We start from the raw sequence: 144,179 nt of genomic DNA, 5'->3' as shown, positions 1-144,179 counted from the left end.
CAGGTGTACTGATGCGCCTCCGGGGTGGAAGGCACTTTGCAGCCAGCCAGACTCTGGGCTACTTCGAAGCCGCTCTAGCCCAGGCGGTGTAGCGTCCCGCCGTGGCTGACCCTGTGCTGGTACCCGGTCCCCATCCTAGGGGGCCGCCCTCACCCAGCTTCCGGCGCGCACTCACCCAGGGCGCCCGCGCACAGCAGGGAGCAGATGACGAGCTTCATTCTCCTCGTTGGCGCGCGACACCGACCCGGCTCCCGGGGCCTCAACTAGCTTTACTTGCCCGCGAGGGGGCGGATTCGCCTCCTCGGAAGGGTTCGCTCTTCCGGCGGATCGCCCTCGCCACACCCCCATCCCTTGCGCGGGCATCTCGCCAGCCGGATCTCGGCTGCATCTCTGCCCAGCTCCCGGAGCTGCGAGGCTGGATCTCCGCTCGCCAGCTAGAGCCGCACCCAGGTGGGCCGCAGCAACGCTGGAGCCCGTTGGAGAGAGACACTGAGGCCCAAGGTGAGAGTGACCGCCTGGGCCCCAGATTAGTTACTAGAATGCAGGTTCCTTGACTTCTAGACCTAGACAGCAGCTCTTACGTGGCCCTCCCTTTCGGGACTGAGGGGCGGTAGACGGGGTGAAACCTGTGGATCCCTCCTCTAGGAAGGCATGTACCCACGTATATACAACATTTTGAACACGATTTTCAGCGATCCTCAGACTCTTCCTCCAAAGCGTTCCGGATGCCCACTCCGGGTCACTCCCAGAAGCTCTCCAACCCCCAACCCCCATAAAATGGTCTCCTGCAACCCTGTGCTGAAGGCTGAGATCTGGTGAAGCGCAGGTGCAGACTACGGACGACTTCCTCTGGAAGTCTATGAGCTCTGCCTGGGGCAAGGCTTCCGAATTTAGAGAGAATTTGAAAAACTTTTTCTTGAATGTAATAAACATACATGAAACTTCCCATGTCCCAAGTATAAAACGATGAATTATCACCAAGTGAGCACAAGCGCATAACACAAGAAAAGGAACGTTAATAGGGTGGGATACCCCTCCTCAGTTACTTCCCATCTTCCCACAAGCCAACACAGACTAATTCTGCTGATTGTTTAACTTTACAGACATAAATTAAAAGACGCTTACTCCTTGGAAGAAAAGTTATGACCAACCTAGATAGCATATTCAAAAGCAGAGACATTACTTTGCCGACTAAGGTCCGTCTAGTCAAGGATATGGTTTTTCCTGGTCATGTATGGATGTGAGAGCTGGACTGTGAAGAAGGCTGAGTGCCGAAGAATTGATGCTTTTGAACTGTTGTGTTGGAGAAGACTCTTGAGAGTCCCTTGGACTGCAAGGAGATCCAACCAGTCCTTTCTGAAGGAGATCAACCCTGGGATATCTTTGGAAGGAATGATGCTAAAGCTGAAATTCCAGTACTTTGACCACCTCATGCGAAGAGTTGACTCATTGGAAAAGACTCTGATGCTGGGAGGGATTTGGGGCAGGAGGAGAAGGGGATGACAGAGGATGAGATGGCTGGATAGCATCACTGACTCGATGGAAGTGAGTCTGAGTGAACTCCGGGAGATGGTGATGGACAGGGAGGCCTGGCGTGCTGTGATTCATGGGGTCGCAAAGAGTCGGACATGACAGAAGGACTGAACTGAACAGACATAGAATCATACCACATGTACAATGTTGCATCTGGCTTCTTTCACTCAAGGTTATATTTGTAAGATTCATCTACCTTGCTGTTTATGCACAATCCCAGGCTTGGTGTTGCTCAGTTCAGTTCAGCTCAGTTCAGTCGCTCAGTCCTGTCTGATTCTTTGGAACCTCAAGGACTGCAGCACACCAACTCCCAGAGCTTGGTCAGACTCATGTCCATTGAGTCCGTGATGCCATCCAATCATCTCATCCTCTGTCATTCCTTTCACCTGCCTTCAATCTTTCCAGGATCACGGTCTTTTCCAATAAGTCAGTTCTTCCCATCAGGTGACCAAAGTATTGGAGCTTCAGCTTCAGCATCAGTCCTTCTAATGAATATTCAGGACTGATTTCCTTTAGGATGGACTGGTTTGATCATCTTGCAGTCCAAAGGACTCTCAAGAGTCTTCTCCAACACCGTAGCTCAAAAGTATCAATTCTTCAGCACTCCGCTTTCTTTATGGTCCAACTCTCACATCCATACATGACTACTGGAAAAACCATAGCTTTGACTAGACGGATCTTTGTCGGCAAAATAATGTCTCTTCTTTTTAATATGCTGTCCAGGTTTGTCGTAAATTTTTTTCCAAGGAGCAAGCGTCTTTTAATTTCATGGCTGCAGTCACCATCTGCAGTGATTTTGGAGCCCAAGGAAATAAAGTCTCTCACTGTTTCCATTGTTTCCCCATATATTTGCCATGAAGTGATGGGACTGGATGCTATGACCCTAGTTTTTTGAATGTTGAGTTTTAAGCCAGCTTTTTCACTTTCCTCTTTCACTTTGATCAAGAGGCTCTTCAGTTCCTGTTTGCTTTCTACCATAAGGGTGGTGTTTTCTGTATATCTGAGGTTATTGATATTTCTCCTGGCTACCTTGATTCCAGCTTGTGCTTCATGCAGCCTGGCATTTCGCATGGTGTAATCTGCATATAAGTCAAATAAGCAGGGTGACAATATACAGCCTTGATGTACTCCCTTCGCAATTTAGAACCAGTCCATTGTTCCATGTCTGGTTCTAACTGTTGCTTATTGACTTGCATACAGATTTCTCAGGAGACAGATAAGGCAGTTTGGTATTCTCATCTCTTGAAGAATTTTCAACAGTTTGTTGTGATCCACACAGTCAAAGGCTTTGGCATAGTCAATGAAGCAGAAGTAGATGTTTTTTTATGGAATTCTCTTGCTTTTTGTATTATCCAATAGATGTTGGCAATTTGATATCTGGTTCCTCTGCCTTTTCTAATTCCAGCTTGAGCACCTGGAAGTTCTCAGTGCACATACTGTTGAAGCTTCGCTGGGAGAAGTTTGAGCATTACTTTGCAGGCATGTGAGATGAGTGCAATTGTGCAGTCATTTGAACATTCTTTGGCATTACCTTTCTTTGGGATTGGAATGAAAACTGACCTTTTCCAGTCCTATGGCCACTGCTGAGTTTTCCAAAATTTCTGGCATATTGAGTGAAGCACTTTCACAGCATCATCTTTTAGGATTTGAAATGCTCAACTGGAATTCCATCACCTCCACTAGCTTTGTTCATAGTGATGCTTCCTAAGGCCCACTTGACTTCATATTCCAGGATGTCTGGCTCTAGGTGAGTGTGAGTGATCACACCATTGTGATTATATGGATTGTGAAGAACTTTTTTGTACAATTCTCTGTGTATTCTTGCCACCTCTTCTTAATATCTTCTGCTTCTGTTAGGTCCATACGATTTCTGTCCTTTATTGAGCCCATCTTTGCATGAAATGTTCCCTTGGTATCTCTAATTTTCTTGAAGAGATTTCTAAGTCTTTCCCATTCTATTGTTTTCCTCTGTTTCTTTGCACTGATCACTGAGGAAGGCTTTCTTATCTCTCCTTGCTCTTCTTTGGAACTCTGCATTCAAATGGATATATCTCTGGGTTACCCCTTTCCTTTCCCGGAAACTTGGCACCTCTAATGTCTAATGCTCTTAAATAGATGTTTTCTGGGCCTTTATCCACATCTGGATGTGCTCAACAAGAGCACGGTTCTTATACAGGCTACTTCAACATGACAGAAGCACAAATGAGGACAACATTAGCTACCAATTTTTAATCTTTTTTTTTTAAAATATTCTAGCATATTGTTAACCAAATGAATGAATTTTACAGGTTATTGTGCTCATTTACAACTGTTCCAACTCCTCATTTATTCATACCTTTGAAAGGAAATAGGGTCTAACATTTTTCTTGTATGTCTCAAGGTGTAAGGCTCAAAAAATTGTCAAATAGGTGAATAAATGCACATAAAGGATTATCTCAAAAGTAGATTGAGCAATCTTCTCTGTAGGCCAGTGGACAAAAACTAAATAGGGTCAAGAGGTGAGCATTTCTCTTAAGGTTAATGATCTGCCTAAAGCTAACATAGCCTAAAACCAGTAGCCCAAGATGCCCAGTGACCTCTGAGTGGGGCAAACTCTGGAAAATTCCTTTTTATTGTAACCAAGTCATATTGCAAAGGAAGGACATCCATAATCCTAAAGCTATCAATGTTACTTTGACACAATCATAACAGCAGAGCAGGTTAGATTGTATCATAGGAAACAGTTTAAAGACTTCATGATGGCCTTTGGAAAATTAGGAATTTGTAAATTTATCATAACTGTGTGCCAGGCACTAAGCTAAGTGTTTTTCAAATATTAATTTGTAGTAACCTCATAAGTTACTATTATCATCTCCATTTCATACAGGAAGAAAGTGAAGCACCAAGAGGTTAAGTAACTTGCCTGAGGTCAGACAGACAGTACATGTCAGAGCCAATATTCAAGCTAGGCAGCCTGCTTCCAAGTCCATGCTCTTCCCCATGTGGCCTCTGGCATTCATCTCTGAACCTATTTCACTCTTTCCTCTTTCCAATGGCCTTTCTGATAATAAAAACAGGTTTTGAAATGGTAACACATTTGTTTAAACCCTGGCAACTTCAGAATTGATTAGGTTGGTACTAGTTGACATAACAGATGAAACTCCAAATCTCAATGGTTTAACATGACGGAAGTTGGCTTCCTGCTAGTATAAAGCCCAATTGGAATCAGAGGTCTTATTTTGTTGGAGAGTCAGGGGTGCGGGGTGGGGTGGCTCCACCTTCATGGCTCTGGTTAGTCAATCAGAGATACAGGCTAAGAGATGCTCTGCCGTTTTAAACATATGGTTTCCAAGACTGCCTTGTGTGTTGACACCTAGAATAAGGCAGTGTGGGAGGTACAAGAGGTTTCCATGAACCAGGGCTGAACGTGCTATACATCACTTCTATTTATATTCTATTAGCTATAACTCAGTCACATGACCCCACCGAGATGCAGACAGGATGGGAACTGGAATCCCTGGCTCAGCAACTTTGTCCCAGGCACAACATACACTATCAAAGAGGATCACATGTCTTCGGTCTTTTGTCTTAGTTTGTGTTTCCCCAGAAAACACACTTTTAGATAAGACTTTTCAAATGCTTTATTTGCTAAAATAAAGAATATTTGCTAAAATTAAGTTAGAGAAGGGGAAAGAGAGACAGGGATAAAAAGGCAACCAAAGGATGTACTGACAGGTCAGTTACCACCATGGAGACTGGAGCTTAAGTCCACTGGGGAAACTCTGGGAGCAAGGGTAAAATAGCCCATCCAAGAGGCTTGCAAACAAGAGTCTTTGTACACCAACTCCTGTCGGTAATTGTTTGAAGGTTTTTTTTTCCCATGGGTCATAAATCTCGTTGCTTCCTGGGCTACTGTGCAGATGGCAAAGCCGACTCCTGGTGTCACAGATTGCTTCCATGCGAAGAAACACAGGTGCTGGCAGTTGGAAGTTTCCCAATATGCCTGTGAGTGGTAAGGCTGAGGGAATATATATGGGATACTAAGGATCTGTTACACAGTCTCTGCTACACACTCACCGGATGGTGCAGTGACATATGGACTGGAAAGATCGATTGCTGCTCACCCCTCATCCCCACCAATCACATGGTGACATGTAATAGTGGAGCGAGGACAGAACAACTGCAGTAAAATTTCTTTTCAGAAAGTTCTGGAAAGAGGGGATTCCTAGCTGTTGCTGATCAGTATCAACTTTGAAGTCCTACTGGAGAGGCACTGGGTAGTTCCTCTTCCTGACTCGGGTTCTACTCTCTGAAAGTAGTTCCTTTGCTCAGTGTTCTCCAAAGACCCTCTTGGAGGGTCCTCCTTCTCTATGCTCCTCTCTAACCAGGTCTAGATAGGGTATTGAGAAACTAGTGCTCCCTGAAGGCTGTATGACTTTTCACCCACTTCCTATTATGCAAGCTTGAAAATTATATTAAAGTTTGAATACTCAGAATTTCTGGTTTTCTTCACAAAACAATGACCTCAAAACCTTAGTAACCTTCAGATCTACTTGCTCCCAGTTAGTTTCACACATACAAAACAAAGGCAAGGCCTGAGTGATGAAGCTGGTGAAGATACATGAGACATATTTGTTGATTCCATAGATAGCAAAAATAGAAGAAGCCAAAGGTGCTAGCTCCCTGCGTCCTGACCAACACACTGAAAAGGATGACACCAAAGGAAAAGGGCTGGTGACTGCAATTGAGATTTGCAGTCCAGTTCCTCATCACTGGGGAACCAAATCTAGATCATAGCTATGTGGTTTTATATTCTGCAGCTCTATTCTGAGGGGACTGTGCAGAGAGCACACTTCATCAGAATCTGGGAGGTGATGAGAAGCTATCTCATGACATTCTTCTGGGGCAGGTGGGAAGACTAGTGGGAGGTGGCCTCCATCCTCTCATGTTCCAGCCAGATCAGAGTGTTTGGCTTAGATGTGCTGCAGTTTCAACCTTCACCTGTATGGATACGTACAAGTTTGCCAGGAAGCCATGGCAGAGCTGTTCCCCTACAGTAGTTGCCACACTCACAGTTCTCTCCTGGACTAATTTTCAAGCCTTATTGCTATTCTTTGTCCCATACCTGTTTCTCTCTCAATTAATGGTACCTAACAATCACTTCATGGTACATAGATATGGGGAAAATGGAAACAGTGACAGATTTTATTTTCACGGGTTCCAAAATCACTGCAGATGGTGACTGCAGCCACGAAATTAAAAGACACTTGCTCCTTGGAAAAAAGTTATGACAAACATAGGCAGCTATTAAAAAACAGAGACATCATTTTGCCTACAATGGTCCATATAGTCAAGCTGTGGTTTTTCCGGTAGTTGTGTATGGATATGAGAGTTGGACCATAAAGAAAGCTGAGCACCAAAGAATTGATGCTTTTGAATTCTGGCACTGGAAAAGACTCCTGAGAGTCCCTTGGACTGCAAGGAGATCAAACCAATCAATCCTAAAGGAAATCAGTCCTGAATATTCATTGGAAGGACTGATGCTGAAGCTCCAATACTTTGGCCTCCTAATGCGAAGAGCTGATTCATTGGCAAAGAACCTGATGCTGGGAAAGATTGAGGGCAGGAGGTAAAGTAGGTGACAGAGGATGAAATGGTTGGATGGCATCATCAACTCGATGGACATGAGTTTGAGCAAACTCTAGGAGATAGTGAAGGACCGGGAAGCCTGGCCTGCTGCAGTACATGGGGTCTCAAAGAGTCAGACATGACTTAGAGACTGAACAACAACAAGCCAGGTTGAGTAGGAGGCCCATACTCTTACGTAGGTCTTTCTCACATGGATGGGTTATAATGTACGTTTGTTCTGGAAAACTTTTCTCAGGTTTCTTTTCATTTTTAGGTCCTTTTCATTTTTCAGCTTTTCCAACCTTGCAAAATCCAAGTTTTGGATTTTTAAATTCCTTTTACTTCTTGCATGTAAACAAGCTAATCCTTCCTTGAGTTTAGCACTATCTTATAATACCCAATTAAATGCAGCCAATAGCAACCAGTGCATGCTAATAACATCCTATTTTACCTCCTCCTCCTACACTTCAGTGGATTCAGTTGACCTATATGTTCTACACCTATATGTTCTACCTTCCAGGTATGAAGACAACAGTCTAAATAAATATTTTGCCACCACAGAGACTATTTCTATACAAGAAAGATCATTTACTAACCTCATTTTTAAATTATATATCCCCTTATTTGTACATAGTCTTTATGGTGGCAAAATATTTATTTAAACTGTGTCTGTCTTCATACCTGGAAGGTAGAACATAGGCCTACTAAGTGATGAAGTGTAGGAGGAGGAGGTAAAATTAACCTCATTTTTAAATTATATATCCCCTTATTTATACATGGGGCTTCCTTGGTAGCTTAGATGGTAAAGAATCTGCCTGCAGTGCAGGAGACCCAGGTTAGTTCCCTGGGTTGGGAAGATCCCCTGGAGAAGGAAATGGCAACCCACTCCAGTATTCTTGCCTGGAAAATCCCATGGACAGAGGAGCCTGGTGGGCTACAGTCCATGTGGTTGCAAAGAGTCAGACACGACTGAGCAACTAATGTCAGTGTTATTTGTATGTATTCATTCACATCACTAGAAACAAATATAAAACTCTATCACTGAAAAAGCCTGGTTTTAGTTTATGTTGTAGTTTTCAGAAATCTCGTCGATGTACCAAAATGTAACAGGAAATATTCATATTCATATTACACATATTTTAAAAATATCTTTTTATATTTGTTTCCTGCGTTTTTTCATTTTACAAAAGATAAATTTCCCTTTAGGCTTAACCCAAGCAAAGTCTAGAGTGTCTGGCTCTAGGTGGCAGAAGTGCTAAGGAAACAGGAAGGTGAGGGGAAAGTTAATGCCCAGATCCCATCTTCAGAGGCAGCTTCTTAAGAGCACATCACAACTGTTCTGTGCTTTCACTAACATCTTCATGGGTGAAAATCCATATAACTGTTTTCACCCTTTCCTAAAAGATAACTCTTCAAGCAAACTTTAACGTGAATCAGAATCATTCTGAAGGCTTGTTGAAACACAGAGCAGCAGCTGCATCCTGGACCTCAGCCGGCCTGTGGTTGGACTCATGAAGGTTCATTTCTAATAAGTTCTCAGGTGATGATGGTGCTACTGGTCCAGACACCACACAGCATACACAACCACTGCTCTAGCCAATGCCCTAGATTACCCAGGGCACCTCAGAAACAGATAAAGACCATTTCTGCCCATGAGATGACACAGATAGCAAAACTTGTCACCTGGCCTCCTATTCCAAAGAGGAGGTCAACTCCCCTTCTATTCAAAGTCAACCACTAAAAGCTAAAGAGTTAATTTCATTCTCAGATGGTAAAGAATCCACCTGCAATGCAGGAGACCTGGGTTCACTCCCTGGGTTGGGAAGGTACCCTGGAGAAGGGAAAGGCTACCTACTCTAGTATTCTTTCCTGGAAAATCCCCATAGACAGAGGAGCCTGGTTGGCTACAGCCTATGGGGTCACAAAGAGTCAGACACAACTGAATGATTAAACATAGCACATGACTCCCGTCTTCCTCCTCTGAGGCCTTCACTGGGTCCTAGAAATGTCAAGAATGGGCTCCTGTCCCTTGCAGAGATGTGTGGCAGCCTGTGACAAGGAGCACTGTGGTGAGTCAGGAAGGACAGGGGGGTTCCAGTCATGGTGCCTCTGAACAACCCCAAGTGTGACCACTTTCTGGCTGTGTGGCCCTGGGCCAGTCACAGTTCCTGAGCCTCACTTTCTCATCTACATGATTTGAGAGGTGGCTACCCTCTCACAGTTGAAAGACAGTGTGGGGAAGGGGTGGTTGGAAAATATCAGGTAAATATCCACTCAGTTGAAAGATATTGGAGGAGGCTTGGTTGAAAGATACCAGGGAATAATCACTCAAGAGAAAGATACTGGGGGTAGGGGAAGGTGCTGGTTGAATAATACCAGGCTTTGCTCAGTTGTGTGAGACTAAGTGGTCTGTAATGAGTAGTTGGATATAAGGCTGATCTGTTGCTTTCCCTCAGTTTGGCTGCCATCATAGCATTTGTTGGGATAAAAGTAAGGATATTACATGAAAGCTTTGCTCTGAAGGAAAGGGATAAGGCTTACTCCCAGCTGCTTACTATTTTCTTAGGCAACTGAGAAATTTACAGTAGTGGAGGAAGAATCCTCATACCATGCAGTGGTCCCATAGGGAAACCCCACTCATTCATTAAAACACTTTCTCATCCAGGGGTCACAAATAAGAATTGGCCATTCAGTGATTTGAGCACCCATGGTGGTCTTAGATCACAGAAGGGAGAAATTGAGACATGTGAGAGGGCTTAAATGCTCTAAGGTTAACCCTAGAGGGTTAAGTTCACAAGCAGTGCACTGGCTTACCACACAATTTCATTAGTGCATTTTAATCTCAAAAACTCAACTTTAAAATGGGAAATACAGCCTCTCCAACACAGAAACAAGGGATATCAGAAAGCCAGCCTCTAACTGACACCCAAGCTAGGGTTAAGGACATACAAACTTATACTTGCAAGTACCTACTCAATTGGGCAAATTATACTAAAGAAGAACTCAACCTAAAAAAGTCCAAATCAGGGTTCTTCTGATATTCAAAAATTGCTATTTTTGTGCACACAGAAAAAGCCAGCCACAAATCAAACAAACTGAGTGGAATGCTTACTTTGATTGGTATTTAGAAGCTACTAAACTAAAAAAGGCTGCTAGAACTCGGTCTCTTTTGCTCCTCCCACATATCTTTTTCTATCTGACTTGCCTGATTCAGATGCTGTATGTTTTTCTTTTCCAAGTCGTCTGCCTTCTGCTGCTTTTTCTTCCTCAATAAAAGAAGAAAAAAAATCAGAAGTGATTATAACTCCCTTTAAGGAGGAACCTATTACAGGGAGAGATGAACCATCCTTAGTGTTTATAACACACCCAGGACCTAAGCAGAACTTTAGAGCCTTAGCTAAGGAATTTCCAATCCAAGTTAGGATCCATTAGAATTTGCTAAGGAATTTGAGTTACACATCTGGACTTATAAGTCTGGGTTTTCAGACCTATATCAATTAATATTGCTGTTAGTTTCTGAAAGCAAAGCAAGGGAACGAATTTTAAAAAGCAGGATGTAAACATTCCTTAATGGATTTTGAACCACAGGCTCACACTGAATACAAGGAATTAGTTCAGAAATTGCTTGAACTTATCCCACAGGGTTTTCCAAAAAGAAAAAAAAAAAAAAAAAAACACAGAGATTCACCAGTGCAAGCAAAGATCAGATGGATCAATTCTAGATTATTATGAAAAGTTTGAAAAAAAACTTTTAAGCAATATTCTGGCTTGACACCTGAACCATTCTCTAAACACCAAAGCAGCCCCTTGCTTAACTCTGCTTTTTCAGAAGGCTTAAAGAAGCATTTGACTACTCTAGTCAAAGGATAACCTAGATTGGTCAGAGTTACAAACAAATGCCCTTGTTACATTGGCTGACCAATGTTTCACAATCATTAAAAAAAAAAAAACACACAGTAGGGGGTATCTACAAAAATGATCATCCTTCAATTGTGCCAATGCCTGTTGAAGTTTAACTGACTCCTGTTTAATTCCCAACTAGTAGAGAAAGCTAGCTTGAAAGAAAAAAAGGTATATATATGTATCTTCAGAATTCTGACCTGGAGAGAATAAGGCCTACTAGGAAAACCTGATTTTTTTCTTCCTATTCCTTGAGCCCAGAGTTCTAAGGATTATTTATTCTATCTTGACCATCTCTAATTCTTGAAACAGGGGGAGAAAGGGGATAGGAAAAATTATTTAACTTATTCCAATTATTATTTACAAGTAGTGAACTGTATATTATGATACATGTTTCATGACTAAGTTTAGAAAATGAAGCTATGAGATCCCTTGTTATATCTGTCTGGATATATGTGTGTCTCAATATGCGTGTTTGGATAATATTTCTGAGGTTGTCAATGAGCTCTACTTAATTGAATTAAAGAAAATCAAGTATTTATATAAATTCTGAGAGATATAGAAGATAACTGGCCAGAATTAATTTCAGATTTATATAAGCTGGGAAATATTCAATATTAAATTAATACCTGATATTAATGTTTAAGTTTTTTGACCTAATTAATATAGACATGTCTTTAGAGTCATCAACATTAAGTATAATACTTTTTGCATCTAGATTTAAATAAAATCTTGTTATAGCTATTACAACTTTGTCAGCAAGGAAGGTAACTTGATGTGAAGGAACTTTAAAGGAAAGAAAATACAAATAATGCAAGAGCTCTTAGAAAAAACTTTATTAAGAATAATTATTCTTAGAACTGTCTATCTAAAATAGTCTCTCCAGATTCTGGTAACTTGAAATTCTAGAGTTGTGCTGAATTATTAAGTGATGGAAGTTTATTGAATAGCTAGGTCACTCCCAAATAAAATAAGATATTGAAACATTAATTACTAAACACTGGCTTCCTCTTTCAGAAACACTAAAGATATTTTGGGGAGCGGTCCTAAGATGGCGGAGGAATAGAATGGGGAGACCACTTTCTCCCCCACAAATTCATCAAAAGAACATTTGAAAGCTGAGTAAATTTTGCAAAACAACTTCTGAATGCTGGCAGAGGACATCAGGCACCCAGAAAAGCAGCCCACTGTCTTCGAAAGGAAGTAGGAAAAAATATAAAAGATAAAAAGAGAGACAAAAGAGGTAGGGACAGAGATGCATCTCAAGAAGGGAGTCTTAAAAAAGAGAGATTTCCAAACACCAGGAAACACTCTCACTGGCTAGTCTGTGGCGAGCCTTGGAACCTCAGAGGGCAACATAACCAGGAGGAAAAATAAATAAATAATTAAAACCTACAGATTACGTGCCCAACAGTAACTCCCAGAGGAGAAGCAGCGCAGACGCCAGCATCTGCCACTAGTGAGTGGGGGCTGGGCAGGGAGGCACAGGCTGCAATGCTTAGAGTAAGGACTGGGCCTGAATGCCCCAAGGGCAATCTGAGGGAACTAACTTGAGATAGCAAACCAGACTGGGATAGCTATCCCATGAAAAGCCCTAACCTAAGACACTGCCAGGCCCACTCTCAGAACAAGGACTGAGCAGAGTTAGCTGGCTGTGGACCGGCCCATGCCCCGCTGGAGACAGGCAGGCAAGGGCTGCCAGAGCCAGAAGGGGGCAATCACGGCCCCAGAGAGGCATCATCTGCCAAACTGCAAGCAAGCTTCATTGCTAACCAAGACTTCTTGGGATTCTGGACTGTCGACATCCACTGGGAGGGTCGCAACCAGACATCAGCTCCCCAGAAGAGACACATGGCACACCTGAGAAGGTGTGCCGGTTGTACACCCAGAAAACCAAGCAGCAGGGACAGGGGAGGCGATAAGTCACAGCGACTGTGCTCGCCAAGCTCCTGGTCACCTGAGCTGCTCAGACCTGGGAAGGACACAAAACGCAGGCCCAACCGAGTCTGTGTCTTTGTGGAGTACCTGAGTTCCTGAACCTGAGCGGCTTAGACCTGGCAAGTGCGTACAGCCCGGGGCCAGCCTCAGACAGTTCCTGGCAGAGAAACCTAGAGCCTAAGCAGTGTAGACAGGGAAAGCACACAGGCTGTGAGCAGGGGCAAACCCAAAGTGGCTGAGACACTGCGAGCACACGCCAGTGTTGTTTGCAGTGTTGCCCACTCCCCACAGCATGACTGAACAAGTAGCCTAAAAAAGTGTCACCACTGCCCCCTTGTGTCAGGGCAGAAATTAGACACTGAAGAGACCAGCAAACAGAAGAAGCTAAAACAAACAGAGGGAACTGTCTTGGAAGTGACAGGTGCAATAGATTAAAACCCTGTAGTTAGCACTGACTACATAGGAAGGGGCCTATAGATCTTGAGAAGTATAAGGCAGATCAAGGAACTATCTGAAAATGAACTGACCCCACACTGTCCATAACACCAGAGAAAGTCCTAGATATATTTTTACTGTTATCATTTTTTAAATTTGTAAAAAAAAAATTTTAAATTTTAAGTCCTGTATTACTCCTTTAATTTTCATTTTTATAACCTCTATTACTTTTTAAAAAAAAGACCCTATTTTTAAAAGCAAACTTCATACATATACATTTTATAATTTTTGTGACTTTGTTTTTTTCTTTAATATTGTAGTTTTGAGAATCCAACCTCTACTCTAGATTTTTAATCTTTGCTTTTTGGTATTTGTTGTCAATTTTGTACCTTTAAGAACCCAATCTTCAGTACCCATTTTTACCTGGGAGCGAGATTACTGGCTTGACTGCTCTCTCCCCCTCTGGGCTCTCCTTTTTTCCCACTATGTCTCCTCTATCTCCTCCCTCCCCCTTCTCTTCTCTACCCAACTCTGTGAATCTCTTTGTGTGTTCCAGACAGTGGAGAACACTTAGGGAACTGATTACTGACTAGATCTGTCTCTCTCCTTTTGATTCCCCCCTTTATCCTCCTGGCCACCTCTGTCTCCTTCCTCCCTCTTCTCTGTATAACTCCGTCAATATCTCTGAGGGATGCAGACTGTGGAGAGCACATAAGGAAGTGATTACTGGCTAGCTTTCTCTAGCCTCTTTTGATTCCCCCTCTTCTCCTACTTGTCACCTCTATCTCCCTCATCCCTCTTCTCTTCTCTTCTCTGTGTAACTCTGTGAAACTCTCTGGGTGTCCCTCACTGTGGAGAAACTTTTCTTCTTTAACCTAGATGTTTTATCATCAGTGCTGAATAAATGGAGAAGTCTTGAGGCTACTGTAGAATAAGACTGAAAATCAGAGGCAGGAAGCTAAAGTGTGAATCCTGAGAACACCAGAGAACTCCTGACTCCAGGGAACATTAATTGATAGGAGCTCATCAAATGCCTCCATACCTACACTGAAACCAAGCACCACGCAAGGGCCAACAAGTTCCAGAGCAAGACATACCACACAAATTCTCCAGCAACACAGGAACATAGCCCAGAGCTTCAATATACAGGCTGCCCAAAGTCACACTAAACCCATTGACATCTCATAACTCATTACTGGACACTTCATTGAACTCCAGAGAGAGGAAATCCAGCTCCACCCACCAGAACACCAACACAAGCTTCCCTAACCAGGAAGCCTTGACAAACCACCCGTCCAACCCCACCCACAGTGAGGAAACTCCACAATAAAGAAAACTCCACAAACTGCCAGAATATGGAAAGGCCACCCAAAACACAGCAATATAAACAAGATGAAAAGGCAGAGAAATACCCAGCAGGTAAAGGAACAGGATAAATGCCCACCAAACCAAACAAAAGAGGAAGAGATAGGGAATCTACCTGATAAAGAATTCCAAATAATGATAGTGAAAATTATCCAAAATCTTGAAAACAAAATGGAGTTACATATAAATAGCCTGGAGACAAGGATTGAGAAGATGCAAGAAGGGTTTAACAAGGACCTGGAAGAAATAAAAAAGAGTCAATATATAATGAATAATGCAATAAATGAGATCAAAAACATTCTGAAGGGAAACAACAGTAGAATAACAGAGGCAGAAGATAGGATAAGTGAGGTAGAAGATAGAATGGTAGAAATAAATGAAACAGAGAGGAAAAAAGAAAAATGAATTAAAAGAAATGAGGACAATCTCAGTGATCTCTGGGACAATGTTAAATGCCCCAACATTTGAATCATAGGAGTCCCAGAAGAAGACAAAAAGAAAGACCATGAGAAAATACTTGAGGAGATAATAGTTGAAAACTTCCCTAAAATGGGGAAAGAAATAATCACCCAATCCAAGAAACCCAGAGAGTCCCAAATAGGATAAACCCAAGGTGAAACACCCGAAGACACATATTAATCAAATTAACAAAGATCAAACACAAAGAACAAATATTAAAAGCAGCAAGGGAAAAACAACAAATAACGCACAAGGGGATTCCCATAAGGATAACAGCTGATCTTTCAATAGAAACTCTTCAGGCCAGGAGGGAATGACAGGACATACTTAAAGTGATGAAAGAAAATAACCTACAACCCAGATTACTGTACCCAGCAAGGATCTCATTCAAATATGAAGGAGAAATCAAAAGCTTTACAGACAAGCAAAAGCTAAGAGAATTCAGCACCACCAAACCAGCTCTCCAACAAATGCTAAAGGATATTCTCTAGACAGGAAACATAGAAAGAGTGTATAAACTCAAACCCAAAACAATAAAATAAATGGTAATGGGATCATACTTATCAATAATTACCTTAAATGTAAATGGGTTGAATGCCCCAACCAAAAGACAAAGACTGGCTAAATGGATACAGAAACAAGACCCCTATATATGTTGTCTACAAGAGACCCACCTTGAAACAAGGAACACATACAGACTGAAAGTGAAGGGCTGGAAAAAGATATTCCACTCAGATAGAGACCAACAGAAAGCAGGAGCAGCAATACTTATATCAGATAAAATAGACTTTAAAACAAAGCTGTGAAAAGAGACAAAGAAGGCCACTACATAATGATCAAAGGATCAATCCAAGAAGAAGATATAACAATTATAAATATATATGCACCCAACATAGGAGCACCACAATATGTAAGACAAATGCTAACAGGTATGAAAGGGGAAGTTAACAATAACACAATAATAGTGGGAGACTTTAATACCCCACTCACACCTATGGATAGATCGACTAAACAGAAAATTAACAAGGAAACAAAACTTTAAATGATACAATAGACTAGTTAGACCTAATTGATATCTATAGGACATTTCACCCCAAAACAATGAATTTCACCTTTTTCTCAAGCACACACAGAACCTTCTCCAGGACAGATCACATCCTGGGCCATAAATCTAGCCTTGGTAAATTCAAAAAAATTGAAATCATTCCAAGCATCTTTTCTGACAACAATGCAGTAAGATTAGGTCTCAATTACAGAAAAAAACTATCAGAAATTCCAACATATGGAGGCTGAACAACATGCTGCTGAATAACCAACAAATCACAGAAGAAATCAAAAAGGAAATCAAAATATGCATAGAAATGAATGAAAATGAAAACACAACAACCCCAAACCTGTGGGACACTGTAAAAGCAGTGCTAAGGGGAAGGTTCATAGCAATACAGGCATACCTCAAGAAACAAGAAAAAAGTCAAATAAATACCTAACTCTACACCTAAAGCAACTAGAAAAGGAAGAAATGAAGAACCCCAGGGTTAGTAGAAGGAAAGAAATCTTAAAAATTATGACAGAAATAAATGCAAAAGAAAATAGACCATAACAAAAATCAACAAAGCCAAAAGCTGGTTCTTTGAGAAGATAAATAAAATTGGCAAACCATTAAGCAGACTCATCAAGAAACAAAGGGAGAAAAATCAATAAAATTAGAAATGAAAATGGAGAGGTCACAATAGACAACACAGAAATACAAAGGATCATAAGAGACTACTATCAGCAACTATATGCCAATAAAATGGACAACTTGGAAGAAATGGACAAGTTCTTAGAGAAGTACAACTTTCCAAACTGAACCAGGAAGAAATAGAAAATCTTAACAGACCCATCACAAGCACAGAAATTGAAACTGTAATCAAAAATCTTTCAGCAAACAAAAGCCCAGGACCAGACGGCTTCACAGCTGAATTCTACCAAAAATTCAGAGAAGAGCTAACACCTATCCTACTCAAACTCTTCCAGAAAATTGCAGAGGAAGGTAAGCTTCCAAACTCATTCTATGAGGCCACCATCACCCTAATACCAAAACCTGACAAAGATGCCACAAAAAAAGAAAACTACAGGTCAATATCACTGATGAACACAGATGCAAAAATCCTTAACAAAATTCTAGTAATCAGAATCCAACAACACATTAAAAAGATCATACACCATGACCAAGTGGGCTTTATCCCAGGGATGCAAGGAATCTTCAATATCCACGAATCAGTCAATATAATATACCACATTAACAAATTGAAAAATAAAAGCCATATGATTATCTCAATAGATGCAGAGAAAGCCTTTAACAAAATTCAATATCCATTTATGATTAAAAAAAAAAAACCTCCAGAAAGCAGAAATAAAAGGAACATATCTCAACATATTAAAAGCTATATATAACAAACCCACAGCAAACATTATCCTCAATGGTGAAAATTGACAGCATTTTCCCTAAAGTCAGGAACAAGACAAGGGTGCCCACTCTCACCACTACTATTCAACATAGTTTTGGAAGTTTTGGCCACAGCAATCAGAGCAGAAAAAGAAATAAAAGGAATCCAAATTGGAAAAGAAGACATAAAACTCTCACTGTTTGCAGATGACATGATCCTCTACATAGAAAATCCTAAAGACTCCACCAGAAAATTACTAGAGCTAATCAATGAATATGGTAAAGTTGCAGGATATAATATCAACACTAGTAATGAGAAAATAGAAAGAGAAATTAAGGAAACAATTCCATTCACCATTGCAATGAAAAGAATAAAATACTTAGGAATATATCTACCAAAAGAAACAAAAGACCTATATATGGAAAACTACAAAACATTGGTGAAAGAAATCAAAGAGGACACTAATAGATGGAGAAATATACCTCGTTCATGGATCGAAAGAATCAAAGCATACTACCCAAAGCAATCTATAGATCCAATGCAATCGCTATCAAGCTACCAACAGTATTTTTCAGAGAACTAGAACAAATAATTTCACAATTTGCATGGAAATACAAAAACCTTGAATACCCAAAGCAATCTTGAGAAAGAAGAATGGAACTGGAGGAATCAACCTGCCTGACTTCAGGCTCTACTACAAAGCCACAGTCATCAAGACAGTATGGTACTGGCACAAAGACAGAAATATAGATCAGTGGAACAAAATAGAAAGCCCAGAGATAAATCCAAGCACCTATGGACATCTTATCTTTGACAAAGGAGGCAAAAATATACAATAGAGAAAAGACAATCTCTTTAACAAGTGGTGCTGGAAAAACTGGTCAACCACTTGCAAAAGAATGAAACTAGAACACTTTCTAACACCATACACAAAAATAAACTCAAAATGGATTAAAGATCTAAATGTAAGACCAGAAACTATGCACTCTCCGACATAAGTCACAGCAGGATCCACTATGACCCACCTCCCAGAATATTGGAAATAAAAGCAAAAATAAACAAATGGGACCAATTAAAATTAAAAGCTTCTGCACAACAAAGGAAACTATCAGCAAGGTGAAAAGACAGCCTTCAGAATGGGAGAAAATAATAGCAAATGAAGCAATGGACAAAGAATTAATCTCAAAAATATACAAGCAGTTCATGCAGCTCAATTCTAGAAAAATAAACGACCCAATCAAAAAATGGGCCAAAGAACTAAACAGGCATTTCTCCAAAGAAAACATACAGATGGCTAACAAACACATGAAAAGATGCTCAACATCACTCATTATCAGAGAAATGCAAATCAAAACCACAATGAGGTACAATTTCATGCCAGTCAGAATGGCTGCTCTCCAGTATTCTACAAGCAATAAATGCTGGAGAGGGTATGGAGGAAAGGGAACCCTCTTACACTGTTGGTGGGAATGCAAACTAGTACAGCTACTATGGAGAACAGTGTGGAGATTCCTTTAAAAAATGGAAATAGAACTGCCATACAACCCAGCAATCCCACTGCTGGGCATACACACCGAGGAAACCAGAATTGAAAGAGACACGTGTACCCCAATGTTCATCGCAGCACTGTTTATAATAGCTAGGACATGGAACCAACCTAGATGTCCATCAACAGAAGAATGGATAAGAAAGCTGTGGTACATATACACAATGGAGTATTACTCAGCCATTAAAAAGAATGCATTTGAATCAGTTCTAATGAGGTGGATGAAACTGGAGCCTATTATACCGAGTGAAGTAAGCCAGAAGAAAAAACACCAATACAGTATAATAACACATATATATGGAATTTAGAAAGATGGTAATGATAACCCTGTATGTGAGACAACAAAAAAGACACAGATATATAGAACAGTTTTTGGACTCTGTGGGAGAGGGTGAGGGTGGGATGATTTGGGAGAATGGAGTTGAAACATGTATATTATCATATGTGAAACGAATCGCCAGTCCAGGTTCGATGCATGATACAGGATTCTCGGGGCTGGTGCACTGGGATGACCCAGAGGGATGGGATGGGGAGGGAGGTAGGAGGTGTGTTCAGGATTGGGAACACATATACACCCTTGGCAGATTCATGTCAATGTATGGCAAAACCAATACAATATTGTAAAGTAATTAACCTCCAATTAAAATAAATAAATTTATATAAAAAAACACTAAAGATATTTTGGACTATTGATAACAAATGTTTGGTGCTACACCAAGATATTTTCTACAAGAAGGCAAATGTTTTTAGAAATTATTACTAATATTTATGTTCACCAACCTACAGAATACTAATATAAAGGACAATTCATGGTGTTTTAGAAGAGTAAGGTATGTGTTTTCTGTAAAGAATTTCATTTTATTAAGGGAAAAGGAAATAGTATGACTTACAGCTGGCTGGTTCTGAATGGGAAAAAAAGTAAAGGATACAGAAAATGATTAAAAGGTACTGGAAAGTAGACCCTGACAGAATTTCATGCATGGTTAAGACTAAGGTTAAAATAAATTTGAGTAAATAAATACATTTAAAAGTAAGCTGGTGCAAAACTTGAATTTGGTGTTTCCCTCTGTTAAGAAGATAAGTTTTCTCAAGATGTTGAACTGCCTTTGATAATAGATTTTAAGTTCTTTACCTTTTAAGTGATCTATTCTCTATTTGCCTTTGAAATCTCTTATTGTTAATTTTTATTGTTTTATTGTTATTTGAAGTCAAGTGGGCCTTAGGAAGCATCACTATGAGCAAAGCTACTGGAGGTGATGGAATTCCAGTTGAGCTATTTCAAATCCTGAAAGATGATGCTGTGAAAGTGCTTCACCCAACATGCCAGAAATTTTGGAAAACTCAGCAGTGGCCAAAGGACTGGAAAAGATCAGTTTTCATTCCAATCCCAAAGAAAGGCAATGTCAAAGAATGTTCAAATGACTGCACAATTGCACTCATCTCACATGCTAGTAAAGTAATGCTCAAAATTCTCCAAGCCAGGTTTCAACATAACATGAACCATGAACTTCCAGATGTTCAAACTGGATTTAGAAAAGGCAGAGGAGCCAGAGATCAAATTGCCAACATCTGCTGGATCATTGAAAAAGTAAGAGAGTTCCAGAAAAACATGTACTTCTGGTTTATTGACTATGCCAAAGCCTTTGACTGTTTGGACACAACAAACTGTGGAAAATTTTTCAACAGATGGGAATACCAGACCACCTGACCTGTCTCCTGAGAAATCTGTATGGAGGAAAGAAGCAACAGTTAGAACTGGACATGGAACAACAGACTGGTTCTAAATTGTGAAAGGAGTACGTCAAGGCTGTATATTGTCACCCTGCTTATTTGACTTATATGGAGAGTACATCATGTGAAATGCTGGGCTGGATGAAGCACAAGCTGGAATTAAGATTGCTGGGAGAAATATCAATAACCTCAGATATGCAGATGACACCACCCTTATGGCAGAAAGAGAAGAGGAATTAAAGAGCCTCTTGATGAAAGTGAAAGAGGAGAGTGAAAAAGCTGGCTTAAAACTCGACATTCAGAAAACTAAGATCATGGCATCTGGTCCCATCTCTTCATGGCAAATAGATGGGAAAACAATGAAAATAACGAGAGACTATTTTCTTGGGCTCCAAAATCACTGCAGGTGGTGACTGCAGGCATGAAATTAAAAGGCACTTGCTCCTTGGAAGAAAAGCTATGACCAACCTAGACAGTATATTAAAGAGCAGAGATATTACTTTGCCAACTAAGGTCCATCTAGTCAAAGCTATGTTTTTTCCAGTAGTCATGTATGGATGTGAGATTTGAATATAAAGAAAGCTGAGCACTGAAGAACTGATACTTTTGAGCTGTGGTGTTGGAGAAGATTCTTGAGAGTCCCTTGGACTGAAAGGAAATCCAACCAGTCCATCCTAAAGGAAATCAGTCCTGAATATTCATTGGAAGAACTGATGTTGCAGCTGAAACTTCAATACTTTGGCCACCTGATGTGAAGTACTGACTCATCTGAAAAGACCCTGATGCTGGGAAAGATTGAAGGCAGGAGGAGAAGGGGATGACAGAGGACGAGATGGTTGGATGGCATGACTGACTCAATGGACATGAGTTTGAGCAAGCTCTGGGAGTTGGTGATAGACAGGGAAGCCTGGGTGCTGCAGTCCATGGGGTTGCAAAGAGTTGGACATGACTGAGTGACTGAACCGAACTGAACTGATTGTTATTTTGGCCAAGTAAATAACTATTGTTTCACAGAGACCTATGATCCTATTTGATTGATATTTATTGACAAAACTTCTTAAGTCAAAATTTAATTAAATCCTTTGACCTCTGGCTAACTTTGGGATGCTTCAAAGGCCCCCTGAGACACCCCAAATAGAGATATTAAACTAACAACATTCACTTGGTATGTTAAATTATTGGGTTGGCCAAAAGGTTCATTTGGTTGGCTCTAGTAACCAATTGTTGACTTTAACTTCACTCAAAACAATTTTATTGGGTTGTATTGTGACAGCTGTCATATTGGCATGCATTAAAAAAAAAGAAAATTTATCAAAATTGGTGAACTTTTTTGTAGGCATTTTAATGTTGGAGATGGAAGGGGGAAAGCAATATGTTTGGCATGTTATGCTTTATTATTTCAAAAAAGGTAAAAATGCAACTGGAAAAAAGTTTTGTGCAGTGTGTAGAGAAATTACTGTGACTGATCAAACATGTCAAGTGGTTTGTAACGTTTGGTGCTGAAGACTTCTTACTGGACAATGCTCCATGAGTAGGTAGACCAGTTGAAGGTGATAGTGATCAAATCGAGACATTGAGAGCAATCAATGTTTTATAATGTGGGAAATAGCTGACATACTCAAAATATCCGAATCAAGTGTTGAAAATCATTTGCACTGCTTGATTATGTTCATCCTTTTGACGATTGGGTTCTACATAAGTTGAGTGAAAAAAACCTTCTTGACTGTATTTCTGCATGTGATTCTTTACTGAAACGTAATGAAAATGTTTCATTTTTAAAACAAATTGTGACAGGCAATTAAAAATGGATACTGTACGATAGTGTGGAACAGAATAGCTCCTGGTGCAAGAGAAATGAACCACTAGCAACCACACCAAAGGCCGAATTTCATCCAAAGAAGGTGATGTTGTGTATATGGCAGGATTGGAAGGGAGTCCTCTATTATGAGCTCCTTCCAGAAAACAAAATGATTAATCTTGACAAGCACTGCTCCCAATTAGACAAACTGAAAGCAGCACTTGATGAAAAGAATCCAGAATTAGTCTACCAAAAATGCAGAATCTTCCATCAGGATAACACAAGACCATATGTTTCTTTGATGACCAGTTAAAAACTGTAACAGCTTGGCTGGGACGTTCTGATTCATCCAACATATTTACCATACATTACAACTTTGGAATTCCATTTATTTTGGTGTTTACAGAATTCTCTGAGTGGGGAAAATTTCAATTCCCTGGAAAACTGTAAAACATACTTGAAACAGTTCTTTGCTCAAAAAGATAAGTTTTCGGAAGATGAAATTATGAAGTTCCCTGAAGAAATGGCAGAAGGTAGTGGAATAAAATAGTGAATATGTTGCTCAATAGAGTTCTTGAAGAAAATGAAAAATGTGCCTTATTTTTATTAAAAAAACTGAAGGAGCACTTTGGCCAACCCAATACATGGTAAGTATTGTCAAATGAGTAATAACTCTTCTTAGGTTATATTGTATGGTAAATGTTACTAATATAGATAACCTGGAAATTGTGAATTCCTTTTTCCAGTGGTCATGTATGGATGTGAGAGTTGAACTGTGAAGAAAGCTGAGCGCTGAAGAATTCATGCTTTTGAACTGTGGTGTTGGAGAAGACTCTTGAGAGTCCCTTGGACTGCAAGGAGATCCAACCAGTCCATCCTAAAGGAGATCAGCCCTGTGTGTTCATTGGAAGGACTGATGCTGAAGCTGAAACTCCAATACTTTGGCCACCTTATGCGAAGAGTTGACTCATTGGAAAAGACCCTGATGCTGGGAGGGATTGGGGGCAGGAGGAGAAGGGGACGACAGAGGATAAGATGTCTGGATGGCATCACCGACTCGATAGCATGAGTTTGGGTAAACTCTGGGAGTTGGTGATGGACAAGGAGGCCCAGAGTGCTGTGATTCATGGGGTCGCAAAGAGTTGGACATGACTGAGCAATTGAACTGAACTGAACTGACTGAAAATTCTGACAGATCCTAGTAAAATTTATCAGTCATAATTCTAGTTATTATCTTAAAGTGTTCTGTCATAGCAGTAACCAAGTTTCTTTGTCAATTGCATTGTAATTAGATTTTAAATGTGCCTTAAGTCTTTTGTCATCATAGATGGTTATGATTTTATTTTGATGTTTTTGAAAAATACTTCCTCTTCAAGAAGATTAATAGAAAGGACTTCTGGATAAATACAAGTTTCTGACTTTCAGATCATAATGCTGAACTGAGTAAGAAATTAAACAGTCTTAATGAGAAACCCGATGACTTCATAAACTGCTTACAAAGAGAGTTAATTACATAAGACTGAGTGAACTGGTGAATATGGTTATAGTTTTTAGTTTCTGTCTGAAAACCTACTGGTTTGGATCTATGTTTTCCAGGTATAAGGAAACCTTTCCCTCCAACAAATTATGACTTTGATAAATTATACCTTTGTAAGCAGAATTGCTTACAAACAATTCTCAGCGGCGAGAAGCGGCTGTGCGGCACTGGAGCGGCGAGCGGCCGAGAGGAGATACCCTGTGTCCAAGGTCAGTAGCTGTGGCCATGAGGAGATACCACACGTCCAAGGAAAGGAGCAACAGCTGCAAGTTGCTGGAGCAGCCCCACGTCCAAGGTAAGAGAAATCCCAGTAAGATGGTAGGTGCTGAGAGAGGGCATCAGAAAGCAGACAGACTGAAACCACAATCACAAAAACTGACCAATCTAACCACGTGGACCACAGCCTTGTCTAACTCAGTGAAACTGAGCCATGCTGTGTAGGGCCACCCAAGACGGACAGGTCTTGGTGGAGAGTTCTGACAAAATGTGGTCACTGGAGAAGGGAATGGCAAACCACTTCAGTATTCATCCTTGAGAACCCCTTGAACAGTATGAAAGATAGGACACTCACAGATGAACTCCCCAGGTCAGTAGGTGCCCAATATGCTACTGGAGATCAGTGGAGAAATAACTCCAGAAAGGATGATGAGACGGAGCCAAAGCAAAAACAATACCCAGTCGTGGATGTGAGTGGTGATAGAAACGAGGTCCAATGCTATAAAAGAGCAATATTATATAGAAACCTGGAATGCTAGGTCCATGAATCAAGGCAAATTGGAAGTAGTCAAACAGGAGATGGCAAGAGTGAATGTCGACATTTTAGGAATCAGTGAACTAAAATGGACTGGAATGGGTGAATTTAATTCAGATGACCATTATATCTACTATGGTGGGCAAGAATCCCTTAGAAGAAATGGAGTAGGCATCATAATTAACAAAAGACTCTGAAATGCAGTACTTGGATGCAATCTCAAAAATGACACAGAATGATCTCTGTTCATTTCCAAGGCAAAGTATCTGATATCACAGTAATCCAAGTCTATGCCCTGACCAGTAATGCTGAAGAAGCTGAAGTTGAATGGTTCCATGAAGACCTATAAGACCTTTTAGAACTAACACCCCCAAAAGATGTCCTTTCCATTATCAGTTCAGTTCAGTTGTTCAGTCATGTCCCACTCTTTATGACCCCATGAATCACAGCACGCCAGGGCTCCCTGTCCATCACCATCTCCAGGAGTTCACTCAAACTCACTTCCATTGAGTTGGTGATGCCATCCAGCCATCTCATCCTCTGTTGTTCCCTTCTTCTCCTGCCCCCAATCCCTCCCAGTATCAGAGTATTTTCCAATGAGTCAGCTCTTCACATGAGGTGGCCAAAGTACTGGAGTTTCAGTTTTAGCATCATTCCTTCCAAAGAAATCCCAGGGCTGATCTCCTTTAGAATGGACTGGTTGGATCTCCTTGCAGTCCAAGGGACTCTCAAGAGTCTTCTTCAACACCACAGCTCAAAAGCATCAATTCTTCGGCGCTCAGCTTTCTTCACAGTTCAACTCTCACATCCATACATGACCAATGGAAAAACCATAGCCTTGACTAGACGGACCTTTGTTGGCAAAGTAATGTCTCTGCTTTTCAATATACTATCTAGGTTGGTCATAACTTTTCTTCCAAGGAGTAAGCATCTTTTAATTTCATGGCTGCAGTCACCATCTGCAGTGATTTTGGAACCCCCAAAAATAAAGTTTGACATGGTTTCCACTGTTTCCCCATCTATTTGCCATGAAGTGATGGGACAAGATGCCATGATCTTCGTTTTCTGAATGTTGAGTTTTAAGCCAACTATTTCACTCTCCTCTTTCAGTTTCATCAAGAGACTTTTTAGTTCCTCTTTACTTTCTGCCATAAGGGTGGTGTCATCTGCATAACTGAGGTTATTGATATTTCTCCCGGCAATCTTGATTCCAGCTTGTGCTTCTTCCAGCCCAGCATTTCTCATGATATACTCTGCATATAAGTTAAATAAGCAGGGTGACAATATACAGCCTTGACGTACTCCTTTTCCTAATTTGAACCAGTCTGTTGTTCCATGTCTAGTTCTAACTGTTGCTTCATGACCTGCATATAGGTTACTCAAGAGGCAGGTCAGGTGGTCTGGTATTCCCATATCTTTCAAAATTTTCCACAGTTTATTGTGATCCACAGAGTCAAAGGCTTTGGCATAGTTGATAAAGCAGAAATAGATGGTTTTTCTGAAACTCTTGCTTTTTCAATGATCCAGCGCATGTTGGCAGGTCATAGCAAACACCCTCTTCCAACAGCACAAGAGAAGACTCTACACATGGACATCACCAGATGGTCAACACTGAAATCAGATTGATTATATTCTTTGCAGCCAAAGATGGAGAAGCTCTATACAGTCAGCAAAAACAAGACCGGGAGCTGACTGTGGCTCAGATCATGAGCTCCTTATTGCCAAATTCATACTTAAATTGAAGAAAGTAGGGAAAACCACTAGGCCATTCAGGTATGACCTTAATCAAATCCCTTTGATTATACAGTGGAAGTGAGAAATAGATTTAAATGACTAGATCTGATAGAGTGCCTGATGAACTATGGTCTGAGGTTCATGACATTGTACAGGAGACAGGGATCAAGATCATCCCCATGGAAAAAAATGCAAAAAAAGCAAAATGGCTGTCTGGGGAGGCCTTACACATAGCTGTGAAAAGAAGAGAAGTGAAAAGCAAAGGAGAAAAGGAAAGATATAAGCATCTGAATGCAGAGTTCCAAAGAATAGCAAGAAGAGATAAGAAAGCTTTCCTCAGTGATCAGTGCAAAGAAATAGAGGAAAACAATAGAATGGGAAAGATTAGAGATCTCTTCAAGAAAATTAGAGATACCAAGGGAACATTTCATCAAACATGTGCTCAATAAAGGACAGAAATGGTAGGGACCTAACAGAAGCAGAAGATATTAAGAAGAGGTGGCAAGAATACACAGAAGAACTGCACAAAAAAGATCTTCATGACCCAGATAATCACGATGATGTGATCACTCACCTAGAGCCAGACATCCCAGAATGTGAAGTCAAGTGGGCCTTAGGAGACATCACTACGAACAAAGCTAGTGGTGGTGATGGAATTCCAGTAGAGCTATTTCAAATCCTGAAAGATGATGCTGTGAAAGTGCTGCACTCAATATGCCAGCAAATTTGGAAAATTCAGCAGTGGCCACAGGACTTGAAAATGTCAGTTTTCATTCCAATCCCAAAGAAAGACAATGCCAAAGAATGTTCAAACTACCACACAATTACACTCATTTCACACACTAGTAAAGTATGCTCAAAATTCTGCAAGCCAGGTTTCAGCAATACTTGAAGCATGAACTTCCAGATGTCCAAGCTGGTTTTAGAAAAGGCAGAGGAACCAGAGGTCAAATTGCCAACATCTGTTGGATCATCAAAAAAGTAAGAGTTCCAGAAAAACATCTATTTCTGCTTTATTGACTATGCCAAAGCCTTTGACTGTGTGGATCACAATAATCTGTGGAAAATTCTGAAAGAGATGGAAATACCAGACCACCTGACCTGCTTCTTGAGAAACCTGTATGCAGGTCAGGAAGCAATAGTTAGAACTGAACGTGGAACAACAAACTGGTTCCAAATAGGAAAAGGAGTATGTCAAGGCTGTATATTGTCACCCTGCTTATTTAACTTATATGCAAAGCATATCAGGAGAAATGCTGTGCTGGATAAACCAGAAGCTAGAATCAAGGTTGCTGGGAGAAATATCAATAACCTCAGATGTGCAGATGACACCACCCTTATGGCAGAAATTGAAGAAGAATTAAAGAGCCTCTCGATGAAAGTGAAAGAGGAGAGTGACAAAGTTGGCTTAAAGCTTAACATTCAAAAAACTAAGATCATGACATCCAGTCCCATCACTTCATGGGAAATAGATGGGGAAACAGTGGAAACAGTGGCTGACTTCATTTTGGGGGGCTCCAAAATCACTGCAGATGGTGACTGCAGCCATGAAATTAAAAGATGCTTACTCCTTGGAAGGAAAGATATGACCAACCTAGGCAGTATATTAAAAAGCAGAAACATTATTTTGCCAACAAATGTCTGTCTCATCAAGGGTATGTTTTTTCCAATAGTCTTGTATGGATGTGAGAGTTGGACTATAAAGAAAGCTGAGCACCGAAGAATTGATGCTTTTGAACTGTAGTGTTGGAGAAGACTCTTGAGAGTCCCTTGGATTGCAAGGAGATCCAACCCAGGTCATCCTAAAGGAGATCAGTCTTGAGTGCTCATTGGAAGGACTGATGTTGAAGCTGAAACTCCAATACTTTGGCCACCTGATGCAAAGAGCTGACCAATTTGAAAAGACCCTGATGCTGGGAAAGATTTAAGGCAGGAGGAGAAACGGATGACAGAGGATGAGATGGTTGGATGGCATCACTGACTCAATGCAAATGAGTTTAAGTAGACTCTGGGAGTTGGTGATGGACAGGGAGGCCTAGAATGCTGTGGTCCATGGGATCGTGAACAGTTTAGACATGACTGAGCAACTGAACTGAACTGAAGCAGAACTGAGGGTTTCCAGGTGGCATTAGTGTTAAATAAACTGCCTACAAATGCAGGAGTTACATGAGATGCAGGTTCGATTCCTGGGTTGGGAAGACCCCTTAGAGGAGGGTCTGGCAATCCACTCCATTATTCTTGCCTGGAGAATCCCATGGACAGAGGAGCCTGATGGGCTCCGGTCCATGGGGTCACAAAGAGTTGGACATCACTGAAGTCACTTAGCATGCACGAATGCAAGAAGAATTGAAACATTTATCTTTTTTTTTCTATCTGCTTCCTCCAGAGATTGTAAACTCTTAAGTTCCCAGCAACTTTACCAGAAAAATAAGGAAAGCCACTCACTAACAGCTACAGAAACCTCAACGTAATTGGGGGACCTTAAGAAAAGACAAATTAACCAATATATCTGTTAGGTGAAATCTGTGACAAGCCCTTTGTGTACCTTTTCTAGCCCTGAGAGGATCTTTAAAAGTTCACTCAGACTCCTTATAAAATTTCCTTATTTAAATTTTTATAAAACTTTAAAAAGTGTAAATTATCAATTATAGTTACATAAATTATCAGGCCAAATTTTTGAGATCAGACTTATTTTGCAAAAAAATAGTCAATTTAGTTATATTTGGTAGAAATGAGGGTAATTCTAGAGAGAAAAAGAAGTTTCAATGAATGTTAAACCCCAGTTTTGTTAACAGAGGTCTGTATTTACTAAGACTCACTTCCTGGGTAGTTCCTTGCTGTTATATTAAAGTAAAGTTTAAGTGAATTGTTAAAAGAACACTCTAAGTTTGTTTCTGAAGCTTTCTTTATGGTCCAACTCTCACATCTATACATGACTACTGGAAAAGCTATAGCTTTGACTGTATGGACCTTTATAGGCAAAGTGATATCTCTGCTTTTTAATATGCTGTCCAGATTTGTCACAGCTTTTCTTCCAAAGAGTAAATATCTTTAATTTCATGGCTGCAGTCACCATCTTCAGTGATTTTGGAGTCCAAGAAAATAAAATCTGTCACTGTTTCCACTTTTCCCCCTTCTATTTGCCATGAAGTGATGGGACCAGATGCCATGATCTTGGTTTTTTGAATGTTGAGTTTCAAGCCAGCTTTTTCTCCTTCCTCTTTCACCCTCATCAAGAGGCTCTTTAGTTCCTCTTCCTTTTCAGCCATTAAAGAGGTATTATCTGAATGTCTGAGGTTGCTGATATTTATCCTGGCAATCTTGATCCCAGCTTGTGATTCATTCAGCCTGACGTTTTGCATGATGTACTTTTCATTTAAGTTAAATAAGTAGTGTGACAATATACAGCATTGATATACTCCTTTCCCACTTTGAACGGTCCATTGTTTCATGAGCTGTATGAAAAGACAAAAAGATATGACACCAGGAGATGAGCCCCTCAGATCAGAAAGTGTCCAATGTGCTCTTGGGTAAGAGTAGAGGACAATTACAAATAGCTCCAGAAAGAATGAAGCAACTGGACCAAAGTGAAAACAGTGCTCATTTGTGGATGTGTCTGGTGATGAAAGTAAAGTCCGATGGTGTAAAGAACAATATTGCATAAGAGCACAGAATGTTAGATCCATGAATCAAGGTAAGGTGGATGTAGTCAAGCAGGAGGTGGCAAGAGTGAATATCAATATCTTTGGAATCAGTGAACTAAAATGGACAGGAAAGGGTGAACTTAATTCAGATAATCATTACATCTACTACTGTGGGCAAGAATCCCTTAGTAAAAAATGGAGTAGCCCTCATAGTCAAAAGAAGAGTCTGAAAGGCAGTACTTGGGTGCAATCTCAAAAATGACAGAATGATCTTGCTTCATTTTCACGGCAAATCATTCAACATCACAATAATCCAAGTCTATGTCCCAACCACTGATTCTGAAAAGCTGAAGTTGACCAGTTCTATGAAGACCTAATGCAAAAGTAGGAAGCCAAGAGATACTTGTAGTAAGTATCTCTTGTTTGGCTTTGGAGTACAAAATGAAGCAGGGAAAAGTCTAACAGAGTTTTATCAAGAGAATGCACTGGTCATAGCAAACTGGTCATCACAAAAGACATCTCTACACATGGACATCACCAAATGGTCAATACTGAAATCAGACGTATTCTTTGCAGCCAAAGATGGAGAAGCTCTATACAGTCAGCAAAAACAAAAGCTGGAGCTGACTGTGGCTCAGATAATGAACTTCTTGTTGCAAAATTCAGATTTGAATTGAAGAAAGTAGGGAAAACCACTAGGCCATTCAGGTATGACCTAAATCAAATCCCTTATTGTTATACACTGGAGGTGATGAATAGATTCAAGGGATTAGATCTGGTAGACTGAGTGCCTAGAGAACTATGGGCAGAGGTTCATAACATTGTACAAGAGGCAATGACCAAAACGATCCCAAAGAAAAACAAATGCAAGAAGGCAAAGTGGTTGTCTGAGGAGGCTTTACAAATAGCTGAGAAAAGAAGAGATGTGAAAGGCAAAACAGAAAGGGAAAGGTATACCCAACTGAATGCAGAGGTCCAGAGACTAGCAGGGAGAGATAAGAAGGCCTTCTTAAATGAACACTGCAAAGAAATAGAGGAAAACAATAGAGTGGGAACAACTAGAGATCTCTTCAAGAAAATTGGAGCTGTCAAGGGACTACTTCATGGAAGGATGAGCATGATAAAGGACAGAAACAGAAGAGATTAATAAGACGAGCCAAGAATACACAAAAGAACTATACAAAAAAAGAACTGAATGAACCAGATAACCATGATGGTGTGGTCACTTACCTAGAGCAGACATCCTGGAGTGTGAGGTCAAGTGGGCCTTAGGAAGCATTACTACAAACAAAGCTAGTGGAGGTGATGGAATTCCAGCTGAGCTATTTCAAATCCTAAAAGATGATGCTGTTAAAAGTGCTGTACTCAATATGTCAGCAGATTTGCAAAACTCAGCAGTGGCCACAGGACTGGAAAAGGTCAGTTTTCATTCCAATCCCAAAGAATGGAAATATAAAAGAATGTTCAAATTACTGTACAAGTGTGCTCTTTTCAAACGCTAGTAAGGTAATGCTCAAAATCCTTCAAGCTAGGCCTCAGCAATATGTGAACCAAGAACTTCCAGATGTACAAGATTGGTTTAGAAAAGGCAGAGGAACCAGAGATCAAATTGCCAACATTCATTTGATCATAGAGAGAGCAAGAGAATTCCAGAAGAACATCTACTTCTGTATCATTGACTATGTGAAAGCCTTTAACAGTGTGGATCTCCAACTGTGAAAAATTCTTAAACAGATGGGAATACCAGACTACTTTACCTGTCTCTTGAGAAGCCTGTATACCAGTCAAGAAGCAAAAGTCAGAACCAGACACAGAACAACTGAGTGGTTACAAATTGGGAAAGAAGTACGACAAACTGTATATTGTCACCCTGCTTATTTAACTTAAATGCAGAGTACATCTTGTGAGATGCCAGGCTGGATGAAGCACAAGCAGGAATCAAAATTGCCAGGAGAAGCATCAACAACCACAGATATGCAGATGATATCACTCTAATGGCAGAAAGTGAAGAGGAAGTAGAGAGCTTCTTGATGAGGGTGAAAGAGGACAGTGGAAAAGCAGGCTTGAAACTCAACATTCAAAAAACTAAGATCAAGGCATCCGATCCCATCACTTCATGGCAAATAGAAGGGGAAAAGTGAAAGCACTGGCAGATTTATTTTCTTGGGGCCCCAAATCACTGCAGACAGTGATTGTAGCCTTGAAATGTAAAGATGTTCACCCCTCAGAAGAAAAGCTGTGACAAATCTCGACAGCATATTAAAAAGCAGAGACCTCACTTTGCTGACAAGGGTCTGTATAGTCAAAGCTCTGGTTTTTCCAGTAGTCATGATGGATGTAAGAGTTGGACCATAACGAAGGCTGAACACTGAAGAATTGATGCTTTTGAACTGTGATGTTGGAGAAGACTCTTCAGAGTCCCTTAAACAGCAAGGGGTTCAAACCTGTCAATCCTAAAGGAAGTCAACCCTGAATATTCATTGGAAGGACTGTTGCTAAAGCTGAAGCTCCAATACTTTGGCCACTTGATGTGAAGAGTGGACTCATTGGCAAAGACTCTGATGCTGGGAAAGATTAAGGGCAGGAGGAATAGGGGGTGACAGAGCATGAGATGGTTGGATGACAGAGCATGAGATGGTTGGATGACATCACAGACTCAGTGGACATGAATTTTAGCAAATTCCAAGATAACTTGAAGGTCAGCAGAGTCTGATGTGCTGTAGTCCATGGGGTGGCAGAGTCAGACAGGACTTAGTGACTGAACAACAATATGTGGTTAACACCAGGCTGAGGTCATTTAAGTTTTAAGGCCCCCCCCCCTTAATCTTTTATTGTTTAGTCACTAAATCATCTCTGACTCTTGTGACAATAGACTGTAACCCACCAGACTCCTTTGTACGTGGGATTTCCCAGGCAAGAATACTGGAGTGGGTTGCGATTTCCTCTTCCCAGTGATCTTCCTGACCCAAGGATCAAATCCCATCTCCTGCATTGGAGGCAGATTCCTTTATCTTGGGAACAATTAAATTATATTAAGGATAAACAGCCTAGTAATACTAGGCTGATTGCCTTATGGACAGTGCCAATCCCAGGTGGTACAGGGGAAAGAACCCCCCCTGCCAATGCAGGAAATGCAAGAAATGCATGTATCTTTGGATTGGAAAGATCCCCTGGAGGAAGAAATGGCAACCCACTCCAGTATTCTTACCTGGAAAATTCCATGGACAGATGGGGCTGGCAGTCTACAGTCAATGGGGCCACAAATAATCAGACATGACTGAGCACACACAAAATTTATTATGTCCATGAAAAATTAAGATTGGTACAGAATAGATAAGTCAGACAATCTGAGGATATACTGGGATACACCTAATGGAAGTTCTTGGCTTCTTACTGATGACTTTAATAATACTGCTAGCTATGTTATTTGTACTTTATCTGTTTTACAAGATTGTTGTTTCTTGCATTACCAAATGTGTGACTGAGCCTCTGATGAAAATATTTTTATATGATATCAATGATTGTAATAGTATAACTTGAGATATGGGAAGATACAACAAGAGGGAATTTTTTCCTGGACATAAGAGGTTAGTAAGATAGGTGATCCAGAGTCCTGGTTACTGTTGATAAGACCTAGTCCAGTAACTGCACTGAGTGGTCTATCAGTAAAATCTTTGACAGATCTAAAAATGAACCTTCCTAGCATTGTGTGACAAAATGGTCATGAAATGCCTCCTGAAGCATGGTCGAATTTACCAGGAGGAAAATGAAGTCGCTCAGTCATGTCTGACTCTTTGCGACCCCATAGACTGTAGCCTACCACGCTCCTCTGTCCATGGGATTTTCCAGGCAATAGTACTGGACTGGATTGCCATTTCCTTCTCCAGGGGATCTTCCCAACCCAGGGCTCGAACCCTGGTATCCCACATTGTAGACAGACTCTTTACCATCTAAGCCACCAGGGAAGTCCAGGAGGGGGCCCTATCAATTACAAATTGGCACTTGCCATCTACCTCTCAGTTCAGTTCAGTTGCTCAGTTGTGTCTGACTCTTTGTGACCCTGTGGACTGCAGCAGGCCAGGCCTCCCTCCCTGTCCATCACCAACTCCTGGAGTTTACTCAAACTCATGTCCATTGAGTTGGTGATACCATCCAACCAGCTTATCCTCTGGTTCTTCTCCTCCTGCCTTCAATCTTTCCCAGCATCAGAGTCTTTTCAAAGGAGTCAGCTCTTCGCATCAGGTGGCCAAAGTACTGGAGTTTCAGCTTCAACATCAGTCCTTCCAATGAACACCCAGGACTGATCGCCTTTAAGATGGACTGGTTGGCTCTCCTTGCAGTCCAAGGAACTCTCAAGAGTCTTCTCCAACACCACAGTTTAAAAGCATCAGTTCTTTGGTGCTCAGCTTTTTTTATAGTCCAACTCTCACATCCATACAAGACTACTGGAAAAACCATAGCCTTGATGAGACGGACCTTTGTTGACAAAGTAATGTCTCTGCTTTTGAATATGCTGTCTAGGTTGGTCATAACTTTGCTTCCAAGGAGTAAGCATCTTTTAATTTCATGGCTGCAGTCACCATCTGCAGTGATTTTGGAGCCCCTCCTCCCCAAAATAAAGTCAGCCACTGTTTCCACTGTTTCCCCATCTATTTCCCATGAAGAGATGGGACTGGATGCCATGATCTTAGTTTTCTGAATGTTGAGCTTTAAGCCAACTTTTTCACTCTCCTCTTTCACTTTCATCAAGAGGCTCTTTAATTCTTCTTCTCTTTCTGGCATAAGAGTTGTGTCATTTGCATATCTGAGGTTATTGATATTTCTCCCAGCAATCTTGATTCCAGCTTGTGCTTCATCCAGCCCAGCATTTGCATGATGTACTCTGCATATAAGTTAAATAAACACGGTGACAATATACAGCCTTGAGATACTCCTTTTCCTATTTGAAACCAGTCTGTTTTTCCATGTCCAGATCTGTTGCTTCCTGACCTGCATACAGGTTTCTCAAGAGCCAGGTCAGGTAGTCTGGTATTCCTATGTCTTTCAGAACTTTCCACAGTTTGTGGTGATCCACAAAATTCAAAGGCTTTGGCGTAGTCATTAAAGCAGAAGTAGATGTTTTTCTGCCATCTACTTCTACAAGGATTAAATCATGTGCTGCTGCAGCTACTCATTTCAACACTCCCTGAAAGGAGTTTAAGGTGGAGAGCAGAAATGAGGCATTTGTGCTTTGGAAAAAGACCTGGCAGAAAAGGTCTTCAGATAGATATTTTCAAAGACCAAATTTTATGAGCCCAATTATTGTATCTCCTCATATCTAGAAAAGCACTTAAATTCTTCATGGTGATGTCCACTCCTTGTGACTAGCAGAAAGCTCTTGCAAAATATCTGTGCTTGAATGCATGTACTCTCCCTTTACCAAAGGCACATGTATACTGACCTTCCATTCTACCACTTTGGAGTAGTTTCTAGGAACTATCTGAGGTGCTGTCACCCAGGCTAGAGTCCTTGTTATTGTTGTTGCTGTTCAGTCACTCAGTCGTGTCTGACTCTTTGCAACCCCATGGAATGCAGCATGGAAGCCAGCTGCATGGAACCCCATGGAAGCCTGGCTTCCATGTCCTTCACTATCTTCTGGAGTTTGATCAAACTCATGTTCATTAGGTTGATGATGCATTTCAACCATCTCATCCTCTGTCACCCTCTTCTCCTCCTACCCTGAATCTTTCCCAGCATCAGTCTTTTCCAATGAGTTGGCTGTTTGCATTAGGTGGCCAATGTATTGGAGCTTCAGCATCAGTACTTTAATGAATATTCAGGGTTGATTTCCTTTAGGATTGACTGGTTTGAAGGAGCTTCCTTTGTAGATCAGTTGGTAAAGAATCTGCCTTCAATGCAGGAATCCACCTGCAATGTGGGAGTCCCAGGTTCAATTCCTGGGTCGAGAAGATCCCCTGGAGAAGGAAATGGCAACCAACTCTAGTATTCTTGCCTGGAAAATCCCATGGACAAAGGAACCTGGAGGGCTACAGTCCATGGGGTCACAAGAGTCAGACACAACTTAGGGACTAAACCACCACTGGTCTGAACTTCTTGCTGTCCAAGGGACTCTTGAGTCTTCTCCAGAACCACAGTTTGAAAGCATCAGTTCTTCAGGACTCAACCTTCTTTATGGTCCAACATGACTACATCTACATCATGACTACATGTACATCATCTCCATACATGACTACAGGAAAAACCATAGCTTTGACCATACGGAACTTGTTGGCAAAGTGATATCTATGTTTTTTAATATGTTGTTCAGGTTTGTCATAGCTTTTCTTCCAAGTGAAATGGAGCAGGACAGTGTGTCCCTGCCCACTCCTCCATCATGTTTGTCTGCCTTTTATGTGTGGAAAACTTTAGTCAAAGAATAAGCTTAATCAGAAGAGTGATAAATGTGGAAATAAAAAAAAACCAGAAGAGACTTAAGAATAATGTAGTCATTAAGCATCATCAAGGACCTTTATCAAGGGCTGTAGATAACATTCTGAGCCATATCCTATGAGCTGTTTTATAGATACTAAAACCCCAGGTGGAGAAGATAACTACATGATGACCAGACTGTATCCAGGACATGAACTGCCACAATTCCATGGACTGATCACAAAGAAATGTGAACAAATGGATCCTGGAACTGAAGATTAACATTGCCTAAAGCAGTCAAGATGATGCTCGTCAGATTATTGATGACCAATTTGAAGATGACTGTTAAAGGTGTGTTGTTTCTGCATGTAGTCTCTGCCCCACCCCCACTCTGTTTATAAAAGTTCTTACCCCACTGCTTGTGAGGAGAGTCAGCTTTTGGAGAGATGTCTGCCATCCTCCCCCCACCCCAGTTGCAAGTATCTGAAATAAAGCAAACTTTCATTTTTATCAACCTGGCCTATTTAAGCATCTTTAAATTTCATGGCTGCAGTCACTGGCCCCAGCAATTTTGGAGCCCAAGAAAACAAAGTCTGTCACTGGTTCCATTTTTCCCCATCTATTGGCCATGAAATGATGGGACCAGATGCCATGATCTTAGTTTTTTGAATGTTGAGTTTTAAGCCTTCTTTTCATGCTCCTTTTTTACCTTCATCTAGAGACTCTTTAGTTCCTCTTTGCTTTCTGCCATTAGGGTGGTGTCATCTGCATATCTCAGGTTATTGACATTTTTCCTGGCAATCTTGATTCCAGCTTGAGCTTCAGCAAGCCAGGCATTTCACATAATGTACTCTGTAAATAAGCGGGGTGACAATGTACAGCGTTGACATACTCCTTTTCCAGTTTGGAACTGGTCCATTGTTCTATGTCCAGTTCTGTTGCTTCTTGACTTGCATACATGTTACTTAGGAGGCAGGTAAGGTCAGTTTTCATTCCAATCCCAAAGAAAGGCAATGACAAAGAGTGCTCAAATTACCACACAATTGCACTCATCTCACACGCTAGTAAAGTAATGCTCAAAATTCTCCAAGCCTGGCTTCGGTAATACGTGAACCGTGAACTTCCAGATGTTCAAGCTGGTTTTAGACAAGGCAGAGGAACCAGAGATCAAATTTCCAACATCCATTGGATCATCAAAAAAGCAAGAGAGTTCCAGAAAAACATCTATTTCTGCTTTATTGACTATGCCAAAGCCTTTGACTGTGTGGATCACAATAAACTGTGGAAAATACTGAAAGAGATGGGTATACCAGACCAGCTGACCTGCCTCTTGAGAAACCTATATACAGGTCAGGAAGCAACAGTTAGAACTAGACATGGAACAACAGACTGGTTCCAAATAGGAAAAGGAGTACGTCAAGGCTGTATATTGTCACCCTGCTTATTTAACTTATATGCAGAGTACATCATGAGAAAAGCTAGGCTGGAAGAAGCACAAGCTGGAATCAAGATTGCCAGGAGAAATATCAATAACCTCAGATATGCAGATGACACCACCTTTATGGCAGAAAGAAAAGAAGAACTAAAGAGCCTCTTGATGAAAGTGAAAGAGGAGAGTCAAACAGTTGCCTTAAAGCTCAGCATTCAGAAAACTAAGATCATGGCATCCAGTCCCATCACTTCATGGGAAATAGATGGGGAAACAGTGGAAACAGTGGCTGACTTTATTTCGGGGGGTGGGGGTGGGGCTCCAAAATCACTGCAGATGGTGACTGCAGCCATGAAATTAAAAGACGCTTGCTCCTTGGAAGGAAAGTTATGACCAACCTAGACAGCATATTCAAAAGCAGAGACATTAGTTTGTGAACAAAGGTCCGTCTAGTCAAAGCTATGGTTTTTCCAGTAGTCATGTATGGATGTGAGAGTTGGACTATAACGAAAGCTGAGCACTGAAGAATTGTTGCTTTTGAACTGTGGTGTTGGAGAAGACTCTTAGAGTCCCTTGGACAGCAAGGAGATCCAACCAGTCCATCTTAAAGGAGATCAGTCCTGGGTGTTCATTGGAAGGACTGATGTTGAAGTTGAAGCTCCAATACTTTGGCCACCTGATGCGAAGAGCTGCCTCCTTTGAAAAGACCCTGATGCTGGAAAAGATTGAGGGCAGGAGAAGAGGATGGCAGAGGATGAGCTAGTTGGATGGTATCACCAACTCAATGGACATGAGTTTGGGTAAATGCTGGGAGTTGGTGATGGACATGGAGGCCTGGCATGCTGCAGTTCATAAGGTAGAAAAGAGTCGGACGCGACTGAGCAACTGAACTGAACTGAAGGTGCTCTGATATTCCCATCTTGTTAAGAATTTTCCACAGTTTGTTGTGATCCAACAGTCAAAGGCTTGAGTATAGTCAATGAAGCAGAAGTAGATGTTTTTCTGGAATTCTTTTGCTTCTCTATGACCCAACAGATGTTGACAATTGGATCTCTGGTTCCTCTGCCTTTTCTAAACCCAGCTTGAGCATCTGGAAGTTCTTGGTTCACATACTGCTGAAGCCTAGCCTGAAGGACTTTGAGAATTACCATGTTAGTTGAAATGACTGCAACTGTGCCATAGTTTGAGTATTCTTTGACATTGCCCTTTTTGGGAATGGAATGAAAACTGACCTTTTCCAGTCCTGTGGCCACTGCTGAGTTTTCCAAATTTGCTGACACATTGAGTACAGCTCTTTCACAGCATCATCTTTTAAGATTTTAAATAGCTTACCTGGGATACCATCACCTCCACTTTGTAGTAATGATTCCTAAGGCCTAATTGTCCTCACACTCCAGGATGTCTGGCTCTAGGTGAGTGACCACACCATAGTGCTTATCTGGGTCTTTCAGACCTCTTTTATATAGTTCTTCTGTGTATTCTTGCCTTCTCTGCTTCTGTTACAACCATACTGTTTCTGTCCTTCAGTTCAGTTCAGTCGCTCAGTCATGTCCAACTCTTTGTGACCCCATGAACCACAGGATGGCAGGGCTCCCTGTCCATCACCAACTCCCAGAGTTCACTCAAACTCACGTCCATCGAGTCGGTGATGCCATCCAGCCATCTCATCCTCTGTCGTCCCCTTTTCCTCCTGCCCCTAATCCCTCCCAGCATCAGGGTCTTTTCCAATGAGTCAACTCTTCTCATGAAGTGGCCAAAGTATTGGAGTTTCAGTTCAACATCAGTCCTTCCAATGAACACCCAGGACTGATCTCCTTTAAGATGGACTGGTTGGATCTCCTTGCCATCCAAGGGACTCTCAAGAGTCTTCTCCAACACCACAGTTCAAAAGCATCAATTCTTCAGCGCTCAGCTTTCTTCACAGTCCAACTCCTCACATCCATACATCACCACTGGAAAAACCATAGCCTTGACTAGACGGACCTTTGTTGGCAAAGTAATATCTGTCCTTATTTTGCGCCAAATAAAACTTAACTCGCCACTCTCAGGTTGTGTTTTTAAAGTGACAGTGGCCAACAATGCCCATTTTCTAGAGGACTGCCCAGCAGAGTGAGCAGGAACCCTCTGTCCACTGTCACTCACCCCACAAATAGTAATTATTATATCAGCTCAGATTTGCTCCTTTACGTGAATTGTGGCAGGGTTGTCTTTTTTTTTTTTAACAAGTCTAGTAACTTTGGTGTATCCGTAAGGCTTTCCTCACCTCCTCCCTGACAACAGGCCTTTCAGTCCCAGTGTTTCTGATTCTGACTCACCTTCCACCTAAGTATTCACACACTTTGACCCAAGATGCTATCTACCATCTTCAGACATTTTAAAAACCAGGGTATAGATCATTAAACTCTCAGGTTACTCAAATCATGATTTTCTCACTCTCAACAGTCAAGAATAATATGAGTAGAAACGCTGACCAAGCAGTTTGTCATTGGCCATCAACAAGCCAGAGATCCTACAATCCTATTTCACCTCCTCTCCCCATACCTTTGCCATTTGAACATGAAGTTCCATCCCACAATCTGCCCAACACTTGGGAAGCTACAGAGAAAAAAATGAGATGCTCACGGGTTGGGGGTAGCGAGGTGGGAGAATAGGGTGTTAGTCCCAGAGGGCACTACTGAAGTTGGCAAAGACCCCCTACGCACCAGGCGTGTAATTCACGTCATCCTGACGTCTTTCTTTTCTTTAGACCCTTGGCTGTTGTAGTTGGTGTGCACATTTGGGCTATACTGGAGGAGAATAATCCAGTCCACCAGTCCATGGAGTCAAAAAGACTTGGGTGCAATCTTAAACTTCTACCACTTACTGTGACCTCGAAATTTCCTTAAGCCTCAGTTTTTACATTTGTAAAATACAAATCAGTATTTGCCTCCCAGAGTTGTTTTAGATAACATATGGTGTCTCGCATAAAATATTAAAGAAACCCTCTTTTACCTGCCTTCATTTTTTTGATATGTTAGGGTCTGCTCTCAGGCATCAGTCCCCAACATTTTTTGTCACTAGGGACCGGTTTAGTAGAAGACAATTTTTCCCAGGGCAAGGGGAGCTCGGCCGTTCAGGCGGCAACGCGAGAAATGGGGAGCGGCTCTGCTTCCACCACTAACCTTCCCTGGCCCTGGAGTTGCGAACCCCTGCTCTAAGATACCTCTGACCCGCCGCCCCAAAGCCCTAGCCCTCAACGCTTCGCCAATTCTCAGCAAAGGCAAGACCCGCCCTTCCAGCTCCTGAGCCGAAGCTTCTGCCACAGCCTTCCTGGAACACCTTAGCCTCCAGGTGGGAACCAACCAGCACCGCCGCTGTCTTTCGTCTCCGCCCTCCCCGCTGCAGCTGTCGTAGCGTCACTTCCGCCGGAAGGGACGGGCACGACCGCGCGGTTGGCGCGAAAGTCGGTTCGCTGTTCGGCAACTTCCGGGTCTGCGTTTGCTTTGGTCGGGGGCGCCGCTGGGTGCGGCGGGTGTGCGCCGGGCTGGCGCCCGACCCCAGCCGCAGTCCCGCGTGCCGCGCGGCCCTCTACTCGCCGCCCGGAGATCCCCTGGCTCCACCGAGGTGAGTGAAGCTCAGAGTGAGCACCCAGCTCCCTCTTCACCTCGCGAGGGGGAGGGGTCCTCGACGCCGCCTCTGGCCTTAGGGGCCCTATTTTCCGGACCTTGTAACCGGCCCCCGGACCGGTGGATGGGACACCAGAGAGCACGTGACTGGGGCTGGACCGATAATCGGACTTTCCCCTGGCAGCTGGGGAGCGAGAGCATCTGGCCTTTTGGAGCCCTAACTTGCATGGCTGGCTTTCATGTTTATATGTAAAGTTCATTTACTGAGGGCTTAACCTATCTCGAGGGCCGCAGATGACCTCAGGGACCTAATCGTTCTGAGCATTCTCAAGCTAAATGAAATTGAATGACCATCGGCTTAGGAGACTTAGAGCTCCAGAGCAAAGGTCCTCGATTAATTCAGTTTAGCAACATTAATTTCGTATTTTGATTTACGAAGATTGGTTGTTGTCATCTTTTCCCTTGATTTTGTCCACATTCCACTGTTTCTTACAAACCATAATGGACGAATTCATGGGCAAGACCAGAATGTTTGTCCTTCGACATTCTTATTTGCGCAGAAAAGTAGGTGCTTTAAACATTTAACTTTGTATGTAATGTGTTTTTGCTCTTGTTAATGGTTCCTTTATTTTGACAGTTCAGAAATGTCCAAAAATGACAAAGAACCGTTTTTTGTGAAGTTTTTAAAGTCTTCAGACAATTCTGAATGTTTTTTCAAAGCTCTTGAGGTAAGACTACTTGACAGTGTCTTGCTGTGAATTCATTTTCTTGTTTCTAGTGTTTTTGACTTAGGCCTTTTATGTCTTAGTCATGGTTATTTTATTTTCATAATAGTTTTACTCTAGTCTACATTCATAGATATCTCATTGTTAACACACTTTTGAATTGATATTAGTATATCATGTATTTTGGGGGGCTTGAAATCTTTACTGACATTTATATTGAAAGTGATGGGCCTGCTAGTCTTAGAAATTAACTAGTTTTCTTTTGTCTACTAACCATAGACCTTTGTGTGTTGAAAAAACTTGAGGCAATCCTATATTGGTTGCATTTCATTTTTTGTTTTTGTTGTTGTTAATTGTTAAAAGTATGTTTCATTATATAGTTTCATGTAGGAGGATGTAGGGGTAGCATCACCGTGGCCTGAGAAATTGGACCCCAACTCAGACTCACTGATTGGAATCTACTTTTTAACAAGATCTTATGTATGTTTAAGAAACACTTATAGCAAGTTTTTCTTTAAAGTTCATTCAGCAAATAATTGTTGTGTTCATCATCTGATAAGCACTGTTCAGATACTTGGGAACTTGGGATACAGAGTGATTTAGATAATGAGAGCAGGCAAAGATCCATACTTTCTCAGAGTTTACATTCTGTTGTAGCTAGAGGAAATAAACTAATCAGATACATCAATGTGTAATATATAGTATGTTAAAGCTGCGAAGTGCTGTGGGAGGAGAAATGCAAAACAAGTTAAAACATTCCAGAAGATGTTTGTTAAGGAAGAAGGGACGTTTACAATTTATTTTAAATATAGTGTGATATTCTCTGTGGAGAAGTTGATATTTGTAAATACTTGAAGGAGGTGAGATAATGAGGCATGTGAATATGTGGGGAAGGTTTCAGTTTCAGGCAGAGGAAATAATCATACACAGGCCCTGGGAAGGTGCTTGCAGTGTCTGTCCTGCTTTATTGTGGCTGTAGTGTAGTGTGAACAGGAGATGTGGGATGAATGCTAAGGTTTGGTTCAGAGAATAAGAATAAAGAGGTCATGAGGGCCTTGTGGTCTCTTTTAAGGACTTTGGCTTTTTCTTACAGTGAGATGGAGAGCCACTAGGGGAGTTTAAACGGAAGAGTATTATGATCTGACTTACTCGTTTTAAAAGGATCACCCTAAGTATTTAATGAAAGGACTTCAAAATTTGTTAAGAAAATATTTGAGTGCTTATTGGGAGCCAGGATATGTTGCCAAACAAGATAGATCATGAAACATTCTTCTTACAAGGGAGAGAGACAAAAACTGTGTGTGTGTGTGTATACATAATATTATATATGTTATATATGCTAGTATACATAATACTACATCTATGTTATTTTCTTCATAAAATAGGGAAAGAGTATTTTAGAAAAGTGTGATCAGGAAAAGCATCTCTGAGGAAGTGACATGTGAGCAGATGTGGTTGAAGTGAAAGAAGTCAGGTGAAGTCCTGGGGGAAGAGTATTCCAGGTAGTGGGGGTAAAAGCAAAACCTCTAAATGAGGTCATACTTAGCTTGTTCCAGGTCTGGAAAGAAAGCAGGAGTGGCTAGAGAAGAGTGAGCAAAAGGGATTAGAGGAAGAAGTAAGCATGGGAAGAAAGAGAGAGGCAATGGCCAGACTCTGTGGTCTTATAGGTGATTGTAAGAAATGAGGATTTTATTTTGAGTGTGGTGGGAAGCTGCTGGAGGTTTTGAGCAGAGTGATATGACCTGATTTGTATTGTTGAAAAGATTAGTAGCTGCTGTGTGGAGAATAGATTTAGGGCAAAGGATGAGAAGGAACCCCTTTGGAGACTCCTGCTCAGGCCACGTGAGAGATGATGGTTCCTTTTGATAGGAAGAAGGCTGGATTTGAGATGGATTTTGAAGATAGAGTTCATAGGACATAAATACAGGTGAATAATTTCATATGCATTCTTGTTTTTTCTTTCAGTCAATAAAGGAATTCCAATCAGAAGAATATCTTCAGATTATTACAGAAGAAGAGGCATTGAAAATAAAGGAAAATGATAGATCACTGTATATCTGTGACCCCTTTAGTGGTGATGCCTTTGATCATCTCCAAAAGGTTTGCTAACTTTTAGTGTGTTCTTTCAGGTAGTGTTTTTGGTTTGTTTTTGTGGCAGTGGACATAAGTTCTTTACTGGTCATGATGTATTTTGTAAATTATGAATTGAGAGGAATCTTTTGGTTTTGAAAGACCAGAATAGTAATTTTAAAGTGTAATTATGTTCCAGTAGGCTTTGGTTGGGCTTCCCTGTGGCTCAGACAGTAAAGAATCCACATGCAGTGCAGGAAATCTGGGTTTGATCCCTAGGTTGGGAAGATCCCCTGGAGGAGGTCATGGCAACCCACTCCAGTATTCTTGCCTGGAGAATCACCATGGACAGAGGAGCCTGGCAGGCTACAGTCCATGGGGTCGCAAAGAGTCAGACATGACTGAACAACTAAGTGCAGCACAGAACAGACTTTGCTTGATATGTGATTTTTATATTTTAGGGAATTTAACCTCACTTAGTATAATTTAACCCTATAGTAATGAAGTATTTTATTGATGAAGTTCTAATGTACTTAAACTCAGTTTGATTTTAGAGTAAGAAACGATTTGTTTACTTACTGTCTTTATTGTGTGTTCTTGAATTTTAATACCTGTGCTTTGTATAGGGTTTGAAAAGTTACATGCTAAAAGGAAGCATTTTGGGCATGAGCATTGCTAATATATCATTGAGCCATCTTATTTCTTTTTGTTGATTCTAGAGTCTACTGACTCATTACTTTTTTGGTGTCTGGACAAGAGAGAAGCATTGAAATAAAAGTAAACTGGCTATAATTTCATCCAAATTAGAAAGAAGTGACTCTTGTTTGAAGGAGAAGAAAACATAGAAGAGTAGCTAGATGCAGTACTATACAGATAATGGAAGGTCTGTGCCCATGTTTTCCAAAAGCATTATTGGTCTTACCCTCCTTTTGGAAATAACACTGCTTGTCAGATAGAATCAATAGCATTGAATTCTCAGTTTTCTTATGATTGACCAAAAAGATAGAAATAAACATTTACCCTGTAGACGTTTACATCAGTTATGTTTTGGTAACTTTGGTAACTGTAGGCTTTTAGTCTGGCCTGGATGTGCTGATGTTGAGCAAGATTGTTCAGTTATCAATGAAAATGATAACCTTAGGAGAAGTTTTTGTGGGCCTTTCCTGGAAAAACATTGAGTTGTGAACAGTGTTTAAAAATGAATGTAGAAACTACCTAGGATTATGCTTTTTTGTAGCATAAGAGGTATTTTAGAGGGGAATTATTTGGGTTCTTACACTTAACTGCCTCATTGGCTGGGTGCTTCATTTGAAAAGTAATTATTATGGCATAAGGCTATTACTCATATCCCCTATTGCTAAGATTGTGTTTGTTTCAGAGATTAAAATTTTAATGGCAATTTTGAGTGAGTATAACTTTTGGAGCTTATTTCTTTTGATAGCCTGCATTGTTTGATTTGCTTGTGTGTTAATGTGTTGTATGTCTGAGAAATTATATAATGTGTGTTTGTTTTTTTAACAATTTGGTGGGTTTTCTGCAGTGATCAACTTCTCTAAAGAATTGGTAAATACAGTGTTAAACAAAATATAATTTTCTAAAACTGTAAGTCTTTTCCTACTTAATAAACTTGCCTTGTTTTTGTAGCTTGGTTGCAGAATTGTTGGTCCTCAAGTAGTCATATTTTGTATGCATCACCAGCGATGTGTGCCAAGAGCTGAACATCCAGTTTATAACATGGTTATGTCTGATGTAACCGTGTCTTGTACAAGCCTGGAAAAAGACAGAAGGGTAGGTGTTGTTGTGTTAAGTGGAATATTGTGGTCAATATATATTTGCACACTTAAGTTTTCACTATGTAGGGGATGTTTTGAAAGACCTTGCATTTGGTGTTTATGACATCTAACAGAGTCTAGAAGATATTCTGTATCTTTTTTAAGTTTATTTATTTTAATTAGAGGCTCATTACTTTACAGTATTATAGGGGTTTTTGCCATACATTGACATGAGTCAGTCATGGGTGTACATGTGTTTCCCATACTGAACCCCGCTCCCACCTCCTTCCCCATCCCATCCTTCAGGGTCATCCCAGTGCTCTGGCCTTGAGCACCCTGTCTCATGCATCAAAACTGGACTGGCAGTCTATTTCATATATGGTAATATACTGTTTCAATGCTGTTCTCTCAAATCATCCCACCCTCTCCTTCTCCCACAGAGTCCAGAGTCTGTTCTTTACATCTGTGGTCTCTTTTGCTCTCTTGCATATAGGGTCATCGTTACCATCTTTCTAAATACTGTATATGTGTGTTAATATACTGTATTGGTGTTTTTCTTTCTGACTTACTTCACTCTGTATAATAGGCTCCAGTTTCATCCACCTCATTAGAACTGATTTGAATGCATTCTTTTTAATAGCTGAGTAATATTCCATTGACACAATGTGGTCCACTGGAGAAGGGAATGGGAAACCACTTCAGTATTCTTGCCTTGAGAACCCCAAACAGTATGAAAAGGCAAAATGATAGGATACTGAAAGGGGAACTCCCCAGGTCAGTAGGTGCCCGATATGCTACTGGAGATCAGTGGAGAAATAACTCCAGAAAGAATGAAGGGATGGAGCCAAAGCAAAAACAATACCCAGTTGTGGATGTGACAGGTGATGGAAGCAAGGTCCAATGCTGTAAAGAGTGATATTGCATAGGAACCTGGGATGTCAAGTCCATGAATCAAGGCAAATTGGAAGTGGTCAAACGAGATGGCAAGAGTGAACGTCGACATTCTAGGAATCAGCGAACTAAAATGGACTGGAATGGGTGAATTTAACTCAGATGACCATTATATCTACTACTGCGGGCAGGAATCCCTTAGAAGAAATAGAGTAGCCATCATGGTCAACAGAAGAGTCCGAAATGCAGTACTTGGATGCACTCTCAAAAACGACAGAATGATCTCTGTTCGTTTCCAAGGCAAACCATTCAATATCACAGTAATCCAAGTCTATGCCCCACCCAGTAATGCTGAAGAAGCTGAAGTTGAATGGTTCTATGAAGACCTACAAGACCTTTTAGAACTAACACCCAAAAAAGGTATCCTTTTCATTATAGGGGACTGGAATGCAAAAGTAGGAAGTCAAGAAACACCTGGAGTAACAGGCAAATTTGGCTTTGGAATATGGAATGAAACAGGGCAAAGACTAATAGAGTTTTGCCAAGAAAATGCACTGGTCATAGCAAACACCCTCTTCCAATAACACAAGAGAGGACTCTACACTAGGACGTCACCAGATGGTAAACACCGAAATCAGATTGATTATATTCTTTGCAGCCAAAGATGGAGAAGCTCTATACAGTCAACAAAAACAAGACCAGGAGCAGACTGTGGCTCAGATCATGAGCTCGTTATTGCCAAATTCAGGCTTAAATTGAAGAAAGTAGGGAAAACCACTAGGCCATTCAGGTATGACCTAAATCAAATCCCTTTGATTATACAGGAAGTGAGAAATAGATTTAAGGGCCTAGATCTGATAGATAGAGTGCCTGATGAACTATGGACGGAGGTTTGAGACATTGTACAGGAGACAGGGATCAAGACCATCCCCATGGGAAAGAAATGCAAAAAAGCAAACTGGCTGTCTGAGGAGGCCTTACAAATAGCTGTGACAAGAAGAGAAGTGAAAAGCAAAGGAGAAAAGGAAAGATATAAGCATCTGAATGCAGAGTTCCAAAGAATAGCAAGAAGAGATAAGAAAGCCTTCCTCAGCAAACAATGCAAAGAAATGGAGGAAAGCAACAGAATGGGAAAGACTAGAGATCTCTTCAAGAAAATTAGAGATACCAAGGGAACATTTCATGCAAAGATGGGTTTGATAAAGGACAGAAATGGTGTGGACCTAACAGAAGCAGAAGATATTAAAAGTGGCAAGAATACACAGAAGAACTGTACAAAAAAGATCTTCACGACCAAGATAATCACGATGGTGTGATCACTCACCTAGAGCCAGACATCCTGGAATGTGAAGTCAAGTGGGCCTTAGAAAGCATCACTATGAACAAAGCTAGTGGAGGTGATGGAATTCCAGTAGAGCTATTTCAAATCCTGAAAGATGATGCTGTGAAAGTGCTGGCACTCAATTTGCCAACAAATTTGGAAAACTCAGCAGTGGGCCACAGGACTGGAAAAGGTCAGTTTTCATTCCAATTCCAAAGAAAGGCAATGCCAAAGAATGTTCAAACTACCACACAATTGCACTCATCTCACATGCTAGTAAAGTAATGCTCAAAAGTCTCCAAGCCAGGCTTCACGAATACGGGGACTGTGAACTTGCAAATATTCAAGCTGGTTTTAGAAAAGGCAGAGGAACCAGAGGTCAAATTGCCAACATCCGCTGGATCATTTAAAAAGCAAGAGAGTTCCAGGAAAACATCTATTTCTCCTTTATTGACTATGCCAAAGCCTTTGACTGTGTGGATCACAATAATCTGTTGAAAATTCTGAAAGAGATGGGTATGCCAGACCAGCTGACTTGCCTCTTGAGAAACCTATATACAGGTCAGGAAGCAAGAGTTAGAACTGGACATGAAACAACAGACTGGTTCCAAATAGGAAAAGGAGTACGTCTAGGCTGTATATTGTCACCCTGCTTGTGTAACTTCTATGCAGAGTACATCATGAGAAACGCTGGGCTGGAAGAAGCACAAGCTGGAATCAAGATTGCTGGGAGAAATATCAATAGCCTCAGATATACAGATGACACCACCCTTATGGCAGAAAGTGAAGAGGAACTGATAAGCCTCTTGATGAAAGTGAAAGTGGAGAGTGAAAAAGTTGGCTTAAAGCTCAACATTCAGAAACCGAAGATCATGGCATCTGGTCTCATCACTTCATGGGAAATAGATGAGGAAACAGTGTCAGACTTTATTTTGGGGGGCTCCAAAATCACTGCAGATGGTGATTGCAGCCATGAAATTAAAAGACGCTTACTTCTTGGAAGAAAAGTTATGACCAACCTAGATAGCATATTGAAAAGCAGAGACATTACTTTGCCAGCAAAGGTCCGTCTAGTCAAGGCTATGGCTTTTCCAGTGGTCATGTATGGATGTGAGAGTTGGATTGTGAAGAAAGCTGAGCACTGAACAATTGATGCTTTTGAATTGTGGTGGAGAAGACTCTTGAGAGTCCCTTGGACTGCAAGGAGATCCAACCAGTCCATTCTGAAGGAGATCAGCCCTGGGATTTCTTTGGAAGGTATGATGCTAAAGCTGAAACTCCAGTACTTTGGCCACCTCATCCAAAGGGTTGACTCATTGGAAAAGACTCTGATGCTGGGAGGGATTGGGGACAGAGTAGAAGGGGACGACAGAGGATGAGATAGCTGGATGGCATCACTGACTCGATGGACGCGAGTCTGAATGAACTCCAGGAGTTGGTGATGGACAGGGAGGCCTGGCATGCTGTGATTCATGGGGTTGCAAAGAGTCGAACACGACTGAGCGACTGTACTGAACTGAACTGAATATTCTATTGTGTATATGTACCACAACTTTCTTATCCTTTCATCTGCCGATGGACATCTAGGTTGCTTCCATGTCCTGGATAATGTAAACAGTGCTGCGATGAACATTGGGGTACACGTGTCTCTTTCAGTTCTGGTTTCCTTGGTGTGTATGCCCAGCAGTGTGATTACTGGGTTGTATGGCAGTTGTATTTCCAGTTTTTTAAGGAATCTCCACACTGTTCACCATAGTGGCTGTACTAGTTTGCATTCCCGCTATCAGTGTAAGAGGTTCCCTTTTCTATACACCTTCTCCAGCATTTATTGTTTGTATAATAAACTTTTTGATAGCAGCTATTCTGAGCAGCATGAGATGGTACCTCATTGTGGTTTTGATTTGCATTTCTCTGATAATGAGTGATGTTGAGCATCTTTTCATGTGTTTGAAAATGTCTGTTTAGTTCTTTGGCCCATTTTTTGATTGGGTCATTTATTTTTCTGGAATTGAGCTGCATGAACTACTTGTATATTTTTGAGATTAATTCTTTGTCAGTTGCTTTGTTTGCTATTCTCCCTTTCTGAAGGCTGTCTTTTCACCTTGCTTGTAGTTTACTTCGTTGTGCAAAAGCTTTTAATTTTAATTAGGTCCCATTTGTTTATTTTTGCTTTTATTTCCATTACTCTGGGAGGTGGGTCATAGAGGATCCTGCTGTGATTTATGTTGGAGAGTGTTCTGCCTATGTTCTCTAGGAGTTTTATAGTTTCTGGTCTTACATTTAGATCTTTAATCCATTTTGAGTTTATTTTTGTGTATGGTGTTAGAAAGTTCTAGTTTCATTCTTTTACAAGTGATTGATCAGTTTTCCCAGTCCCACTTGTTAAAGAGATTGTCTTTTCTCCATTGTATATTCTTGCCTCTTTTGTCAAAAATAAGGTGTCCAAGGTGTGTGGGTTTATCTCTGGGCTTTCTATTTTGTTCTTTCTATCTTGATCTATATTTCTGTCTTTGTGCCAGTACCATACTGTCTTGATGACTGTGGCTTTGTAGTAGAGCTTGAAGTCAGGCGGGTTGATTCTTCCAGTTCTATTCTTCTTTCTCAAGATTGCTTTTGCTATTTGAGTTTTTTTTGTATTTCCATACATTTGTGAAATTATTTGTTCTAGTTCTCTGAAAAATACTGTTGGTAGCTTGATAGCGATTGCATTGGATCTATAGATTGCTTTGGGTAATACACTTATTTTCACTATATTGATTCTTCTGATCCATGAACATGGTATATTTCTCCATCTATTTGTGTCATCTTTGATTTCTTTCATCAGTGTTTTATAGTTTTCTATATATAGGTCTTTTGTTTCTTTAGGTAGATTTATTCCTAAGTATTTTATTCTTTGCGTTGCAATGGTGAATGGAATTGTTTCCTTAATTTCTCTTTCTGTTTCTCATTGTTAGTGAATAGGAATGCAAGGGATTTCATTGTGTTAATTTTATATCCTTTAACTCTACTGTATTCATTGATTAGCTCTAGTAATTTTCTGGTGGTGTCTTTAGGCTTTTCTATGTATAGGGTCATGTCATATGCAAACAGTGAGTTTTACTTCTCCTTTTTCCAATCTGGATTCCTTTTATTCCTTTTTCTTCTCTGTTTGCTGTGGCTAAAACTTCCAAAACTATGTTGAATAGTAGTGGAGAGAGTGGACACCCTTGTCTTGTTCATGACTTTAGGGGAGATGCTGTCAATATTTCACCATTGAGGATAATGTTTTCTGTGGGTTTATCATATATGGCTTTTATTATGTTGAGGAATGTTCCTTTGGCCACCTGATGTGAAGAGCTGACTCACTGGAAAAGACCCTGATGCTGGGAAAGATTGAAGGCAGGAGGAGAAGGGGACGACAGAGGATGAGATGGTCGGATGGCATAACCGACTCAATGGACATGGGTTTGGGTGGACTCCAGGAGTTGGAGATGGACAGGGAGGCCTGGTGTGCTGCGGTTCATGGGGTTGCAAAGAGTTGGATACGACTGAACGAACTGATGTTCCTTCTATGCTTGCTTTCTGGAGGGTTTTTATCATAAATGGATGTTGAATTTTGTCAAAGGCTTTCTCTTCAAAATTGAATGCAGTGGACTCTTTTATTGCAAACTGGCTACTAAAAGTTTTTTGTTGATTTTAAAAGGAAGCTCACTTTTTTCTCTGTATAATCAATGAATTTGTCTTTCAGTCACCTTTTTTCACCATAGTTAATCTTTTAAAAAGGATTCTGAGATTTACACATATTTTTTCTCTATTCTGTATATAATTTGTATATTTTTAAGTATGTGCATCAGTTCAGTTCATTTGCTCAGTTGTGTCTGACTTTGTGACGTCACGGACTGCAGCACGCCCAGCCTCCCTGTCCATCACCAACTCCCAGTGTTTACCCAAAACTCATGTCCACTGAGTCGGTGGTGCCACCCAACCATCTCATCCTCCATCATCCCCTTCTCCTGCCTTCAGTCTTTCCCAGCATCAGGGTCTTTTCAAATGAGTCAGCTCTTCACATTGGGTTGCTAAAGTATTGGAGTTTCAGCTTCAACATCAGTCTTTCATAGTATATTAAAATATATAATGTTCACTGTAGAAGAAAAATAGTTAAATTCATGGAGTTGCGAAAGATAAACGTAGGAAAATAATGTGCATAAAGGTAATTCTAAAATTTATACTTTATATTTATCTTCTAAAAAGTAACTTCATGAATTATTTAACTTGCAGTGATGGGAAACATTTGTGTGTTCAAGCTAAGAACAACAAACAGCGTTTATTGGACATTTTATTTAAAAATGGAAGAAATATTGTTTGATTCTGTATTAATAATTTTCTTTTGGGACTACAGGAAGAAGTTCATAAATACGTACAAATGATGGGTGGACGCGTATACAGAGACCTTAACATATCAGTAACTCACCTTATTGCAGGAGAAGTTGGTAGCAAAAAATACTTAGTTGCTGCAAACCTAAAGAAACCTATTTTGCTTCCTTCTTGGATAAAAACACTTTGGGAGAAGTCACAGGAGAAGTAAGAGATATTTTAGATATTTTCTAGATTTGAATAAGTGTTATCATTTTGGCATATTATGGTTTTTCATAGGGGAGGTTTTATGGTATCCCCTATGGATTTGTTATTTTGGGACAAAAATTGGATCATTACTCTTTTCTCCAATGAAAACAAAAGATAATCTACATGTTCTTATTATCAAGGTATAAGTTGTTAGGTAGTCTGGGTTATGGACTTAGCATTAGCTACAAGATAATAAATTTTTTGATAATAGAATTGTTTTCAGTAGTGAACAGTGATAAAATAGTTGAGAGAATCTGTGTGGCAACTGTAGCTTTTATGTTGCATTAGCTTTCAATACCATGCCCTCATGTTAGGATGGAGAATAAATTTTAGCCACTTTGGTATTTGTATTTCTTCCCAAAAGGGACTTATTTAAAGTTGAATATAAACATATATAACCCATTAAGTGAGATGTAATTATTCAGTAAACGTTAATTGAGCCCATTTTATGTACCTGTCCTGAGCTAGGCATTAGGTAACTGGAGAGCAAAACAAGACAGCATCCCTGGCCTCATAGAGCTTAGAGCCTATTTCAAAAGATAGAATTGAGTTTCCCTTAGAATTAGATTAACAACCAATAAGTATGTAGTTACCACTGTTTAGATTAAGTAGACATTTTCCAGTCTTCCCTTCAGCACCATCCAGCATATTCTAAACATGTCTCTATGTTGGCATCCTCATCATTCCTAGCCTGTTGAATTAGCACATCTGCCTACCAGGGCAGCAGAATGATGATATTTTTGTTGGCATTCTGCCGAAAATCTTTGCTTACTATTTGTATAGTATAATGGAAGAATTAAAAGTCTGTTTTTTTTTTAGTAGGCAGCAAAGAACCTTTGAGGTTTTAGTTAGAAATTTAGATTTATAAGTTTCGGAAGAAAAAAAAGTTTGGAAAATGCACTGCTTTGACCAGCATGGATTTATAGTTACTGAACTATATGTATTTTTTCACTTAAAACAGTTTTATTTGAGGCTCTGAAACATTAATTGTTTTAGAGACATGGTTTGAGCTAGATGAGCAGTTAGTATAATTCTAAGTGTGCTTGTCAGTTTCCCTTAATATTGATCAAATTCCTAAAAAATGAGGAAAACATTAGTGTTATTTCTGTTGTTTGTCATTCTGATAAAGTTTAAACTACCTGGTATTTTGATATCTTAATTTATGGGGTTTTTTGGTTTTATTTATTTATTTATTTATTTTGGTTCATTTTCCCCAGGAAAATAGCTAGATATACCGATATAAACATGGAAGACTTCAAGTGTCCTATTTTTCTTGGTTGCATAATCTGTGTGACTGGCTTATGTACCTTAGACAGGAAGTCAGTTCAGCAGCTCACAGTAAAGCATGGAGGACAGTACATGGGACAATTGAAAATGAATGAGTGTACACACCTCATTGTGCAAGAACCAAAAGGTAAAACTGTTTCCCAAATAGATGAATGCAGTATTTTCTACTATTTAACATTTTGAGATCATTCTAGAATATTTTTTACTTCTGATATTTCATAAACATGCACATTTCTTTTTTCTTGCAAAGATAGTTTTGTTTATAATCTGTAGAAAAATTACATGACTGATCCAGGTCATTGAATAAATATTTAAAAAATAAGAATTTCCAGTGGTGTTTTATCTAAATTTATTATCTTGTCTTTTTTTTTTTTTTAAAGTCCCTACACAGCCACCCAATACTTAAAAGATGAGAGATTTGGATGAATTTAACAGGAAAGCTGATTTTTTTTTTATCTGTTAATTTTTTAAAAATAATTTTATTTATTTGTTTATTTTTGGCTCTACTGGGTCTTTGTTGATGCACAGGCTTTTCTCTAGTTGCAGCAAGTTAGGGCTGTTCTTTAGTTGGAGTGGCTTCTCTAGTTAACTGGCACGGGCTCTAGGGCATGTGGGCTTTAGTAGTTGCAGTTCCCAGGCTCTAGAGCACAGACTCAATAGTTGTGGTTCACGGGTTTAGTTGCTTCACAGCATGTGGGATCTTCCTGGACTAGGGATTGAACCTGTGTCTCCTGCATTGGCAGGTAGATTCTTTACCATGAGCCATCTGGGAAGCCCTCTAATAATAAATTTTAAAGGCTTGGCTTCATTTTTAGTTGAATGAATTATCCTTACTGAGTAAACTGCAAGTTTTAACTTAAAGATGCACTTGAAGAACATGAAACTACTAAAAGAAAAATATATTACCAGGAAAAAGAGTTCCTTAAAATTGCAATTAATTGTGGCATTCTATACCATTATAACTATTCTGGAGAATATTTTTACCAGTTCTCTGAAAATATATAAAAATTGATGAGAACAGAGTTTTATTAACATTTTTATTGTCTCTCTTTACCTACACATAGAGTTTTTACATAGACATCAGTTTTTTTCTTTCTAGGTGTGATTGTGAACAACTGTAATTGCAAAAAAATTTGTTTTTACATTTTATATTAGAAATATGTATTTTGAAACTACTTTCCAAAATGTTTTATTGTATCATGTCACCTTTGTTTCCATCTAAGCTTATTCATCCTCATATAAAAATTATAAATATACTGTTATCCCTTAACCCTATTCCTTACAGTATGAAACTGAGGGTCAGAGTCTCTTGAGCAGTAAATGCTGTAGATAGAATGGCTTCTTTAGAGTGTCAGAGCAATTTAAATACTTGCGTTAAGTAGGAATTAAAGTATATATACACACATATATATATGTATATATATACACACAGTAATTAGTTTAAAAGTGAAAAGTGTAAAACCTCTAAATTCTGTGAGTTATCCACATGTTACAGATTAAGAAACTGGTTTAAAGAACTTAAGTGATGGAAGCTATATTCAGAAGTTTTATTTCAGTTACCCCACTAATGGCTTCTGTCTCTGCAATTTTGTAAAAGATAAACCCCCTCACATAGCATGTGTATTTAACACAACACACAGAAAATATAATTGCATAATAACCTAATATATTGCCTTTTAATACACTGTATAGCATACTGTTTAAGAGTAATTGCTGGTAATTTTAATTTTGTTTCAGGTGAATTTTTTCATAAGCTTTCATATAAATATTTCTTCAAAGATGGATTTTAATGGCTTGCATTTCTCTCTTTTTTTAATTGACATAATAGGTCAAAAATATGAATGTGCCAAGAGATGGAATGTACACTGTGTGACCACGCAATGGTTTTTTGACAGTGTTGAGAAAGGTTTTTGTCAGGATGAATCCATATACAAGACAGAGCCTAGATCGGAAGCAAAGAGTATGCCTGATACTTCAACTCCTACTGGCCAGATCAACACAATTGATAGTAAGTTTCTTTGGGATTAAGTGGTCATTTTTAAGACAGTTTTCTGTGTAACGATTGATTTGTTAATAGGATCAATGAGATACAGTAGGGAATTCTGTTTTTTCTTGCCTTGTTTTCAGGTATAATTATATAATAAAATAACCAAATTATATTAGAAAAAAATTAATCCAGAACTTCTGCTATTTCTTTTTCTAATGAATACCTGCTTTCTTTCATATCCTTATATTATGCACAAGATGGTTAAAGAAATTAATATAAATAAAGTTTTTAAAACTTGACTGGCATGTGGATATTAGTCCTATTTCTTTATTAGTTTGCATTTAAGAAAGCCTTCCTCAGTGATCAGTGCAAAGAAATAGAGGAAAACAACAGAATGGGAAAGACTAGAGATCTCTTCAAGAAAATTAGAGATACCAAAGGAACATTTTATGCAAAGATGGGCTCAATAAAGGATAGAATGGTATGGACCTAACAGAAGCAGAAGATATTAAGAAGAGGTGGCAAGAATACACAGAAGAACTGTACAAAATAGATCTTCACAACCAAGATAATCACAGTGGTGTGATCACACACCTAGAGCCAGACATCCGGGAATGTGAAGTCAAATGGGCCTTAGAAGGCATCACTACGAACAAAGCTAGTGGAGGTGATGGAATTCCAGTAGAGCTATTTCAAATCCTGAAAGATGATGCTGTGAAAGTGCTGCACTCAATATGCCAGCAAATTTGGAAAACTCAGCAGTGGGCCACAGGACTGGAAAAGGTCAGTTTTCATTCCAATCCCAAAGAAAGGCAATGCCAAAGAATGCTCAAACTACCACACAATTGCACTCATCTCACATGCTAGTAAAGTAATGCTCAAAATTCTCCAAGCCAGGCTTCAGCAGTACGTGGACTGTGAACTTGCAGATGTTCAAGCTGGTTTTAGAAAAGGCAGAGGTACCAGAGATCAAATTGCCAATATCCGCTGGATCATGGAAAAAGCAAGAGTTCCAGAAACACATCTATTTCTGCTTTATTGACTATGCCAAAGCCTTTGACTATGTGGATCACAATAAACTGTGGAAAGTTCTGAATGAGATGGATATACCAGACCAGCTGACCTGCCTCTTGAGAAACTTATATGCAGGTCAGGAAGCAACTGGACATGGAACAACAGACTGGTTCCAAATAGGAAAAGGAGTACGTCAAGGCTGTATATTGTCACCCTGCTTATTTAACTTATATGCAGAGTACATCATGAGAAAAGCTAGGCTGGAAGAAGCACAAGCTGGAATCAAGATTGCCGGGAGAAATAGCAATAACCTCAGATATGCAGATGACACCACCTTTATGGCAGAAAGTGAAGAGGAACTAAAAAGCCTCTTGATGAAAGTGAATGTGAAGAGTGAAAAAGTTGGCTTAACTCTCAACATTCAGAAAACTAAGATCATGGCATCTGGTCCCATCACTTCATGGGAAATAGATGGGGAAACAGTGGAAACAGTGTCAGACTTTATTTTGGGGGGGCTCCAAAATCACTGCAGATGGTGATTGCAGCCATGAAATTAAAAGACGCTTACTCCTTGGAAGAAAAGTTATGACCAACCTAGATAGCATATTGAAAAGCAGAGACATTACTTTGCCAACAAAGGTCCGTCTAGGCAAGGCTATGGTTTTTCCATTGGTCATGTATGGATGTGAGAGTTGGACTGTGAAGAAAGCTGAGCACCGAAGAATTGATGCGTTTGAACTGTGGTGTTGGAGAAGACTCTTGAGAGTCCCTTGGATTGCAAGGAGATCTAACCAGTCCATTCTGAAGGAGTTCAGCCCTGGGATTTCTTTAGAAGGAATGATGCTAAAGCTGAAACTCCAGTACTTTGGCCAACTCATGCGAAGGGTTGACTCATTGGAAAAGACTCTGATGCTGGGAGGGATTGGGGACAGGAGGAGAAGGGGACGACCGAGGATGAGATGGCTGGATGGCATCACTGACTCGATGGATGTGAGTCTGAGTGAATGCCAGGAGTTGGTGATGGACAGGGAGGCCTGGCGTGCTGCGATTCATGGGGTCTCAAAGAGTTGGACACGACTAAGTGACTGAACTGAACTGACAGTTGTTATCGATCCTTTGTATTCATATAAAATTTAAAAACCATTTGTCTTTTGGAAGTACCATGTATACTTGTGGTTGGCAATATATGTTACCAATTTTTTTTCAAATATAACCTTCCTGGACCTTGAAGTCAGCAACTTCAGATTTTCATTGGAAGCCAGTCACTATTAAGAGAATATATTAAGTATATTTTCATTAAAATGAACCTTAATTAGATTCATTTTTCTTTTCATACTTGGCCCCCAAGATTTCAGTAAAACCATTTAAATTTTAGAAATTGTTCATGACTCTTCTGCTATAAGAAAAGTTCACCTTTAGGAAAATATGTAATTAGTTATTTTATTTCCTTAAGTTTATGCATCTTTGTTTTTAATATGTAGGTCGTACTCTTTCAGATGTCAGCCATATTTCCAACATCAATGCAAGCTGCATAAATGAATCAATATGTAATTCAGTTAATAGCAAACTGGAACCTACAGTTGAAAATCTGGAGAATTTGGATGTCAGTGCATTTCAGGCACCTGAAGATTTATTAGATGGTTGTCGGGTATGTCTTTATTATGTAATGCACTAAATGATAATACACGTTGGTACTTGTAGCTTCACTCTGAAGATCCTGCAGAGTTGGGCTTGCTCCTTACCTACAGAAGTCCACCATTCAAGCTAAGCAGATGCACTCATTAGGCGATGTTTGTCTTTTAGCTATTAGGGTCTCTGCCTGGGATGTACCTTTATATGTCATCCATTAAACTTCATATCATTTTTCAAATCTTTGAACCCTCCTAACTACCTTACTCTTCCCATTTGCTGTGGGGTTTTTTTTCGGCTGCACTGGATCCTCATTGCTGTGCTCAGGCGTTCTCTAATTGCTTCAAGCAGGGGCTGTGCTTCATTGTAGTGCCTTCTCATTGCAGAGCCTGAGCTCTAGGAGCACAGGCTTCAGTAGTCGTAGCACGTGGGCTCCATGTTTGGGGTAAATAGTTACTCTGTGGCATGTGGATCTTTTAGACCAGGGATCAAATCCCTGTTCCCTGCCTTAGCAATATGGATTCTTAACCACTGGACCATGAGGGAAATCCCATCTACTGTATTTTGAGAGCATTTAGTTTCTGAACCACTTAATGGGTTTTTATTTATAACTGTCATTTATTGTTTATAGTAAGTGAGACACTGTGATAATTATTTCATATACATGTTAGTATGTCATATATAATCCCATTTAAATCCCACAAATAACTCTAAAGTGTATATTACTGAGGCTGAAACTCAGAGGATTAAAGTTCTTGTCCAGAATCTCACAGACAGTAAGTAACTAGCCATCTACTTCAAAGCCTGTATTTCTAAAGATTAGGTACACCACTTTGTTTAATATCTCTTGGGCTATTTAATTTTTTAGTGTCTGAGTAACTGTCTAATAAGTGCCTTGATGGGAACATCATATGTATCTTTTAGAACTAAATACTTAGTATATTTCTTGCTTGTAGAATGAATAGGCTATGCACTAATTCTCAAAGAGTAGCAAAGACTTAACTTTCTTCTTTTATTCAGGAAATTGGGCAAATTACCTTCCTTTCTATACTTTTAAAACTTAACAGTTTATTAACAGAATATGAGGTGTTATGTAATTTTTTAATCTAAACTCTACTAATTCTGGATGTGACTTAATTATTATAGGAAATGTATGATTACTCATTTTTGTTAAAATGTAATCTAGTGATAGAGGTTATTTAGTTTGGGATATAAATGCAGTTTGGAATAGATTAAGACTCTTTTAAAAGTTCCATTTGGTAAAATAGAGATCAAGATACAATATAGTAATATTGATTAAATTGGTTTCAGTTCAGTTCAGTTACTCAGTCATGTCTGACTCTTTGCATCCCCATGGACTGGAGCACACCAGGCCTCCCTGTCCATTACAAACTCCTGGAGTTTACCCAAACTCATGTCCATTGAGTCGGTGATGCCATCCAACCATCTCATCCTCTGTCATCCCCTTCTCCTGCTTTCAGTCTTTCCCAGTATCATAGTCTTTTCCAATGAGTTCTTTGCATTAGGTGGCCAAAGTATTGGAGTTTCAGCTTCAACATCAGTCCTTCCAATGAATATTCAGGACTGATTTCCTTTAGGATGGACTGGTTGGATCTCCTTGCAGTCCAGAGGACTCAAGATTCTTCTCCAACACCACAGTTCAAAAGCAACAATTCTTTGGTGCTCAGCTTTCTTTATAGTCCAACTCTCACATCTCACATGTGCACATATTGATAGTTAAAAATAAGTTACTGAATATGTTTCATCCTCAAAGCATTATGCTTAGCTCTTTGACCTAATTTTTTTTTGTTTAATCAACTATGAAAACAGTATTTCAGTATATAAGGAAGAAAATTGGTTTAAATAGTCTAAGTTGGACTTGCTTGGTAGTCCAGTCATTAAGAATCCACCTCCCAATGAAGAGGACACAGGTTTCATCCCTGGTCTGGAAAGATTCTTCAGTGGCTCAGCAGTGAAAAATTCACCTGCAATGCAGGAGACTAGGGTTTGATCCCTGGGTTGGGAAGATTGCCTGGAGTAGGAAATGGCAACCCACTCCAGTATTCTTGCCAGTAAAATCCCATAGACAGAGGAGCGAGCCTGGCAGACTACATACAGTCCATAGAGTCGAACAGATTTGGACACAAGCTGAGCATGCTTGCACCCTGAGGATTCCCATGCCGTCAGGCAGCTAAGCATATGTGTCACAGCTGCTGAGCCTGCACACCCTAGAGCCTATTCCCTACAAAAAGAGAAGCCACTGTGTTGAGAAACCTGCACATCCTCACTAGAGAGTAGCATCCACCTGCCACAACTAAAGAAAGCCCTCGTGCAGCAGTGGAGCCCCACAGCAGCAAAGAAAAAGCCTAGTATGTTGAAGTGGTCGTGTGGTTAACCATTGGCAGCTGACCCAAAATTTTAAACTTAGATTTTCTGAATTCACATATTTAACTCCAGTTTATTTCTGTAATTACTTTGAAATTTACAAGTAGTAAGACTAGTTTAAGAAGCTACCTACTTTTTAGAAATTGCTGTGCACTAATATTCAGAAGATATTTGAATTATTCTGGTTTCTATTTTATTTAAAGCCTCAGTACTTATCAGTAATGGGTAATAATGTTATGGGATTGTGAAGAAGTGATACAATTTAAGAATTCTTTAGAAATCAAAGTTTCAGAATATATTTTTTAATGTATTTAAAATGTAAATATAAAGGTTGCCTTATTTACACATAATGGGTTTAGATACACACTTTCAATAAATAGATTTCTATTGAGAGAAATAGGCCATTGTAAATGTGTTAATCGAAAGCGAATTTTTTTTTCATTGCAGATCTATCTTTGTGGTTTTAATGGCAGAAAGCTAGATAAACTGAGAAGACTTATTAACAGTGGAGGTGGAGTTCGTTTTAATCAGCTCAATGAAGATGTAACTCATGTTATTGTGGGAGATGGTGATGATGAATTGAAGCAGTTTTGGGAGAAATCAGCCCACAGGTTTTGTCAGTTTTTAATTCAAAGCATTTTCTACTCTGTAATGATTTTTCTTAAAATTGCATATCCTGACAGTTATGGGAACTGCATGGCACATGGGATAATGGTATTTATAGTTTAAACTAATATATAACTGTACTGTTTTCGTAGGCCTCTTGTAGTGGGAGCGAAATGGTTGCTAGAGTGTTTTAGTAAAGGTTACATGCTTCCTGAAGAGCCATACATCCGTGTTAACTACCAGCCAATGGAAATTCCAGTTTCAGATCAACCTGAAAGTAAAACAGCCCTTTTAAAAAGGAAGAACAGCAGCTTCTCTAAGAATGACTTTGCTCCTGAGGAAAAGCATGAGCAAGCTGATGAAGATCTACTCTCTCAATATCAGACTAATAATCCAACCGTAGGTAAGAAAGAGTGACCAGTGTTAACAGTCATTAAATATTTTGGTAGCAGAATACATACTTATGTGATTTCTGCCAGGTTCTTTAGAATTTAGGTTATACTAACCTCTTTCTTCTCTTGAAGTTTTATTTGTGTTACTATTTTTTTTTTTTTTTTAAACAGGCAAGGCTAAGAGATTCTAGACTTTCTGAGTCCCTTTTTTCTCTTCAATTCACCTGTACCTCTTAGGTCTGGTTTTTAAATACAGACTGTCACTTGGTTTGTGTGTTTGTAACATCGTGAGTTTGTTACAGGGTCAGTTCAGTTCAGATGCTCAGTTGTGTTTGACTCTTTGCAACTGCATGGACTGCAGCACACCAGGCTTCCCTGTCCATCACCAACTCCTGGATCTTGCTCAGACTCATGTCCATCGAGTTGGTGATACCATCCAACCATCTCATCCTCTTTCGTCCCCTTCTCCTCCCGCCTTCAATCTTTCCCAGCATCAGGGTCTTTTCCAATGAGTCAGTTCTTTGCATCAGGTAGCCAAAGGATTGGAGTTTCAGCATCAGTCCTTCCAATGAATATTCAGGACTGATTTCCTTTAGGATTGACTGGTTTGATCTCCTTTCAGTCCAAGGGACTCTCAAGAGTCTTCTCCAACGCCACAGTTCAAAAGCATCAGTTCTACAGTTCAAAACCATCAATTCTTTTTATGGTCCAACTCTCACATCCATACATGACTACTGGAAAAACCATAGCTTTGACTATATGGACCTTTGGTAATGTCTCTGCTTTTTTATATGCTGTCTAGGTTGGTCAGAGCTTTTCTTCCAAGGAGCAAATGTCTTTTAATTTCATGGCTGCAGTCACCATCTGCAGAGATTTTGGAGCCAAGAAAATAAAGTCTCTCACTGTTTCCATTGTTTCCCCATCTATTGGCCATGAAGTGATGGGACCAGATGCCATGATCTTCGTTTTTTGAATGTTGAGTTTCAAGCCAGCTTTTTCACTTTCCTGTTTCACTTTAAGCAAGAGGCTCTTTAGTTCTTCTTTGCTTTCTGCCATAAGGGTGGTGTCATCTGCATATCTGAGGTTATTGGTAATTCTCCCGGCAATCTTGTTTCCAGCTTGTGCTTCATCCGGTCTGGCAAGGTATTTGTTACAAGGTATTTTAACCTTATAACAAATGCCTCTTAGTTTGTAATTGTAGTTTTAATGAGTATAATGCTGCACTGTAGACTACTTTCTCAGGTTGTCTTCTCAGTGTGCTAAACACAATTGCCAGTGATAAGTTGTGAACAGCATTTCTACTTTTTAAATACTTTTTATTATAAAGTATTTAATACATCCAAAAAGATATAAAGAATAATTTAACAAATAACCATATACTACTGATCTGTTTAAAAACTATAGGATATTCTGCTTGGTCAAAATTCTCCTGTGAGTCCCTCCTCATTTTCGTAGTAGTTTATAACATATATATATATATGTAAGTAATATACATACTGTTTTGTTTTGTGTGTATTTGAACTTATATAAATCATACATGATATGTACTCTTTTGCTACCCTACCCTAAACATGTAAGATACTCATCTCATCCTAGTAACTGGTTATGAATATATCACACTGGTATATGAACATGCCATAGTTTATCTATTGCCCTTCCTGAGGAGATTTTTATTGTGGTTTTTTGTTTTGTTTTCTAATAACAAACAGTACTGCTGAAATTGTTCTTGTGTGTGTCTCTGTACACGTGAGCAAGAATTTCTCTAGGGTGGGATGACTGATTCCTGGGATAAGTATGTCTTCCACTTTCTTACATGAAGCATATTGCTTTCTGGAGTGTTTTAGTTTACCACTTGATATTAGAACAATAGTAAGGGTTCCTGTTGTTGCACATCCTTTCAACATTTAGTGTTTCTCAAAAGGCTTGAAATTCTTATTTATTTGATGGGTATAGAGAGGGATCTCATTGTGGTTTTAATTTTATAACATTGCTGATAAGGTAGAGCATCGTTTTGAGTGTTATTTGGCTATAATTTTGTTTTATTTATTTTTTTATTGAAGAATAATCACTTTACACAGTTTTGCTGTTTTCTGTCAAATCATCGACATGAATCAGCCATAGGTATACATATATCCCCTCCCTTTTGAAACTCCCTCCCATCTCCTTCCCCATCCCACCCCTCTAGGTTGATACAGAGCCCCTGTTTGAGTTTCCTCTAAAGTAGGGTTTTTAATCCATTATTTCGTGGTTTGTGCTTTTCTGTTGTATGTAAGTTTTCCTATCTGAAAGTCATAAAGTTGTATTTTAAAAGTCTTAAAGTTTTGCTTTTTCACATTTCGTCTTCAGTCCACATGGAGTTGATTTTTGCACTTGATAAGAAGCATTCAAATTGTCAGTGTAAATAATCACTTATTCTCAAACTTTTTTTGAATAGGCCATCCTTTCTCAAGTAATTTGCCCTGTTGCCCCTGTCATTTATTAAGGGTCTGTTAAGTGGGGATCTATGTTTAGGCTTTTTATTCTGTTCCACTGAGATGCTTCACTGATAAACCATCTTATTTTAATAGCCTGGCCCTCCAGTTTTCTTTACAAAAGTTTCTTACATATTCTTGGACTTTTGCTTCTATATAAATTTTTAAAGTTAATTTGTCAGTTTGAATAAATCTGTATGGGAATTTGGTTGAGATTGTATTGAATTTATAATTTGGAGCAGGATTGACATCTTTACAATGAAAAGATCTTCCTATCCATGAATGTAGAATATCAGCATACAGTTTATGTTTTTCAATAAAGTGTAACTGGAGTCATAAGATACTAGACATGCCATGTTACAACTATCTCTATTTTTTTGTGTTTTGTGTCTGTTCATTTGATATTTTAATTCTTAAAATTATATTTTACTGGTATATAAGAATAAAACATTTTGAATAAGAACATTTTGGGTATTGAGTTTTTAAAAAATTGTGGTAAAATATGTCTGACATAAAATTTACCATTTTAACCATCCTTAGATATACAGTTTATTGGTATTAATTATATTCACATAGTTTTGCCACCATCCTTACCATCCATGCCAGAACTTTATCTTCCCAAACTGAAACTTTATAGGCCTTAAATAGTAACTCTGTATTCCTCCTTCAACCTGTCTCCTGGCAACCACCGTTAAATTTCTGTCTCTATGAATTTGACTATTCTAGGTAGCTCATATACATGGTCTCAAGACAATACCTTTTGTGTCTGGCTTATTTCATTTAGCATTATGTCCTCAAGGCCATGTTTTAACATGTGTCAGAGTATCATTCCTTATTAAAGTTGGATAATACTCCATTGTATGTTGGAATTGTCTGTTCCATTTTCTGTTGATGGACACTTGAGTTGTCTCTACCTTTGGCTGTTGTAAATTATGGTGCTGTGAACATTGGTGTACATATATCTGTTCAAGTCCCTGCTTTCAGTTCTTTAGATATAGTCTCAGAGCTGGAATTGATAAGTCATGGTAATTCTATGTTCAACTTTTTGGGAAACCATCTTGCTGTTTTCCACAGTGCTGAACTACTTTACATCTTCACCAGCTGTGCACAGAGGTTCCAGTTTCTCTACATCCTTAGAACATACTGTATTTTTTTTTTTTCATAATGAAAGTCATCCTAATGGATTTGAAGTGATATCTCACTGATGGTTTTGATTTTCATTTCCGTGATTAGTGATGTTGTGCATCATTGCCTGCTTTTATTGGCCATCTATATATCTTCTTTGGAGAAATGTTTATTCAGTTGGGTTGCCTTTTGTTTGTTCTTGAGTAGTAGGCGTTCTTTATATATTCTGAATATTGATCTCTTATCAGTTATTATTTGATTTGTATATATTTTCCCCCTTCTTTGGGTAGCATTTTCACATTGTGTTCTTTGGTAGATGAAAGTTTTAATTGTGATGAAGTCCAGTTTATCTGTTTTTTTCTCATTGCTTGTGTTTTTGGTGTCATAATTAAGAAATCATTGCCAAAGGTAGTCATGAAACTTTCTCATACGTTTTCTCATAAAAGTTTTGTTTTTATTCTTTAGAGCTTTGATCTGGGTATTACGTACTTTTCCTCTGCTCATTGGAATTATCATATGGTTTTTCCTTCTTGGTGTGATAAATTGTATTAGTAGATTTTATATTGTCAAATCAAGTTTAAATTCTTCTGGAAGTGATATATTCATCTTTTTTACACATTACTATATTTAGTTTGCTAATATTTGATTTAGGCTTTTATCTACTCAGTGTGATACTGACCTATACTTTTCCTTTTTCCGTTATCTTTGTTGGATTTTGTTATTAATTGATAAAATGGATTAGGGGATTATTCTTTCTTTTTTAAAAAATCTCAGAGTTTGTGGTAAATTGTGGGGTTATTTTTTTCCTTTTTTTTTTAAGTCTCAGAGTTTGTGTAACATTGGGGTTCCCTATCCTTGAATGTGTGATGAAACGAATCTGTCTATTTGGGCCGAGTGTTTCTTTGTAGGAAAACTTACAGTACTAATTCACTTAATGGATATAAGACTGTTCAGTTCTGTTTTTTTCTGAATCAATTTTTGTAAGCTGTGTTTTCTAGGAAGCTTAATGGCTAATTTTATTAGTCTTTTTAGCAAACTAACTTGATTCATAAATTTATTCTTTTTTCCTCTGATTTCTTGAGTTGCACGATTTGCTTTCTTTTTTTTTTTTTTTTTTGGTAGTCTTTTAATCTAAGTATGTCAATAGATTTCTCTGAAAGTACTCACTCAACTAGTTGTATTTCAAAAGTTTTTTAAAAAATTATTTTATATTTTGATCACACTGGGTCTTCATTGCTGCGCACAGGCTTTCTCTAGTTTTGGAGAGGAAAGGCTGCTCTAGTTGCGGTGCACAGGCTTCTCATTGCAGTGCGTGGGCTCCTCCTTCCAGTGCCTTCTCCTATGGAGCACAGGTTCTCGAGCACTTGGGTTCTAGCAGTTGTGGCATGGGCTCAGTAGCTGTGGCACATGGACTTCAGTTGCCCATAGCATGTGGACTCTTCCCGGACCAGGAATCAGACCCGTGTCCCCTGCTTTGGCAGGCGGATTCTTACCTACTTTACCACCAGGGAGGTCCCAAAAGATCTTTTATGTAGAATTTTTGTAATTTGTTATTGTTGTTACTCACTCGCAGAGTCGTCTCTGACTCTGCCAGCCCATGGACTGCAGCACTCCAGGCTTTCCTGTCATTCACTATCTCCTGGAGTTTGCGCAAACTCGTGTATCCATTAAGTCAGTGATGCTGTCTGGCCATCTCATCCTCTGCTGCACCTTTCTCTTTTTACCTCCAATTTTTCCCAGCTTTAGGGTCTTTTCTAATGAGTTTATTCTTTGCATCAGGTCGCCAAAGTAGTTCTGTTCTTAATATTTTCTAATTTTATCATATCTTTGGTCTGTGAGGTGTTTAGGAACTTCTCTGTTGTAATGGTGACTGTCACTTTTTCCATGCAGTTCTGTCACATTCAGTTCTTTTGTGTGTATTTTGAAGTTTTATTACATGGTGATCCTCATTTTCCTAATTTTTATTTTACTTAAGATCTATTTTATCTGATATTAGAACACCTATACCTGTTCACATAGGTATTTTTTTAGTATGACTTTCTTTTAATTGAAAATTGGTTGATTTACATTTATTGTCATTTGTGATATATTTTGATTATTTTCTACCCTCTTGTTCTGTGCTATTTGTCCGATTTTTCCATGCTTCCTTGTTTTTCGTTTGTTTTAACATTTTTGTCTTTTGGATGGGTTGAGCTTGCCTTTTCCTTCCCCAAATCACACTCCCAATTCTGCATCTTTCCCTCTACTGATTTCGAAGCTTATATATACTATTTTATGTTTTCAGTGTTTACCCTTGAAAATCTAATGTACCTCATAGCTTAAAATTTTAAATTAATTAGAATTTTTGTCTTTCTTATGAATAATATAAGGACCTTATAACATTTATCTTCAGCATCACTACCAACCATACCTTCTACACATGCACTCATTAATATATTCAGCTTATGTGATTTTGTCTTGTATTTTCATTGTCCTTTAATCCCACAATTAGGCATTGTTGTTTTCTATATTCAGGAATTGTTTTTTATATTTAGCTACTACTTTGCTCCTTATTCCTTATTGCATCTGATCTCTCTCCTTTGGAATAATTTTCTTTTTTCTTAAGATATATCCTTTGGAAATTTCTTCAGTTTCTGTTAATGTCTTTATTTTCCCTTGTCCTTAAAAGACAGTTCTAGACAGTTAATTTGTCAGAGCTCTTGGGAGATATTTTTTCTTTGTCATCTGTTTCCATGACTGCTGATTAAGAAGTCAGATGTCAGCTTACTTGTCATTCTTTTGTAGGAAATCTTTTTTTCTCTGTTTGGTGGTGCTAATGGTTAAGAATCCTGCCAGTGCAAGAGACAGAAAAGATGAGGGTTTGATCCCTGAGTTGGAAAGTTCCCCTGAAGTAGCAAATGGCAACCTGCTCCAGTGTTTATGCCTGCAAAAATCCATGGGTAGAGGAACTTGGCAGGCTGCAGTCCATGGAGTCGCAAAAGAGTCTGACACAGCTTAGCGGCTAAACAGCAGCAGCATCTATTTTTCTCTATTTTTAATACCTTTTATTTTTTGTGTCCTGGAGTTTTACCATTTATTTGTCTTATTTGCAAGTCATTGTGCTTTTTGAATCAGAGAATTAGTGAGGTTTTTTTTCCCTTTATTAGTTTTTAAAATTTTTCATCTATTATGTCTTTGAATACTGCTTTCCTTCATTCTCTATATTCTGTAACTCCCCTTTAGCTCTGTGTCCTTAATCTGACCTTCTAATTTCATGTTTTTGTTTATTATTTATTATATGTAATTTCTTCAGATTTTCCTTCTAAAACACTATTTTTCTGTTTAGCTATTGCTTAACATGTTTAACCCATCCATTAAACTTTCAATTTCAGTATTTTTTCAGTTCGTAGAAGTCCTAGTTCTTTCAGTAGTGTGGTGTTCTGTGTTTGTGGGGGTTTTTTGCTTTATTTCTTGAGACATTTTAAACCTGTTGCAACATATGAATGAAGAACAGGGGTAGTTCTCCTGATTGTTGTTCATGATGCTTGGCTTCCTCATGTGTTTTGTGATATTTATTATATAAACTCTTTCTCGTTAGGACTTGAGGTTCTAAGAAGCCTGGGAAGAGAGTTTGGTCCTCCAGATAAAGTTTATGTTTAAACCTGCCAGGAGCCTAGGAATTTCCCAACATCAGGCCCTAACCTACTCTGAGGACCAGCCTATGATGACAGATTCCCAATAGAGATGTGTTGACAAACCCCTCCCCACCCACTAAAAGCCAAAATCGTGTACTTCTCATCTCTTTGCAGGGTGAACGTAGTGGTGGTTGATTGGTTTTTGATGGACATTTTTACTGAAGGCATCTTCCTTTAGGGTTTCTGAGTGGAAGGGTATACTCTGCCCCACCTCTAATTAGTGTGGGATAAAAGGCTTGACTCCTGTCCCTCCACATGACATCCTTAAATCCTAAGGGTGTTGGTCACTGCCAAAATAGATGGTAATTATTACCTTTAGTGATTACTTAATGCTCTGGATTCATGTTACCACTTCATTTTTAACCTTTGAGAATTTACGTTGCTTTTTTGCAAACTCAGCTTTGCATTTATAATGATACCTTTAATATTTCATTCTCTATTTTTAGGTGTTTTATGGTGAGAGGGTTCTGCATGTCTAGCTGGCCATATTTTTATTTATTTCTGAAATAGTTTAGGGAATTTCAATTTTCCTTTTTTTTAAAGCTTAAAACAACATTTAATAATCCACACTGTTCGTGTTGTTCTGCAAAATGATTTTTGTCAGATCATTTGCTCATGCTTTAGTAGTGTATCATATCAGATCATCCTCATTTTTTAGGATGTTTTAGTACAAAAAGACCACCTATTGACTGGAAGCAGTTTTATGTGCTATCCTTCAACAAGAGTGCTTGTTGGAGTCAGGCAATTAGTTTCTCAGATCTTCTTTTCTGAAGCAGCTAGTAGTGTACTGACTTTGAAAGGATTTGGTGATATTAAATCTCAGTGAATCCCTGAGTACCTTTGAAAGAATGTAATTAAGTGTTTATTTCATATTGAAAAAGCTATCAAAAAGTGTCTGTTAGGCTTCTGAATGACATCTGTTTGAAAAGAGGGTTCTATTGGTAAATGAACTGCTATAAAATGTGTTATTTTATTCTGAACCTTTAATAACTTCAGGGTTTTACTTATAATTTATAAGAACATAGTATTTCTAGTTTGTTTTTATAGTATGTACTGATGTGTTCAGTCATGGCCAGCTCTGTGACCCCACGGATTATAGCCCACTGGGCTCCTCTGTCTGTGGAATTTTCCAAGCAAGAATACTGAAGTGGGTTGCCATTTCCTTCTCCAGTTTTTACTGTAGTAGTCTAAAATTTCCCTGGGCTTCTTTCTTCTTGCCACCTCACCGATTACACAGAAACATCAAACAAAGTTGTTTTTTTCCTCCTAGATGTGATTGTGAGCAATTTTAATGCAAAAAAAAATGTGTTTTTACATTTTATATTATACATTTTACAACTACTCTCTAAATGCTTTATGGTATCATGTAACCTTTATTTCCACCCAGGCTTACTCATCCTCATGTGTGCTCAGTCATGTCTGACTCTTTGTGACCCTTTAGACTTGTGGCCTTCCAGGCTCCTCTTTCCTGGCATTTTTCAGGCAAGAATACTGGAGTGAGTAGCCATTTCCTCTTTCAGGGGAACTCCTGACCCAGGATTAAACCCTAGTCTCCTGAATCTCTTGCATTGCAGGCAGATTGTTTACCTGCTGAGCCATTGGGAATGCATCGCTCTAAATTATAGATACACTGTTATCCTTTATTCTTTACAGTATGAAACTGAAGGTCAGAGAGTCTCCTGACATACTGATCAGTAAATGCTCTAGACAGAACAGCTTCTTCAGAGTCTCAGAGCAATTTAAATACTTACATTAAGTAGAAATTAAAGTGTGTATATACATACTTTATATATATATATATATATACACACACATATATATACACACACACTATATACTTTTCTCCAATAAGCATGACTTTTCACTTTTCAACTAATGACTGTATGCATGTGTATATACAGTCATTAGTTTAAAAGTGTAAAGAATCATTTATATATGTATATATGTACATATACGCACACAGCCATATACAGTAATTAAAGTGAAGAGAGTCCTGCCTATTGGAGATGAGGATAGAAATAAGAAGATGGCTTCCCTGGTGGCTCAGCAGTAAAGAATCCACCTGCTGTGCAGGAGATGTGGGTTCAATCCCTAGGTCAGGAAGATTCCCCTGGAGAAGGAAATGGCAACCCACTTCAGTGTTTTTGCCTGGGAAATCCCATGAACAGAGGATCCTGGCTGGCTATAGTCCATGGAGTTGGAAAAGAGTGGGCCACGACTTAGCAACTAGAACAACTATAACATAATGTTATGGACCCTGGAGTCAGACAGACTTTGGTTTATGTCTCATTTCTGCCAGCTAATAACTGTGTGACCTTAGAGAAATTACATAACCTCCTTAGACCTGACATTCTTCTTGAAGGATGGGTGTAGACACAGCAATAGAACTAGCCTTATATTATCCTAAGCATTAATTACATGCACGAAAAGCACTTAAGTACAGTGCCTATGTCCCTGGTGGCTCTGATGGTAAAGAATCTGCCTGGAATGTGGGAGACCCAGGTTCAATTTCCTGGGTCGGGAAAATCCCCAGAAGGAAATGGCAACTCACTCCAGTGTTCTTGTCTGGAGAATCCCATGGACAGAGAAGCCTGGTAGACTGTAGTGCATGGGGTCACAAAAAGTCAGACACAGCTGAGCAACTAACTCTATGTAAATAGAAAAGAATCTTTGAATAGCTTTCAGGCTTGTTGGAATCCCATGAAGCAGGGCTTGGAAAATTCTGAAAGTTGCTCAGTTATGTTTGACTCTTTGCGACCCCACGGACTGTCCGTGGAATTCTCCAGGCCAGAATACTGGAATGGGTGGCCTTTCCCTCCTCCAGATCTTCCCACCCAGGAACTGAATTCAGGTCTCCTGCATTGCAGGTAGAGTCTTTACCAGTGGAGCCACAAGGGAAACCCCTTGTGGAGTTATTGGAGCTTCATGATTTTCGAGTTACTGGAGCCTCATAATTTTCTAGTACACTAGGAATACCTAATATACTAACATGATTGCTCTTATCCCAGGATGGTAATACTCATTGCTGTCTTGGGAACCCAGAGTATGGGGTAGGTCCTATTCTTTCTTCATTGTATACTTATAAAGCCTTAGTTTTGTAATTGTGGTCACTGTTCTCAGGTTCCCTGTTACCTTTATATCCTTACTAGGAGATAAACTTTATAAAGTAAATTACCTGTTAGAAAACATTTCTTTTTCTTTTCCAGTTGAAGTTGCCAAGTCCGAAGTTGGGCTCTGCAGTGACTATACTCATGTGGAGCCCCTTAATGATTCTACTCATATTTCTCTGCAAGAACACCAGTCTTCCATCAGTCATTGCCTCCCTGATGTTTCTACAATTACCGAAGAAGGTTTATTTAGCCAAAAGAGTTTCCTAGTTTTGGGTTTTGGTAATGAAAATGAATCTAATATTGCAGCCATCATAAGAGAAAATGCTGGAAAAATTGTGTCCCTTCAGAGCAGAGTTGTTGCTGATTATGCTGTGGTTCCTCTCCTGGGGTGTGAAGTGCAGGCGACTGTGGGAGAAGTTGTAACAAACACATGGCTGGTAAGGAAACACCGCATCAGTTCAAATGTTGTATTGAAGGATGTCTGGAGCTAAGAGAGAATGTTTATATCTTTGGCACTTTAGTTTTGGTAGACTGGTATTTGGGTTTGGGCACTGTCTGGATTTTGCTTTTAGCAAAGGAAATTATAAACAATAAAATATGCAAGCTTCTTGGTCCTAATTCTGATAGAATAGAGGGGCTACATCAGCAGCATTCTTTCCTAGGAAAGTGACTCCAGGTCTTCTCATATTTAGGTTTTCCCTGTTTTCTTACTACCAACGCGTGACATGCACTTTTGTATTATTGCATCTTGTTGGCTTATCAATGATAATTTCAACCATTGACTTTTTCAACTTTCCAAGACTTGAGGAAAAAATGATAACTACATTGGAAGAAATTAAATCTAAAGCAATATTTAGGAAATTCAATGATAAATCTGACTGATTTTAATATCCTATATAATGACTGATACATTTTAATGTTATAATTTTAAATGTATTGTGAATGAGCATATACACATTTATATTAAAGCAATATTGCCTTTCACTGTAACTGAACCAGTGTTAACCACTAATTGCTTATTTCAGGTTGATGATGTTTTTCTTGTTTTTAAAAGGTAACTTGTATAGACTACCAGACTTTAATTGATCCAAAGTCAAATCCTCTCTTCACACCAATTCCAGTTATGGCAGGAATGACTCCTTTAGAGGATTGTGTTCTTTCATTCAGCCAATGTGTAGGAGCTGAAAAAGACTCATTGACATTCTTAGCAAATCACCTTGGAGCCAGGTATGTAGTATTTTTAGTACCTGCCATCTTGGTATATGTATTATTTGTTTTTACTTACTGAAAAGCATACAAATTAACATTTTGCTGGATGTCTTAACAATATTTATAAGGAGTGTGTTGTGTATCTGATGTGGTGGCTTAAAGTGGAAGGGAGAGAATGCTGTTAGACAGGTACTTAGCAAGTATTAAGACTACAGGTATTAATGCTTACCTACCAGGAAAAGGACTATTTAAAGATACTGCTTGTCTCAGTGTTATTTCCTTCTGTGTGCCGTATTTTCAGTATACATTAATTGTTTCTCTGCAGTACAGTGCTAAGCAGAAATAATGAATACTTTGGGAGAAAGAAAATGATTTTAAAAGTTCTAGAATCCAAATTAGCCCAACCCCTAAGTGAACTATAATGGTGGCTGTTTAAAAAAAAAGTAGAAGATTTCTGATTACAGTTTCAATTTCCTTGCTTGTGATGGGTCTGTTAAGATTTTCTATTTCTTCCTGGTTCAGTTTTGGAAAGTTGTACTTTTCTAAGAATTTGTCCATTTCTTCCACATTGTCCATTTTATTGGCATATAATTGCTGATAGTAGTCTCATGATAGTTTGTATTTCTGTGTTGTCTGTTGTGATCTCTCTATTTTCATTTCTAATTTTATTGATTTGATTTTTCTCTCTTTGTTTCTTGATGAGTCTGGCTAATGGTTTGTCAATTTTATTTATCCTTTCAAAGAACCAGCTTTTTGCTTTGTTGATTTTTGCTATGGTCTCTTTTGTTTCTTTTGCATTTATTTCTGCCCTAATTTTTAAGATTTCTTTCCTTCTACTAACTCTGGGGTTCTCCATTTCTTCCTTTTCTAGTTGTTTGAGTTAGGTTATTTATTTGACTTTTTTCTTGTTTCTTGAGGTATGCTTGTACTGCTATGAACTTTCCTTTAAGCACTGCTTTTCTTATGGGAAGGGAGGTGGGAGGGGGGTTCATATTTGGGAACGCATGTACACCCGTGGTGGATTCATGTCAAGGTATGGCAAATCCAATACAGTATTGCAAAGTAAAATAAAGTAAAAAAAAAAAAAAAAAGATAGGAAAAAAAAAAAGTAGAAAACTGTTACCTAAATAATTATAAATGAACTAACTTTCACATTAAAGGAAAAGTTCTTTTAGATTATATCATGAAATATTATAAATTTATAATATTATAAATACTTTAAATACTTTTAAACAAGAGCCACACCTAAACCAAAGTGATTCAGAACATTTGGGGAAAAAAGTAAAGATGGGCAAAGATACATGAAAAGAAAGGAGAGGGGTACAATTTTATTATCAGACAAATTTGAATTCAAATTGAAAGGCATGAAACAGGGGAAAGCATGTTGTAAATAAAGAATGCTATTTACACTGAAGGTTTCTAATTTCTAAAAAAATTAGAAATGAATAGTAGAAATGCAAAATGAAGACTGTATCAACTGGACATTTTAGAACTTTTTAATAACTCTTGGTTCAAAGAGGAATTCAAAACCATTTATAAGCCTGGATATCATTGTCAACCCAATAGTAACAAGCAACACCAGTACCCACATTGTGACCTTAAAATACCATTTCCCACTAAAAGAAACTAAAGCTCAAAGAAATGATCAGTTCTACGTCTGGGGCAGAAAAGATACCAGTGAGTCTGGAACCTTTTGTCAGAATGGAGAACAAATATATTATTGCACTACAAAGGGTTGTGTCAAAAGGACCGCCACTGGCCAAAGACAGGAAAAATGTCAATAGCAGCAGTGGCTCCAGACATCATCAAATAATATTTCAATCATGACTTCATAGTGGCACCAAAAAACTAAGCTAATTGGCCATGTTTGAAGGATGCTAGGAAACAACTCATTATTTTTGAAAGCTGGTAAATGAGGAGAAAGGATCTGGTATTTATTCTGCCTTCCTGTACAGTCTGTATCAGACTGTATCCATAATAATAGATAAGACAAAGTTTCCCTTTATAGAGGTATTCCAACAAATAAGTGAAGAAGAAATGGTAAAATTTTGACTCCTAATAAATGGAAGAATCTAGATATTGAAAACCAACATTCACATAATAAAGAGAAAACTAGACATATGCCTCCTTATGAATAATATACAACCATCTTGAAACAGTCTTATCAAAATAATGAAACCTCATGATCCAGTATCTTCAACAAATATAAAGGGGGGCATGGAAAGAAGAGGGAACCTGGAAGCCAAAAGACATAAAAAATGAAATGTAGTGTTTAAGGGTGGGAAGTGATAAAAATAAAGCAAAGTAAGGAAGTCCAGTTCAGTCGCTCAGTCGTGTCCGACTCTTTGCAACCCCATGAACCACAGCATGCCAGGCCTCCCTGTCCGTCACCAACTCCCAGAGTCCACCCAAACCCATGTCCATTGAGTCGGTGATGCCATCCAACCATTTCATCCTGTCGTCCCCTTCTCCTCCTGCCCGCAGTCTTTCCCAGCATCAGGGTCTTTTCAGATGAGTCAGCTCTTCCCATCAGGTGGCCAAAGTATTGGAGTTTCAGCTCCAAGATCAGTCCTTCCAATGAACACCCAGGACTGATCTCCTTTAGGATGGACTGGTTGGATTTCCTTGCAGTCCAAGGGACTCTCAAGAGTCTTCTCCAGCACCACAGTTCAAAAGCATCAGTTCTTCGGTGCTCAGCTTTCTTTATAGTCCAACTCTCACATCCATACATGACCACTGGAAAAACCATAGCCTTGACTAGATGGGCCTTTATATCTACTACTGTGGGCAGGAGTTCCTTAGAAAAAATGGCGTAGCCATCAGTCAACAAAAGAGTCCGAAATGCAGTACTTGGATGCAATCTCAAAAATGACAGAATGATCTCTGTTCGTTTCCAAGGCAAACCATTCAATATCACGGTAATCCAAGTCTATGCCCCAACCAGTAACGCTGAAGAAGCTGAAGTTGAACAGTTCTATGAAGACTTACAAGACCTTCTAGTACTAACACCCAAAAAAGATCTCCTTTTCATTATAGGGGACTGGAATGCAAAAGTAGGAAGTCAAGAAACACCTGGAGTAACAGGCAAATTTGGCCTTGGAGTACAGAATGAAGCAGGGCAAAGGCTAATAGAGTTCTGCCAAGAGAATGCACTGGTCATAGCAAACACCGTCTTCCAGCAACACAAGAGAAGACTCTACACATGGACATCACCAGATGGTCGACACCGAAATGAGATTGATTATATTCTTTGCAGCCAAAGATGGAGAAGCTCTATACAGTCAGCAAAAACAAGACCAGGAGCTGACTGGCTCAGATCATGAATTCCTTATTGCCAAATTCAGGCTGAAATTGAAGAAAGTAGAAAAAAATCACTAGACCATTCATGTATGACCTAAATCAAATCCCTTATGACTATACAGTGGAAGTGAGAAATAGATTTAAGGGACTAGATCTGATGAGTACCTGATGAACTATGGACGGAGGTTCATGACATTGTAAAGTAAGGAAGTGATAACTATAAATATCCAAACAGTGGCTGCTATTAACATGGAAGGGGAGAGGTGGTAGTAACTGAGAAGAGACATATTGGAGAGGTTCTGAAGTGACTGGTAGGAGTCTGTCTTCTGTTGTGGGTGGGGAAAATAAGGGTTTTCACCTTCTGATAGTTCACTGAATCTTATGTTTCCTTTTTTGCTGTGTTCTGTACTTTGCTTATACTAAACAATTAGCTTTTGGAAAAAACAAATTGTAGAAAAGAACAGTAAGAAAATATGGCAGTAGACTAAAGCAGTGCTCATAGAAAAATTCAGCAAACTGATTACGTAAAATACTAATTTACAGAAGTCACTGACCTTCATATGTGCAGCTAGTTAGAAGAGCTAATGAAAACAGAGATCTCTAACTGAATCTGTAGTAAAAGATAAAATAGGTAGCAACATGATATGTAATCTTCAAAAGAAAGAAAATGAATGAACAAAATAAAACCAAAATAGACTCATAGATACAGAGAATAAATTAGTGGTCACCAGAAGGGAGGAAATGGCAACCCACTCCAGTGTTCTTGCCTGGAGAATCCCAAGGACGGGGGAGCCTGGTGGGCTGTTGTCTATGGGGTCACACAGAGTTGGACACGACTGAAGCAATTGAGCAGCAGGAGCAGAAGGGAAGGGAATAAGAGGCTGGGCAAAATTAGTGAAGGGGACTAAGAGGTACAAAATTCCACTTATAAAATTTAAAAGTCACGGGGATGTAATTAGATTTGGTATTGATCTTTTGTAATCTATTTAAATGTTGAGTCACTATATCGTACACCTTAAACTAATATTGTGTGTCAGCTATACTTTGATTTAAGAAAAAAGTTGAAAGTGAAACTTGGAAGAGCTACAGAAACTTGTAAAATGCTATTGAGGGAAACAGGACTTGAAGAGTATAAAAGATGTACCTGTTCTTGGACAGGAAGACTAAACATTATAAAGGAATTTTTTAGAGAGGTCAATAAGCAAACTAATTCTTAAATTCATAAGAAAGTATTAGCAAGCAGGAAAGTCATAAAAATTCTGAAATAAAATTGTTATTTAAATATATTTTCTAAACCCCACTAGATAATAATATGTCTGTAAGTAGCAGAAAGTTAAGTGAACAGACAGAAAGCATAGAAATAGACCTAAATACAAACAGGAATTTAGTATATGATAAAGGTGATGTTTCGGCTTATTGAGGAAGAGATAAATCAATAAAATTGGAGCAACGTCTCATACCAAAATAAGTACCAACTTAATTGGTCAGTGGGTTAAATGTGAAAAATGAATCCTTGAAAGTACTAGGGAAAATGTGGGATAGTTAACAAAGACATTTCTGTTTGTAGCTCAAATGGTGGTGTTCTCTGTAATACTCGGTGATCTTGAGGAAGATACTTAATTTCCCTGCATCTTTTCCCAGGTTGTAGCTTTATGATAACTTGTAAAATATCGGTATTTCACAAATACTGAGAGGATCCAGTGATATACATGAAAATGCTTAGAGAAGTTGTGGTGTAGGGCTAGAAGTTGTGTTATCATACTCATCCTTTGCTCCCCTAGTTGTTCCATGTCTTTTACTGGGAGGAAAGACAAGGTGGCTAGGTGGGTAATGACCAATTAAATAGATGATCTTTCTGGTTATTTCTCGTAAGTCTGGTTTAATTTGCTTATTTTTAAATAATTAATTTTAAAAAGTTTAATTTTAACAATACATTTTTATCCTAGAGTAAGTATTATAAGAGGATTAGCTTAATTTAAGAAATATAACCAACTTCAAATGTGAGTATTTTCTTATATTTAGAACTCTGACAACACCATTGTATTAGAAATGTTATTCTTTGCCATGACCATTTGCTTTTTTTTAAACGTAACTTTCAGTGTTCAGGAATACTTCGTTCGCAAGTCCAATGCGAAGAAAGGCATGTTTGCCAGTACACATCTTGTTTTGAAAGAGCCAGGTGGTTCTAAATATGAAGCTGCCAAGAAGTGGAATTTACCAGCAGTCACTATAGCTTGGCTGTTGGAGTCTGCTAAATTGGGAAAGAGAGCAAATGAAAACCATTTCCTGATTGAAAATTCATCTAAAGAAGGTTAATATTTTTGTTTGTCATTTTATATATATTTTTATAGTTTGGTTTCTTGGATTGTTGTTCAGTTGCTAAGTCTTGTCTGACTGTTTGTGACACCATGGTTTCTGGTATATGAACGTGCTAAACTTGTTTTAAAGACCGGTCATTAAGATTTCTCCCTTTAACATGAGCCACTGTTGGTGACCCATTATTGGGGAGACGGGTGGGCAATATAAGTATGTTCATAGCAGAAATGTTCAATTTATAATTGTACTATCAAGTGTAGGCACAATCTGAAAGCTAAAAAGTACAAAACAGTATGGGAGTGGTCTAGGATCTCAGTGTTTGAAGTCTAAAGATGTGACCTTGGATCCCACTTACGGTTCCTTCTGTGAGTAAAGTGCTGTCTATTCCTATTTGATTTTTCCCTATCTATGTATTTTATTCTATTCCAGTCTGTTCCTAGACTTCTGCATGTTATCTCTTGCCCACCTTGTGCTTGCTTGTTCCTCCTTATCTTTTAGCTCCCAGCTTGGATAGCACTTTCCCTGGAAAAACCTTCCTTGATTCATAAGTCTGGCCTTGTCTTGCCATAACACCATGTCTCTTTGTAGCTTTTATCCCAGAGTTACCATTCTAGTTTACTTTCCTGTTTCCCTGCTCAGCCATAAGCTCTGAAAAGGCAAGGAGTACATGCATCTTGTAAATTATATATTTTCATTGTCTAGATTGGACCTGGCATGGAGTAGCCATCTAGTAAGTGTTTTTGATAAATGTTGAAAAATGGTAGGCGGCAGAATGGGAGGACCCAGTAGCCTCTCTTATATAACATGATGGCATCCCGGGTCACACTTTAAGGAACCTTGGGAACAGCTCTCAAAGCTATTACTTATTACTTTTCTCTAGACAACCTGGGAGTTTTACAACTGAGGCGAAGTAATGTTTAGGTCATGTTAAAATCTCATTAAGAACTTTTTAAAAACTTGACTGTAGTTGTTAACTCTGAGTACATGTAATTGGGATTTTCTTTTTACTCTGCCATTGACCAAGATGACATTAACTTCTTCTTGTTCCATCACTAAGTCATGTCTGACTCTTTGTGACCTCATGGACTCAGCACACCAGGCCTTCCTGACCTTCACTGTCTCCCAGATTTTGCTTAAGCTCATGTCCATTGAGTCAGTGATGCTATCTAACCATCTCATCCTCTGCCACCCTCTTCTCCTTTTGCCTTCTGTCTTTCCAGTGAGTCAGCTCTTCACATCAGGTGGCCAAAGTATTGGAGCTTCAGCTTCAGCATTAGTCCTTCCAATGGATATTTAGGGTTGATTTCCTTTAGGATTGACTGGTTTGATCTCCTTGAAGTCCAAGGGACTCTCAAATGTCTTCTCCAGCATCACAATTTGAAAGCATCAATTCTTCGGCACTCAGCATTTTCTTATATAATTTTGGGCAAATTATGAGGTTTATTGAGAATGTTTTAAGTTATAACAAGATGAAACAGGAAATCTAATTTCATTCATTATTTCAGTTGATTTGCTTGTCTAACTCAACATATATTTTAATATATTGTCTGGTTTGTTTCTTTGAAAGTAAGTATATAGCTTTGTGGTGTGAAATATCCTTAAGAATTCACATGAAAACTAATAGGAAGATAAAAACATCACTTCTTGTATGTCTCTTTAGAGACAAGAAAATATCATCAGTGGCTCACATTTGTTTCTTTTCATTTTAAATCTCTAGAACAAAGTTTGGAAACTGAAACAACAAATGCGGTGAATCTAAATCCAGATACTCCAGAGCATCCTGTAACACATCGGGAAACTCAGAGGAAAACAGCCGTTACACCTTTAGATATGAACTGCTTCCAGAGTAGAGCTTTCCGCATGGTGATGTCACAGCACTCCGGACAGGCTTCAGTCTCCCCGGCCCCAGGACAGTCACTTCAGAAGGAGCCCTCATTACACCTGGATACGCCGTCAAAGTTTCTGTCCAAGGACAAACTCTTCAAGCCTTCCTTTGATGTGAAGGTGAGGCTTAATAGAAAGAGTCAGTGGAGATAACAGTTCTGGAGATAACAGTTTTATAGTTTATAAAGTTAAAGCACCAAGTTCTCCATCACTTAGTTTGTAGTAGTAACTTCAGAAATGTTGGCAAATAGATTCATGGTAATGAGTCCCTATGTATACCCAGCGTTGAGGTAACAGCTAGAGATATATATGGTGTAAAATCAAGACATCTGGGTTCAAGTCCTGTATCTGTCGTGAACGGTATGATTCACAGATGATTTAACATATTTGAGCATCAGTTCCATCTTTTGTGCAAAGAGGATAACATCACTGAAAACTTACAGATTTACTGTAAGGATCAAGTGAAATTGTATGATGAATAGTTTTCATAAACTGTAAAATTACATCAACACATTGGACTTAGGTTTTGATTCTAGGAGTACATCCGTTGCACCTTCTGAAAATGTTATCTCTTTACCTTTCAATCCTTTGTCCTAAAAAGATAAGTGTGCATCTTTCTTTGATCTTCTGAGCATTGGAATATGGCTCCCTGTCTAAAAAATGCATTCACAAATGAAGGTTTAATTCAGCCTTCTCAGATGGCTTTCTTTCATTCCCCAAAGATAATTTTCTTCACTATTCCTTTAGTAGTTCTTGGCCTTTCAAATAGTTGTTCAAACTGTGATTTTTTTTTTTAATCCATGCACCTTTGCAAAATTATTGTGTGGTTTTACTCATAGTATGTTTTGGAGCAGACTTAAAGTTTGTAAGTTTTTGATCTTCAGAAAATAAACATAAATTGACCTGGGACAGTTTTCTCCAAGCTAAATCTTTGATCAGATTTCTTCTGAAGTAACATTTTGTACTTTAACACTACTTATGCTTTAAAAAGTAGAGGGAAAGCACTGGTTTGGAAACTGTGAGATCTAGAATCAGGCCTCTGCTTTGCCTCTTACTGTCCTTCTAAGGCAAGTCAACTTCTTTGTGTTTCATTATCCCTGTCTGTAAAATTATGGAGCATATCTAGATGATTTCTAAGGTCTCAAAGCTAGTAATATTCTTTGAATAGTAATTGGAATAATAATAGGCAAGATAGTAGAAATATTTCTGTTTGTTGAGATGATTCCTCTACCTTACAGTGAAAAACTGATGGTTTTGAAACAGTTTCATTGAAGGTGTAAAACACATTTAAAGGTTTTATTGTTTAGTCATAATGTGTTTCTCTTTAGTCATAGTGTCTCTCTCTTGTGATATATAAAATAGTACTTCACCTTGTACTCAGTGGTCTTTAAATTGATATAACAGATGGGCAAAAAAGAAAAATCTGATTATCTCCTGTGCTCTCTAGTATGTGGTGAAACACTGATGCTTTGCTCATGAGAATATATCAGTGTTGGTGCATGCATTTTGCTTACATGGCTTCCTTTACCTGTGTACATTGTGTGTGTTCAAGGTTAATATTCATCAGTTGAGCACTGGCTAAATACTTTCTGCTGTATATATGGAATACTATTCAGATGGGAAAGAGAATGAGCGCAGGTCCTGAACAGCAGTGACTAGTGCTTACATGGGAATTGGGGTTGCTTGGGAATAGGCATATATTTTGTACCTTTGAAGATTTTTCATAATCCTCAGCTCAATATGACTTTTTAATCCTCCTTATTGTTCATGTCTAGTTTATATCCATCCTTGCTTACTTGTTTCCTTCTGTGTTTTTTGCTTGTTTACTTATTTGTTTTGTTTTTTGGTATCATTTTAACCAATTTCAACTGTGAAGTTGCTCAGTCGTATCCGACTCTCTGCGACCCCATGGACTGGTAGCCTACCAGGTTCCTCTGTCCATGGGATTTTCCAAGCAAGAATACTAGAGTGAGTTGCCATTTCCTTCTCCAGGAGATCTTCCTGACCCAGGGATCAAACCCAGGTCTCCCACATTGTAGGCAGATGCTTTACCATCTAAGCCATTTCAACTGTAAGATCAGACAAATGTGGTAAAAAACTACTGAAAATGTACTAAGCTGCTTAGTCTCTTTGAACCAGTTTGTTGGACAGTATGGAATTGTTTTCTTCATTGTCTATATAGATACAGATGATACTTCATTCTTTTTATTGTTGTTTGGAGGAAAGCTAGAGGAGGTTAAAGCTATAATCCAATTAATACTGAGGATTATTCCCCTTCTCTCTTTACCTCTTTTTTCCCCTTTCCTTTTTCTGTTTACCTCTCTCTCTTCCCTCTCTCCCCTCTTCTTTCTCTTTCCTTTTCTCCTCCTTTTCCTCACTTCCTCTCTCTCCTCCTCCATATACACAGGATGCACTTGCAGCCTTGGAAACTCCAGGAGGTCCCAGCCAGCAGAAAAGGAAACTGAGTACACCACTCTCAGAAGTCATCGTCAAAAACCTGAAACTTGCTTTGGCAAATAGCTCTCGAAATGCTGTTGCTCTTTCTGCCAGCCCTCAACTGAAGGATGCCCAGTCAGAAAAGGTGGAACTATATCTCTTATTAATATTAAAAGAAAGTTTTAGATTTTTTAAAAAACATTTAAAATAATAATGATTGATCTGTTTCTTTTATTTTCCATGGGCAGGAAGACACTCCGAAGCCACTTCAGAAGGTAGTGGTGTGTGTTAGTAAGAAACTCAGTAAGAAGCAGAGTGAACTAAATGGGATTGCAGCCTCTCTAGGTGCAGACTACAGGTAGTTGGCACATCTTTTTTTTGTTGGTGATATGAACTCAATTTATAGGGAAACCTAGAGCTGTTGTGAGCATCTGTTTTTTTAAAAAACCATTATTTTGCCTTTTATTAATAGTTTATCATAGTATCTACAAAATCCAGTTTTTGTTTAATTTACCTTCTCCTTTTAAAATACCCTGTCCCATATCAATTCACTCTTACATGTGTGTTTTAGGGCATATTTAACAAATATATGAGAACATACTTTGTGACACTGTTCTAAAAATTTGGGATCCATGAATGAGTACAGTCTAGAAAAAAAAATCCTTGTCTTCAAGGAGTTTATTAATACATTTAGGTCAGAGATTTTAAGCATGTTTCTTAGTGGTTTTCAAATTAGAGCCCTTCTGTGAGTTCTACTAAGTGCTGCAGTACTCCTGAATTAAAATGGTCTTTTGGAGGATGTTTAATGCCTATTGTTTTTACTTTGGAGGCATAGATAACCACTCTCAACCTGACAGCCCAGCTAGAGACAGGTCCCTGGCACAAATGGCATCAGTATCAGGGATTGAGAAGATCCTTGCCTCTTCCAGCCAGTGCTGAGTTGATGGTATTCCTTCATTGTATGTGATACTCGCTTTCTTGACCACTTGTTTTCAGCACTTCATAGTTAGCATAAAGATTGGTTTACAGTTAACAAACAGTTTGAGGGATATGATTAGCTTTATCTTTCCCTTTTGGTAAGTCATTTCAGTTATCTTTCTTTTTGATAGAGAAATTAAATCAGGAGAATGGAAAAATAAAATATATTTGTGTAATTATAGGCACCTTAGTGTTTCTTTCATCTATTGTAGAAGAGTAAAGCTTTCTTACTTATAACTATTATTTGTATTGTCTATATATTGTTCTTACCTGGTTGCTGAGTGCTCAATATGAGGCAAGTATTATCTCATACCATTCTCACAGTAGCCCTAAGAGCCCTAAAAATAGAATGCGTCCGTGGGTATTCAGTTTAAATGTGGACTTATGTAAGATTTAAAAGACACATATAGGACTTGTGTTTTTATAAGATTTAAAATGCCAGTCCTGGGAATTCCTGGTGGGTCCAGAGGTTAGGATTCTGCACTTCCACTGCTGGGGGCCCAGGTTCTGTCCCCAGTCAGGGAACTAAGATCCCACAAGCCACACCAGACAACCAAAATAAATAAATGCCCCAGTCTTCTCAATATTAAAAAAAAAAATACATTGCTGAAATCCCTAAACAGAATTTAATAGTCAGTGGCATTAATTTGGAATTTGCATTAGGTGTATTCCTGAAGTGAATTTCTGAGACTTGATAATTAATGAGAGGAAAGAACTCTTATTATGCAGAGGTTACAGTATGTATGAGTTCATAGGGCAATCGGCTCTCAAGTGCTGATGTTCCAGATGTTCCCTTCCATACGCACCAAAGAGATCAATGATACTGTCTCCCACCTGCCAAAAGTTAAAATCTAGACCAGATCTTCCTGACACATCAGATAGAGCACTCCCTTTTTATTAGATATTTATACAACATTCCTTCTACTAAAATGGATTTCATAAATCTAACTTTTACAATTTAAAGGCAGTGGAAGGTACTTAGTAATAGCATATACATTAAATATGTAAATGCATTTGTCTGATAACACAGAGGGGAATGGAGTATTTATATTTTTGCATACATACATTTTTGCATAGGCTGAAATAGATATGGAGACTCAGATACCATAAACAGCATTTCTGTTGGTAATATGACTACCATGAGTTATTCACATTTAGCAAACTAGGTTAAGGAAATACTAAATGGGAAGAAATCGGGAACACGGCGTAATAGCTAAGAGTGTGCATTTTGAAGTCAAAATTGGCTTTACCTCTTATTCACTGAGTATGTTACTTTAGTCACATCCTTCAGTTTTCTTAACTGTTAAATGGATAAAATAATACAGTGTGTTAGAATTGTTGTGAGGAATGGATGAATAATGCTTTGTAGAGTACACAGTATTATGGGGCACAGAGCAAATGTACAGTGACTAGTGGCTGCCAGCAGCTGGAAGATAGGTTGGATACTTAACTTAAAAATATCTTTATCGTTATATCACCTGTATGAAGTGATATTATAGAAGATATTTTAAAGAATATCTTTCTGCATCTCTCTGCATTTATATATTGAGAGATATGTGTATAAAATGTAACAGTGAAAGTGGAGTCTGTCATTTAGTGTTTTTGCTTACTCTGGTTCCTGAAAAGTTTTGCATATTCAGTTTATAGAGAGTAATGATAAACTAATGTAGTTATCTCTCTCAGGTATTCAGGCTTTTGTGGGTTTAATTGTTTTAGGTGGAGTTTTGATGAGACAGTAACTCATTTCATCTATCAAGGACGACCAAATGACACTAATCGGGAGTATAAATCTGTAAAAGAAAGAGGAGTACACATTGTTTCAGAGCACTGGCTTTTAGAAGTAAGCATACTTTTTTCCCCTCCCCTTTCTGTTAAATGAAAACATAAACAGTACTTCAAGGCACAAATCCATTTCTCTGTACATAAACAAGTTTGCTAACCTTATTTAACTGCACATTTCCTTTCTTTGGCATCAGAAACTTAAGGTCTTTAATCCTTAAATGCTCAGTAAATCTTTAATGGGTATTCTTTCAGATTGTCTGATTCTTTTTGCTAGTTAAAAATGATATGAAAGAAAACTTCGTAATGCTTTGAGGAGAATTAATTTAGCATGCCAATAGTTTCTTTTCTTTCTTCTTCCATTTTCCTTCTGGGTATTCCCTGAAACGTGATTGATACTTTGGCAAAAGCATAGAAATAGAATTAGATTTCATACTTTCGTGGGCAGGACATTTAAAAGTGAGGACAAATTGTTACTTGTATGATGGAATTTTAAAGTCAACTACTTTTCAAAACCTTAATTTTGTGAACTTTTGCCATCTTAGAACATAATGTTTTGGCTGTCTTTTTCCTACTTAACATCTTTTAGTCACTAAAATATTTTTTAGTCCTGTTTTAAAGCACACCATTGTATTACAGTGTGCCCAGGAGTATAAACATCTTCCTGAATCTCTTTATCCACATACTTATAATCCCAAAATGAGCTTGGACATCAGTGCAGTGCAAGATGGCCGACTCTGTAATAACCGACTACTCTCAGCTGGCTCTGCAATGAGGGATGATGAGGTAAATGATATGGATGATAATTTACCCCCTCTTTAAGCTGAAAGTACAGTCGTGTATTGCTGTGAAGCCTTATACAGGGCTTGATTTGAGGAACTGTAATTTTTCTCCTTCAATAGCCAGATCATATGCCTGTAGAAGAAAATGATACAGACAATGTGACCAACAGTAATAAAGAACTAACAACAGCAAATGGAAATGGAAGGAGTGACTCTAAAGGAGGTAAAATATTTTAAATTGCAAACAAAATTTATAAATGTGTATCTTTCATACTGAATGCTTCCTTTGCATCAGATGAACAAATAAAGTTGTCTTCTATGTTACGAAATAGAAGTAAAGCATATATTAATATTTGAGGATAGAATTGAGGTTCCATGCCAGTCATTAATTAATAGTTAGCAAAGCTTTGAGTGATATAAGTGTGAAACCTGTAAAATGTATGAAACTAGGTATTCTACAGAGTTGGTGTGACACAGCCGTATTCTCTTAAACATAGGTAGAGATGGTAATTTTTCAAAAATTGGTCCTTTGATTCAAAAAGTTTCATTATATGCACAATATATTTTAACATAAATTCACATGGTTTTAAAGGTACAGAAGGGGGTGTAAAGAGTTTCTCTTTATCTTTCTGATGTTATTTTATTTATTTATTTTTGGTTGTGCTGGGTCTTCGTTGCCATGGGCAGGCTTTCTCTAGTTGTGGTACACAGGCTTTATTGTGGTGGCTTATCTTGTCGTGGAGCACAGATTCTAGGCACACAAGCTCAGTAGCTGTGGAGTAGCTACTTAGTAGCTTGCAGGCTCTAGAGTGCTCAGGCTCCAGTAGTTGAGGCAGTACTAGTTCAGTAGTTACAGCACATGTGCTTGCTCTGCAGCACATGGGATCTTCCCAGACCGGGCATCCCACCCATGTTCCCTGCATTGGCAGGGGAACTCCTATCCACTGTACCACCAGGAAGTCCTCCGATGTTATTTTCTTACAATTTCTTCCAGAGCTGTTTTATGAGTATACAATTATAAACATGTTTTCTCCTTCCCTCATTTAAAAAAATATATAAATGTTAAACTACTATATATATTGTTTTATACTTTGATATTGATATTGTTATTTAACATTTCAATTTGTGGAGTGTCGTATTAGGACATAAGGAGCTTCTTCAATTTTTTTCCCTTTTTTGGCAACTGTAGAGTATTCATAGTATGAATGGCCCACTTTGTTTAGCCAGTTCCTTGTTGATGGGCATGTTGGTTATTTCTAATTTCTTGCTATTATAAAGAGTGCAGTAATGAGTAACATTAAAGCTCTAGGTGTCCTCTCTTTAATGGATTTAATGGGTCAGTATTTTCTATTTTCTTTACCCTACCAGAGCATTCCCTATGATTTACCTATTTAGTTAGTTCCACTCTGTTCATTCCAAAAATGTTTATTTAGTACCTACTTCAATATTTAGTCTATAAAGAAACCAAAGGTAAACATGTTGTGGTCTGTGTTTTCAAGGACCATGAGGGAAAATCATAAATGACTGTAATGTATGTCAGGGTGTGGTACAGAGTGTGAGAGGATCAGAAACTGGCAGGGTATCTGCAGAAGGATGATGACCACGTGTCTCAGCACAGTGTCTGCAGAGGGCTTCCTGATTATTTCCTATTCCGTCTCCATAGTAAGGGCTGCCTTTATGTCTGGGTTCTGCAGTATTCATAGTCTTAGTACAGTACTGTAGGCTATAGTAAATATTCAGTAGATGTCAAGTCAATAAATCTGTGTTCAACTAAATCTAGACAAAATAGTTAATATGAATAAGATGTGGTAAAGAGAAACTTATCTTGATTGGTATATTTTTGTTTGTTTCAAGTTCTGACACAGACTTTGGAGATGAGAGAGAACTTTCAAAAGCAGCTTCAGGAGATAATGTCTGCAACTTCAATAGTGAAACCCCAAGGGCAGAGGACTTCCCTCTCAAGAAGTGGTTGTAACAGTACCTCTTCAACCCCTGACAGCACCCGCTCTGCCCGCACTGGACGAAGTAGAGTCCTAGAGGCACTGAGGTCTGTCCCTGTCACTGATGGCAGAATAGCTTTTCCTTCCTTCCTTGCTAATTTATCCTTCTTTCATTTCCTGCAACTCCAGAATTCTTATTTGGGAATAGGAAGCAGAGGTATGTTCCATATCAAGGAACTGCTTTCACTGAGGTGTGATTAATACATTTTATTACCTTCGCTGAGAAAGACATGATTTAAGATCCAATTTGCCTTGTTTGAAATGGATTGAATGCTAGTCCTCTCTGTTCTTTGTATTAGACTTAAAATAATATTGGTATTAGACAGTAAGTACATGAGTATGTGTATGTACATATATAAATTTAGGCAGTTTTCTTATTGGATTACATGTATTTTGTTCTCTTTAGAACCCTTATCTTCTAGGGAAGGTGATTACAGATCTTAGTGTGATGTGATTTAAGTTCAGTAGAAATAACTTCATCTTTTCCTTAATAGAAAAATCTCTGTATGATGAATGTTAATGGACTTATATCTTGAATTGATTAATTGAAATATGCATTTATCTATATTAACTGTATGTTTCATGAGGCTGTTTCTTTAGCTGAGTAATGAGCAAAAGTGATTTTCTGTTTAATACACCTCAGGTCATATCTTACATTTTAGAGAGCCTAAATCTTGTGCCAAAGTCGGTAAGTAAATATATTCTGAGAGTAAAAGGCCATCTTCCTTGTATTTGAGGCAAATGAACACTTTGGGAGTGCCATCAGCTTTGGCAAATTATTTTTATTAATAATTCTTTATTTATATACATTGAAATATTCAGTATACACATTGAAGGCAGGTATTGGAATTCTTTTTACTTTTCAGTGAAATTGATACACCGTAAAGAGGAACTAAAAAGCCTCTTGATGAAAGTGAAAGAGGAGAGTGAAAAAGTTGGCTTAGAGCTCAGCATTCAGAAAACTAAGATCATGGCATCTGGTTCCATCACTTCATGAAAAGAGATGGGGAAACAGTGGAAACAGTGTCAGACTTTATTTTGGGGGGCTCCAAAATCACTGCAGATGGTGATTGCAGCCATAAAATTAAAAGATGCTTACTCCTTGGAAGGAAGGTTATGACCAACCTAGATAGCATATTGAAAAGCAGAGACATTACTTTGCCAACAAAGGTCCGTCTAGTCAAAGCTATGGTTTCTCCAGTGGTCATGTATGGATGTGAGAGTTGGACTGTGAAGAAAGCTGAGCGCCGAAGAATTGATGCTTTTGAACTGTGGTGTTGGAGAAGACTCTTGAGAGTCCCTTGGATTGCAAGGAGATCCAACCAGTCCATCCTAAAGGAGACCAGTTCTGGGTGTTCATTGGAAGAACTGATGTTGAAGCTGAAACTCCAGTACTTTAGCCACCTCATGTGAAAAGTTGACTTATTGGAAGACTCTGATGTTGGGAGGGACTGAGGGCAGGAGGAGAAAAGGAAGACAGAGGAAGAGATGGCTGGATGGCATCACCAACTCGATGGACATGAGTTTTGAGTGAACTCCTGGAGTTGGTGATGGACAGGGGGGCCTGGTGTGCTGCGATTCATGGGGTCACAAAGAGTCGGACACGGCTGCGGGACTGAACTGAACTGAACTGAACTGAACTGAAAACATGTTTCACTTTAGTTCACTATAAAGCTGGCTTACCTTAGACTCTGAGAGGTTTGGTTGTCAGTGATCAAAAAAACCTTCCTTAAAAGCAGCCTGTAGATACTAAGTACACTTCCTATGTAATTATAGTTATTGTTTAATTACAGTTATTGTTGCCAGTGATTAAAAATACAACCTGTGAATGGTCAGCAAAGTAACCAGTTTCTAAACATTATGTTTCCCTAATCCTATATAATTGAGAACAGTCCCTTTTCTAAATGCTGTAAGCATTTTAGAATTTTAAATTTCCTATAGTAAACTTACCTCTGAAGTTTTAAATATAGAGATTCAGTGTGCTTTATTTTCTAGGTAAAACAGATAAGTTTCTGGGAAAAAAATTTTTTTTAATAAAAATTTCCCAAAGTTCAATTATTGAATAAGTATTTTCAAGTGCTTACTGGGTGCTAGATGATGGACATTTAAAGGTGAACCACCAATTTGCAGTCTAACTTAACAGAAGTTATGAGGACGGATTTTGTTACGGTTATTTGTTATTAAAATTGTGACTTCTATTCCTTAGGCAGTCTCGTCAAACAGTACCTGATATCAACACAGAGCCCTCCCAAAATGAACAGATCATTTGGGATGACCCTACAGCCAGGGAGGAGAGAGCAAGACTTGCCAGCAATCTGCAGTGGCCTAGTTGTCCCACACAGTACTCTGAGCTTCAGGTTGATGTTAAAAAATTGGAGGATTCTCCTTTCCAGGAGCGTTTACATGATTCAGAAATTGCTGAACAGGGTAATGAGAAAGAAATCTATTTAATTGTTTGTATTAAGTACATGTTGACTTCTTGAAAATAAATAGATAAGCACTTTGTGTTTCTCTGAATTGTACATGCCAACAAAAACTTAATAGATATATTTGGGCTTAAACTTGGAAAAGTCAGAAAAATAATTATAAATTGATGTAATTTATCATACTCTGGCTGGGAGAATTCCATGGACAGAGGAGCCTGGCAGGCTATAGTCCATGGGGTTGCAGACAGTCAGACACGACTGAAGCGGTTTAGCCACATAGGCATCATACATTGAAATATGTATTTTGATTAAATTTGGAAGTTAAGGATTAGGCATTTTTTCCCCGGGACATTTTTCCGGTTCTTTTTGCATTTGTGTAGTTAATGCTTGATTTTTCTCTCAATCATCTTGTTCATTTAAGTCTTAACTCCACCTAACACATACCTACATTTCTTTAGAGCTGTATGCGTTTCTTTCTGATTTCCCTATATTTTTCTTCCTTGGACTTTACCTTGAAAACAAAATGCTTCTGTTTCTCATCATTGGTCATCTTTCCCCCTCTTTCTCTTTCAGATCACATGAGTATTTCTCTATACTGGATGTATAGATTTATCTCTGCTTCTGATTTTCTCATAGAATTGCTCTCATTTTTAAAATCTGATTTACATTTTACTGATGAAGGTGTGGTATTTAAAGAGAGAAGCACACAGATAACACCATTTGCCATTTTAATTGCATTCATTTATAAGCTCTAGAAATAGGCTACTTCCTTTGCATGTACATTGTACATTCTAGAATTTCTGTTTAATTTCATCTTGGTTAAGACAGATGAGAATATTTCCCAGACTTTGTTCTTAGTTGTATTTGGATAACATCACACTGTAGTGTTTTATTCCCCTCAGCTGTCTGTGATCCCGGGAACGTATGTGTGACTGGAGCCCCAAAACACCCGATCTCTGAAGAACTGGAAACTCCAATGAAAGACAGCCACCTGATCCCTACGCCTCAAGCCCCCAGTATTGCCTTCCCCCTAGCCAACCCACCTGTGGCTCCACACCCTAGAGAAAAGGTTTGTTTATCATTAGTATGGTGATAAGACTTTTGGATATTGCTGTTACGCTACATTCAGAATTTTTTGATATCAATATCAAAGGTTTGTCATACATTGAAAACTGTATTTCTTTTTACTCTTTTATAATCATTTCTGCATTTGATAACTTAGAATACTAAGTAAAATTTTACTGTAAAAGAACCATAGACTTGATAGCTGTTTTGATGTTAATTTTTTTCTAAAATAAACTTTTCCATTCCAGATTATAACAATAGAGGAGACTCATGAAGACTTAAAAAAACAGTACATATTTCAGTTGTCATCTCTGAATCCTCAAGAACGTATTGATTATTGTCATCTGATTGAAAAACTAGGTACAAGTATTTTACTTATGTCGAAAATGTAACCTTATTTGGAAGTCAAATGTAGCTAATTAATGATACCATTTTTAAGCTGTAGAAATTGAGATTAAAAAGATGGATAACTTGTCTCAGGCCATACAGCCTATCAGCAGTAGAACTTAAGTCATAGGATTTAAAGATTTCAAGTGAATCCCATCATTAAGGTGCAAGAATCTTGTCCTACTTTGAGTGTTCATTGTTGAAACTCTGAACAAAATCAAAGGAATTATATAGTTAAAACTACATTTTCATGAAATTGAAGTTACATTGATATCCAGACTGGAGCTCCTCCTGCTGTGACGTTCTTATTCTGCTGGTTGTCAGGCTCTCCGTCTGACACCATTCTGGAAGCAGCATACTAGAAAGGTAAACGTCCTAGCAACTACATTTTAAAAAGTAAAATGAAACAGATGAAATTAATTTTAGATATGTATTTTATTTATATGTGTACTTTAATATTTACTTTATTAATATATGCAAAATATTTCAAAATATTATATTCAACATGTAGTTAGTATAAAATATCAGTGAGATAATTTGCCTGTTTTTCTTGTAAGTTTGAAATCTGGGATGTATTTTACATGTACAGCACATCCCAACATCTCAATAGGGACTGGCTGTGCTTCAGGTGTTGAGTAGCCACATGTGGACAGAGCAGCCTTATAGAACTTAATATGACAACTTGACCTAGAGAAGCATGAAGAAATAATGATTGTTTAATAGTAGCCCTGAATCAAGAAAAGATTAAAGGTCCTTTAGAGCTCTCCTTGTAAGTTTGTGAACTATGACACTTTTTTTTTTTTTAGATTTCTTTCAGATACAGTTGTACAGTTAAGAAGCTGTCTGTTTTGGAAGCTTAACTCATGTGGAACATTTGTTTCCCAGTCATATGATAAATTAGAAGGAGAAATTAGATGGAGATAAATCAGAATTGCTAAGCGTTACCTAGAGCTCACCAAATGGAGCACTTGCAAGTGTCTGTCTTGTGTGGAGTGTTCCATCTCTGTAAACTATGCAGCTAGCAGAGACTTGTCTAGAAGAGAGCAGAGCCAGATGAGTGCAGACTGCTGAACTGGGAGTCTGTGACTAGAGGGTTTTGATACTAGACTGCAGAGAGTCCCATCACTGTCTAAATGAAGCATTGTCTAAATGAACTGATGCACATAAATAAGTTCGCCTTGTTGTCTGGGTTGTAATAAATTTATTACGTAGAATTAGATATTGATATTAATAATGGAATTTTTACCTTATTGTTCTTTAGTCACTGTGATCCTGGATTACTCTGTACCTGTGTCCTCATATATAAATTGTACATAATGGAATATTCATAGAATAGTGATGATTAAATGAGTCAATACTTAAAACTCCCTGACTTGTACAGTAAGTGCTCACAAGTATTGCCGCTCTTAATTATTAAGTCATCTGTAAAGCATGAGTAGAGTTGCATTGTTTTGTTAAAAACCTCAGGAAGTCCTTGGTACCACACTGCCTAACCTTTAAAATGTAAATAAAAGCATGCTTTACATATGCTTTTATTTACTTAGGCCGTCTTCTTTCCTCAAAGTCAAACTTCTTTCTTACATATCTGAGAAGGGTCAGCTCTCACCATCTCTTTCATCTCTATTTACCTAGCGTGTGTTTTCCTCCTGAGCTTCTGTGTTGGTCTACTGACCTTATTTCCACTAAAAGCAGGACACAAATTTTTTTTTTCTGTTTTTAGTCTGTAGATGCCCATTTTTGGCCTCCATCTCCCTGGTGACATATTCAGTGCTTGAAAATTGCTAAGGTAGTTGAGAGAGACTTAAGAGATGTGAACCTAAGAGAGGCTTAAGAGAACAACCAGTTGCAATTGCTCTTGTTTGTATTCAGTTTCTTTTTTTAATCTTAATTGTAACAAACCAGTTTCAGAGAAGCAGGAAATTTTGAGTAAACATTTTATAAAAATACGCATGTAAAGTAATTGTCAGGGGTTTTGTTTATTTAATGCAATTCATTTATAAATAACTTCTATGCATTCCTGGGTTCGATTCCTAGGTTGGGAAGATCCCCTGGAGAAGGAAATGGCAATCCACTCCAGTATTCTTGCCTGGAAAATCCCATGGACAGAGGAGCCTGGCGGGCTGCTGTCCATGGGGTCACAAGAGTCAGACATGACTTAGCGACTAAACCACCACCACTGCATAGGTGAGGTACATTTTCCCTCAGAAAAGGTTAAGAATCAATAAAGTACCAATTTTTCTCTAATTAAGGTGGATCAGTGATTGAGAAGCAGTGCTTTGATCCCAGCTGTACACACATTGTTGTGGGGCATCCACTTCGCAACGAGAAATATTTAGCTTCCGTGGCAGCAGGAAAGTGGGTACTCCATCGATCCTACCTGGAAGCTTGCAGGACTGCTGGGCGCTTCATGTCGGTGTGTATGCAAATTAACATGAACGGTCATTTTTCTTTAAATTTAAGTGTCTTAATAATTGATTCCAGCACGTAAAATATTAAACTAGTTTTTTGAAATATTTTGGTTTGTAACTGACTTATCGCAGTAATATCTATCATGTAGTTTTTGAAGTTTTCAATCAAGATACCTCAGGGATCACTCTTGTATAGGCTAGTAATCAAACTGTTAATATATACCTCCTCTGAGACCATGTCCTTCTGTGAAGTTCATCTTACAGTAGGTAAAGCCCAGTAATCTAAATATTGCCAGTTGCTAAGATGAAGCTAGATGTACATGACTTTCATGTGAAGGCAAAGTAATCTGCATTTCCTGCATGCTCATAAATTGATGCTTGCTTAGAACTCTGTATTTAGAGGAACAAAATATGTAGCTTGTAGCTCTTACTAGGTTATGGACTCTTTGAGGACGTATTGTAGGAATTCAAAAGTTTGTTGAACTAATTCTCTAGGAAGAAGACTATGAGTGGGGAAGTAGTTCCATACTCGATGTTTTGACTGGAATCAATGTACAGCAACGAAAATTAGCACTTGCAGCAATGAGATGGAGGAAAAAAATCCAGCAAAGACAAGAATCAGGCATTATTGAGGTATTAATATATATAATTATGTGGGTAGTATAAATGGCATTTGATGTCATGACTAAAGAGAACCTGTATTACAAAGTAAGAATAGTTCTATTTGTCTTTTATTCTTTGATTGATATACTTAATTTGGGCATTCTAAATTGAGCTTAATGTGATTCCTAATTCTTCTAATTGTGATCAATAGTAATATATATTTATGTTGATGGCTCTCTTAAAAATCATTTATATGTGTAAAATGTGACCCATACTATATTTCTTCCAAAGAATCTTTTCAGCCTCTAGCTTCAGGAGTTCTCAACTTGGGGTCCACAGATTATCAAATCAGGTATCAAAGGAGTTTATAGATCAAATTCAGAAAGGCTATACACTTTCGATGGGGGGAAAATATATCCTTATTTTTACAAACCTCTAATTGAAAGTTTGCATTTCCTTCATTATATAAGTCTAGGCAACAAATCACAACACTGTTAACAGTGCTGTGATGTTCCCCACAGAAATCAGTCATTTTTTAAAATTTATTTCTTTGGCTTCGTTGAGTCTTATTTGCAGTGTACAGGATCTTCACTGCATCATATGGGGTCTTTCCTTGTGGTGCACAAAATCTCTAGTAGTGGCTTTCAGACTCAGTAGTTGCAACTTGGGTTTAGTTGTTTTGCAGCATGTGGGATCTCCAACAGGGATCAAACTTGCATCCCCTGCATTATAAAGCAGATTCTTAACCACTGGACCACCAGGGAAGTCCCAGAAATCAGATATTTTTGCTTGCATTATGTTTGCAACTTAAAATATTATGTTCATCACAACTTTAAAATTATAGTACATATAGACCTCCTCGACTTGCAGTGGTTTGACTTTATGATGCTACAAAAGTGATACACATTCAGTAAAAAGCATATTTCACTTTTTGAATGTTGGTCTTTTTCCAGGCTAGCATTATGTAATGCAGTATTCTCTGGTGATGCTGGGCTATAGCAGCAACCACTGTGCCCAGTGAGCCACGTCATCATGGGGGCAGTGAACAACTGATACAACCATTCTGTTTTTCAGTACAGTATTCAGTGAATTAAATGAGATATTCAACTACTTTATTATAAAATTGACTCTGTATTAGCTGATTTGCCCAATTAAAGACTTCTGTGTTACGAGCATGTTTAATGTAGGCCAGTAAGCTATGGTTAGATAGTATTACTGACTCAAAGGACATGAATTTGAGCAAACTCTCCAATTAGTTAGTGGACTTAGTGAAGAACAGATGAGCCTGGCATACTGCAGTCCATGTGGTTGCAGAGTCAAAGACACAACTTAGCAACTGAACAACAACAGCAGTAAGACTTCCCTGGTGGTCCTGTGGCTAAGGCTTCGTGGTCCCAGTGCATGTGGCCCAGGTTCAATCCATGATCAAAGAACTAGATCCCACACGATGCAACTAAAAGTCCTGCGTGCTGCAACTAAGACCCGGTGCAGCCAAATAAAGTTTTAAAAAACAGTAGTAATCTGATAGTTAGTACATTAGGTGTATTTAAATGCATTTTTTACTAAATGGTGTCTTCAACCCTCTGATGGGTTTAAGGTAGAAGCACATCTATTATTATGTCACAGATTTTTTAATATTTTTATAATTTTCAATAAAATGGTTTCTTTTGTAATATTTTCTGTTTTATTTTGAACATTTATAAAACATTCATATGGTATGGAAATTACATTTCAATAAAGCTTTTTTTTTTTTTAATTATTTGGAAAACAGATCATAGGTTTAGTAGACTGCCAGATAGGTCCATGCCTCACAAAATGGTTAAAAATACAAATTATATCATCTTTTATGTTATATTCTGAGTTCTGTGCTATCTCCAAGTCCCTGGTAGCCTTGATTCCCTTTATTTTAGAGTAATTCCACTAGCTTCTGTTAACTGTGAATTCTGTACTTAAATTAAATTTCCAATTTGTAGTCATTTTCAAGGGAAATAGTAGCGAGGCTTCATCTAATCTAAGAAGCCGTGTTTTAGATTCTACAGTTAGAGTAGTTGTAAGGAAAAAACATACTAGAAAAAACCTAAACAAATGTCAAGTGGCTTTGTTTTATTGTTACCTAATTATTAAATCATGTTTTAAATTCTTTAATTATTAATTTATTGGTGGCTTACTGTATGCCAGACACCATGACTGTGTGTATCAGAGTGTTCTGACCAAGGTAGTTATCAGTTCATCGGAAGTAAAACTTAAGATTATTCACTTACATAAAACTAAGACTACAGAGAAAATAATGTTTTTATATTGTCATTTATTTTCCAAATAATTTCTACACTGATTATTTTTTATTTGCAGGGAGCGTTTAGTGGGTGGAAAGTTATTTTACATGTTGATCAGTCCCGAGAATCAGGATTCAAACGCCTGCTTCAGTCAGGAGGAGCAAAGGTTTGTATTGAGTCAATTTAACTGGATTTTTTTATAATTACTTCTAACCAAGGTTGCTGTGATCAGTTCTTGATTTTCTGTACTTTATGAGATGGTAATACTTAGGTGTAGATTATACAATTGAACTACCTTGGAACACTGATTGTGGTGCTTTTTGTTTTTTCCTTAGGTGCTGCCTGGTTATTCTGTATCTTTATTTAAAGAAGCTACACATCTCTTTTCTGACTTTAATAAACAGAAACCAGATGACTCAGGAGTTAATATAGCAGAAGCTGCTGCCCAGAATGTATACTGCTTGAAAACAGAATACATTGCTGATTTTCTTATGCAGGTTTGTAAAATCCTATCCTTGACAACCTTGCTACCAGAAACATGCTTATATGCATACAGATATAACTGTACAGCAAAACCCTTGGTTGTTATTCATAGAATGTTAATCTCCCATTAGTCTCCTTGATTTAGCCCTTTCAGTTTCCATCTATTTTTTAAAAATAATGAACACATGTAAACATTTGGCCTGGAAGGTAAATATGAAGTGGATATAAAATCTGGGGACCTCTAAAAGCCTTAAAAGTGCCCTCTAAATTGTTGGAATATAAAGAACTCAGAAACTGATTCTGCAAATCCAAGGAGAGACATTTACCCAAGGGTCCTTTCTAAATTTTCTTGACCTTTCTGCTTTTTTGTTGTTTAGTCGCTAAGTCATGTCCGACTCTTTGTGACCCCATGAATGGCAGCACACTACGCTTCCCTGTCCTTCACCATCTCCTGGAGTTTGCTCAGACTCATGTCCATTGAGTGAGTGATAACATCCAGTCATCTCACCCTCTGTAACCCACTTTTTCTTCTCTCATTCTTTCCCAGCATCAGGGTCTTTTTCCGGTGAGTCACCTCTTCCTGTCAGGTGACCAAAGTATTTGGAGCTTCAGCGTTAGTCCTTCCAGTGAATATTCAGGGTTGATTTCCTTTAGGACTGACTGGTGTGATCTCCTTGCTGTCAGTGGGACGTGCAGAAGCCTTCCCCAGCACCGCTCTCCTCTTTCACCCTCATCAAGAGACTCTTAGTTCGTCTTCACCATTCTGTTTCAGGGATATATCAAAAGGTTCTTTAGTTCCTCTTCTCCTATTAGAGTGCTGTCTTTTGCATATTTGAGGTTATTGATACTTCTCCTTGCAATCTTGATTGCAGCTTGTGATTCATCCAGCTGGGCATTTCACATGATGCACTCTGCATAAAAGTTAAATAAGCAAGGTGACAGTATACAGCCTTGATGTACTCCTTTCCCAATTTTGAAATCATCTGTTCTAATTGTTGCTTCTTTACCTGCATAGAGGTTTCTCAGGAGGCAGGTAAGGGACTCTGATATTCCCATCTCTTTAAGAATTTTCCACGGTTTGTTATGATCTACACAGTCAAAGGCTTTAGCATAGTCAATGAAGATGTTTTTCTGGGATTCTGTAGCTTTTTCTATCATCTAATGGATGTTGGCAGTTTGATCTCTGGTTCTTCTGCTTTTTCTAAATCCAGCTTGTACATCTGGAAATTCTTGCTTCACATACTGTTGAAGCCTAGCTTGGAAGGATTTTTGAGTATCACTTTGCTAGCATGTGAAATGAAGTACAATTGTGTGGTAGTTTGAACATTCTTTGACTTTGCCCTTCTTTGGTATTGGAATGAAAACTGACCTTTTCCAGTCCTGTGGCCACTGCTGAGTTTTCCAAATTTGTTGATATATTGAGTGCAGCACTTTTAACAGCATCATCTTCTAGGATTTGAGATACCTCAGCTGGAATTCAATCACCTCCACTAGCTTTGTTCATAGTATTGTTTCCTAAGGCCCACTTGACTTTGCACTCTTGGATGTCTGGCTTTAGGGAAATGACCACATCATCATGGTTATCCCAGTCATCTTTTTTTGTATAGTTCTTCTGTGTATTCTTGCTACCTCTTAATCTCTTATGCTTTCAGTTCAGTTCAGTTTAGTCGCTCAGTCGTGTTTGACTCTTTGCAACCCCATTAATTGCAGCATGCCAGGCCACGCTGTCCATCACCAACTCCTGGAGTTCACTCAAACTCTTGTTCATCAAGTCGGTGATGCCATCCAGCCATTTCATCCTCTGCCATTCGCTTCTCCTCCTGCCGCCAGTCCCTCCCAGCATCAGAGTCTTCTCCAATGAGTCAGCTCTTCACATGAGGTGGCCAAAGTATTGGAGTTTCAGCTTTAGCATCGTTCCTTCCAAAGAACACCCAGGACTGATCTTCTTTAGAATGGACTGGTTGGATCTCCTTGCAGTCCAAGGGACTCTCAAGAGTCTTCTCCAACACCACAGTTCAAAATCATCAATTCTTTGGGGCTCAGCTCTCTTCACAGTCCAACTCTCACATCCATACATGACCACTGGAAAAACCATAGCCTTGACTAGACAGACCTTTGTTGGCAAAGTAATGTCTCTGCTTTTGAATATGCTGTCTAGGTTGGTCATAACTTTCCTTCTAAGGAGTAAACGTTCATGCCTGCAGTCACCATTTGCAGTGATTAAGTCTTACACTGTTTCCACTGTTACCCCATCTATTTGCCATGAAGTGATGGGACCAGATGCCATGATCTTCATTTTCTGAATGTTGAGCTTTAAGCCAACTTTTTCACTCTCCTCTTTCACTTGCATCAAGAGGCCTTTTAATTCTTCTTCACTTTGTGACATAAGGGTGGTGTCTTCTGCATATCAGCGGTTATTGATATTTCTCCCAGCAGTCTTGATTCCAGCTTGTGCTTCTTCCAGCCCAGCGTTTCTCATGATGTACTCTGCATAGAAGTTAAATAAGCAGGGTGACAATATACAGCCTAGACGTACTCCTTTTCCTATTTGGAACCAGTCTGTTGTTCCATGTCCAGTTCTAACTGTTGCTTCCTGACCTAATATAGGTTTCTCAAGAGGCAGGCCATGTGGTCTGGTATTCCCATCTCTTTCACAATTTTCCACAGTTTATTGTGATCCACACAGTCAAAGGCTTTGGCATAGTCAATAAAGCAGAAATAGATGTTTTTCTGGAACTCTCTTGCTTTTTCCATGATCCAGTGGATGTTGGCAATTTGATCTCTGGTTCCTCTGCCTTTTCTAAAACCAGCTTGAACATCAGGAAGTTCATGGTTCACATATTGCTGAAGCCTGGCTTGGAGAATTTTGAGCATTACTTTACTAGCACATGAGATGAGTGCAATTGTGCGGTAGTTTGAACATTCTTTGGCATTGCCTTTCTTTGGGATTGGAATGAAAACTGACCTTTTCTAGTCCTGTGGCCACTGCTGCGTTGTCCAAATTTGCTGGCATATTGAGTGCAGCACTTTCACAGCATCATCTTTCAGGATTTGACATAGCTCAACTGGAATGCCATCACCTCCACTAGCTTTGTTCGTAGTGATGCTTTCTAAGGCCCACTTGACTTCACATTCCAGGATGTCTGGCTCTAGATGAGTGATCACACCATCCTGATTATCCGGGTCATGAAGATCTTTTTTGTACAGTTCTTCTGTATATTCTTGCCACCTCTTCCTAATATCTTCTGCTTCTGTTAGGTCCATACCATTTCTGTCCTTTATTGAGCCCATCTTTGTGAGAAATGTTCCCTTAGTATCTCTAATTTTCTTGAAGAGATCTCGTCTTTCCCATTCTGTTCTTTTCCTCTGTTTCTTTGCATTGATTGCCGAAGAAGGCTTTCTTATCTCTTCTTGCTATTCTTTGGAACTCTGCATTCAGATGGTTATAGCTTTCCTTTTCTCCTTTGCTTTTCACTTCTCTTCTTTTCACAGCTATTATTAAGGCCTCCCCAGACAGCCATTTTGCTTTTTTGCATTTCTTTTCCATGGGGATGGTCTTGATCCCTGTCTCCTGTACAGTGTCATGAACCTCATTCCATAATTCATCAGGCACTCTTATCTATCAGATCTAGGCCCTTAAATCTATTTCTCACTTCCACTGTATAATCATAAGGGATTTGATGTAGGTCATACCTGAATGGTTTAGTGGTTTTCCCTACTTTCTTCAATTTAAGTCTGAATTTGGCAATAAGGAGTTCATGATCTGAGCCACAGTCAGCTCCCAGTCTTGTTTTTGCTGACTTCTCCAAAGAGCTTCTCCATCTTTGGCTTCAAAGAATATAATCAATCTGATTTTGGTGTTGACCATCTGGTGATGTCCATGTGTAGAGTCTTTTCTTGTGTTTTTGGAAGAGGGTGTTTGCTATGACCAGTGCATTTTCTTGGCAAAACTCTATTAGTCTTTGCCCTGTTTCATTCCACATTTCATGGCCAAATCTGCCTGTTACTCCAGGTGCTTCTTGACTTCCTACTTTTGCATTCCAGTCCCCTATAATGAAAGGGACATTTTGGGGGGGTGTTAGTTCTACAAGGTCTTGTAAGGTCTTCATAAAACTGTTCAGCTTCAGCTTCTTCAGCATTACTGGTTGGGGCATAGACTTGGATTACGTTGAAGGTCATGAAGGGCGGTGGTGAGGAGATACCCTTTGTCCAAGGTAAGGAACAGCAGCTGCACTTTGCTGGAGCAGCCGTGAAGAGATACCCCACGCCCAAGGTAAGAGAAACCCAAGTAAGATGGTAGGTGTTGCAGGAGGGCATCAGAGGACAGACACACTGAAACCGTACTCACAGAAAACTTGTCAATCTAATCACACTAGGACCACAGCCTTGTCTAACTCAATGAAACCAAGCCATGCCCGCGGGGCAACCCAAGACCGGCGGGTCATGGTGGAGAGGTCTGACAGAATGTGGTCCACTGGAGAAGGGAATGGCAAACCACTTCAGTATTCTTGCCTTGAGAACCCCATGAACAGTATGAAAAGGCAAAATAATAGGATACTGAACGAGGAACTCCACAGGTCAGTAGGTGCCCAATATGCTACTGGAGATCAGTGGAGAAATAACTCCAGAAAGAATGAAGGGATGGAGCCAAAGCAAAAACAATACCCAGCTGTGGATGTGACTGGTGATAGAAACAAAGTCCGATGCTGTAAAGAGCAATATTGCATAGGAACCTGGAATGTCAGGTCCATGAATCAAGGCAAATTGGAAGTGGTCAAACAAGAGATGGCAAGAGTGAATGTCGACATTCTAGGAATCAGCGAACTAAAATGGACTGGAATGGGTGAATTTAACTCAGATGACCATTATATCTACTACTGCAGGCAGGAATCCCTCAGAAGAAATGGAGTAGCCATCATGGTCAACAGAAGAGTCCGAAATGCAGTACTTGGATGCAATCTCAAAAACGACAGAATGATCTGTTCGTTTCCAAGGCAAACCATTCAATATCACCGTAATCCAAGTCTATGCCCCAACCAGTTGTGGATGTTAATATACTGTAATTTGGGTTTTTTTAATTAGTTTATTTTAATTGGAGGCTAATTTACAATATTTTGACGGTTTTTGCCTTACATTGGCATGAATCAGCGACGGGTGTACATGTGTCCCCCCATCCTGAACCGCCCTGCCCCCCACCTCTCTCCCCATCCCGTCCCTCTGGGTTGTGTCAGAGCACCAGCTTTGAGTGCCCTGTTTCATGCATTGAACTTGCACTGGTCATCTATTTCACTTATGGTAGTGAAACATATTTCAATGCTATTCTCTCAAATCATCGTACCCTTGCCTTCCCCACAGGATCCAAAAGTCTGTTCTTTATATGTGTGTCCAGTTCCATTCTTCTTTATCAGGATTGCTTTGGCTATTCAAGATTTTTTGTGTTTCCATACAAACTGTGAAATTATGTGTTCTAGCTCTATGAAAAATACCGTTGGCAACTTCTTAGGGATTGCGTTGAATCTGTAGATTGCTTTGGGTAGTATACTCATTTTCACTGTATTGATTCTTCTGATCCATGAACATGGTATATTTATCCATCTATTTGTGTCATCTTTGATTTCTTTCATCAGTGTTTTATAGTTTTCTAGGTAGTGTCCTACTTTGTCTCTTAGCACAATCTTCATTTCAAAGTCTATTTTATCTGATATGAGTATTGCTACTTCTGCTTTCTTTTGGTCTCCATTTGCATGAAATATCTTTTTCCAGCCCTTCACTTTCAGTCTGTATGTGTTCCTTGGTTTCAGGTGGGTCTCTTGTTGACAGCATATATAGGGGTCTTGTTTTTGTATCCATTTGGCCAGTCTTTGTCTTTTGGTTGGGGCATTTAGCCCATTTACATTTAAGGTAATTATTGATAACTATGATCCCATTACCATTTAGTTGTTTTTCATTAGATTTTATAAACCTTTTCTATGTTTCCTGTCTAGAGAAGATCCTGTAGCATTTGTTGAAGAGCTGGTTTGGTGGTGCTGAATTCAAGCTTTTGCTTGTCTCTAAAGCTTTTGATTTCTCCTTCATATTTGAATGAGATCCTTGCTGGGTAGAGTAATCTTGTTTGTAGGTTTTTCTCTTTCATCACTTTAAGTATGTCCTGCCATTCCCTTCTGGCCTGAAGAGTTTCTATTGAAATACCAGCTGTTTTCTTTATGGGGATCCCCTTGTGTGTTGTATGTTGCTTTTCCCTTGCTGCTTTTAATATTTACTCTTGTGTCTAATCTTTGTTAGTTTGATTAATATGTATCTCGGGGTGTTTCGCCTTGAGCTTATCCTTTTTGGGACTCTGTGGGTTTCTTGAACTTGGGTGGCTATTTCCTTCCCCACTTTAGGGACGTTTTCGACTATTATCTCCTCAGGTATTTTCTCATGCCCTTTCTTTTTGTCTTCTTCTGTGATACCTATGATTCAAATGTTGGGGCATTTAACATTGTCCCAGCAGTCTTTGAAGTTGTCCTCATTTCTTTTAATTCTTTTTTCCTCTCTGCTTCATTTATTTCCACCATTCTATCTTCTACCTCACTTATCCTCTCTTCTGCCTCAGTTATTCTGTTGGTTCCCTCCAGAGTGCTTTTGATCCTCACTTATTGCATTATTATTGAATGACTCTATTTTTTTCTAGGTCCTTGTTAAATATTTCTTGCATCTTCTCAATCCTTGTCTCTAGTCTATTTATCTGTAACTCCATTTTGTCTTCAAGGTTTTGGATCATATTTACTATCATTATTCTGAATTATTTTTCAGATAGACTCCCTATCTCCTCTTTTGTTTGGCTTGGTGGGTATTTATCATATTCCTTCACCTGCTGAATGTTTCTCTGCCTTTTCATTTTGTTTAGATTGCTGTGTTTGGGGTGCCATGTCTGTAGGCTATAAGTTCATGGTTCCTCTTTATTGTGGAGTCTACTCCCTGTGGGTGGAGTTGGACTAGTGGCTTGTCAAGGTTTCTTGATTGGGGGAGCTTGTGTCTGTGTTCTGGTGGGTGGAGCTGGATTTCTTCTCTCTGTAGTGCAGTGAAGTGTCCAGTAGTGAGTTTTGGGGTGTCCATGGGTTTGACATGGCTTTGGGCAGCCTGTGTTTTAATGCTCAGGGTTGTGTTTCTGTTTTGCTGGAGAATTAGCGTGGTATGTCTTGCACTGAAACTTATGACTCTTGAGGGGAGCTTTGTTTCAGTGTAGGTATTGAGACTTTTGGGTGAGCTCTTGTCTATTAATGTTCCCAGAGTCAGGAGTTCTCTGATGTTCTCAAGTTTTGGAGTTAAGCCTCCTGCCTCTGGCTTTCAGTCCTTCTCTTAGAGTAGCCTCAAGACTTTTCCATCAATACAGCACATATGATAAAACATCTAGGGTAATGGTGGAATGATTCTCCACAGCAAGGAACACCCAGAGAGATTCATAGAATTACATAGAGAAGAGAAGAGGGAAGAGGAAAATAGAGTTTACCAAGAGAAGAGGGGGAGTCAAAGGGGAGAAAGCAGTCAAGCCAGTAGTCAAATCCCTAACTGAAAATGGATACTGAAGATAGATTCTTAAAGGTACAAAATTGATAATACCAAAAAGCAAGATTAAAAATCTAGAATAGACTCTCAAAAATACAATATAAAATACAAAAACAAAATCCATCACAATATTTATATATATGTGAAATTTACTTTAAAAAATAGTGTCCCTTTTTTGCTAGGTAATACAAGGTTATGAAAATTAAAGGAGTAATAAAGAACTTAAAGTTTGTTAAAAAAAATTTAAAAGTCATAATAGTAAAAATATATCTATGAATTTCTCTGGAGCTGTTGTGGGCAGTGTGACATTAGTTCAGTGTCAGATAGTCCCTTTTTCCAGCTTGTACTTGTTTTCAGGGTCTATACGTCCCCTTCCAGTGCACAGTCAGTATTAACCATAGGGTTTTAATGCATTGCACCTGTCTCTTCCACAGCAGTTCCTTCTTCTGTTTATTTTGACTTCCTCTGTTTGCAGATCTCTTCAGTGTCTAATTTCCACCCTGACACAAGGGCGCGAAGGTGGCTACTTATTTAGGCTCACTTGTTCAGTTGTGTTTTGGGGAGGGAGAGACACTGCAAACAAATACCGCTGGCGTGTGTGGGGAGTTCTCGCAGTGTGTGGACCACCCTTGGTTTACCACAGCCCAAGGCAGTGTGTGTTTCCCAGGTCTACACTACTCCAACTCCAGGGTGCTCTGCAAGGACACTGTCCCAAGTGGGCCCTCCATTTCATGCAGTCCCTAGGTCTAAGCCACTTAGGTTCTTGGGAGCTTTGCAGGGGCACAGACCCAGATGGGCTGTGCATTTTGTGCCTCTCAGGTCTGAGCAGCTCAGGCAACCCAGTGCTTGATGGGCACACTGTCCCAGATGCACCATGCATCTGAATCACCTCCCTGGTCCTGGCCTGTTGGTTTCCCAGGTGTGCTGCGAGAGCACCGTCACAGGTATGCCGTCTGTCTCTGGGGAGCTGATCTCAGGCTGTGACGCTCCTGGCAGATGTCAGCCATCCAGGATCCCAGGAAGACATAGCTAGCAACTGGGAGTCTGCTCACAGTTTGGTGGAAGATGCAGTCTCCGGGGCTGAGATTGCAGCAGCCCCTTGCCTTCCGGCTCTGGCTCTGTCTGTTGCACACCTGCCTCTCTGCCTCTTGGGAGGGCCCTATATTGCAGCTGGCTCGCACTCCTTTAGTATTCACTCATCTTTGTTCTGTGAGTGCACCAGGGGTGACCGTGCTGTGTTACAGCCTTTCTCAGGAAAGTGTTTCTTTTTTTGGTCTCTCTGGTGATCCCATGTTGCGGTCTCATGTTAGCTCACTCAGATTGTCATCAGGGCATTCAGGCCATTCCTTACCCTAAGGACCAATGATGCTGCTCACTCCTCCCTGCCCAGCCCCCACTCTCCGGTGGTAGACACAAGCATCTGGGCTACTGTGATGCTGGCAGTTGTGGTTAGGTGTGTATTCTATGGGGTTCTTTTTTTTTTTTTTCCTCCCAGTTACGTTGCCCTGAGATTACAAAACTCCCCACAGACCTACCTGTGAGAGGCTTTCCTACTGTGTGGAAACTTCTCCTTCACACTCTCTCCCCAAGACAGGTCTCCATCCCTAAATCTTTTGTTTCTGTTTCTGTCTTTCATATTTTGTCCTACCTCCTTTCGAAGAGAATGGGCTGCCTTTCTGGGTGCCTGGTGTACTCCGCCAGCATTCAGAAGTTGTTTTGTGGAAGTTTCTCAACATTCAGATGATCTTTTGATGAATTTGTGAGAGAGAAAGGTCTCCTGTCCTATTCCTCCACCATCTTGGGACCGCCTCCCCCTAAATATATATTTTTAGAAATCTATTTGTTGAGATATGAGGTTGTAAAATTCTACTAATTGAATAAGGGTCAGGGATTAGGGGAATGTAGAGAGGCTCCTGTACGTCATCCCTCCAGAAGTTACTGATTGTTTCAGGGATATGGCTGCCATCTAAGATAGGACCCAACATAGATGAATTGCTTAATTTGTACTGTGTCAAGTGTTTGTTTGTGAACTATAATTTGTTGGTATTTTTTCTTACATATGAAAGAGTGTATAGAAAGTATTTCCTGGTTAAAGAATAGCAAAGTGTCATCCAGGCACCCAGGATAAAATATAGATTGCTAGTCTCATACGATCTCCAGTTGCTCCTCTTTGCTTGTTCATATCCTTGCCTTTGTCGGGGTTGATACGTGTGTCAAATTCTAGATATCTGGAGAAATGCATTGGGGGAGTAAACTGCCCTATATTTCTTCATCTGAGCTCATCATTGCCTATCTCTGGGTCTCAGGAGTAGGTCAAAATGGAAGATATTTATAGAGTGAGGCAGCAGGCTAAGGATGGGAGAGCAGCAGCTTCAGGTCAAGCTCATGGCCAAGAGAAACCAAGCAGAGGTAGGACCCTGAGACAGGCTTACCCCAGTGTTCTGACTTCAGGTTAGAAACCAGGTGGTGTGGCTGCAGGGATCTTCGTGATAACAGACTTCAACATGTCTTCAGTTGCATTGCTTCAGTGTGGATGGTCACCCTGTATCTACTTCTGTACACTGCCATCATCCCAGGAGCTCTGTTCACTCCCTTTTGTCTCTTCTAGTAACTTTTGTCTCCTTGCTTTTAGTATTGCTGTTGAGTAGTGTAAAGCCATCTGATTCATAATCCTTTATATGTAACTATAATCTAGTAGGAAGTTCTTTTTTTTTTTTTAATGTTTTCTTATGTCTGAATAGTTTCTGTTTCTACTAAGCTGTGTTTTAAAGCTGGGTTTTCATCTTCTATGTTAGAGGGATTTATCAGATATCTAGTAATTCTTGGTTTTCTATACATGATTAAGACAACAGGGTAAAAAGCTGTTTAAAAGTATTGAGCATGTTTGCGTCTTGTCCATTTTGAGCTGGGTGAGATGGTGTGGGTGGACTAATTATTGGACCTCCTCTCCTAGATTCATAACAATGATTCATTTTATGTATATATTGCAGAGTGATCCTCACAGTAAGTCCACGTACAACCACATGCAGTTACAGTTTTTTTTGTATTTTGTGTTGAGAACCTCCAAGATTGACTCTCAACAAGTTTCAAATATACCATACAGTATTATTAATTATAACCACCATGCCGTGAATTATATCCCCATGACTTATATATATCAAATTTGTATCTCCTGACCACCCTCATCCTTTTTGCTCACCCACCCCTCAACCCCCTGCCTCTTTCAAGCAACCATCAATCTGTTCTATCTGTTGAGTTCTCAGAGTTTTGTTTCTTAGATTCCATTTATTAAAAAATCATGTAGTATTTGTATGTCTCTGTTTGACTCTTTTTGCTTCGCATGGTGCCCTCCAGGTCCATCCATGTTGCCACAGTTGGCAGGGTTTCCTCTTTAATGGCTGCCAGTATTCCATTTAGTCTGTGTGAGTTTGTGTATGTGTATGTACCAGTTTTCTTTATCCATTCATTCAATTTCTGGATGAATACTCATATCTTGGCTACTGTAAATAATGCTTCAGTGAACACGGGAGTGTAAAGATCTTTTCAAGTTAGTGTTTTTGTTTCCTTTGGATAAATACCCAGAAGTGGAATTTTTGGACCATATAGTAGTTCTGTCTTTAATTTTTTGTGGAGCCCTCCATACTGTTTTCCATAGTGGCTGTAGCATTGACATTCCCACCAGTGGTGCACAGAGGTTCCCTTTTCTCTGCACTCTTGCCAACATGTGTTGTTTCTTGTCTTTTCTATATAAAAGTTACTCTAACAAGTGTGAGATGATATCTCATTGTGGTTTTGATTTGCATTTCTCTGTTCATTAGTCACGTTGAGCACTTTTTCACGTACCTCTTGGCCATCTGTATGTCTTCTTTCAGAAAATGTCTGTTCAGATCCTCTGCCTATTTTTTAATGGACTTTTTTTTTTTTTTTTTGCTATTGAGTTTTATGAGTGTTTTGTATACTTTGGATATTAACTCCTTATCAGATACATAATTTGCAAATATTTTCTCCCATTTGACAAGTTGCCTTTTCATTTTGTTGATGGTTTCCTTCATCGTGCAGAAGCTTTTCGTTTGATAATCTCACTTGTTTATTTTTGTTTTTGTTGCCTTTGCTTTTTGTGTCAAGTAAAAAAAAAACAAAACCACTGTCAAGAAGCTTGCCACCTGTTTTTTTCCTAGGAGTTTTATGGTTTCAGGTCTTACGTTCAAGTCTTTAATCCATTTTATTTTTGTGTGTAATGTAAGTTATTATTTGGGTTTCATTCTTTTGCATGTGGTGATTTAGTTTTCCCAACACTGTTTATTGAAAGGACTGTCTTTTCCCTGTTGTATATTCTTGGCATCTTTGTTGTAAATTACTTTACCATGTATGCATATGATTATTTCTGGGACTCTGGTCTATTCCATTGTTTCTAGGCCAAAACAATGTTGTTTGGTCGCTCAGTTGTGTCCAAGTCTTTGCGACCCATGTACTGCAGCACACCAGGCTTCCCTGTCCTTCACCATCTCCCAGAGCTTGCTCAAACTCATGTCCATTGAGTCGGTGATGCCATCCAACCATCTTGTCATCTGTCAGCCCCTTCTCCTCCTGCCTTCAGTCTTTCCCAGCATCAGTGTCTTTTTCAGTGAGTCAGCTCTTCACATCAGATGGCCAAAGTATTGGAGCTACCAATACTTTGGTCCTTCCAATGAATATTCAGGATTGATTTCCTTTAGGATTGACTGATTGGATCTCCTTGCAGTCCAAGGGACTCTCAAGAGTCTTCTCTTGAGATGCATCAAGATGCACCTCTTCAAAAGCATCAGTTCTTTGGTGCTCAGCTTTCTTTATGGTCCAGCTCTCACATCCATGCATGACTACTAGAAAAACCATAGCTTTGACTAGACAGACCTTTGTTGCCATAGTAATGTCTCTGCTTTTTAATATGCTGTGTAGGTTTGTCATAGCTTTTCTTCCAAGAAGCAAGTGGCTTTTAATTTCATGGCTGCAGTCACCATCTGCAGTGATTTTGGAGCCCCCAAAACTAAAGTCTGTCACTGTTTCCATTCCCCATCTATTTGCCATGAAGTGATGAGACCAGATGTCATGATCTTAGTTTTCTGAATTTTGAGTTTTAAGCCAGGTTTTTCATTCTCTTTCACTTTCATCAAGAAGCTCTTAAGTTCCTCTTTGCTTTCTGCTGTAAGGGTAGTGTCATCTGCATAACTGAGGTTATTGATGTTTCTCCCAGCAATCTTGATTCCAGCTTGTGCTTCATCCAGCCATGCATTCCACAAGATGTACTATTTTGATAACTGTAGCTTTGTAATATAGTTTGAAATCAGGGCACATGATGCTCCAACTTTGTCGTTCTTTCTCTAGATAGCTTTATTTGAGGTCTTTTGTGTTTCCATACAAATTTTAGGATTGTTTGTTCTATTTCTCTGGGAAATGCCATGGAATTTTGATAGGGATTGCATTGAATCTAGATTGCTTTGGGTAGCAAGGACATTTTAAGAACATTAATTCTTCTAATCCATAAGCACAGATTATGTTTATTTGTATCTTTTTCATCAGTCTTACAGCTTTCAGTTTACTAATTTATAAGTCTTCATTAGTCTTACTGTTTATAAATGTTAGTTGAATTTATTGCCCAGTATTTTATTCTTTTTGATGCAATTATAAGTGGGATTATTTCTTAATTTCTCTTTTTTTAAATTTTAAATTGTCTTTGTCATTAAATGAATTTCTTGAAAGGGAACCCTTTTGTACTATTGGTGGGAATGTAAATTGATACAGCCACTATGGAGGACAGTGTGGAAATTCCTTTAAAAACTAGGAATAAAATTACCATATGACCCAACAATCCCACTACTGGGTATCAGTTCAGTTCAGTTCAGTCACTCAGTCGTGTCCGACTCTTTGCGACCCCATGAATTGCAGCACTCCAAGCCTCCCTGTCCATCACCAACTCCCGGAGTTCACTCAGATTCATGTCCATTGAGTCAGTGATGCCATCCAGCCATCTCATCCTCTGTCATCCCCTTCTCCTCCTGCCCCCAATCCCTCCCAGCATCAAAGTCTTTTCCAATGAGTCAACTCTTTGTATGAGGTGGCCAAAGTACTGGAGCTTCAGCTTTAGCATCATTCCTTCCAAAGAAATTCCAGGGCTGATCTCCTTTAGAATGGACTGGTTGGATCTCCTTGCAGTCCAAGGGATTCTCAAGAGTCTTCTCTAACACCACAGTTCAAAAGCATATACCTTGACAAAACCATAATTGAAAAAGACACATGTACCCCCAATCTTCATTGCAGCACTGTTTACACACACATATATATATGTATATGCATGTATATGCATATATATGTATATACATATGTGTGTGTATAATGGAATATTACTTAACTATGAAAAGGAGCACATTTGATTCAGTGCTAAGGTGGATGAACCTAGAGCCTATTAGAGTGAAGTAAGTCAGAGAAAAATATTATATATTAACACATATATACGGAACCTAGAAAGATGGTACTGCTGAACCTATTTGCAGGGCAGCAGTGGAGACACAGACAGAGAACAGACTTGTGAACACAGAGAAGGGGTGGGAAGGGGAAGGTGGGACAAATGCAGAGAGTAGCAAGGAAACACACACACAGCCATAAGTAAAATAGATAGCCACTGGGAGTTTGCTGCGTGACTCAGGGAACTCAAACTGCGGCTCTGTGTGTGACAACCTAGATGGGTGGGATGGGTTGGGAGGGAGGTTTAAAGGCAGGGGACATATGTATACCTATGGCTGATACATGTTGATGTAGGGCAGAAACCAATACAATATTGTAAAGCAATTATCCTCCAATTAAATATTTTAAAAAATTGAGGAGGGGGAATAGCTTTCTTATAAACAGGATATAGTTGGGACTTGGTTTTTATTCTCTAAAATGTTTAGTCCACAATGTAATTACCAATACTGGATTTTACTTTTTGCCACTTGTCTTTTGGTTTGTCTCTCAGTTCTTTGTTCCTCAGTTCTTTTCTTGTCTTTTTTGGTATTAAATATCTTTTGGAACTCCATTTTATTCATTGTCCTTTTTTTTGTCTGCACTGGCTCTTCATTGCTGTGTGAGCTTTCTCTAGTTGCAGTGAGTGGGGTCTACTCTCGAGTTGTGATGTATGGGTGTCTCATTGCTGTGGCTTCTCTTGCTGAGGAGCAGGAGCTCTGGGCACATGGACTCCATAGTTGCAGCACATGGGCTTAGTTGCTCCATGGCATGTGGGATCTTCTGGACCAGGGATTAAACCTGTGTCCCCTGCATTGGCAGGTGGACTCTCAACCACTGGACCACCAGGCAAGTCCAACATCCATTCTTTTTAAAGCAACAACTTCTCTGCTTTTTTTTGGACAGGTGGAAGTGTTTTGCTCTACTAATTACAATATACTTAATTTTTAATAATTTTCCTTGAGTTACTGTTGTACCACTTTGCATAAAATTTAGAAATCTTGGAACCATATAGATTCAGTTGCTTCCCCTGCTCTTCAAACCAGGAATCAGTAAACTATAGCCCACAGTCCAGTTTGTTGTCTATTTTGTAAATAAAATTTATAAAGTTGAAACCCAGCTATGTTCATTCATTGGCATATTCTGTTTGGCTGCTTTTGCACTACAACTGCATAGCTGAGTAGTTGTAACAAAGATTTGCAACTACTAAAATGTTTAATGTCTGACCCATCTATCTGTTATAACTCCACAGTTTTGTGTAATACATTAAGTTTTGACTTAGACAGTCTTATTTAAGGAAATCAAAAGGGAAGCCTTTTATATTTACCCTAATATATATCATCTTAAATGTTATTTCTTTCTAAAGAACTAAGCTTTCATGTGGTATCATTTTCTTCAGCCTGAAGAACTTTCTTTAGTTTGTAATACAAATATGATGGGGACAAATTCTAGTTTTCTTTTTTGAAAATGTCTGTTTTACTTTTATTCTTGAAGATTTTTGATAGGATATAGAATTAGGGGTTGAGTTTTCTGTTTTTCTTCTAGTACTTTAAAGACTTCATTCTCTCTCCTGGCCTTTTTTATTTCAGATAAGTTAATGATTCTTTATGCAGTGTGTCATTTTTCCCCTCCTCCCAAGCTATCTCTTATGCCTGGCAACCACTAATCTTTTTTTTAAGAGGACAGTAAAAAAAAAATCGTTATTTTGCTGAGTGAGGTCTTAGTTGCAGCGCACGGGATCTTCACTGCAGCACGCAAGATCCTTCGTTGCAGCACGTGAACATCCTGATTGTGGCACACCGTCTCCAGTGTGTGGGCTCAGTAGTTGCAGTACATGGGCTTTGTTGCTCTACAGCATGTGGAACCTAGTTCTCCCACCAGGGATCAAACCTGTGTCCCCTGCATTGCAAGGTAGTTTCTTAACTGCTGGACCATCAGCAAGTCCCAATTAGTAATCTTTTGTCCATTTCTATAATTTAATGATTTTTAAAATCTTAATGAAATTACTAATAATGTGTGAACTTTGGCAGTTGGCTTTTTTCACTCCGTAAAATTCTTTGGAGATTCATCCAAATTGTTGTATTAGTATACACTTTTATTCCATTTTATTACTGAGTAATACAGATATACTACAGTTAATCTTTAACCTGTTGAAAGACATCTGGGTTATTTCTGGCTTGGAGCTGCTAGGAATGTTTGTATAGTTTGTATGTGATATAAGATTACACTGCACTGGGATAAGTGCCCAAGTGTATGTTTCCAGAGTGGGCATATTTTACATTCCCACCGTCAATGTCTGAGTGATCGAGTTTCTTTGTATTCTCATCTACATTTAATTATCATTTTAGTTGGCATATAATCTCTCATGGTTTTAGCTTGTTGCATTTCCTTAATGGCTAATCAAAGTGAGCATCTCTTGGTGTGCTTTTTTACCATGTTTATAATCCTCTTGATTGGACTGTCTCCTCATGTCTTTTGCCCATTTTGTAATTGAATTGGTTTTACCCGTGAGAGTTTTTTGTAGCAGATACTTGTCTTTTGTTGGATATGTGTTTGCACATATTTTCTCCCTGTCTTGGTTTATCTCTTTACTTTTATACTCCTTTTTTTTTTTTTTTTTTTTTTGCTGTGCCACACAGCTTGCAGGATCTTAGTTCCCCCACCAGGGCTGAACCCAGGCCCCCAGCAGTGGAAGCAGTGAGTCCCTAACCACTGAACCAATAGGGATTTCCTACCTTTATCTCTTAACAGGATGTTTTGCAAAACAGAAGTTTAAAAGATTTTACAGTTTTTGTACTTTCTATGACCCATTTTCCATAAAACATGTGAAAGTCTCTAAGTTGTGTCCGACTCTTTGTGACCCCATGGACTGTAGCCCATCAGGCTCCTCTATCCATGGGATTCTCCAGGTAGGAATATTGCAGTGGGTAGCCATTCCCTTCTCCAGAGGATCTTCCTGATCCAGGGATTGAACCCAGTTCTCCTGCACTGCAGGCAGATTCTTCACCATCTGAGCCACCAGGGAAACCTGGTTGTGAGGTTTAGGACAAAATCGTCAGGGGGTTGTCTGGGGGGTTTTCTGCCTCAGAATATCCAGTTGCTCTAGAACCATTTGTTAAAGAGCAAATGGTTAATCCTCCGTTTAGTTGCATTTGTACCTTTGTTGAAATTCAGATGTAGGTTTTGTGTCAGTCTGTTTCTGGATTCTCTGTTCTATTCCATCAATCTATGTGTCTTTCCTCTGCAAGACTTTTTTTTTTTTGCAAGACTCAGTTAGTCCAAATACTCAGTAATGATTCCTTTCTCTTTATTCCTCTTTTTCAAAATTGCTGTTGCTATTCTAGCACTTGTACTTTTTTTTTTGGTTTGTATCTTTATATGTAAATTTTTAAATAAGCTTGTTTGTCTATAGAAACACCTTGCTATGATTTTAATAGGAATTACATTAAACCTACAGGTCAGTTTAAGTGTTTGACATATCTAGTGTATTAAGTCTTTCAGTCCTTAAAGACAGTAGGCAGTTTGCTTGGCTGATGTTACACAGTAAGTTGCAGCTCAGATCTCAATTGGGTTCTTGGGGCCTTACCTTGAGTCTCTGACAGACATGATTTAGGGGTCAAGTGGTCAATGTTCATAATACAGAGTTGGAGCTCCCCTCAGATTTTCTGGAATTTCCCACATTTTCTAGTGCTATGGTGCCATTCTGTCCTATGGCTCTTCAAAATTTTCTGTTTTAGCCAGTCAGCATGACACAGACAGGGGCATCTCCCCTGACTAAAAGCTGTAAAAAATGAAAAGTAGGATTCACCCTATTCATTCCTTTCTTTCCAGAGGTCAGCCCCCCTTTGATATTTGCTGATTGTTTCTTCTGCAGTGTCTTAGAGTAGTTGCTTTTAGTATATTCTGGTTGGAAGTAATACCTGTTAAACTTTGGAGGAGTTGGATTGAAAGGCATTTACCCAGTGTGGTGGTGATTCCTTGTGTTCTCCAGTCTACCATGTTGCCAGAAATAAATTGTACTTATAATAGCTGTTTTCTTTTATGTTGGAATATGGTTGTGTGGAAGAAAAATGCAAAGGATTTTGGAGTCAAGTGGAGAGGTACATTAATTTTGGCTTTGCCACCTGCTAGTTATATAACACTGTGTCATTTAACCTTTTTTATCTTTAAAATGGAGAATAAAAAACCTATCTCACATGTTTACTGAAAAAAATTTTTAAGGTTTTCAGAAACTTGCAGTAAATATAACATCTCACCTAAATGATAGCTGTTAATTGTATTTTATGTTTTCTTTATTCTGTTTTTAATCTATATTTAATCCATTAAGATCTGAGCTAGCCCCCCTCTGCCTGAGCTGTAAACTCATTTTTCTGATAAAAGGTGAAATTTTGTTACGTGGGATCTGTTCATTAAGGGTGACAAGTGCTAAGTAGCTATCTTGGAAGACTGATGTTTAAGTTTTTTGATTATAAAGCAGAATAGAGGAATCTATTACCTTATCAACAGTTTGAAATCTGGAAAAAAAATTAACAATGTTGGGTTTTTCCCTTCTTTTATAGGAATCCCCTCCTCAAGTAGAAAATTACTGTCTCCCAGAAGCTGCTTCATTTCTTCAGAGTAAAAAGGAACCTGGGCCTGGATTCTCACAGAAGAGGAAAGCTCCTACAGAAAAAAATAAAATCAAACGACCCAGAGTACAGTAATTATATTTACTCAGTTACCAAACATTAAATGTTTTTTAATTAATAACTTGAATATGACTGTGATGGATTTGTAATTTAAAGACAAGAACCTGGAGAATTCAGCTTCAGTGTAGTGATGAAGCTTGAAGTTAGTTTTTAACACCTGAAACTTTAATCACTGAAATATTAACTGATCCTAATAGAAAGTTAACCCGAAATAACAAAATGCAGCTCCTCAGCTAGCTTGTCGTTAAACCATATTGATGTGTGTAAGGTGGGTTTTTATTTATTTGCTTATAAGTATCAAGTCTGTAGTTTAGTGGAAGTTTTAGCAAGATGTTAGATTTTTTTCTTCAAATGTCTGCTTTAATTCGTAACAAGAAAGTTATCAATTGGGATTCATTCATATTTACCCTGATTTTTAGCTTCTCACCATTTTACCTCTTCTTAACAGGAGCCTGAGCACAAGGTTTAATGAGGAACTGAGGCTTTAAACTTAAGTGCGTGTGTATATATGTATATGCATGTTTGTACAAATCTCCATGATGTTTGCCAAGTTTGGGGGCCAAAACTTGGAAAATAAAGACAATAAAGAATAAAAGTAGTGACTCAAAGTAGTTGTTCAAATAGATAATTAAAAAAAAAAAAAGACATTCTGGTAACCATTCTCTTATTGAAACAAATAAAAGATTTGTAAAACAGCTTAAAAATAAATCTAGTTATGTTTCTGATGTTGTTTATATAGAATTATTAGGGCTTCCCTGGTGGTTCAGATGGTAAAGAATCTGCCTGCAATGCAGGAGACCTGGGTTAGATCCCCAGATTGGGAAGATCCCATGGAGAAGAGAACGGCTACCTACTCCAGTATTCTGGCCTGGAGAATTCCATGGACTGTATAGTCAGTGGGGTCTCAAAAGTTTGGACATAACTGAGCGACTTTCACGTACACGTGTAGAATATGGCTCTGGTGGGTTAAAAAAAGGAAGAACTACAGAACTGCATTAGCCTCTATTAATCTAAACCTAAACACCAGATACTGCATGCATGGCCACAGTTCTCTAAATACAAGGCTACCTCACTTTGTTTAAGGGACTGTAATTTTGATGTAAATTGTTCAGTTCCTAGTAATAATCTTTGAAAGGCAAACTCAGATGTTGATAAATTAAAATCCTTAATCTGAACACCAAACCCCTGAAGTTTTCATCAGATTTTTCTCTAAATGAAGTAGGGGTTATCACTGCCATTCATTCAGTCTTTTTAGCTTTGAGCTAATTCACACCTTGCTGCTGCTGTTGCCGCTAAGTCGCTTCAGTCGTGTCTGACTCTGTGTGACCCCATAGACAGCAGCCCACCAGGCTCCCCTGTCCCTGGGATTCTCCAGGCAAGAAGACTAGAGTAAGTTGCCATTTCCTTCTCTAGTGCATGAAAGTGAAAAGTGAAAGTGAAGTCACTGAGTTGTGTCCGACTCCTAGCGACCCCATGGACTGCAGCCTACCTTAGGACAACACAAATTCTTACACCAGCAAACAGGTAGCATTGTCATATAAACTGAACTCCTGCCCTCCTCCAAACAAAAAACCCACAGACCTGGTTTTATTAGACCATTTTGTGTTAGCTGGTCCTTTCATTGGCAGCTTGAGGTATGTTTCTCTCTGAATTTCACTACTTAAAAATTCTTTGAAATAGTTACTCTTTTCTTGATGAGCACACTGTTGCCAGAACAAATACTATTCTCCTATTTCTCTATCTCAGAAAAAATGAACTAATGTAGCATTGTCTTTTCTGCCATGATTATGAACTGTTTTCTCTGTTCAGGCCAATTTTAAGGCTCCAGACCTCAACTTCTGTTGACTCTCCAGAATCTGGCTACACCCTGCATAACACATTTTCAGTCAGGTTTTGACTCTTACATTGTAAATATCCTTATGCCAGCAAAGTCGTCTTACATGCAGATAATTCTAAGCATAGGTAGATATCTCATTTAAAAAGGAAGAAAAAAAAAACTTTCCTTCATTATTCTTACTTTCTCCTTAGAATTACTATAGTATTTTAATCTATGACATTTAAATTAGCATTTCTTATATTCCCCTGTGACTTTTCATGTGCATTACTCTGGCCTCATCATGATTCATTGATTCAACAAATATGACTCCTCAGCATGTAAGGTAGTTTGTGGACTTCAGGAGCAAACTGCTTAGCACACATGGTCCTTCAAGAGTTAGTGGTAGGGGCCCTCAGTGCAGACACTACACTCAGTTATCCTCGGATGTGGTATTTATATTTCAGGCTGAATTTTATCTTCCTCAGCCCACTAAAGAAAATTTCAGATTGACACTTAACCCCATATGTGACTGTACTTGGAGATTGGAATAATTAAGGTTAAATGAAGTCATACGAGCGGGCTTTAAGGAGAGACCAGGAGTTCATGGGCACAGAAGAAAGGCCATGTGGGGACACAGGCAGCTGTCTGCAAGTAGGGAGAAGATGCCTTACCAGAAGCCACCCCTGGCAGCACCTTGACCTTAAACTTCTAGCCTCCAGAATTGTGAGAAGTTTGTTGTTTAAGCTCTAGTCCTTAGCTGTTTATTTTGAGACAGGAGGGGAAGGGACAGGACAAAACCTTTGGACAGGGAAGGAGGGCACAGCTATCTATTAGCATGTTGAACAGGCTGGAACTGGCTGAAACCAAGATGACTTCAAGAATAATCTGGTCATTGACATTTAGCTTATACTTTCATTGTAATAAAATCACTCAGATGGGAAAAGTGGGCAGCGGCCCAATTTCTGGAAAAGTCTCATCCTTCCCTGAAATAGCAAGCGTATTCCTCCCAGCCATTAGCCTATGAAATTACTCAGCCCATAAAACCAGCAACCCCATGGCATGAGTCCAGTCTCACTTTCTGAAGAGGTTCTGCCAGTGGAGTGTGCATCCCTCAAACTCACTCTCACTTTCACTTTTTTTTTTTTTTTTTTGGGCTCATTTGTGAAGTCTTTGCTGCATGAAGCAAAAGATCCCTTCTTAGCAGTCCGTCCCAGGACCCGATGTTTCCCTCTCCTGCAGCAACTTAACAGGTGAACCTTTAACTCAGAGGTACTTTCATATGTGCTGCTTTATAGCAGAGGTTGGCAAGCTTTCTCTGTAGAAGGTGGAAGATGAACTTTTAAGCAATGTAGGCTGTCTGGCATTTTTCCTCCAACCCTCTAAAATATAAAAACTGTCCTGAGCTCAAGGCCATACGGAAATAGGCAGTTAGCCATAGTGTGACCCTCACTCTAGCCTCAAAAATACTTTTTTATCTGTATTTATTGACCTGTTTTATTGGCATGTCCCTAGCACCTCAAACAGTGGATGGAATAAGCAGATACAAAATAAATATTTTTAAATCAATTCATGTTTCTTGGGGAAAAAAAAATCTGTCAACAAGCAAGGCACACAGCTCTTTTTCTCCCACATATAAGAAGTAGTATCCTTTTGGCATTTCATGCTTGTTTAGCATTTGGGATTCTGTAATTGAAAGTATTGAGTGTTTTAAATTTGTGAGGTATTTATGGGAAGAAAAGCCAGGATACAGATATTTATGTTTTTCAAGGCATAAAAGAAAAGCAATAGACTATTTTGCTTTTAATACAATAGCAATATTTTTAATAGCAATGCTATTAAACATTTTTAATAGCAATATTTTATCAGCAATAGAAACATAAAGGAAAGAGAATCAGGCAGTTATCCTACCACTATGACTGCATTTCAGGATAACCTGACAATTGAGAAAAGGCCCTATGGAATAATTCCAGGCAGAAAGTGCAGAAGAAATGATAGAAGTCAAGGCATTTTATAGATTCTAATGAAATCATAGATCTAAGCAAAGAGGGACTTTTATAATGATGGGTCAAGCTGATAATACCTGAACTCGCTGGTCACAAAAAGAGCCAGACATGCCTCCTGATGTGATGTAGCAGGAAGTAGAGAACATCTGTAATCTTGTGCTCAGCCCCATGACTTGGATTTGATCAAGCTTCCAGATCTTAATAAAATCAGTTAACATTGAGTACGGAGAGATCTGGGCTTCCCTTATGGCTCAGCTGGTAAACAATCTGCCTGTAATTTGGGAGACCTGGGTCCAATCCCTGGGTTGGGGAGATGCCCTGGAGAAGGGAAAGGCTACCCACTCCAGTATTATGACCTGGAGAATTCCATGGACTACAGTCCATGGGGTCACAAAGAGTCAGACACAACTGAGCAACTTTAAAGGAGAGACCCAGTTCAAAATGATGATGTTAGTGGATCCTGTGTTCCATGGACATGCTGCATCCACAGCTATATACAGAACAATTTCCTCTGAAAAGGCCACAAAAATGGGTTGCTACATATCAGGCAAATGAGAAAGCCACATCAAAGCAGAAGCTGAGACACAGTCTCACCATAAACCCCACCCCCAGCACAGCACCCACAGTCGGAAGCAGACTGGCACACCTGAGCTTCTCCCTGTGGGACAAAGGCTTTGAACTCCACATCTGACATCCCACATTTTAAGACCTATACCTGAGAGGCAAGATTCCAAAGTACCTAACTTTGACAGTCCATGGATCTTGTTTCCTCAAGACCCACAAGGCTACAGTTATCTGGGAATATAGTGCAGAGGCAGACCAAAAAGGACCAGTCTTTCTGTAAAAGAGGCCCAACTGCTTATTGTAAAGCTTTGAGGTTTGTATTATAAATGGAATACAACTTAAAAATTGTGAACCACTGTTGTATACTTGTGTATCAACTGTACCTCAGTAAAACAAGTCAAAGCTTTGGCCTGAGGGGCAGGCATTCAACACAGATGTTGCAGGGAGGGGCAGCCCGAAAGGGGGCTCTTGTGTAACATTCAGAAATGAATTGTCAGAGGAGGCACACATGCTGACAAAACAAGAGACTTTATTGGGAAGGGCCTCCTGAGTGGAGAGCGGCAGGGTAAGGGAACCTGGGAGAACTGCTCTGCCACGTGGCTTGCAATCTTGGGTTTTATAGTGATGGGATTAGTTTCTGGGTTGTTTCTGGCCAGTCATTCTGATTCAGGGTATTCCTGGTGGCACACGCATTGCTCAGCCAAGATGGAGGGCATTGAGAAGGAGTCTGGGAAGTGATAGGACATGTGGCATCTCCTTTGACCTTTTCCAAATTCTTCCAGTTGGAAGTGGCTTGTTACTTCTGTGTTTCTTACCAGGACCACCTGTCATAAAATAACTCATGCAAATAGTTACTGTTAGGTAGAATAGGGAAAAGGAGTCCAAAATGGCGGTGGCTAAAAGACAAGGAAGGGAAAAGCCTACGAAAATAGAACAAAAGAAGGTCCAAGGACCGGAGTGAAGACTTCAGGTAGAACAAACAGCACTCCTGGCTAAGCCCAATTTGCATAGGGCAGGCCCAGGTGGAGGAAAAAAACATAAAATGAGGAGCCAGAGCGCTTTCTCTCTCTCTTTCTCTCTCCCTCTCTCTCCCCCTCCCCAACGCGCGCCTCCACTCTTCCTTCAAGTCTTTGGGTCGGCATGCCCTCAGGCTTCAAGGATGGATTCTCCTGCTATCTTCTAAATAAAATAGAACTGTAACACTGATTTGCCTAAGAGCTATAACACGGTTTGTCCAAGACCCGAGAGCTGTGACGCGCCGAGGGCTTTAATGTCCGTCACTCCAAATCTTTGTTGTGATGAGACAAAGAACCGAGGAACATACACTCGCGTGACAGTTACTATGGTGCCCAGCCATGGTGGGCAGTTTCAAACAGTGTTTCCCTAACACAAAGATGTGACAACTGAAACACTGTCCAAAAGACAGAGGCCACCACACCTGCCTTTTGTACACTCTCTGCCTTGCTCCAGATCTCCGGTACCTCCCAGAAAGGAGCTTGTACATTTGCCTGGTGCCCTGATTTTGGGAGGAGCCACCCCCACACAGAACACCCCTTCATCACCTGGTTCTAGTAGCCAGTGGGGCTTAGTCCTGCAGGTCCCATAGGACAAATGGAGAAGACTTCTTAAACAGCTATCACTCCCAGGGCAGAGCAGGGAGGCAATAGACTGAAATACCCATTCTTTCTGTAAAAGAGGATTGGTACTTATTTTCGTTGCTACAGCCTGGGGGCAGGCTTCCAATTAAACACACATTGAGAGGGCTCCTGAAATACTTTTCTAAAGTCTACAGAGGCTGGTTGGAGCCATCTTCAACCTCTCCCTCTGCCTCTCTCCTAGTATCTCCTAGGAAGGAGTTTGTGCTCATGCCTGGCACCCAAGTTTTTGTGGCTGCTCCCAGGGGACACTCCTTGATCACCCGGTTCTGGTGGCCAACAGGGCTAACACTCACAGCTCCCACACTATAACAAATGGAGAAGTATTTTTTTAACCAGCTATCATCCCCAGGGCACATAACAAGGACTGAAACACACCCAGTCTTTCTGTGAAAGAAGTCTATTAGTATGTCTTCTTCATAGCTTTGGCCTGAGAGGCAGGCTTCTAATTAAATATACACCAAAGTTTTGACTACAGTCTTCTCCAGAGACTTCAGGGGGTGAACACCATCTTCACATTCTCCCTTCTGCCCTACCCCAGGTTACTGGTACCTCTGAAAAAGGAGCTGTGTACATGTCTGATGCCCTGACTTTTGTGGCTACCACCTAGAGGACACATAGCTTGATAGTTCTGGGCATCATCAGGACTTGTGTTCACAGGTTCAGTGGGATGGTAGCAAACAGTTTTGAAAAGGCTATCACCCCGGGGCTCAATGCAGAGAAGCAGACAGAAATGCTTTTTCCAGTATTCCCTTGGAGAAGGTATATTTGCATACTTTAAAAGTGCTTCCCAAGAGTCTGACTCCCAGTCCGCCTGAATCTTGGGTGCTGACTGAGATCCTCCCCTTTGGCACACTGAGAGGTCTTGGCACACCCTCAAGTACTGGGAGCCACTAAGAACAAATTAGTCTACTTGAATAATCACAGAAGTTTGAAGGACAACCACGAGCTAGAGCAGGACTGAATGATAAGTTTCATCTCCAACACAAGCCCACTTCAACACTAGAAAAGATGGTTGCTTTATCTAATGTACAGAAACCAATAAAGAGAGACAAGAAAAAAACAAGGGAATATGTTCCAAACAAAAGAATAAAATTTCATAAAAAGACCATAATGAAACAGATGAGTGATTTTGCTGATAAAGAGTTCAAAATAAGTCATAAAGATGTTCCCCAAGCTCATGAGAATAGTGAATGAGCAAAGTGAGAATTTCAACAGAAACAAAAAATATAAATATTAAACTGAAGTCATAGAGGCGAAGAATGCAATAACTTAACTTTTGAAAAATACAGTAGAGGGTTTCAACATCAGACTAGATGAAACAAACAAAAAAATCAATTAACTTGAAGACAGTTCAGTGGAATCCATTGAATTAGAACAGCAAAAAGAAAAAAAAAGATGAAAAAGAGTAAAAATAGTTCAAAGGACTTATGGAACAATATCAAGTAGACCAACATTCACATTGTATGATTCCCAGAAGGATAGAGAGATGCTGAAAATTTTTCCTAACCCTGGAAAAGGAAAAAGATATTCCATATAAGATGAACTGAAAGAGACATAATTAGGGTATCAAAAGTTAAGGACAACAAAAGAATCTTAAAAACAGCAAGAGATAAAACAACTTGCTATGTACAAAGGAACCCCCACAAAGATCATTAGCTGATATTTCAGTGGAAACTTCCCAGGGCAGAAGAGAGACTGGCGTGATATATTTAAAGTGCTGAAAGAAAAAAAATACTGTACTGGCAAAGTTGTCCTTCAGAATTGAAGGAGAGATAGAGAGCTTTCCAGACAAGGAAAAGATGAAGTTCGTCAACACTAGACCAGACTTATAAGAAATGTTAAAGGAACTTCATTAAGCTGGGGGAGTAACAAGAAACATGGAAGTATAAATCTCACTGTTACAGATAAATATATAGAGATAAATCACAGTAAAATTCAGAATAAAGTAAAATTGGTGAGTTAATCACTTTATAAAGGTACTATAAAGATTAAGACAAAAGTAGTAAAAATAATTATAACTACAATAATTTGTTAATATACATAAGATTAAAAGATGTAAATTGTGACATCAAAAATACAAAACATGGTGAGGGGAGTAAAAATGTAGTCTTAGAATAAGACCAAAATTGTTATCAACTTAAAATAGACTGTATAAATAAAAATATAAGTTGTTTTATGTAAGCTCATGGTAACCACCATAGATACACAAAAGACAAAGGGAATCAAAGCATACCACTATGGAAAACCATCAAATCAAAAAGTAAGAGAGCACAAGATGAACAAAGCTGAAATGGAACCAAATGAAAGCTGAAGTAGCTATACTTATAGTAGACAAAATAGACTTTAAGTCAGAGACAAGGAAGCTCAATATACAAAGATGAGCATCAACCCAACAAGAGAATATAATATTTTTAAGAATTAATGCACCCAACACAGAAACACCTAAGTGTATAAAGCAAACAACTCACATAAAGAAATAGACATCAATATAACAGTAAGGGATTTTAATATTCCACTTTAATTCATGAGTAGATCCTCCAGATAGAAAATCAATACAGAGACATGGACCTTAAATGACACATTGGATCAAATGAAGTTAAAAGACATATATAAAACATTCTACTCAAAAGTAACAGAATACACATTCTTCTCAAGTGTTCATAAAACATTCTCCAGCATGGATTATAAGTTAAGCCACAAATCATACCAAGCATCTTTTCTGACCATTATGATATGAAACCAGAAATCAATTACAAGAATAAAACTAGAAAATCAACAGATATATGGATATTAAACTACATGCTACTGAACAACAAATGGGTCAAAGAAGACATCAAAAGGGAAATTAAAAAAATACTTTGAGACAAATAAAAATGGAAATCCAACATATCAACCCTATGTGATGCAGCAAAAGCAGTTCTGAGAGGGAAGTTCATAGCAATAAATGCTTGGGGCTTCCCTGGTGGCCCAGTGGCTTAGATTCCATATTCCCAATGCAGGGTGCCCACTTTCGATCCCTGGTTGGGGAATCAGATTCCACATGTTGCAACTAAAGATTCTTGTGTACCTCAGCTAAAAGATCACTTATGTAGCAACATGTGATCAACATGGGATCCTGTAGATCCCAACAGAATGCCACAACTAAGATTTGGTGGAGCCAAAACAAATAAATATTAAGATAAAAAAGGAACTCCTCAATAGTGACAGATGCCTTATTAAGAAATAAGAAAGGTCTCAAACAACCTAACCTCAGACCTCAAGGAACTACAAAAGAAGAACAAACTAGTCTAAATTTATAGAAAGAAGAAAATAACAAAGACCAAAACAGAAATGGAGGAGAGACTAAAAGACAATAGAAAAGATCAATAAAACTAAGAGCTGAGGGTTTTAAAATATTTTTATTTTTGTATAGTCTAATTAATCTTTTATTATTTATCTGTGGATGCTCTGGGTCTTCACGGCAGTAAGAGCTACTCCTTAGATGTGGTGTGCAGGCTTCTCATTGCGGTAGCTTCTCTTGTTGCGGAGCAGGGGATCTAGGGCATACAAGCCTCAGTAGTTGTGGCTCACAGGAGTATAGGCTCAGTAGTTACGCACAGGCTTAGTTGCCCCGTGGGATCTTCCCAGAGCAGGGATCGAACCCGTGCCCCTGCATTGGCAGGTGGATTCTTAACAACTGGACCACCAGGGAAGTCCCTAAGAGCTGTTTTGTTTTGTTTTTTAAACTAATTTACTTATTTTGGGGTGCTCTAGGTCTTCATGCAGGCTTTCCCTAGTTGTGATCGATGGGGGATACTCTTCATTGCAGTTCATAGGTTTCTCATTGTGGTGGCTTTTCTTATTGTCAAGTATGGGCTCTAGAGCCCTGGCTCAGTAGTTGTGACACACAGGGTTAGTTCCTCTGCAGCATGTGGAATCTTCCCAGACCAGGGATAGAACCCATATCCCCTGCATTGGCAGGCAGACTCTTAACCACTGGACCACCAGGGAAGCCCAAAGATTCATTGATTGATTTTGATTGATTGACTTACTAAGAGTTGATTTTTGAAAAATGAATTATCCACTATAAACTAAAGAAACAAATCTTAGCTAGCAACACCAAGAAAATAAAAGAGGACTCAAAGTTAGAAATGAAAGCAGAAACATTACAATGATACCACAGAGATATGAATACTTACATGAATACTACTATGAATACTTACATATCAACAAATTGGACAATCTAGAAAAAAGTAAATAAAAGTATAGAAATATACAGACTATGAAGAATAAGTTATGAAAAAAATTTGGTTACACTGATTAAGGAGGTTGAATTAGTAATCCAAAACTTCTCAACAAACAAAACTCCAGGGTCAGATGTTTGTACTGGTAAATTCTGGTAACTTCCAGCAAACATTTAAAGAATAGCAACCATTCTCAAACTCTTTCAAAAAAATAGAAGAGGAGAGAACACTTCCAAACCAATTTTATAAAGCCAGCATTTACCCTGATATGAAAACCAAAGATAGAAGAAAAGAATATTACAGGCCAAAAATGAACATAAATGCAAAAATCCTCAACAGAATATTAGCAAACAATTCAGCAATACATTAAAAGAAATTATGACTAAGTAGGATTTATTCCAGAGATGCAAAGGATAGGGGTGGTTCAATACCCACAAATCAATCAATGTGATATGCCATATTAACAAAATGAAGAATAAAAATCACGATCACCTCAATAGATGTAGAAAAGGCTTTTCACAAAAATCAAATGTTAAAGTTTAAATTTAGCATCCAGTGGATTTTAAATTTAATGTGCATTTAAAAGATTCTCAGAAAAGTATGTAGAGAGAGAATGTGCTCCAACATAATAAAAGCCATTCATGAGAAGCCAACAGTCAACATCATACTCAGCAGTCAATAGCTAAAAGCTTTTTCTCTAAAATTAAGAATAAGACAAAGATACTCACTCATGTCACTTTTACTCATCATATTATTGTGATATTGAAAGCCTTAACCAGAGCAATTAAGCAAAAGAAAGAAAGAAAAGGCACCAAAATTGAAAGAGAAGTAGTGAACCTATAACTGTTTGCAGATGACCTGGTATTAGAATAAGAAAATCCTAAGGACTCCACCAAAAAACTATTAGCACTAAATAATGAATTCAGTAAAAATGCAGGACACAAAATCAATATGTAAAAATAAGTTGTGTTTCTATATGCTAAAAATGAACTATCAGAAAGAGAAAAGAAAATGACCTAAGACCTATATGCTGAGAACTATAAAGGATTGATAAAGGAAACTGAAGATGATCTGATCCAAAGAAATAGAAAGATGTCCCATGCTCTTGGATTGGAGAAATTAATATTGTTAAAATGACTACCCAAAAGCAATCTACAGATTTAATAAAATCCCTATGAAGTTATCCATGACACTTTTCAGAGAACTAGAACAAGTTATCCTAAAATTTATATGAAACCCCCAAAGATTGTTCTTTTTCCTCAGCATTGCTTTGGTAATTCTTAAAGTATAGCTCGTCCAGACTTTGGACAATATTACAAAGCTACAGTAATTAAAACAGCATGGCACTGGTGCAAAACAGACATATAAATCAATGGAAGAGAATAGAGAGCTCGGAAATAAACCCACACACCTATGGTCGATTAATCTATGAAAATGGAGGCAAGAATTACAATGGAGAAAATCTCTTCAGCAAGTTGTGCTAGGAAAGCTTTTAGATTGCCTTATGGCAAATCTATGAAATTAGAACACTCCCTCATACCAATATCCCCCCCCAAAAAAAATTCAAGAAGGTTTAAAGACCTAAATATAAGTCATGACACAATAAAACTCCTAGAAGAGAATATAGACAAAACATCTTCTAGCATAAATCATAAAATATGTTCTTAGATTAGTCTCCCAAGATTATTTCTCCCAGAAATAAACAAATGGGACATAATCAAACTTATTCGCTTTTGCATGGCAAAGTAAACCAGAAACAAAATGAAAAGACAACCTATAGAATGGGAGAAAATGTTTGCAAATGATGTAACAGAAAATAGGTCAATTTCCAAAATATATAAACAGCTCATACAACTCAATATAAAAAAGACAACCAAATAACTCAATCAAAAGAAGGGCAAAAGGCCTAGATTTTTCTCCAAAGAAGGCATACAGATAACCAACAGGCACATGAAAAGATACTCAACATCACAAATTATTGGAGAAATGCAAATCAAAACCACAGTGAGATATCACCTTGCATCAGTCAGAATGCCTACCATCAAAAAAATTTATAAATAATAAATGCTGGAGACAGTGTAGAGAAATAATGCAACCACATGAGAAAGAGTATGGTGGTTCCTTAAATAGCTAAAAAATAGAGTTAATATAGGATCAAGCAGTCCCACTCCAGAAAAGACAAAAACTAATTCAAAAAGATACATGTAGGACTTCTCTGGTGGTCCAGGAGTTAAGATTCTGTGCTTCCAATGTAGGGGGCATGGGTTCAACCACTGGACAGGAAACTAAGATCCTGCATGCTGCACAGGGCAGCAAAAAAAAAAAAAAAATGTATGTACATGCATCCCAATTATCATAGCAGCATTATTTACATTAGCCAAGATATGGAAGCAACAAAAATATCCATGAACAGATGAATGGATAAAGAAGATATACATATATATATATACACATATATAATGAAATATTACTCAGTCATAAAAAAGAATGAAGTAATGTCATTTGCAGTGACCAACCAATTTGGATGGATCTAGAGATGGTCATATTAAGTAAAGTAAGCCAGACAAAGACAAATATCATGATATTGCTTATATGTGGAATCTTAAAAAAATATATACAAGTGAATATATATAAAACAGTCCTAAAATGTGTATGGAATTACAAAAAATCTGAATAGCCAAAGCAACTTGAAAAAGAATAACAGTTGGAAGCATCATTTTTCCTAATTTCAAACTATATTACAAAGATATAATAATGTAGCATGGTATGGACATAAAACCAGACACATACATCAGTGGAACAGAGTAAGCCTACATATGCATGGTCAGTTAACTTGCAACACAGGTGTTAAGGATATACAGTGGGGTAAAGATAATCTCTTCAGTAAATGGGAGAAATTGGGAAATGGTGATGGGAAAACTGAGCAACCATGCAAGCAAAACAATGAAACTGGACCACTATCTTATTCCATACACAAAGATAAAACTCAAATGGATTAAAGACTTGAACATAAGACCTGAAACCATAAAACTCCTGGAAGAAAACACAGCAGTGATCTCCTTGACTGAAACCATAAAACTCCTGGAAGAAAACACAGCAGTGATCTCCTTGACATAGGTATTGGTGATGAATTTTTTAGATTTGACACCAAAACCAAAATAAACAAGTGGGACTAAATGCTTCTGTACAGAAAAGAAAACCATCAACAAAATGAGAAGGTAACCTGCCAGGGGCCAGGCAAAGGTCATGAGGAAGGAGGCTTGGCATACGCAAAGGCGTGATCAAGCCTCAAGAAACTCCCTGTTCCCGAGCATCTACCCCAAAACCAGAGTCTGTTTTATGTTCTCTCCCATAACCATTTCTCTCGGAGAAGGAGTAAACGTGCAGCTCCAAGGCAATAAAAATTCCTGGGCGTTACAAGAGTGTTTCAGCTTACGGACTCCTCTGAAGGTTATCTAGCCCACCTGTATAGGTTTGTCCAGCCACATGTGATTGTTTACAGCCTCCCAACCTGAGAGGCACGAGATGTTTTAGACTTACTAAAGGCAAATTCTTTTGGGGAGTTAGAAATTATTAGTATAATGGGTTGGTTAGGAATTATATTGGTGAAGGGTTTTTCATTTGTTGTGTCAATAATTGCTGCTAATTCCCTCCCCTGGGTGGGACAAGGATGTCTCAGGTCAAACCTCTCTGCTGATAGACTAGCTTGTGTGACAGGATTATCCATACTCCTGCCACTACTCACATGATTGTTTACTACCTCTCAACCATAAACATCATGGAGAGTTTTGGAGTATTTTGAAAGTCTTAAGTAGCATAGGGCTTTTCTCATTGTTGAGTCAATGATTGCCACCAGGCCTCCATATCCTTAGGCACCTGGGAATATATTAATCAATGTATTTGGAATATAGAAAAGGAAATAGAGTAGTTTTTGATGTTAGCAATACTAGACTTTTTGAGTTAATGAATTTTCTCTTTTGTAATAGATCACTGTACTTTATTATAAATCCCTGTGTCCTTGCCATGTAAAAATGTAACTTTATCACTATCTTAAGACTAGATAGATCTTAAGGGGAACATTGGTGAAAGGATTTTCATTTGTTGGGCTGATGTTTGCTGCTAAATCTCCATATTCCCTGCCCTTATAATGAATATAACTAATATATAGGAGAAATAAGTATTAACCTTTAAGCATATAGGAGAAATAAGTATTAACCTTTAAGATTAATCCTGTTAACCTTGGGTTAAATAAATTCCTTTCTTGATTGTAACTCACTACACCCTCACCCTATAGGAATGTAACTTTATTTGGAAGGTGGTGCCTGGTTTAAGAAAAAACACCCTTGGAAAAAATAAGTTTTTTGGTTATCAGAAAGAAAGGATCATAAAATGTCAGCAGGTCTCACTCATGGCCAGAAGATGATGTAATATCCCTAAGACCTTTTTTTATACATTTATGTGAAGCACCTGATTTTGATAAAGGTCAAGACTGCTGACCCCCACGTGACTCTGTATTCATCCCTATGTGTAACAAAAGGTATATAAGCAAACCCAAAAATAAAGAAATCAGATCAGTTTCCAGAAAGACTGATTCCCCCATGTCGCTTCTTTCTTGCTCCCATTTCTCTGGCTGAAGTCCCATCTGGATTCAGCCTCCTTTTCTCCACTACACTATCTCCTACTACACTATCCGTTTCTAATCTCTCTATATATCTGTAATTAAATATGTATTTTTCCAAAGACGCCGACGCTGTCCCCACCTTTGAATTCCCTGGATCCACCGGGGCTGGACCCCGGCAGTAACCCATCAAATGGGAGAAAATATTTGCAAACTATGTAACTGATAAAAGGCTAATATCCAAATTATAGAAGAATTCATACAATTCAATAGCAAACATCCAAACTGATCAAAAACGTGGGTAGAAGGTCTGAATAGACATTTGTCCAAAGAAGACATACAGATGGCCAACAGGTACATAAAAAGGCGCTTGACATCACTTATCAGGGAAATGCAAATCAAAACTATATGATATCACTCACACCTGTTAGAATGGCTATCATCGAAAAGACAAATAACAAGAGTTGGTGAAGATATGGAGAAAAGGGGACACTTCCCCCACTGAGGGTAATATAAATTGGTGTAGTGACCATGGAAAACAGTATGTGTTTTTCTTAAAAAATTAAAAATAGAACTACCGTGTAATCCAACAATTCCAATTCTGGGTATTATCTAAAGAAAATGAAAACACTAACCCCAAAAAACTGACTCCCATGTTCATTGCCGCATTATTTACAATAACCAAGATATGGAAGCAACCTTAGATGTCCTTTGATGGATGAATGAATTAAAAAATTGGTAAATACATACAATGGAATATTATTCAGCCATAAAAACAAGGAAATTTTGTCATTTGTGACCTTGGGGGTATAATGATAAGTAAAAGAAGTCAGATGGATAAAGACAAATGCCATATGATTTAATTTATACATGGGCTCTAAAACAAAACTCATAAAGAGAACAGATTGATGGTTGCCAGAAGCTGGGGTCAAGGGTGTGAAATGGGTGAGTGAAGGTGTTCAGAGGTATAAATAAGTAACTCCTGGGGAATGTAATGTACAGCACGGTGACTATTGTTAATAACATTGTATTGAATGCTTGAAAATTGCTGAGGGTAGATCTTAAAATTTCTCATCACAAGAAAAACTTTTTGTAACCATGTATGGTGATGGATGTTAACTAGACTTATTGTGGGGACCATTCTGTAATATATACAAATATCAAGTCATTATGTTGTATACCTGAAACTAATATGTTACATATAAATTTTACCTCAAAAAAAAACAAACAAAAAAAAAAACACAAAAAATAGAGGCTACCACTGAGTCCAAATTTCAGTAAACCAACCAAGTAATATGTTAGAGCTCTCAGTGCCAACACTTTAGGTCTAGAATCTCTGGTTAGTGAACCCATATCAGTGGATTCAGCTCAATCTAGTAGTATATCCTCTTCTTCTTACTCTGAAAGTCACCCTGTTGTATCTGACCCTTTGCAACCCCATGGACTATACAGTCCATGGAATTCTCCAGACCAGAATACTGGAGTGGGTAGCCTTTCCCTTCTCCAGGGGATCTTCCCAACCCAGGGATCAAACCCAGGTCTCTCGCATTGCAGGCGGATTCTTTACCAACTGAGCTATCAGGGAAGCCTAATGCTCTTCAAATACATTCTTACATGTATATTTCAGAATTCTGCTTATATATGTTAGGAAAATCTTAATACTTTTTCCCCTTTTGGGTCACTTACTATGTGGGTGGTGGTGGTGGTTTAGCCACTAAGTCGTGTCCAGCTCTTGTGAGCCCATGGACTGTATGTAGCCTGCCAGGCTCCTCTGTCCATGGGATTCTCCAGGCAAGAATACTGGAGTGGGTTGCCATTTCCTTCTTCAGAGGATCTTTCTGACCCAGGAATCAAACCTGGGTCTCCTGCACTGCAGGCAGATTCTTTTACTGTGTGGTTAGTGGCATCAAAGAAGTTCTTAGGAATGGGCATGTCTTTGAATGAGAATTTGACTCAAATGAAGAATCTCAGGATTTGCAAAAAAAAAAAAAAAAATTAGCCACCTCGGTTAACACAGGATGATAAACTATGTCCACTGACAAAGAAGGTTCAGTTTAGTCTGAGTCTGGCCAGAAGTTGCCATTCCAAGTTTCCCCATCTCTCCCAGTCAATGTCCTTAATCACATAAGCAACTTAATGATTTTGTAAATTCAACTGATGTTATAATTCTGCAACCTGCACTATTAAGTTTTGCTTGATTTTCAGCAACATCAAGCCCCCTGGCTCCATGAAATAATTCTCTTAGGATTGCCATGGATGCTCTCTGGTCCTTGGACTGTGACTTGAGCTGAGAGTTTAAGGGCTTGAGCTTGTCATTTCTTCTTGTAAGCACTCTGGTGCATGGAGAACCAACACCACACTAGCCCTTGCAGACATCACTACTGCCATAAAAGTCAAGTGCAGCCCAAGTCCCAGGGGCTCACAAAACACTTACGTCAGTAGATACTTCATCCCAAGCAGAGGTAGTAGCTGAACTGCTATGCATGTCATGGATTATAAATATCCCACTGCCCAGTGGCAAGGAGCTCATAATTTTGCTTGAGTTCCAAGGTACCACCAAACCAATCCCCAAATCAAATCTTTGAAGGTTTTTCTTATTCCTGGCACCATTTCATCCACCAGCATTCAGTCAGGAAACAAATTAAACCAGTAATTTAGACAGGAAACATATAAAGAATTATTACCTAGTAAAAATGGTTAACATTTAAGAAGGATAAAAGAGTATGCTAAGACATACATCAGTAGCAACTATAGAAAGCAGCCACAAGCCCTAGAATAGAGGAAGAGTGAACAAGAAAGGAACTTATAGGCCAATGGTACAAGACAGAAAGTCCAGAGATAAACCCATGCACCTATAGGAACCTTATCTTTGACAAAGAAGGCAAGAATATACAATTGAGAAAATATAGTCTCCAATAAGTGACGCTGGGAAAACTGTACAGCTACATGTAAAAGATGAAATTAAAATGCTTCCTAACACCATACAGAAAGATAAACTCAAAATAAATTAAAGACCTAAATGTAAGACCAGAAACTATAAAACTCGTAGAGGAAGACAGAGGCGAGACATCTATGACATAAATCACAGCAAGATCCCCTATGACCCACCTCATGGAATAATGGAAATAAAAACAAAAATAAACAAGTGGGACCTAATTAAACTTAAAAGCTTTTGCATAGCAAAGGAAACTATAAACAAGGTGAAAAGAAAACCTTCACAATAGGAAAAAAATAATAGCAAGTGAAACAACTGACAATGGATTAATTTCCAAAGTGTTCAAGCATTTCATGCAGCTCCATACCAGAAAAACAACCCAATTAAAAAGTGGGCAAAAGACCTAAATGGACTTTTCTCTAAAGAAGACATACAGGTGGCTAACAGACATGTGAAAAGATGCTCAACATCTCCCATTATTAGACAAATGCAAATCAAAGCTATAATGAGGTATCACCTTGCCTTGGTCAAAATGACTATCATCAAAAAATCTACAAACCATAAAAGCTGGAGACAGCGTGGAGGAAAGGGAACCCTCTTATACTGTTGATGGGAATGTAAATTAATACAGCCACTATGGAACACAGTATGGAGATTCCTTAAAAAGCTAGGAATAAAGCCACCATGCATGCGTGTCTGCTCAGTCATTTCAGTCTTGTCCGACTCTGCAACCCCATGGACTGTAGCTAGCCAGGGTCATCTATCCATGGGATTCTCTAGGCAAGAATATTGGAGTGGGTTTCCATGGCCTCCCCCAGGGAATCTTCTCGACCCAGGGATTGAACCAGTGCCTCCTGTGTCTCTTTCATTGCAGGCGGATTCCTTACTGCTGAGCCACCAGGGAAGCTCAAAACTACCACGTGGCCCAACAATGCCACTACTGGCTATATACCCTGAGAAAACTATAATTGAAAAAGACACATGTACCCCAATGTTCATTGCAGCACTATTTACAACAGCTAGGATATGAAAACAACTTAGATGTCCATTGACAGATGAATGCATAAAGAAATTGTGGTGCATATATACAATGGAATATTACTCAACCACAGAAAGGAACACATTTGAGTCAGTGCTAATGAAGTGGATGAACCTAGAGCCTATTATACAGAGTGAAGTAAATCAGAAAGAGAAAAACAAATATCATATATTAATGCATATATATGGAATCTAGAAAAATAGTACTGATGAGTGTAGTTGCTGGACAGCAATGGAGACACAGCCATGGAGAATAGAGTTGTGGACATGAAGAGGGGCAAGAAGAGGAGGGTGGGATGATGAGAGAGTAACATGGAAACATGTACACTACCACATGCAAAGCAGATAGCAGAGGAGAATTTACTGCATGACTCAGGGAACTCAAACTGGGGCTCTGTGACAACCTAGAGGGGTGGGATGGGGTGAGAGGTGGGAGGGAGCTTCAGGACGGAGGGGACATATGTATACCCATGGCTGATTCATGTGGATGTTTGGCAGAAACACAATAGTGTAAAGCAATGATCCTTCAACTAAAAATAAATAAACTAAAAAGAAAGGAACTTAGAAACTTAAAGGCAGGGTCCCTGTCAAGGCTGAGGTTCAAACCTGGGAGGGGAGAGTATGGCTGCATTGTAACAGACAACCTGCTGAACCCCTGCTGGTGGATATGGGCTAAAGTAACAACCGGAGGGTGTGAGCCACGGCTGAACCATGAGGGCTACCGAGGTGAACATCCCAGGTGAACATGACAATTTGCCCAGAGGACTGGAAGAAAGGCATAGGCCTGTTGCTAACTCTACCGTTTTCCTCCAGCTCCCTCTGTTGGCAAAGCAGAGCTGTGTCCAGAGTTCCTTGAATCACAGTGCAAGGTGAGGGTAGCTTTGGAAACTAAAGTCTATAAATTAATAATGGGCACACCACTTATTTATAGGAGTTGTAGGAAAGTACTCTGCTAAATTCAGAATGTGGACAATTATACAAGCCAAATAACCAGAATTGTAAGAATACAATGAGAAAATCATAGGAGCTTAAAGACTAAATGCAATGGTCATTCTTGTCTGGTTTCAAACAAACCAACTGAAAAGCATCAGGAGAAATCAGAGGAACACCAGCAGACACTTGATATTAAGAAAATGTTAGTTGTTTAGGTGTGATAATAGTGTTATGGTTGGGAATCTTTATCCCTAGGTGAAATATTTACAGATGAAATAGATCTGGGATTAGCTTTAAATGAATCCAGGAAATGGGGAACATGTTCCCAGGTGAAATAAGAATGACCCACAGACTGATCATTGTTGAAGCTAGGTCATAACCTCAAGGACATTTATTATACTATTCTCTGTTCTAATGTATTTGAAATTTTTCATCATAAAACATCCTAAAAAATAAAATCCCACACTCAGAAAAAGATTTAAAGATAATACAACTCACCTCAATGTCAGGAACTCTATATTCTGCTGCTTTGAGAGGGAGACAGTAAGGAAGACAGCCTCAAAGGCATCCATGCCGGCTTAGGAATGGGAATACAGCAAAAGGCATTTCCAAACCCAGTTTGAAGAAACATTATTTTCCTGCTTTATTTCTCTAGCCTTCAATCTAACAAGAGGAGTGGAAGCAAAGCCTCATGGTTAAGAACACACCAGAGTCAAAACAGCTGGGGTGGAATCCTGGCTCCTTCATCACCTGCTCTGTGATTCAGGCAAGCTTATCTAAGCTTTCAGAAGCTATTTTCCCATCTTTAAGGGATTTCCAGGAATTAAATGAATAATATTTGTTACATGTTTTGGACAGTGCCTGCCCCAAGGTTAAACACTTTATGAGTAATTTTTTAAAATTCTAAAAAAATGATTTGCTATTTGATACTCTTGCTAGACTGGAGCTAAGGTTAAAAAAATATATGAAAGGAAGATGGGAGGGTCAGAGGACGTAGGAACATAACAGAAGCTGCAACCTGCCTTTAACCCCATCACACTAACATGGTGCTACTGAGGTGGGGAGTCCCTGACATCCAAGTTTAACTCAGGCTCTAATTAAAGCCATATATTTGGACTGTAAAATCAGAGAAACCCAGGAAGACAATTGCAATAGTTCCATTAATTTAAAACCAAAGACAAGCCTAAGATGATTCCTCTCTGTGCCCACACACTATTCAAAAGGATGCTTCAGTGCAACCCAGATGACCCCGAGAAGATGACTGAAGTCAACCACCAGCCCGAAGTGTGGTCAGTAAAGAGCCTGAATTTCCAGTGCTGAGTAGGCAAATTGCACAGTAGTGCAGTTGCTGAAGCCTGTCTCTGGTAAAGTTAATCATGTTCATTTTATAGTCACCTGGGAGAACTACAGAATTGCAAAGAAACCCCTAAAACCCAGAGGTGTTGTTACTAGCAACATAATGGAAGGGCAAATTTAAAGTAGCCAGGAGTGATGTAAGGCAAGTTAAGATTTACAGTGAGTAACTTCTGGAATGGTCAGATTTATTGTCAAGACACAAGAGAGACAAAGTTAGTGTATGAGAAGGAAAACAAAGGAACTATAGTAATTATATTGATGGTGAGGTAGTTTTCTTGGAAATGAGAGGATATATTTAACATTTTTATACTGATAATTACTGAATGATAAAAATTTGTATGTAAAATTTAAAAAAAAAATTGTATTTCAGCTGCCCACACTGTTTCAGTATCCATTCCCCACCCTCACCCCTCATTTCACAGTCTCTGATAAAGCAAAGATGCTTGCCCCTTGGAAGGAAAGCTATGATGGACCTAGACAGCATATTAAAAAGTAGAGACATCACTTTCCCAACAAAAGTCCATATACTCAAAGCTATTGTTTTTCCAGTAGTCATGTATGGATGTAAGAGTTGGACCGTAAAGAAGGCTGAGTGCCAAAGAATTGATGCTTTCGAATTGTGGTGAACCTTGAGAGTCCCTTGGGCAGCAAGAAGATCAAGCCAGTTGATCCTAAAGGAAATCAACCCTGAATATTCATTGGAAGGACTGATGCTGAATCTCCAATACTTTGGCCACCTGATGCAAAGAGCTGGCTCATTGGAAAAGACCCTGATTCTGGAAAAGATTGAAGGCAAAAGGAGAAAGAGGTTGACAGAGGATGAGATGGTTGGTTGGCATGTCCGACTCAATAGACATGAATCTGAGCAAACTCTGGGAGATAGTGAAGGACAGGGAAGCCTGGTGCTGCAGTCCATGGGATCACAAAGAGTTGGATGCAACTTAGCGGCTGAGCAACAACAATAACACATTTAGAAATATGATAATCCTTCTGGGACTAAAAATACAGTCAAAAGGATTTCCTACATAACTGGCCATGTGTTTTCCCACTCCATCACAGAGAGATCAGTTCTCTCTTTGACATACTTTGTGGTTCCCATATTTTGCCACATATTAGAATTAACTGGAGAAAAGAAAAAATCCCTATGTGCCATTCATACCCCATACCAATTAAATCTGAACACCTGGGGTAGGGGTGGGAGTCGGGCATCAGTATTTTTGAAAAGATCTCCAGTTTCTTCCAAAATGAAGCAGTTTCAGAACTGTGGATGTAACCCATAGAGTTGCCTCACTTCTTAGGAAGAAAATCAGCTGCAGTCTTTTTAGGAATGATATACTGTCTAAAGTTTGGAGTTGAAAATCAAGGACACAGAGTCTCTGTCCTGAGGTAAAGTTTTGAGTTTCCATACACTCACATTCAAAATAATTGATAGTTTATTTTGTATATTTGTCTCCCTACATAAAAAAAAGATTTAAAAAATAAAAATTTGAGTTTTCTGGGGAAAAAAAGGTAAAGTTATACAACAGAAGTTAAGAGATGGTATAGAAAATTATTGTCAGATCGTTTGTCGTAACAAAGTAAGAAAAGGTAAAATATCCTGGTTTAGGTTTTGAAACTTGAGAGTTTGGGGTCTGTAGAGAAAGAGCAAATAAGCCAAGATGGCACGGTCAGGCTCTCTCTCCCCACGGCCTCTCACTCTTGCCCTATGATTTGTAAGTTGTAAATAATGATTACATGACGGCTGAGATCACTTACAGCATTGCACATGTGTGTCACGAGGTACTTGCTTGGCCATGAGCTACTTTTGCTCTGTAAGCATATATAAGCTCCACTTGGAAAGCCTTGCGGGTTATGTTATGTGATGGTTGCTGCATCAGCCAGGAGGGAATAAATGTGTTCCTATGGCTTCTTGAGTGTTCTTCCAGCTTCCCTGCTCATGCCTTGCCTACCATGGGTTCAGCAAACAGTGTGCACAGTGAGATACAGTGAGTCAGTTGGTGTAGTCAGCAGGATCAGTAGACAGGGTCAAAAGCTACTCATGTTTAAAGAAAATCAAAAGACCATGTTTCCTAAAATGGCACTGCAAAAAAGTAGAACATCACATTAAATATTTGCAATAAATTTAAAAAATCATTCCCTTAGCTGAATCTGCTACCTGTTTTAGGGAGAAAGTGGCTGCCTTTTTAGTGGTGCTCACCTGATACTAAAGCTGTCTACTCAGCCTGTTACCAATTAAGAAAGACTATGGATGCTGCTTCATTCATACTTAACACATTGTCTTCCACCATATTTGGGGACAAATGATCTTATCCTTACACTTAAAAAAAATTTTTACTAGAATATATGTTGCTTTAAAATGTTGTGTTTGTTTCTACTGTATAGCAAAATGAATCAATAATATGTGTGTGTATATATATATATTCCCTCTTTTTTGGATTTCCTTCCCTTTCAGTTTACCAGAGAGCACTGAGTAGAGTTCCCTGGGCTATTCAGTAGGTTCTCAATAGTTATCTATTTTATACATACTATCAAGTGTGTCTATGTCAGTCCCAATCTTCCAAATTCATGCCACCCCCTGCTTTCCCCTTTGGTATCCATCAATTTGTTCTCTATGGCGGTGTCTCTATTTCTGCTTTGTAAATTTGTTGTTGTTTTCATTCAGTTGCTAAGTCGTGTCTGACTCTTGGCGATCCCATGGACTGCAATATGCTAGGCTTCCCTGTCCTTCCTTATCTCCTGGAATTTTCTCACTCTCATGTCCATTAGGTTGGTAATGCCATCCAACCATCTTACCCTCTGTCACCACCTTTTCCTCCTGCCCTTGATCTTTCCCAGCATCAGGGTCTTTTTCAATGAGTCTGCTCTTTGCATCAGGTGGTCAAAGTATTGAAGCATCAGCTTCAGCTTCAGCATCAGTCCTTCCAATGAATATTCAGGGTTGATTTCCTTTAGGATTGACTGGTTTGATTGCCATGCTGTCCAAGGGACTCAAGAGTTTTCTCCAGCCCCCACAATTTGAAAGCATCAATTCTTTGGCACTCAGCCTTCTTTATGGCCCAACTTTCACAACCATGCAGGACTACTGGAAAAACCATAGCTTTGAGTATATGGACCTATGTCAGCAAAGTCTCTGCTTTTAAATATGCTGTTTAGATGTGTCATAGCTTTCCATTCAAGGAAAGAGCATCTTTCACTTTCCTGGCTGCAGTCAACATCTGCAGTGATTTTGGACCCCAAGAAAGTAAAGTAAAATCTGTCACTGTTTCCACTTTTTCCCCTTCTATTTGCCATGAAGTGATGGGACCAGATGCCATGATCTTGGTGTTTTGAACGTTGAGTTTTAAGCCAGTTTTTTCACTCTCCTCTTTCACTCTCATCAAAGAGGCTTTTAGTTCCTCTTTGCTTTCTGCCATTAGAGTGGTATCATCTGCATATCTGAGGTTGTTACTATTTCTCCCGGTAAAACTGTGGTGTTGGACAAGACGCTTGAGAGTCCCTTGGACTGCAAGGAGATCCAACCAGTCCATTCTAAAGGAGATCAGCCTTGGGATTTCTTTGGAAGGAATGATGCTAAAGCTGAAATTCCAGTACTTTGGCCACCTTAAGCGAAGAGTTGACTCATTGAAAAAGACTCTGATGCTGGGAGGGATTGGGGGCAGGAGGAGAAGGGGACGACAGAGGATGAGATGGCTGGATGGCATCACCGACTCGATGGATGTGAGTCTGAGTGAACTCCGGGAGTTGGTGATGGACAGGGAGGCCTGGCATGCTGCGATTCATGGGGTTGCAAAGAGTCGGACACGACTGAGCGACTGAGCTGAACTGAATGCTCCCTAAAGCCCACTTGACTTCACACTCCAGGATGTCTGGCTCTGTGTTGTGCTATGCTTAGTCACTCAATCACATCCAACTCTTTTTGACCCCATGTATTGTAGCCTGCCAGTCTTCTCTGTCCATGGGGATTCTCCAGGCAAGAATACTGGAGTAGGTTGCCATTCCCTCCTCCAGGGGATCTTCCCAACCCAATGATTGACTGGGTGAGTGATCAAACCATCATGGTTATCCAGGTCATTAAGGCCTTTTTTGTGTAGTTCTGTGTATTCTTGCCACCTCTTCTTAATCTCTTCTGCTTCTGTTAGGTCCTTACTGTTTCTGTTTTTTACTGTACCCATCTTTGCATAAAATATTCCCTTGATACCTCCAATTTTCTTGAAGAGATCTCTAGTCTTTCCCATTCTATTGTTTCCCTCTTTCTTTGCATTGTTCACTTAAGAAGGCTTTCTTATCTTTTCTTGCTCTTCTCTGGAACTCTGCATTCAGTCGGGTATATCTTTCCCCTTTTCCCTTGGCTTTTGCCTCTCTTCTTTACTCAGATATTTGTAAAGCCTCCTCAGACAACCACTTTGCCTTCTTGCCTTACTTTTTCTGTGGGATGGTTTTGTTCACCACCTCTTATACACTGTTACAAACCTCTGTTCATAGTTCTTTAGGCACTCTGCTACCAGATCTAATCCCCTGAATATCTATCACCTTCACAGAATAATCATAGGGATTTGATTTGGGTGAAATCTGAATGGCCTAGTGGTTTTCCCTACTTTTTTCAATTTAAGCCTGAATTTTGCAATAAGGAGCTCATGATCCGAGCTCCAGGTCTTCTTTTTGCTGACTGTATAGAATTTCTCCATCTTCAGCTGCATAGATTATAATCGGTCTGATTTTGGTACTGACCATGTGATGATATCCATGTGTAAAGTCATCTCCTGTGCTGTTGTTGGATGAGGGTGTTTGCTATGGTCAGTGACCAGAGTGTTCTCTTGACAAACTCTGTTAGCTTTTGCCCTACTTTATTCTTTAAATATAAATGTATTTATTTTAATTGGAGCCTAATTACTTTACAATATTGTATTGGTTTTGCCCTACATCAACATGAATCCGCCATGGGTGTACACGTTCCCCATCCTGAACCCCCCTCCCACCTCCCTCCCCGTGCCCTACTTTATTTTGTACTCCAAGGCCAAACTTCCTTTTACACCAAGTATCTTTTAATTTCCTATTTTTGCACTTCAGTCCTCTACGATGAAAAGGA

General features: G+C 39.0%; 2 protein-coding genes and 1 long non-coding RNA gene across 6 annotated transcripts in view; 2 read left to right on the top strand and 1 right to left on the bottom strand.

Moving 5' to 3' along the window:
- The window catches only part of LOC120857287 (inhibitor of carbonic anhydrase-like), a 46,211-nt gene extending 45,904 nt beyond the window's left edge, over nucleotides 1–307 (bottom strand). The window contains exon 1 of one of the 2 annotated variants that reach the window (XM_040232767.1): nucleotides 176–307. In XM_040232767.1, coding sequence (XP_040088701.1) covers nucleotides 176–218 — 43 coding nt within the window. In that variant the 5' untranslated portion in view covers nucleotides 219–307. The remainder of the gene's footprint in view (nucleotides 1–175) is intronic. The other variant, XM_040232769.1, reaches the window with a different exon arrangement.
- A 41,347-nt stretch (nucleotides 308–41,654) lies between these two features.
- Nucleotides 41,655–118,557, top strand: TOPBP1 (DNA topoisomerase II binding protein 1). 3 transcript variants are annotated; one of them, XM_040232765.1, is made up of 28 exons: nucleotides 41,655–41,847; nucleotides 42,487–42,577; nucleotides 44,540–44,674; nucleotides 46,289–46,432; nucleotides 53,007–53,188; nucleotides 54,448–54,644; nucleotides 56,346–56,525; nucleotides 59,015–59,166; nucleotides 61,980–62,143; nucleotides 62,291–62,541; nucleotides 73,007–73,347; nucleotides 73,965–74,137; nucleotides 79,519–79,730; nucleotides 81,453–81,739; nucleotides 84,027–84,200; nucleotides 84,304–84,413; nucleotides 86,750–86,873; nucleotides 87,452–87,598; nucleotides 87,715–87,817; nucleotides 89,449–89,641; nucleotides 91,801–92,021; nucleotides 92,923–93,089; nucleotides 93,334–93,445; nucleotides 95,722–95,885; nucleotides 96,376–96,513; nucleotides 98,833–98,922; nucleotides 99,092–99,253; nucleotides 117,821–118,557. In XM_040232765.1, exons 2-28 carry the CDS (start codon nucleotides 42,494–42,496, stop codon nucleotides 117,962–117,964), a joined length of 4,551 nt encoding a protein of 1,516 aa, XP_040088699.1. In that variant the 5' UTR covers nucleotides 41,655–41,847; nucleotides 42,487–42,493; the 3' UTR covers nucleotides 117,965–118,557. The 3 variants fall into 3 exon arrangements, with proteins under 3 accessions (XP_040088699.1, XP_040088698.1, XP_040088700.1); XM_040232764.1 differs by having other exon boundaries at nucleotides 59,000–59,166; XM_040232766.1 differs by lacking the exons at nucleotides 41,655–41,847; nucleotides 42,487–42,577 and adding an exon at nucleotides 45,364–45,527 and having other exon boundaries at nucleotides 44,596–44,674; nucleotides 59,000–59,166.
- LOC120857276 lies at nucleotides 77,559–77,867 on the top strand. The gene is made up of 2 exons (XR_005719648.1): nucleotides 77,559–77,682; nucleotides 77,716–77,867. It is a non-coding gene; the product is annotated as an uncharacterized LOC120857276 (long non-coding RNA).
- Nucleotides 118,558–144,179: the final 25,622 nt, after the last annotated feature.

The sequence above is a fragment of the Oryx dammah genome, unplaced genomic scaffold (assembly GCF_014754425.2).
Source record: "Oryx dammah isolate SB20612 unplaced genomic scaffold, SCBI_Odam_1.1 HiC_scaffold_2, whole genome shotgun sequence".
Classification (NCBI taxonomy): domain Eukaryota; kingdom Metazoa; phylum Chordata; class Mammalia; order Artiodactyla; family Bovidae; genus Oryx; species Oryx dammah.
This window is presented reverse-complemented; position numbering and strand designations above follow the sequence as displayed.

Bases quoted from the DNA above. Each gene is read 5' to 3' on its own strand.
- TOPBP1 (XM_040232764.1), top strand. From the start codon at position 42,494: ATGTCCAAAAATGACAAAGAACCGTTTTTTGTGAAGTTTTTAAAGTCT. The intron at 59,167-61,979 runs GTATGTCTTTAT...TTTTCATTGCAG, and splicing joins ATTTATTAGATGGTTGTCGG to ATCTATCTTTGTGGTTTTAA. The intron at 93,446-95,721 runs GTACAAGTATTT...TCTCTAATTAAG, and splicing joins TCATCTGATTGAAAAACTAG to GTGGATCAGTGATTGAGAAG.